General features: G+C 45.5%; 1 long non-coding RNA gene and 1 pseudogene across 2 annotated transcripts; one reads left to right on the forward strand and one right to left on the reverse strand.

Annotated features, from left to right (window-relative positions):
* Positions 1–11,636: 11,636 nt before the first annotated feature.
* On the forward strand, positions 11,637–117,395 carry LOC147706498 (epidermal differentiation-specific protein pseudogene; annotated as a pseudogene). The gene is made up of 3 exons (XR_015297650.1): positions 11,637–11,705; positions 40,075–40,175; positions 114,198–117,395. The product of XR_015297650.1 is annotated as an epidermal differentiation-specific protein pseudogene (transcript).
* Positions 40,074–79,390, reverse strand: LOC147706499 (uncharacterized). Its single transcript, XR_015297651.1, has 2 exons — positions 76,821–79,390; positions 40,074–42,511 (listed from the first exon to the last, which is right to left on the reverse strand). It is a non-coding gene; the product is annotated as an uncharacterized LOC147706499 (long non-coding RNA).
* Positions 117,396–144,179: the final 26,784 nt, after the last annotated feature.

Below are 144,179 nucleotides of genomic sequence, written 5' to 3' on the forward strand. Positions count from 1 at the left end.
CGTACAATTGTTAACCAGATTATGCATGGGTCAAACTGAATTTTTTTTTTAACTTGGATTACTGTTGACAGGGAAGGAGTTGAATTACTGAAATCTGTTGTTCATTCCCATTGTCTGACCAGAACTGTTCCCTTAATTGAGCCATATTTGACATGGTTAAATAATGTGTACCACCACCAGCTTTTAACCGGGTTCAGAATGGATCTTTTCTTGCCATTAATCAGTTTTCCTAAGGACTGGGCTGCTCAAGGTAGCCTTGGTTCATGTGAGTGTGACAATATTTTGGCCCAGACCAATGTACATTCAGATTTGTTCTGCAGTTTTTATGCTTCTCCTAAGAGAAAATGTTTAATTCACATTCTAAAGTCTCTCAAATGTAATCAAGTAAGGTCTGCCATGTTTGTGTGGAATATCTGATTCTTTTGATTGTTGTTGGAATTTGTTTGATTTTTGATTGAAAAGATCAATCTCTTGCCCAGGTAAATTAGCAGTGTGCTAATGTTTAGTACATTGTGGTTATGCACTTTGTCCCTTTTTTCTGCTTTGTCGAGGTAATTTTATGCTGTTATAAACTGTAACTTAGATTGGAGAGGTAGATATGGCTCTCAGGAAGACTTGGTGTTTACTAATGTTTATTGTACTATGGAAGTGTACTTTGTCTTTTTTCTCCTATCGTTGCTGAATTGTTTTATAATACTGTTTTGATTGTTTGGTTGTATGGGCACTTGTATAGCGCATGGCTACCCGGAAGCATCCCAGCGCTGCAGTTGTTACTTAGAGGTATGATCTCTTTATGGAAAAAGCCAGGTCTTTAATTGTTTTCAGAACTTCAGATGGTTTGTCTCGCTCCATAGGTGTAGTTGGAGGGCATTCCAGAGTTTGGAGGCATTAAGTGAAAATAGCCTTCCGCCACTTCTGGCCTTCTCGATCCTAGGGACCACAGCAAGATGGAGTTCATTTGATCTGAGTTTCCTGTAAGGGCAAATCATTGCATTTCTAATTAAGAGTCCGCTTCCATTCGCGCTTTGTGGGCTATGCAGAGAGCCTTAAAGTTTATTCTCTCCTCTACTGGAAGCCATTGAAAAGAGTGTAGTGCAGGTCTTGCTGAGCAGAGGTTGGGGGTGTCAATGAGCAGCCTCTCAGCAAACTTCAGTATGTCCTGCAAGTTTTGAAATTACCTCCTTTGCGGCACCTAAATAAAGAACATTTCCATAATCCAATCTGGATGGAATTAGGGCCTGGGTCACTAGTCTTTTTGCTGTGGGCTAGGATGGCTCAGAGATGCAACCAACTGTGTATCGTTGGCATATGTCACCATGTGGATGCCAAAGAAGGACAGTACTTCGGTCAACGGGGCCAAATAGGTATTAAAAAGGGTGAGGATCCCTGTGGGACTCCACACTTTAAGGGCATGGGCCGTGAGTTGGTATTGCCCTCGAAGACCTGGAAGGATCTCCCCTCTAGGAAGGACTGCAGCTATAATAAGGCTGTTCCCGTCACTCCTACACTCCTGAGGCGGTGAATCAAGACACAGTGGTTAACCGTGTCAAAAGCCACACTCGGGTCAAGGAGGATTATTGCTGCTGCTCCTCCTGCATCCAGTATTTTTATTGTTTCTTCCACCACTGATAGTATAGCAGTTTCCGTCCCTTGACCAGGGTGGAAACCCTGTAGGGAGGGGTGGAGAACACTGTTTCTTTCAAGAAAAGCAGATAGAGTGCGATCCGCATGTTTCTCCGCTATCTTACTGATTCCAGGTAGGAGCGAGATGGGGCGGTAGTTACCTAGATCAGTTGAATCCAGGTTAGACTTTTTTAACAGTGCATGCACCATTACCCTTTTCTACTATCAAATGAAGCATTAATCAGACAGGTGGCTGTAGGGGCAATGGTTGATCCGACCAGAGACAAGATGTTGGGAGGTGCAGGTCTAATGGCGATCCGCTTTTTACTGATGACAATATGGCTAGGAAAAGTTCCTGAGTTAGCAGGGGGAAGGTCACCAGTTCGTGTTTTCCTTATTGCCCACCATCATTCCTGTGAATGATTGGAATGTTCCTGTCTTCTTGGGGAAGGTGCTCAAGAATGCTCTGGACTTTAGTCGAGAAAGAATTGGCCAATTCCGTGCAGCGAAGATTTGAGGTATCCGGCCGGGCCGCCGAGCCAGGGGCTTTCATTAGCTTTGTAGCAATGTGGAAGATTTCTCTGGAGGAGTTACCAGCCGATACCATCTTTCCCTCATAATAAGAGGCTTGAACAGTTTTATTTATTTCTGCTTTATATCGGCGTATGGCTGTCCTATATTCCGTTTTTTTCCGAGGGAGAAGTGTTTCCTCCACATTCTTTCTGCTTTTTTGCACTGTTGTTGTAAAGTACGTAATTTGGGGGTGTATCACTGGACCTTGTTCGGGCCAGTTTTTTTTTGGGTTAAAACTTTCGGGAGCACAAGATCAAGTGACCCCTCAATCCAGTTACAAAATGTTTTGTTAGCTATTGTGGGGTCAGTGATGGGACTTGATAGAGTCGTTTCCAGTTCTGATGTCCACCTCTCGAGAGGGAGTTTGGACCACGGTCGTATTTGGGAACGTAAACGCGTGGCACTTGTGCCCAAAGTAAGGGGATCAAAAAGTGTTCTGACCATGGGAGGGGGATTGGTTTTTTCCCTTCCAAATTTTCCAAATTTGAAAAAATGGGGTCAAGAAGATGTCCTTTTTCGTGGGCTGCTAGCGAGACCTTCTGAGTCAGTTGGTAGGTCAGAAGTCTTGAGCCAATTCTGTTGCTAGTGGAGCTGAGGGGTCATTAAAATGCAGATTAAAATCCCCAAGGTGGGTGAAGTTTGCAGCGAGAATAGCAAGATTGCCTGCTGTTCCTGACAATGTTTTGCCAAATTGGCCTATCGCCCCAGGTGGGTGATAGACGAGGATGCCAGAGGATGTAAGGGTAGGTGTGAATTCAATCACAAAATGGGAGTTCTCACAGTCTGTCAACGGACAGCCTATCAAGCGGCAGGTCAGGTGATCCTTATAGATGATAGCATTCCCACCACCCTTACCTATCCCTCTGTCCCTCCTCTGAATCGAGTGACCTGGAGGGAGAGCTTGGACAATATCCGTCTCTTAGCTAGTATTGAGCCAAGTTTCCATGAGAAATAAGACTTTTTCATTTAAAAATATAGAAATTTAACTTGTGTGCCTGGGCAGGGATATGCAATTTAATAGGAATAATTTATATACTTTCCCAAGGAGTGGGGGGGTCTATAGGTATTGGAGGTTTGAACTGGCACTGGGGGCACTTATCTTGGCATGCCTGAATTGAGATAGAATGTGCACATTTTGGCTCAAGGATACAATTCTGTTATTTAGGCTGCACACTAGCATAATGATACTGCCCTGGGGAAGAAGAACCTGGGGTACTGGCCCCTGGACCCGGTCGGACGTGGACGGGCACAGACGGGCTTGACTCCGGAGCTCCCACTGCACGGTCGCGTCATCTGGTGCTTTTGTAGTGTCCGATATGCGTCGGGATTCAGCAACTAGAATGGGGACCCATCGCCTACGTGCAGATGTTTGTTAATTAAAAGACCCCTCTACCCAAGAGCTTTAACACAGGATTCCCAGAACTCGAGACAGTTCAAGACAACACTCCTTTTAAAAAGTAGCAGCAAGTTCGTTTTTGGCGCAATAGCAGCAAGTTCTTTCTTTTAAAATAGCAGAATAGTGGAAAGGGGCGACCACTCGGTCCCCCCGAACGTATGGCGGAGTACCACGATCCCCCCGGGAAGCCATCTTGGGCGGGAGGCGAGTCTCGGCTGGTATGCCCGAAGCGGCGTAGCCGGGGCGCGCTTTTTCCCGCCCTAGAATGGGCTGGCCTAGACACTGACGCGGCTGGCCACGCCCTGGGGGCAGGCAGGGGCGGGTTTACGCCCGCCCTGAAGACGGATAAAAGGGGACGCAAGACCAGAAGGCATCCTCTTGTTCCTGTGCTCTGAAGCTGCACCTCCTCGCTGCACGTGAGCTCGAGACGGAACGAAGAGCCAATTTTGAGCGTGGTAATCTTTTCTTTGTGTCTTACAGATACTCTGTCGGAGAAATGCCCAAGAAAGGCGGGAAGAGAATGTCGACTGAACAGATGCTTCGGGTCCTCATGAAGGAGATGACCGAGCTGAAGAAGCGGGTGGCGGAGAGAGAGGGGGAAGGGGGGCCGGAACGTCCCTCGGTCGGAGCAGCTCCAGGAGGAAGAGCCAAGAGGCCGAGGAGGGGAGCAGCTGGGGGAGACGTCCCGGTTCCCTGTACCCCGCTCGAAGCGCCAACCCCAGTACCGGTGGAGGGGAATCCGATTCCCGTTGTGGTCACCCCTGTGTCCAAGGAAGATATGCCGCCCGAGCTGGCAGCACAACTAGCAGCGTGGTTGGGCGAAGGTAGTGAGGGCGCCACGGCTGTCGACGCGCAGGCGCTGATGAAGCAACTGCGTGAGAAACGGGAGGCAGCCAAGGTGTCCGCGCCGGCTGCAGTAGTAGACAAGCCACAAGGGGCGATTACGACCGCAGAGGCAGCGTCCGGTGCAGGTAAGCGGCCATTGCCGATTGCGAGGGACGAGTCAGCACCCTCTCGTAGAGAAAGGTTGGGTCAACATGCGCCTTTGGCTGTTAAGGAGAAGATTTGGGCGGGGGAATACGTGAACATCTTCTCGTTGCTTATTGATCATTATGAGGTGGAGCATGTTAAGGGCCAGAAAGACCTCATGCATCCGAATGTTTGGCGCGCAAAAATGGCCGCCTTTAAAGTAAATGAAAACATTGGCAATTGGGGCAAAGCATGGGGGGTTTTTACGTCGATCTTGGGGGAACGAAGGCCCGAGTTGCTTCCCGAGTTGCCGACTTATCAGTCGCGAATCATGGGGTACTCGACATCACACCAGGGTAACCATTGGTTCTGCTACGATAATCTTTTTAGAAAAGCTAAAGAGCATGATAAAAGCTTAACCTGGGATTGTTATGATTCTTTGTCATGGGATAAAATGAAGGAGACTGGTATGTTGAAAATGCCATTAGTGGGGAGTAATGTTGGCGAATCCTCCCGCCAATATGCGGGGACGCCCTTTCGTTCAGGTACGGGTAACGACGATTACTCGAGACCTGCCAGCAATACAGGGAAAAGGGGGTTCTGTTGGAATTTCAACAGAGGTAAATGTACTAGGCCCCAGGGATCGTGTAAATTTAAACATGAATGTAGTGGGTGCGGGTCGTCCCATCCTGAGTCCACGTGCAGAGCCAAAACGGGTGATAACGGGGGTAGAGGAGGCGCCAAACAGGTCTAAACTAGTCCGAGGGGCGCCTTTACCTACCCCGATTGATACCTTGGCAATGATTCCCTGGCTCAGTGAATACCCGGATCGTACTTCTGCTGGGGTGTTGCGGAACGGGTTTTCGTATGGTTTCCGCATCCCAGTGGGGGACTTTCAGGGTGTGGACAAATGTAAAAATCAACTTTCGGTCCTGCAGCATACGACCGTGGTACAGGATAAGATCCGGAAAGAGGTTACTCGAGGTCGGGTCGCCGGCCCGTTTAGTGTACCCCCGGTGCATAACTTTGTTTGTTCTCCTTTAGGGGTGGTCCCCAAGAGGGACCCGGGTGAGTTCCGACTGATACATAATTTATCAGCCCCACGTGGTCTTTCTGTAAACGAAGCGATAGACCCGGAAGTGTGTTCGGTGCGGTACGCATCCTTCGATGAGGCCGTAGCCATTTTGAATCGCCTGGGGCCCGGGGCGCTGATGGCAAAATCAGATATCGAGTCAGCGTTCCGGTTGCTCCCGGTACATCCAGACGATCAGCGTCTCCTGGGTTTCATGTTTCAGGGTCATTATTACATGGATAGGTGTATGCCGATGGGATGCTCTATATCCTGTGCCTATTTCGAGAAATTCAGTAGTTTTCTACAATGGGTCTTCACAAAGAAGACGGGTTTCCAACATGTAATGCATTACCTCGATGATTTTTTGTTCCTTGGGGCAGCCGGGGATCTTGAATGTGGCCAGGCCTTGGCCGAATTTTGTGTGTTAATGAAGCAGTTTGGTGTGCCATTGGCGCCAGGTAAGACGGTAGGTCCTGCGACTTGCCTCGAGTTTCTGGGGATCGAGTTAGACTCCAGTGAGGGTTGTTTTCGTTTACCTGCTGACAAAGTGTTGAAGTTCAGGGCAGCCCTGCAAATGTGTATAAGTGGATCTAAAGTTACGCTGCATCAATTACAGCAGTTAGTTGGACAGTTGAATTTTGCCCTGAGGGTTATACCAATGGCCCGCCCCTTTTCCCGTTCGATTGCCCAAGCCATGGTCGGCCTAAAGGAGGGCCATCATCGCACGAGACTATCGGCTGAGGTCCGCCAGGACATGCGCATTTGGTTGGCATTTCTGGCGGATTTCAATGGTCGAGTCGTCTGGAACAAACCGGCCGTGTCCTCGGAAGAGCTGGGGCTATGGACAGATTCGGCAGGGAGCATAGGTTTTGGTGCCATCTTCGGCACAAGATGGTCGGCACAAAAGTGGCCGGCATGGTGGCATGACAATGGACTGACATGTAATATTGCTTTCCTGGAACTTTTCCCCATTTTGGTGGCCCTGAGAACTTGGCCCGAAGGGTTCAAAGATCACTCTGTGGTATTTTGGTCTGACAATATGACCGTGGTCGAGTGTATCAATAGCCAGGCAGCACGATGCAAATTGATTTTGAGACTGCTCAAAGAAATTGTTTTACTGTGTATGCAACTGAATGTGCTATTCAGAGCAAAACATGTCCCAGGGGTAATGAACCAGGCGGCTGATGCACTGTCTCGTTTTCATATGCAGGCTTTCTCGGGTTTCCTTCCCACAGCGGACCCGGAGCCGGCACCCTTTCCCGAAGCTCTCTGGTCTCTCGGTGCCCCGAACTTCGTCACCTCGTGGGAGAGAGTTTAGCACCAAGGACGAGGAAGGCATATGAAGGGGCGTTCCGGTCCTATTTAGCCTTTTTGGGGACTGATAGAGAGGGGCTTTGGGGCCACGAGGAATGGGTGGTGAATTTTCTGATGTCTTTACATGTGGCTGGGAAATCGGTGGCTACGGCCCAGAGGCATCGGGCTGCCATTTCCTTTGTTGCCAGGGCTCATGGTATCCAGGACCCGACAGCGTCTTTCGTTGTACAGAAAGCGCTTCGTGGGTGGCAACGCCTTGAGGGTCGCAGAGTAGATGAGAGGCGCCCGATAGGTTTGGATAGGTTGGCCCAGTTGTTATCCACACTCCCTGCCACATGTTCATCTCAGTTTGAGACTGTGTTGTTCCGAGCCGCTTTTCCGCTGGCATTTCATGGGGCGATGCGGGTAAGCGAACTAGTGGCCAGGAACAAACAGGACGTGACAGGGGGTTTGTGCCAGGAGCACGTTCAGATCAGAGGAGAGACAATGACTGTCTCCTTTGTTAGGTCCAAGACCGATCAATGTGGGATGGGTGACTGCATAATCATACGCAGGATTCCCGGGTCCTCCATGTGTCCGGTAAAGTGTTTAGAAGACTACCTAACACGAAGGGTGGCATCATGGGGGGGGACCTTGTTGAGACACGCGGACGCCACCCCACTGACAAAATTTCAGTTTCAGCGGGTGCTTGCGATGTCAATTGCCGCTGCGGGCTTGAACCCGGGCGAGTTTGGGACCCATTCCTTTCGGATAGGGGCTGCTACAGAAGCTACAGCCAGGGGTCTTAATGTGGAACAAGTGAAACGAGTGGGGCGTTGGTCCTCCAATTGTTATAAAAGGTATGTGCGGTTGCACATGTTGTGAAGCTGTAATGATGTACTCACGCTTCTTGTTTTTGTTTGGTTTTCAGTTGCGCAAGCCTACGAGGCGGGGCGGACTATGCAGTCGACCCAACACCGGGCCAGCGGTCAGACATCACCGGCTGTGAAAAAGGAGGTGTGGGTCGTGGGCCACTCATACGTGAGGCGTGCCGCGGACGTATTCAAAGCAGGTGACATGATTCACGTAGCTGGGGAATACGGGTACAGGGTGTCCTTCTACGGAAGAGGCGGTCTCTGTATTGACCAGTTTCAAGCATTCTTCGAGGGTTTGTTAGGGCGGACGAGGTCACCGCCGTCTGTAGTCATAGTACATCTTGGGGGCAATGATTTGGTCACCACTGGTAGACGACTTCTCCTGGAGGCAATGCTTTCCACTGTAAGTTGGTTAGCGAGGAGAGTTCCGGGGTGCACAATTGCGTGGTCCCATATGATCCCACGAAAGGTGTGGCGGGGGGCTATTTCTGTTCCTGCTTTGAATCATTCTGTTAGAAAGCTTAATAACAAAGTGAGTAGGTTGTTCCGTTCCAAGACATTGCATTCTATTTCGCATGGGTGTATTAATGATGACAGTATGTATTTGGGGGATGGTGTGCATTTGTCTCGGGTGGGGAATGAGTTACTCATAGGAGACTTCTTAGCATGGCTAAAAACATTATAACATGACCTTTAGGTAGGAGTTGTGGGGGGTCCGGATAGCCGGTCAACTATCCGGCCTGTGGCGGTAAGGTCATGATCGGTGAGCACTAATTGGAAGATCCCTATGAGTGGGCGTCACCCAACACGGATGGGAGCGCTCGGGGGAGGTGGCCATTGGCCCCTCAACGGGGAGGCGGTCCCTTCTAAGGATGGGTCGCCGAAAGAAAAGGAAAGGCGGTCAAGGCCCCTTCCTGGGTAGGAGGGGTTACAGCCCCCTCCTGGGGAATTTCCCGGGGCCAGGACGTCTGCGACGGCAGATGTGGTAAGATGTGTGGGCTTTGGGGGGGGGTCTACGCTACCTTCTAGATACCTCACACGAGTCCTCGGACGACCTTTAAGTGGCGTCGAGTTTTATTGGGGCCCCCGTCAAGTCAAGGGAAATTGGTAGTTGCACTTGAGGTACGCCTCTGTGCTGTCGCCCCTCACAAGTGGGGGGGGTATTTCTGGTTTAGGGATCTTGACACCGGTTACGACCTTGCCGTTGGCCCTTAAACGTTAGGATGTACAATTTCAAAATTTCAAGTAAATGTTTTGTATGATGTTAGTTCGGCTAGGAGAACCTCTGTATTAGAGAATCTGTTAAGGTTAGCCAAACATCGCAATGTGGTAATGAAATTGTACATTAATATGAAACTGTTGATTTAATGTTTTAATTTTGTTTTAATAAATACGGCTGGGAGGGTCACTCCCTCCCTCTTCCAAAAACTTCAAGAACTGTTTCCGGTTTCCCTCCTTTGGGGATTGTGTTGAGAGGGGGTGGCGGGTATCTCAGCCATATGGAAAGGGGCGACCACTCGGTCCCCCCGAACGTATGGCGGAGTACCACGATCCCCCCGGGAAGCCATCTTGGGCGGGAGGCGAGTCTCGGCTGGTATGCCCGAAGCGGCGTAGCCGGGGCGCGCTTTTTCCCGCCCTAGAATGGGCTGGCCTAGACACTGACGCGGCTGGCCACGCCCTGGGGGCAGGCAGGGGCGGGTTTACGCCCGCCCTGAAGACGGATAAAAGGGGACGCAAGACCAGAAGGCATCCTCTTGTTCCTGTGCTCTGAAGCTGCACCTCCTCGCTGCACGTGAGCTCGAGACGGAACGAAGAGCCAATTTTGACCCACCCACCAGCCCCTGAGGACAGCCAGTTGTTTTTTGAATAAAAGTTGATGGATAACTCTAATTTCGTTTACAGGTTGTGGTATTACCGTGATGATTTTGAGTATGTAATAAAGAATGGTTTATTTCGGTTATGTTTTGTGAATAAAGAAATTCGGCTTTAGTGTTCATTGGTAAGCATGCTTTTAATACAGTTGTAGTAGCCAATGTCTTTTAGTTTAGTAAGTTAGTTAGCATTGTCGTATTTATTTTGGTCGGGCGGTAAGGTCATGATCGGTGAGCACTAATTGGAAGATCCCTATGAGTGGGCGTCACCCAACACGGATGGGAGCGCTCGGGGGAGGTGGCCATTGGCCCCTCAACGGGGAGGCGGTCCCTTCTAAGGATGGGTCGCCGAAAGAAAAAAAAAGGCGGTCAAGGCCCCTTCCTGGGTAGGAGGGGTTACATGTACAATTTCAAAATTTCAAGTAAATGTTTTGTAGGATGTTAGTTCGGCTAGGAGAACCTCTGTATTAGAGAATCTGTTAAGGTTAGCCAAACATCGCAATGTGGTAATGAAATTGTACATTAATATGAAACTGTTGATTTAATGTTTTAATTTTGTTTTAATAAATACGGCCGGGAGGGTCACTCCCTCCCTCTTCCAAAAACTTCAAGAACTGTTTCCGGTTTCCCTCCTTTGGGGATTGTGTTGAGAGGGGGTGGCGGGTATCTCAGCCATATGGTTTAAGCAACACCCATTTAAAACAATAGCAGCAAGTTTTTAAATGAATCAGGACATCTAACCTGGGCTTCTATTGGAATTCTATAACGCATATTAGCAAGCCCATTATCGCCGTTTTAGCGGCAGTTTCCTGCCGCTAAAAAGGCGATAATTTTAACGATGTTCCTTGCTAATATGCCCCCTAGTTTTTTGATCATTTTCGACTATTTTGCAGCTTTCACCTGGCCTCCTCTTACTGATTCCTCTCTTCCTCCAAGCATGGTCTTCTGCTGGGCCTGGACTACTAAAAGGTTTACCTAGTCTTGCTGTCCATCCTAAGCCTGGCCTCCTGATATTAGAAGTGGTCTTATGTTAGCCTGCTCTCCTGGGCATCTCTGCCCTGCTTTACGGAGAGGGGGAAATGGACTAAAGTGAACTACATAGTTCAAACTGTCACACTGAGGCCCTACGCTGAATGGCCTTACTTTTCCAAATAACTGAAATCTAATGTCCCAAACCCTCTCCATTACCACCGTCCAGTGGCCCCAGTCGGCCCGGCCTTTTCTAGTTGGGATAACCTCATTGCTTGTTGGGAAATCTCAGACTCGTACCACCCTAACATTACTAACTAAGCTTTGCCTCTGTGTTGCTCATCCACCTAAACCCGCTGGATGTCCCGGCCTCCCCATTTAGATTGTTTACATCTCCATGAATTCTAAATAGTGTGGCACAAACATCTTCTGCATTTTGGCCAGTGTCCTACATCTGCCAAATCCTAAACCCACCACTATATGTTTTCCAAAAGTAAAACTCCCAAATAATATTGATTTCAAACTCTCCCCTAAGCATCACCACTGGCGCATGTCCCCTGTACAGCACTCGGTGCTAGCCAGCTAGGTTGTCACTTTAAAAATACTAAAATGCACTTGCATGCATACATACATACACACATATACATGTATATACAAGTTTTAACCAAATAAAAAGGCATATTAGTGTCCACATGCAAACAGGTTTAGCACCAGCACCTGAGTTGTGTGAGCAGGTCAGTCATTTCACACATAGCTTGAAACAACAGTGGTCATCATTAGAGCCTGTGTAGCTACAGGTCAAAGGGTTGTTACCCAAACAGCTCCAGCTGAGCCAGATCTGTCTAAACCCGGCAACCGTTAACCCCCTACATTCAACCAGTAAGTATTTTCCAAGGAATTCAAATGTGGTATTGATTTACTAGACAACTCTGAGTCACTCAACAGGTGGGATGGTTAAACAGGAAATGTGTTGCCAAGGAGCCTGGGAGGGGTTTGAGCCAGTCGTATATAAATTGGGTGCCTGGCAGGGAAATGTGAGAGGTGCAAGACGCAGTCGTCTCCTGGTGAGTACCCTGCATGTTTGATTATAGTTTAGTTCACTATGATATTCTCCGAGGGAGATGTTTTACAGGAGAAGTTGGAGTGCAAATAGATTCCAATTGTTCTTTCTATGCTGTCTCGCAGGCTCTGTGCATGCATCCTACTCACATACAGAGGCACACATTACACACATCACATCCATACACATCATACATATAGACATTAAACAGATAAACACCAACAACTCAGATGTACACACAAACATATTCACAAATTACACAAAGTTGCAAACATATGCAAAAACATACACAGATCCATTAGGGCACATATATTATTCAGACAGAAACACATAATATTGCTATATATAATCAGAAACAAACACACACATTTGCCCAGAAACCTCGCCCCTGCAAGTAGAACTACTTGGAATATTTTAAGCTATATAGGCAGGGAGTAAGTCAATCGGAACTTGGGCAAAATCAGTGTGAGGCAAGAATACAAGTATAAAAGGCATACAATACCTGTATCTAGGAAGGCTGTGAAATATGACATTTTTTTAAAGATCTCTAGTTGCAGTATACCTCCACAACAGACACAAGAGCAGGGGTGTAGCAGCAATCCATTAACAATGTAAGCCTCAGGAGAGAAGCACCAAAGACTGACAGAAATGTGAAATAACTTAAAGATGCAGGATATGAATCTAATCAAGCTACATCAGCTACCACAGTCTTGATAACAGTAGCCCAGTCCCTCTTCAACATGTTGAGTTCTATGAAACAGCAGCACATATTAATGGACACACCAAATATGGACAACATAGGTGACTGATGCACAGCACTCCTGCATACAGTATAGTGACACACATTTGCATTTCCAAGCACCTATATGCAATGTTTTACTGCTCACCAGGACAATATAGGCGTGAGGAGTCCCCAACTTACAATCACAGACCTAAATGAGGATCCTTAGCCATTTATCGCATTAAAAATACAGATGTTGCACAGGTGTAGAAATGTTGGTTTCTGTTTGTAGTAACTTTCCCACATTTTTCCAGATTTCTGATGCACTTCTTTGACTTGATGTGCCCTAGGTCTCTGCCAATCAGGTTCACAGGCCTGTGTTCTTTCCCAAACCTGTACACCCCAATTGGCACCTCTCTAGCCACATGTAAGTCCCTTGTAAAAGGTACCAATGGCACTGTGACCAGGAAAGGCCTCTAAGGGTCGCAGCACATTTTATGCCACTCTTAGAGGTCCTGTACCTTTACACACACTCACTGCCATTGCAGGCTGTATGTTTTGGTGCAGAGAAAAGTGAAGAGTTGACAAGGCACACATACCTGTGTGCCATGCCTGCAACCCACTCCCTATGGTATACGTAAGACACCCCTCTACCTGGGTACACTATACCACTGTTGAGGGTAGTTGCTTAAGCACTGTACCTCTACAGTGTCTAAGTCCATTCTTAGACATTGTAAGTGCAGTAAAGCATCACAGGTCCTCTGCACATTTAAGAGTGTATGTTACTCCTCTTGTAGAAAGAGCACCTGAACCTGGGTGGACTGTGAAGAATATGTGTGCAAACGAGCACGCCAATCGGATTACAGACGATTGGGTTTGCTTACTAAAACCCCTTTATGTCACTTACAAACATAATGTGGCCAGCATGTATCAACATCACATTCATCACCTTGATGAGGATTTATAAATCGCTGTTTGTAAAGTCCTGCTCGTGAATAGCTCACTGTGTTGGTGGGGGCACCACAAAGCAGTGAAGGACGGGAAGCACTCTCAGGACTAGTTGCTTTGCTGCTGTCTTGCAACTGTTGTAAGGCTGTTGCCATTCTCTATGATTTTCAATGGAAAAGCACATTTCCATGAATATCTGTGATCATCCTCATGTTCAGTGGATTCTCTTTTGTATGGTGTGACTTTCTAGGCCTTGCAGGGTGTAGATGTCCTTCCTCTATGTCTTATTGTTTGGCATGGGGAACAATAGAGAATAACTTTGAGCCCCATCAGAATATATATGCTGTTGGTGGATCCATGGTGTTTTGTTTCCACACACCACAACACACAGCAACAGACAAGGGTCCATTCCCTCAAACTATTGCTGTCTTGCACTGTGAGTGACAGCACTTACCTGATCATATGTGCACAGCTGCCTGAAAAGGAATGCCCCACGGTTCCAGGACTGGTGTGCGCTGACCCCTATTTTATTTTCTACTTTTTATGTTGGTCAAGATATTTTGTATTTTGCAAATAATATTTAAACTTGCAGACCCAGTGTTAATGCCAATGGCTATTGATTTGGAGAGTGTTTTGGGTTACATTAAGTACTGAAAATACTATTTATCACTCCCGGTGAATATCTCAAATATATCTTCATAGAGGTATATATCTTTAGTATGCCATTATATCTGCAGTATTGTAAATGGCCTTAGGTGGGAGATGTTTATGTTAAATTCCATTCTGCGGCATTGAGCACTTGCTGCTTGCATCTAAATTAAGGTAACAGTGTAGGACCAATCTTATGACCATTAATGAGAAGTGGTAATAGCTTTATTTTTATGGTCTGGCTTGACAGTGCATCCCTCGCCAGGCATATTGTGTGAACCATGATGAGTGGGCCTTTGACTCCATCCACATGTTGGGAGCTAGGAGTGCATGTTTTGCTTGGGAGAGAAATTGTGTGCTTCCACAAATAAAGTGATTACACTCCACCAGTGGCGGCGAGTGACAGCTGAAAATGTTTGGGCGTAAAAGTAGGGTATAAGTGTTACATCGCAAGTGTGAGAATTGCACAATCCAGCCAACAGAAAGGGTGCTGGGGAGGGGGCGGTGTTCTTACCCAGAGAAATGTTTTGAGAAAATAGTGGCAAATTGTACATTTCAAAGCAAATTTGACAAAGGAAGAAGGCTTATAAAGCAATTGTGTTTGTGTAGTGTTGAAATATTTAAACACATCACAAACTGTCCCATATCTTACTGCATTAAATACTTTCAACAGCTACTGTAGTTAGCCATTTGTACAATTGTACATAAATACACTGAAGCTCTGGAAAGGTCACTCCTAAGCAATCTGAAGACTTGGCAGCTACAAATAAACACTTTGACTGTCAGATCACCATAGTGACAAACCTGCCAGTGAGAGCAGATAGGCCCTGTAAAGAATGACTCACACTTAGCTATGACCAGCGTCTAGGAATTGAGTATTGTTGCTGAGTCATAAATATGGACCTGGAATGTAGTCCTGAGGGAGTGTGTAAAGTGAAAGTGAACATGCACAATGCTACACAGCCCTGAAAAATGAAAATCTAGTCTCGAATAGAATTTGCCTTCTGTATGCTTGTAATTGTCAATTAAAACATCACTAAAAAGAACATTTAATTGCTTGAAATGTGAATGTCACCATCAAAATGTAAAATTCAGACCAGCTTTCCCTCCTTCTTTATTTTTGCTCTACACACTCCAGCAGGCAGCAATCACCTGGGAGGAACGCATTCCAGCTCACAATTTATGACTTCCCAGCTATAAAACCAGTAGTTTACAGAGCTTTTGATTGTAACAATAAAGGGTTCCCTGGTGTTTTGGACACATGCCAGGCACCTTTCCAAGCAATGAAATCTCTTAGCTTTCCAAGTCTCTCCACATCACTCTCCCTGTACTGACACATGGACCTATCTGATGGGCAAACTCTGTACACACCAGAACTCAGCAGTCACCGAAGAAATGCCTCAAACTCAAGTATCTCTTAAAATATGCACTAAAACCGAGTCCACCACATGCTGCACCAATAATGATGAGAAACAGGGGCAGAAGGGGCGCAGCCGCCACCTTAAAATCAGTGGCGGTCAGCAATGATTGGAGGTAGGAGGCAGCGGGCCTTAAAAAATAAAATAAAAAACGTACATTCTCGCCACTTCCTCGCCGCGTCTCTCCGCAGAAGTCTTCTCTCATTGGCCTGCACAGAAAGCACACCCAGGCTCCCCGTCAGCCAATCACAATGCTGCCTTGGCCGTGTTTCGGTGCTCAGAAGCAGTCTGTGAGCCTGGTCATGTTCTCAACGCAGGCTGCAATGCAGGCTGCATGGAGAACATGCAAAGAGCGCAGGACTGGCCAAGCAGTCATTGCACACTTAGGAGGGTGCTACCACTCGAGCAAAGCTGCAGAAGTAGGAGAAAATAAAATTCTAATAAAGCGAGTTATTATCATTTTATTTCCCCTCTAGTTCACTGCTAAAAAGCAGTGGGGCAATGCTTCTCCGCCTTAGCGGAGCCGCCACAGCTTAAACGAACTGTAAACATTGCTTTCTGTGATTAGAGCCCTGATGTGTGCAGTGCACTCGCTCAGAAGCCTGCATCCTGATTTCTCTTGGATTTTTTAGAGTTGGTGGAGACTATGGGCCAGATGTTGCTAATCCCAATTTACCTATTCTTAAATACCGAATTTTACCGATTCGTTATTTAAGAATAGGTAAATTGGAAGTAGGTAATCATTCGGTATTTTTTACCAAATCGGTAAGATTCGGTAAATACCGAATCAGTATTTACGGGTTCGGTAATTGCCATTCATTCCTATGGGCCTGGAGGCCCATAGGAATGAATGGCAATTACCGAATGAGTAAATACCGATTCGGTAAAATGGGGGACACATTCAAGGGTGCCTGGGTGTCACTTTGACACCCTGTTGCACCCCTGAATCGTGCTTGTCTGCAGATGTTTCAAAACATGAAGTGCTACAAGGGACTTATTTAAAGTGCGTTGGCTCTTAGTTAGCGAGTGGTTTGTCAAAATCCACCCTATTGTATCAACAAGATATCAAATTAATTACAAAGCAACATAGATGCAAGGAAGGGCAGGTTAAAAAGAGAGCTAGAGAAGGTAAATTTGTTCAGAAATAAATTTTACTTGATAAAAATGACAAGGGATGCAAACATAAATCAATTCAAGCAAAAGGGATCATGAACTAAGAAAGACAATCAATTTCTCTATAATTCTGAACCCAAAATATCAACTCCAAATGATTCAAACAAACAACCCAGATTTAACAATCAAACATGGTTGTGAGGTGGCGTCAAACAACTGCCTTAGAGGAGATGATAATCAGATGTCGACGTTTCGGTCTTGGTTGTTTTCATCAAAAAGACCATCATCAGGACGATGTTTTGTTTCTATGCTGTAAACAACTCCCAGAGAAATAATGAGAAGGGGCCGCAATAAGTTGTTCCGGCGGTCTGATGGAAAATCTTATCACTGGGCAGGTGGTGTTAAGATGATTCCGATAGTCCAGATCAGCTAATGTACTGGTTTTATTTGGTCCAAAAATCCGGTAACACCGCACGGTCAGCTTCGGTTTGTCGCTAACTAAGAGCCAACGCACTTTAAATAAGTCCCTTGTAGCACTTCATGTTTTGAAACATTAATCGCCCAAGCCTACAAGGGTTTATTGGGTTTCCCCTGTGAGAAAACGTGTCTGCAGATGTGGCACACATACATGCCCTAAGGGCATGTATGTCTGCCACAGGGCACGGTTGAAAATGCACTGATTTGCATTTTCAAAGGTATTCCTTATTTACCAGCAACTTTTAGTTGGTGGTAAATAACGAATCCTAAAATGGGAAAAGCACTCATTTGAGTGCTCCCTACATTGCAAATTCGTTAATTTACTGATTCGGTATTTTAAGGAATCGGTCATCTACCGATGCCTTAAAATACCGAATCGGTAAATTATCGAATTTGCAATGTAGGCCACCTACATCCCAAATGCCCAATGCCGGTCGGTAACGGACGAAATTTGAGAGGTCTTTTTGTGACCAGCAACTCCTGAAAAACTCAATTGACATGTTCCCGCCCTTTTACCACAAAGTAGTTCTGGCTCAGAGACTGATTAACTTGCACCGTCTGAAGTGTATTTAATATAATGATAGTGTATGGCATGGGATATAGGGCTAAACAATGCATTCATCTTTGTGAATAATTTTACTCCTTTTGTGGCATTCATGGCTTCACCACAGAATCATGACAGGAGAAGGCTGCTTTGCTTGGACTCGGACTCACAGAAAAGGGCATTTGCTAACAGCAAACACTTGCTCAGTGAGCCATCCTCTCCGATAGTAACAACAGCCCCTGCTAACCTGCGATGCAACTTCAAATCTCTGTCATTATGACTTTCATTTTACTTGCACTATGACAGGATCAGAAACAAACACGTTTACTGATCAAAAAAGACCATATTGCATACAGGCTGCAGAATACAACAAGAATGACATTTAAATGAGTGAAGTAGCAAACCTGTTTTTTTTCTTGGTCTTTGGAACAGGAGACGTGGGAGGGAGGTGTGGCTCGGGGACCTTCTGCCCAGTCGCCACTAACTCAACCACTCAGTGCTTGCCATAATCAATCATTCGAATTTAGGAGGAACAGACTTGCCACTTTTGCATCACTTTTAACATGGGAAAAGTGATACAAAAGTGGCGCAAGGGGCTTGTAAATCTGCCCCGAGGTGCTGTTCGTGTTTCAGCACTCCATACTACTCTGATAATTTCCTTTATCTATCCAGCTGCCTCAGCTACAATTTTCAGGGGCACAAAGTTCACAGTGTATCACCATTAAAGGGCCATATGTAGGTAAGACGTGTTTTGCGATTCTCAAATTGCGATTTTTAGGGAATCGCAATTAGAGAGTAACAAAATGCTATGTAGGTAGGTATGTATGTGCGCCACATGAAAGAAATCGCAAATTACCACCAACCTGAAGTTGGTGGTAATTTGCGATTCCTTAAGCCAAAATCACACAACTTGGGTGCTTCCTACATTGCATTTAAAGAATCGCAATTTGGGATTCATCTGCGGCCACATGCATCATTGTAAGGTTTTGCGATTCCTTATTTGCGATTTTTAGGGAATCGCAAATAAGGAATCGCAAAATGGGATGCATGATTTTATTCGCATAATATTTGCGATTCGGTAAAAATCGCAATTTTTACCGAATCGCAAATATTATGCGAATTCCTAATTGCGATTTCGCAAATCCCATTGATTCCTATGGGCCAAAAGGCCCATAGGAGTCAATGGGAAGGCATTTACAAATTGCAAATTTGAAAAAATTCGCAATTTGTTAATGCATTCCAAGGGTGCAGAGGGGGGTCCAAAGGACCCCCCCTGCACCCCTGAAATGTATTTTAAAGTGCATGTTTCACACACACATGTCCTAAGGACATGTGTGTCTGTAACATGAAAGTTAAAAAAATGAATTTTTTAGCATTTTCATAACTTTTCGCAAATTACCACAAGGTTCAACCTCGTGGTAATTTGCCCCCCTAATTGCTAATTCGCAATTTCAAAAACAATCATGCATTGCTTTTAAGGAATCGCAAATTTGCGATTCCTTAAAAGCAATCGCATTTTTGGAAATCGCTAAAAATAGCGAATTTCACAAAAATGTATGATGCATCCCAAAAACTTATTTAGGAATCGCAAACGGTCGAATTTACCGATTCGCAACGTTTGCACTTCCTAAATAGGTTGATGCATGTGGCCCTAAATGCATTCGCAAAATAAGGAATCGCAAATTTTGCGATTCCTTATTTTGCATGTGGGTTTTTGTGTACTACATAGCATACTGCCCTAATTGCGAATGCAAACACTGACATTCTGCGTATTTCTGAATTTGCGATCGCAATTGGGCTACCTGCATATGGCGCTAGATATTTTACAATGTTTTTCTCTGATTTTCTCTAAGCTTTGTATGTAATAGCCGCACAACGTTCTCCTTCATGAAAGCGTCATCCACCGCTCTCCTCCTCAAACACCGCATTTCGCATTGCAGGGGAGTGGTCTGCTGTAGAGATTTAGGACCTGGGAGATGCTAATCGTGGTACTCGGTAACCAGAGATATCGATTTTCTTTTTCTGCAATGTGTTTTTTGTAAGTGTTCTAGGCAAGCTCATCTTTCACTTCGGCTGTACTATACTGCCTGCCTATGTTTTATTTGGCATGACACTGTCAATGGAGAGGTGAATTGCAGTTTACATAGCAACAGGAGCAGCCTCGATTGAAATTTGCTGTATTAAAACACTGCTGTTGTTCTTCAGCCAACAGGGGAACAACATTTCTGAAAGAGGCAATATTCCTCTTGTTTAAGTTTTAGTGCTATGGAAAACTCTGGTCCAGTTTCACCCCTCTGGGCAGCCATTCTGCTGCGCTGATGCTAATTTAAAATACACAACTGTATTCGACACATTATTGTAAAAGAAGACTTTACAAGCATGTTAAGCGAATTAACTGAAGCATGCTGCTTGTTTGCAATAAGATCTCATGTAACTTTTGAAAGGTCAGTCAATAATTTTGATTTAGTTATTAAAAAGACCATAAAAGCATACAATTAAATACATACAGCCACAAGGCTTGAGAAAATGTTCAATTTCATGAAGCATACCCCCTTAATTTGATAAAAAATCAATCCCTTCTTGATAAGATGTAAAATGCTCAGACAATAAATTTGGGTGTAAAAAGTGAACTCTCAAAGTGCAGTATGAAGTGCAAAATAGCATAACATGCGTAGTTGTTTGAGTAGAAGAATCACAAGGACAGCATGGCAGAGATACAAACCAAGACCCAGTCTAAGCTAAAGCAACTAGGAAATGGATTGTTTGTACTCTTAATCGTAGGTCACATCTATGTTCCGGATTTGCTATCTATTTTAAATAAGGCTCCATTCCAGAAGTGGGAGAGATTGGTTCAGTATTGAAGCCTTGTCTGAAACTCTCACCATTCGGCCATAAAATGTGACAGGTGGCCTAGGTAGACATCTTTTCTATGTAGTTTTTATGTTGCTATTTGCAAATCCTGTTTTTTTTTAAGCATTTCAGGGGAGCAGTGGCAATGTCCCTTAAAGAATGCACACACAAGGATGACACTTGTTTCCGTCTGAAAGGTGGGGGATTGTTGCATGTGTGCATGTTTTTCTCCCCAGCGTTACACTGTCAGTTTAACACCATGTTTCTCAACAGCAAGCTAGTCAGTATTTACATGGATTTTCAATGCATTTGTGAAAACGACAGGGGGACAAGTTAGGCAATTATGTGCATCTGTCAAGTGACTTGTTCGTGTTTCCCAATCGGTGGGGATGTGCCCACTGTGTCTGCTGTTGGACAGGCAGCAGCATAACAGGTGCGCTTTAACATGGCCTACAATTGTGTTCAACGAGAAGGTACTTGTGTTACTTTTAACAGCTGTCTATTTTTATTGATGGGCAAAGTTTGCATATTGGGATCAATTGTGAAATCTGCACAGCATAGTATACATCCTATACATTATTGCATATGAGCAGGAAGGCTCTCCCTCGCTGTTTTGGTGTATACCTTAGTACTAAAGTATTAGGAAGCTGGCAAAAGAATGAAGCCAGCAGGATGTCCAGAGAGCTGAAGGCTTGCTGCTAATATCTTACAGTCAACCCATGCCTTTCTGTAGGTCAGTAACTGGAGTATCATATACTGGGTATGGACAACTTGTTATTTACAGTATTTGTCGAAGTGCAATTAAAAGTATTTTGTACAACAAAAGCTAATATTCGTTCTGATGGTTTATTCTCACTGATCACCATACTAGTGAGTAGGATGCTGGTGACTAGCACGTTACTTTTGTGCACTTATTCTCTGCAATTAACCTCAGTAGATGTGTGATTCTCGTGTGCTATGTGTGGTATTGTGTTATTAGGAAGCAGGTGGTAGCAATCCCAGTGTTCGTGGATTGGTCATGTCTGTTAGGGGCACACAGGTGATGAGTGTGTGTGTGTGTGTAAATTACTGCCTTCAATCCATTTTGCTCTCCTTCCCCTATGTTCTTAAAGTCAGTTGTTGAAGCCAATAGGATACGAAGTTTTTACAGTCAAGTATAAGCAACACTTTTCTTTAAAACGAACAATGAGAAAGATCTATTGTTGCTGCCATGCTTGTGAGTGGCATGCTTGTAAGTATTTCGTAAAGCGCTGCAAGCCACCAAAGGGAGCTTCAAAGCACTTTGGGTTAGGTTCAAGGTTAGAAATAGTCTATATGAGCAGGGAAACAGTAATCCTAAACCACAATATCCCAACAATGGTGATCAAACACCAAAGCCTTAGAGGATGACCCTGTTCTGAGGAAGGCTGGATTTAGACGTCTAACCAGTCCGGGTCAGGTGCGAGTGAGGTCAGCAGAAGGGGTCAGGCCTTTGCATTTTTTCTGAATCTGCTGAAGATGGGTTCAAGATTTAGGTGCTTTGGAAGGGAGTTTCATGGTGATGATCCCTGTGTGGGAAGAGTCCTGACTCCAAACATCTTGCATCGATACAAATTGTTGTTCGCATATTGTGGGCTTCTGGATGGGTGATAGAAGACGTACCTCTTAGACCTCTAGGCTGGTGAACGGCCATGCAACGCTTTGAGGATGTAGTGTAGGTGAGATGTGGTCATAGCAATTTAAGCCAAAGAGGAGACGTGCATCGTGATTCTGGACCCGCTGGAGCTTAGATATAGATTTAAAATGGAGGCCTATGTGTAGTGCAAAAGTGTCATAGAATCTCTAACTCATTATAGTTAGTTTATTCCTTGTATCACCCCCTTTCTTGACAAACCAACCTAGGAGCAACAATAACGTTTATTGGCCCACTAGCAAGGTATTTTTAACCCACTTAAGCCCACTCCACAACACTTTTGCATTACACATAGTCTTCCACATAAGTGCTCCTGCGTAATTCTCGCAAGTCGCAGCACGCCCCAGTTCGTTGAGAGCTGGGATGGCCCCTATGATGAAGCATGTCACCATGGGGAAACCCTGGTGAGTGAGGGGACTCAAGAAAGAAATATTTCTTTCCTGGAGGCATTTCGGATCGCACTGATTGGATACCCTATCCCTACGATGCAGGAAATCACCCCTTCGAGCATGGTAGCGATTTTCTGGGTTTGGAGATGGAGAAGAAGGACAGCTTGAAGTAGACGCAAATTTTGGAATGCAGCTTTAGTCGCCGAGATTATACGAGGTTTGAAAGCAAGACGGCTGCCAAGCAGCCCACTTAGATTGCATGCTTTTTCCACTGGCTGGAAGTAGGTGTCAAAGGACTGAGGATAGGGGAAACGAAGTTGGACCAGAGAGATGAGATCCATCCAATGATGGAGCACATATACACAATCAGAGACTTTCAATGAGGTGCAAGACTTGTTGTCACGTTTCTATAACTGCGTATCATCAGCACACATACAATATTCTACAGTTCAGGAGTCAAGGATTCTAATGCGAGGGCTCCTGCAAATGTGGGACAGGATCGGTGATAGAAGTGAGCCTGGCTGGACTCCGTGGGTGATTACAGCAGATCTGGAGGTCAAGGCGCTCCATCTGACCTGAGTGTGGCTTAGGGGAAGGAGGAATACTGTGATATTGCAGTTCCATTGATGCCAACTGAGACATTGAAGCCATTGAGCAGTCCATTTTTTTTTAAAACACATTTTTATTGTTTTGTACACATAGAAGACGACAATGTGACAAAGAACATCAGTAAATCCATCCCCTCATACCCACTGTCTCACATCAATTACACATACGGTGGTATCTGCCTTTGCCCAAAGTGGTGCATAAATCGGCTGCAAATGTCCAGGCGACTATTTCCATTAGACCTGAGAGGCATCAACCTACATCTCCTACAAGCATCTCCCACTCACCTCCAAACTCAAACCCATATCCCTTTCCTCACCCTCCCTCCCCCCTCAAACCTCCCCCACCCTTGCAAACAAGAAAACCAACCACCTCTCTCGTGGCTCTCACTACCCACTGTGTAAGCCACTGCAGCTGAGCTGTCAGGTAATACATCTCAAAATCCGGTACCGCCAGCCCTCCCTCCGCTCGGGGTCTCAGAAGCATGCTGTGCGCCACCCTGTGCCTGCCGGATCCCCATAGAAATCCATTAACCATCATCCGTAGTCGCCGGAAATAGCTCACCGGAATCCAGATCGGGAGAGTCCGAAAAAAGTAGAGCAATCTCGGCAGGGTCACCATCTTAAGGAGTCCCACTCTCCCCGCCAAAGACAGCGGGAGCGTACCCCAGAAATCAAAGTTCGCTCTAGTGCTCCTGATCGCCTTCCCTACATTACCTTCTAGAATGTCTCCCCTATCATGGTAGATCGCCGTCAGGGCCGGACTGGGAACCAAAACCGGCCCTGGTAAGTGCTCGGCCGCCCCCCTCCCCCCCGGGGGGTGCCGCCAAGCTCTTTGCCAGGGCCGGTTTTTGGCCGATTTTGTTACAGTGCCGATTTTGCAGCATAGCTGCAAAATTGGCCCTGTAACAAAATCGACCCTCAGGGGCCCAAAACCGGCCCCCACCCGTGCGGCGCACAGGGGGATTGCCCGGTGCCCGCTACGGCCAGTCCGGGCCTGATCGCCGTACCCAGGTAGGGAAGACATCTCCCCTCCCACGTCACCCCTTCAGAAGAGTGTGGACACTCCCTGGGCTCACGAGTCGGGAACAGGTACATCTTCGCCCAATTAACTTTGAGCCCAGCCACCGCACTCAGCGACTTCAGTAGGGACTTCGCCCCCTGCAAAGAGTCAGCATTATCCACCAAGAAGATCAAAAGGTCATTGCGTACAGCGCAATATGATGCACTTGCCCGTAAATATCCAATCCCTGGTATGCCTGACCCAACTGAGCCCGCGCCGCCAAAGGCTCCACCGCTATGGCAAACAATAATGGGGAGAGGGGGCAACCCTGGCGAGTGCCCCTACCCACGGCGCAAGCGTCAGAGATTACTCCTCCCGTTTGAACCCTCGCCGTAGCGTTCTGGTACAGTAGAGCTGTCCAATTCACGAAGTCCGACCCCAATCCCATTGCGCGCATAACATGGAAAATGAAAGGCCACTCTAGGCTATCAAAAGCCTTTTCAATGTCGACGACAAACACCGCCGCCTCATCCACGTCATAGGTGTCAGCTTCCAAAACATGCAGGAGCCTTCGTATATTAAGCGTGGTATTGCGGGTCGGGATGAATCCGGACTGATCCACATGAATTAGTGTAGGCATGTGGGGGAGTAATCGCGTCGCCAGTATTTTACTCAAAATAATATAGTCCAGGTTGAGCATGGACAGTTGGCGATAAGCCGACTTGTCCCAGGGCTGCTTGCCTGGTTTTAACAGTTGAACAATGATCGCCTCCCCGGTAGTCTCCGGCAATCTACCCAATCTTTTAGCCTCATTATAAAGCCACGTCAGCCATGGCGCCAGGAGGTCACCGTAAGTGCGATAAAATTCCGTCGGGAAACCATCCGAGCCTGGCGTTTTATTCCGCGCCATACTCTTAATGGCTACCCTCACCTCCCTCACCTCTATTTTACCGCCCAGCAATTTCGCATCTTCCTCGTCTAATTCTGGCAAGTATATCCCTTCCAGGAATCCCTGCAAGTCGGCCTCCGATGGCAGCACCCTACTGCGGTAGAGCTCTGTATAATAATCGAAAAATAGCTCATTAATTCTCTGTTGATCAAACCGGGCTACACCCAATTGATCCCTGAGTTCCAGAATAACCGAGCCTCGGCGAGCCGGATTGGCCAACCAGGCCAGGAGGGCTCCCGTTTTGTCTCGTTCCGAGTGCGCCCGCATAAGATAGGACTTGTAGTCAAAACAGCGGAGACGTTCTACCATTGTCGCCGTAGTTTCCCTTACCTCCAATAGGGCCTCTTGCTTATCTGGCCGTTCCGGTCGTTCTTTCTCTAGGGAGCGCAACCTCTCATCCTCCCGGCGGATATCGTGTAGTAAGGTCTTCCGAACACCCGATACAGTTGCAATGCATCTCCCTCTCACTATCAATTTGAAGGCATCCCACTCAATGGTGGCTGACCCCGCAGACCCCTCCTTGATTTGAAAATGTCTCAATACTCGAGGCTATCGTGGTCCTGAAGACTTGATCTTCAAGCGTCTCTGGGCGCAGCCTCCAGGTGGGGATTCGTGGGCGACGCTGTGACCACCTCAGCTGGACTAGTAGCGGGTTATGGTGAGAGACCGTGCGCGTGAGATACTCACTCTGACATACCTCTCCATGCACGTCAGGGGAGCACAAGAAGGCATCTATGCGAACATGCAATTCATGGAGGGCGGAAAAGAATGAATAATCCCTATCTAATGGATGGTGAGCCCTCCAGGAGTCAATAAATCCCCACTGTCGCTGCCAGGCAGAACGCGCAAGCGCCAGTTTGCTCGCCGGTGCATTTGGTAAGGGCGGGTGTGAACGGTCTAAGGCAATGTCTGATACACAATTAAAATCCCCTCCAAGGAGCAATGGACCCACCAAGACCGGAGCCAGCTTATGGGACAACGAGGAGAAGAAGGTAGGCTGCTCTACGTTCGGGGCATATAAACATCCCATCGTTAAATCTCTGCCATCCAGTTTCCCCCGCACCACTACATACCTACCCTCCGGGTCAACTAGCTGCATCGTGCATTGGAAGGGGACACCCGCCCTTACCCATATTAGCACCCCCCTAACATAGGCCGAGTAGACAGTGTGGTAAACTTGCCCCCTCCATCTCCGTTGCAGAGCTTTCCCTTCTTTTGCCAATAGATGCGTTTCCTGTAGGAAGGTGATATGAATACCCCTTCTTATTAAATAAGAGTGAATCTTGTGCCGTCTATGCATGGTGTGCATCCCCCTAACATTCCACGTGAGACAGTTGTAGCCTAAGACGGGTCCCATATCAGACAACATAGTACGTGACATTTTCCCCCATAGACCGCTCCGACACGCCCAGGCCCCTTAAAACATACCCCATCAGCAAAGCAGTCCAAACCTACCAAACTCGCTCTCCCCAGGACAGACAACCAACATGGCATCCCCATCCAAACCAAGCAAACAAAGCGCAGATCATCTAGATCAGGTCAGGCTATTTGGAACGTCGAATCAAGAAGGTCCGGAATGTCCCCCCCCCCCCCGCCTCTCCCAAAAGTTCAGTTCCATGCAGCAGGTCCCCCCCAATGTAGCATTACCGAGCATCAGTAACCAACTGCTTCCGACCCCCATTTTCGGTGGCCAAGACTCATCACACACCCCAGTACATAACAGAAGGGTCCTCAATGTCCATACAGTCCCATCAGCCAAACATTCCATCCGCTGTTTGTGGAGTGACTATCGGTAAGTCCGCCTACGATAAACCATGAGCACTGCTGGAGCCTGGACTCAACTCGCCATTCTTTGAGCACTCCGAAGTATTACTGGAGGGGCTGACGTCTCCCTGGCTGATGGCTGCCAACACCGCCTTGTTCCGTTCTTGTTGCCAACCGGCAGGGGAGCCGGGCCGCCGCTTCGGTGTCACGCCGGGGGAGCGTCGGCGAGGCGAGGTCGCAGGCGAGGCGCCCCCCCCCCAGTTTCCCCCCTGGTGTCTATCCAATCCCAAGCCGCTTGCGGTGTGAGGAAAACATGTGTAACTCCCTCAGCAGTAACTCTTAATCTGGCCGGGAACAACATGGCAAAGGGCAGTTGCAGTGTTCGTAACTTCCGTTTAACCGCCAAGAAGGAGGCCCTTTGCCGTTGAACGTCCCTGGTGAAATCCAGGAAGATCATAATTTTACTGTTGCCGATTCGTAAGTTCTGCAGCTCCCTGGCCTTCTGGAGAATATGATCGCGATCCCGGTAGTGTAGGAGTCGTACCACCATCGGGCGCGGTTGGGCTCCAGGCCTAGGCAGGCGCGTTGGAACTCTGTGGGCTCGTTCCAGGGCATAAAATGGAGAGAGCCCTTCCGGAGCCACCTCCGCCCTTAGCCAAGTTTCCATGAAAGACACTGCATCCTGGCCCTCTTCTCGCTCCGGGACACCAACTATACAGAGGTTATTGCGTCTAGAACGCCCTTCGCTGTCCTCAGCCCGGAGCTCCAACACCCGGACTTTCTGCGCCACTTCAGCCAACGAGTTCTTCAGGGCAGTAACCTCATCGGGAATGTCCTTCATGGCGGTCTCCGAAGTCGCCACCCGTTCCTTCAACTTCCTGTGGTCATCTTTCAAGAGAAATGGGTCCGAACCTATAGAGTCCATCCGTTTCTCCAGTGCCTCCCTTGAGGCCATGCTGGCTTGCATAATGTCACTCAGAGAAGGGTCCCGCGGCTGTATGGAGCTTCCAGGACCAGACGCCATCTCTTCCTCCTCCATGGAGTGACCCGGATCATCGAGTCGCAGCGTCTCAAAGCCCTTCTTTCTGTTCCCCCTGACCATCTTGAGTTCGTGCCCCAGCGTTCAGTTCCTGCCCCGATCTCAAGGAGCAGATGAATCCAGGCGGTAGGTAGTACAGGCCGGGCTGGGTCCTCCGTCGGGCACAGGGCACTTGCAACCGGCGGCCCACAGTGATTTGGCCCGAGTCTACGTCCCAGTGCTCACCCCAGGAACTGCAATCGTCGTCCTCCAGGCTCTAGACTCTGGACCACCAGGCCTGCAGGTAAAAAGCAGCAACCCCTCTCAGGACTGCGCCTTGGCCTTCTGCTCTATCACCGCAGCGCCAGGGGAGGCACCGGTGTTGGTCTCGCACTCCCCTCTCACCGTTGTAGGAAGACTCTGTAAGTTGCCGTACAAGGTTCTCAGCAGGGGGAGAACTCCAGGAAGGGCCCCCACTCTCAAATCAGGGGCCCCTTGCAAGGCGTTTGACTGCGTGAGTCCAGCTATTAGGGTATGTTCGCACCCTGCAGTCAGCAGGGCCCGCAAATTGTGTTGAGGGAGCGGCACTGTTCACCTCCGTGCCCCTCAAGTGCGACGGGGCAGGGCCACCGCCCCGAGACGTGGAGCCGCGTGCAGGGCCAGGTCAGGGCCACGTGCAGGGCCAGGTCAGGGAGCGATTCGCGGTCTCTACGTCTCCAATTAGGGCTACATATTAGGGCTACCACCTCCGCAGCACGCTCCGTGTCACAGCGCTAGCCCAGTACACACAAGCCGAGCCCAACCTGGTCGTTGCTGTCCTCCTGGGTTCCTAAGTCCTCAGGTAAAAGTTCCCCCAGCACTGCCCCGGCACACCAGGAAATTGTTGTTCTCGAAGTGCTGGCGTCTAAAGAATTGAGGACCCGGGAGACTGATTGTTAAGCTGCCGATTACCCAGTGTGGGAGCAGGATACCACAAATATCGAAAATAACACCATTTCTAGTGGCTTAAGTTGTATACCGTTTTTCCACACGTCTATCACGCCAAGTGCGTTTGTGTTCACCAAATTGAAGATTGTTGGTCCTGAGGAGAACTCCAAAATGGGGAGTTCGAAACGCGTCGACCGGTTGTGTGGTCATTTTGTCAAAAAATTGAAATACTTTTGTTTAAATAGATTCAACAAGAGAAGGTGTAAATATTTTTAAAAAAAACCCTCCCCCCAAAAAAAATTTAAAATTGTGAATATTGTATATATGTACATTTTCAGAAATTGATATAAGATTTATGCCCAGTTTTTGACATTAGACCTTTAGGATTTGTACTGTTTTTTTGTTGTTGGATGAATGTAGATGAATGAATGTATTTTGGCCAGTGTGCAAGTTTGGATGTGTGGTTTAATCATTGACAAATCGTATTTTGTATCACTTGTAAATATGTTATTGTATTGATTTTGTGTTTATACACCAAACTTTGGTTCTGAATGAAAATATAACAAAAAGAAAAAATTTCCACTAGTGCTTAAATAAATAAATAAACTAGTGATGTAAATAGAAAAACGGACCCCTATGTTTGTTTCATATAGGTCAGATAAAAATTAGTTGAACAATACCCATTACTGGCAGTTGTTTTGTTGTTTAATAGTGTGGACTCAGCCTTGCTGGTTAGGAGTCACGACCCTGTGTCGTTGTTACTGACCCCGGTGTCACGAGGGCGCCACGATCTTGAGGTCAGGCAGGGATCTCATAGCTGCCCCTCCAGTCCTCAGAGCCTCTCGGCTATCTCCTCCACTCGTACTGGGCACTGCACTGGGGCTCTCTCACCGTCCGCTCCTCCGTTCGAGTGGCAGGAGCTGTGCCGCTAGTGGAGGGAAGCTCAGGTCAGGCAGCAGCTCTCGCGACCCTCGCTGCCATTTTGAGAGCCTCTGGACAGTCCGCCTCAGGAGCTCTTCTAGGGTCCGTTACTCCGCTCCCCGGGCGCCGTTCCGCTTGCCCCTACGCTCATCAGGGGCACGGGTAGCAGAGGAAGAGCCTCTGGGGTCGGGGACCCGGATCAGTGGTCAGGATGATGACGGGAGAAGGGCGGCCCCGGAGGAGCTCCGAGATCCGCTGCCGCCTACATCGACGTCCAAGCCACGCCCCGCCATTGAGCAGTCCATGATGGTCATTGGTACTGAATGCCACTGAGCGGCCCAGAAGGAGTAAGGTTAAGGGCAAGTCTTGACATAGTAAGCTGACAAGCACTTCCTTAATGTTTAGAAGCCTGGATTCTGTGGCCCTCCATTATTTGGAGATCAATGAAGAGGCCATAAACTGGAAGCAGGTCTCTTTCTCACTCATACTAACACAATGTACATTTAAAGATGCCTAATGCAGGAGGCTCGATTTACTTACAATGGGTATTGTAAATCATCACTTTACAGCATGTTAAGCACTTTAATTAATTTAAATTTGCAATGTAATGCTTTACAATGATCAGTAGTGGAGCAACTGGGCAGTCCACATTTGTCAAAAAACAGGAGCACACACATTTTAGAAAATCCCTGAGAAGCTGGCATTGATAATTAATGCAGGAGTTTCACAATTTCTATGCTCTGAGTATCATGCTAAAGTCAATAGGCCTGGCTTTTAACCTGCTACGGTAAGCACACAGTCATGGACAATTGCAGATCTATGGCAGTAGCACATTAAAGTCAGACCTATTGTTTTTGCCAGTGCTCGTCATATTTATCACTTTAAAAAAGTGTTATTTTGACGAGACCTTCAGACATTATGTGAGTGAGGTAGTTTTGCGTGCTTATTATCTCCCTCTATATCAGGTAGTGACAGTGGGTGACAAGCAACAGTCCTAAACTGCTGTGATTCACCCTTGCTCTTAGTTGTTCACTGCAGGTGACACCTAGAATATCCACCAGAAGACCTCTTCATTCAAAGTATGAGGCTACTCCACTGAAGTAGAGAACATGAAGTGGCATGCAGCGTGAGTCCCACCATTGTCATGTCCATCATGGCCTCCTCACGCCCCATCTTTGGCTTAGGATGAGGTTCTTGATTGCTCCTTTCTCTTGTGGCATCATCATTTCACTTTTTTTGTGTTACTGCACCCATTGATTGACCACACTTCTCTATCTTGCCAGTCGTTACAGAACCAGCTCGTCCTCGTGCTGTCAGCCTCACTTTTGTGCTGCGTTCACTTGTATTTCCATATCTCTGCTAATTTTCTCTTACTGTGCTTATTCTGTAAACTGTTGTGTTTCTCTTGTTTTCTCTCTGCCTCTGCTCTGCTTATTTCCACTGTTGTGCTTCTTCTTTCGCTCTTCTGTTCTGGCCCATCCCCCCCCCCACCCGTGTCCTCTATGTGTCTGCTTTTTTCCATTATTGTGCTTATTCTACAACTTGTTTGCTTCTCTCGTTCTCTTATTCTTATTGTGCTTATTCTGTAACTGTTCTAATCCCACCCATTGTCCTCACTTCCCACCAACTCCTCTACTGATCGCTGCTGCCTAGCCCTGCCCACCACCTCTCAGCGCTGCTCCCTACTCCCAGGACATACTTAATGGAGGCCACATCTGTGCCAAAGGCAAGCCTGTCTGCGTAAGTCCAAGTCTGGACTGGACCCAGCGCCAGGACCCCAGGCCCACCTGAAGTTACAATGCTGCCATCCTCCACAACGTGAACACCAAACAACTCAGTGAACACTGCTGCTACACTGGACCTCCCTCCACGACCATTCTCCTGCACCAGATGCACCTTCTACTCTACCAACACAACCACCGTCATGCGATGAAACATCACACCGACCCCTCCACCAACAGTGCCAGAAGCAGGCCACTGACTCCATGTCCTACTCCTCAACATACACTTGATGTGCAAGCATTCCACTAACTCATGGGGCCTCATCACCACCCTCGAACCGAACATTGTTTCCTCACTGAGACCTGGCTCAACCTGGCCTCCACCACTGTCATCACCACAGAGATCCCTGACTGATACAAAATTATTACCCGGACCGCACCAATGAGCCAGGAGGATGAATAGCCATCATCCACAAAGACCATACCGTACACCTCCACCACCCACAATACCACCACCCCCTTGGAACACCTTAACTTCAAGTTCCACACGGAAAACAAGACAACCATCAGAGACAACCATGCATATCGACCCTCAGGCCCATGCTCTAGCTTCTGCAACACCATCAGAGACTTCATTGCCTCCTTAGCCCTGGACTCCAAGGACTAAATCTTCCTTGGTGACCTTCACTTCTACATCGATGACCACATTGGCAAAACCGCCCACCTCCTCTACCATATGAACAGCCTTGATCTGACTAATATCGTCCGCAACCCCATGCACATCACAGGATCCATGCTGGTCCCTATTTCCCCTCCAGCAACTGCATCAAAGACAGCCATGTCACAGAACTCACATGGACCGATCACTCTATCATTCACTTCAGCTTCTCCAACCCTGCACTGTCACCTCCAACATGGCCAGAGACCCTGGACCAAATTTCAAAAGACCAGCTGGATGGATGCCCTCAACACCTCCAACCTAGCTGCTGCCACCAACCTGAACAGGGAATTATTATTATTATTTTTTTTAATTATTAGGTGCACTGCCACCTAACAGGTATACTGATGCTGTATTACTCATCAGCAGAATATATGATGCTGTAAAGTGTGTCAATGATCCACAACTATTGGGTTAGGATTGTGTCTTAACCACCCTCTAGTCGTTTGGGAAAAGCCTTGTTTTAAGCCCTTCCCTAAAGTGGACTAGCTCACCAGACAGTCTCAGGGCAGTTGGGAGATCCTTCCATAGGCGAAATGCTTCGATCATTAAGGCTCGCCCCCCTCAATCTAGTTCTTCTGAATCTAGACATACTGGCCATATTGGCTGAGAAAAAGCAAAAGTTCCTGCTGGGAACATGCCATTTAATATTTTTTTTTGCAGGGGAGATGGTCCAAAGATATGAACGGCTTTAAAAACAATAAAGAGATATTGTAACCTTATTCTCTGTATTAGTGGGAGCCGGTGTAGCACCTTAATGGACGGGGAAGCAGAGGATCTTCTTGGTGTATTTAGGATCAGCTTGGCTCCCACCACTTGAACTCTCTGGAGTCTCTTGATTAGATACTTTGAGACTCATAGTAGTAGGGCACACTGCGTTCTAGATGAAATGGGAAGCAGTGGGAGGATCTTATGCAGTGCTCTAATTAGGGAGAAGAAGACCCCGGGCATCTTGCTAACATTGACTTCCAGGCTGAGCTTCCTTTGAGCCAGGCCGCAGTCTTTTGCATGTACTCGTGGAAAATATCCAGTGATAGATCTCCTTCTAATGACAAGATCAATTTGGTATCATCAGCATAGTTGAATAGATTGATCTTGTATGATTTGTTGATTGAAATCAATGGACTCATATAAATACTAAAAAGTATGGGACTTATTGAAGATCCCTCTGGGGCACTATATTTAATGTCCTATATTCAAAGCAAAAAGGGTGAAGGGCTTTAACCTGGTGTGTCTATTAGACAGGTTGGACTGCAGACACTTTGCCGCCATGCCCCCAAATCCACTTGAAGAGAGCCTATTCAAGAAAATGCCATAGTTGACCATATCGCAAGCGGAAGACAGATCCAGTGAGATCAATATCACTATATGTCACTTGTCTGCTCGCATTCTAAGATCATCCATGACTGGGAGTAGAGCAGTTTCAGTTTCATGCCCTGAATGGAAACCAAACTGCTCGTCCTCCAAAATGGGATTTGTTTCTAGGAAATTAGAGAGTGTTTTGCTGACAAAATGTTCTAAGATTTTCACTAGATAAGGTGGGAGAGATATTGGCCAGTAGTTAATTAGAGACATGAGATCTACGGTTGGCTTTTTCAGAAGCGGCATGCCGATTTCCCTTTTGTAACCACTCTGCTATTCAGGGATTGGTAGGAAATTTGCCATAACTGGGGGAAGAGTTCAGTCTTCAATTCTTTCCAAATCTACTGGGATAAAGAGTCCTAGCAGGATCCAGAGGATACGTTATGTCAAGTTCACTGAAATTGTCCTCTGATAGGTTCTCAAAACGTTCTAAAGCATTTATTTGTCCCGTCTTGAGCAGTATCACAGATGGAGTATATAGGAAAGGTGTTACCTTGGGCCACATGGCCAACCAGAAGGATCTGAGTCAACGAGATGGTCTCTAGCCCATCTGTGATTTTATACATTTTCTCCTTGAAAACTATTGCCAAATTATCACAAAGATATTGTGAGGCAGGAACATGATTGTTTAAGCATTCTGGTTTGGAAAGCCAAGATAGCGCTGAAGCAGTATACCGCTTTAGCTCTGGTAGTATCTATCTTATATTTTCGTATGGCTTCTTTTAAACCTTTTTAACCTATTTGCATCATAGAGCTTCCTCCATTTCCTCTCTGCTGCTTTACAGAACATTTTCAATTCTTTGAGCTCTGCGCTGTACCAGGGGGCTCAGAGTTTTCTGTAGATTCCATAGTTCTTTATTAGGGAAAACCAAACTAGGGTAGCTCTAATCTTGTTTCCAAATTCTGTATAGTTTTCTTCCACTGGCTTATTTGCATCAATAGGGAACGCAATATCGAACAAGGGTTGTTCCTTAGAGAATGTGAGAAGTTTTTACCATATCTGCTGCTGCGTCTGACATTAGTCGGTGTCTTTTGGAGGACTGGTCTTTTATTTGAATAGAGAAGATCACCAGTAAGGGGTCTGTCCAGCACAGAGGAATAATACCCCCTGTGACAGTGAGATTTTTGGTGGGAAAAGTGAGATCTAAAATATGTCCATCGAAATGCATCGGGTCTATCACTAATTGTTGCAGTCATAAGATCTCACATGACCCAAGAATGTTTATAGGGCTGTTCCTGGGTCTCCCACAAACCATAGATTGAAATCTATCTGGAGTGAGTTAAGATCATATTACTAAAGATATCAATCAGAGATTCTAATTAGGGGCTGGATGGACCTGTAGGCCGATAGCATACATGCCTGTGAATAGCTGGCACTTAAGAACTTCAATGCCTGGATCCACAACCATGCTGGCAGCATCGCCTCCATCAAAAGCAACAAGCAGAGAAGATATTCCAAAAGGTCCAGTGGGGACACCCAAGATCTCAGAACAGCAAAGTGTAAGATCAAAGAACTGGAGAGGAGATAGCGCACCAGAAGGACACCTCTGACAGCATCATTCAAGATCTCCCTCAACCTCTATCACCGCACACTGGTGGCAACAAAGAAGGCAGCCCTAGCCTCACACATCAAATGCGGAGCTAACAACAGCAAGGAACGTTTCAGCAGCATTAGGGATTTCTCAAAAATGGTTGCCTGCGATCACAACATCACACCCTCACAGAAGCTGTGTGACAACCTCGTCAACTTGTTCAACAAAAAGATCGCAACCATTGGCAGAAGCTTTGAACCCCAGCCTACACCTAGGACTTCCTCAACAGGCACCCCCCCACCACAAATGACACAAACCATGGAGTGACCACCTGGAACCACCTCTCTACCCAGAACACCACCCCCATCATGAATTCCAACCATTCGGGAGTTCCCACAGACCAATTTCAGCACCACAACTTCAACCTTGGACACTAAAGGATTGGCCAGGAACTCACACCCTTCTCAACACATCAATCATCAGTGCAACATTTTCCGACACCTGGAAAAATGCTGAAGTCAGCCCACTACATAAAAACCCTCTACCAAACCCAGTGTACTCAAAAACTCCTGGTCGATCTTCTTGCATCCATAACCAGCCAAGGCCTGGAAAAGACTGTCAACAGCCAAATCACAACACACCTGGAGAATAACCAGCTAATCAACAACGTGCAATCCAGCTTCTGTAGCAATCAAAGCACCAAGACTACGCTGATCCCTCCCTCCAATGCCATCCTAACTTTCCTCGACCAAGGAGAAATAGCAGCTCTGATCCACCTCAACCTATAAGCAGCCTTCAGCAATGTATCACACCACACGCTGATTGATAGACTCTACCACATTGTCATACAAGTGGACGCACTCAGATGCCTCACCTCCTCTCTCAGTGGAAAAACTCAGAGGGTCCGCCTAATAACCTTCACTTCCAAACCCAAGGATATCGTCTGCAGTGTCCCAAGGGCTCATCCTTATTCCCCACACTCTGCAGCACATATATGACACCACTGGCCAACATCGTCAGATCTCAGGGCCTCAACAAAATAACCTACGCAGATCACATCCAACTCAACCTCTTCCTCACCTATGACCCTATCACCAACAGGACCAATTTCCACAGCTGCATGACAAGCATTGCCGACTGCATGAAGAACATCAACCTTAAGCTGAACACAGACAAGACGGGCTACTGATCTTCAGTAACAACAGCATCCCAATGGAGCAACTCCTGGTGGCCCTAAGACCTGGGACCTGCTCCCATACCCACCGACCATACCAGAAACTTCAGGATCATCATAGGTAACAAGCTCACCATGAAATCACAGATCAACACCATCTTCGTTGCCTGCTTCCTCACTCTGTTCATGCTACGTAAGATCTTCAGGTGGCTACCTCTGCACACCAGATGCACTGTGACACAGATCTTCATCACCCTTCCAACTGGACTATGGCAACACTCTCTACATAGGATTCACCACACACATCCTGCAGAGACTTCAAACCATACAGAATGCTGCAGCCATATTCATCCTTGAACTCTGCAGACAAACCCACCACACCCCACCATAGGCAACTCCCCTGGCTTCCCTTACAGAAGAGATACCAAATCAAGCTGTTTATCCATGCACATAATGCCCTACCCTACCAAGGACCCAGCTACATTAACCACTGACTCAATTTCCACCAACTGTCGGGAAGATTCCACTCTTCCTCCCTATCACTTGCCTACACTCCTCGCATCTGCCTAAGCAGAAGTGGAGGATGCTCCTTCTTCTATATCGCAGCGAAGACATGGAATAGCATTCCCACACAGCTCCGAGCCATCACCTCACTTTAAGAGTTCCAAATGACACTCTAAACCCGGCTGTTCAAATGGGCCTCCTGGGACCTGCAACAGCCTAGATACACTATCAGGAGATTAGCAGTTGTTAGAAATGGGATCTCTGGTTGGCTAAGGCTTGCGCCAGAGCCAGGCAGAGACCACCACTCTAATCAGGGCAAGGGAGGTACACGCCAAAGATAACCCCTGCTCACCCCTTGGTAGCATGGCACGAGCAGTCGGGCTTATCCCGGAGGCCATGTGTAAAGCATTTGCGCACGCACACAGCGACAACATCCCAGGCACACCACGAAAGGAACTCCACACAAGGTTATATCAAAAATAGCCTTTGTATTCTCATAACACATTAGAATAGTAAACACATAATATACATGGTGCCACCTGGCACTAGGTCATATTTACAAGGGATTATATACACCTAACAGGGCCCACTGGACCACTGTCAGAACCATCACAGAGTGAACGTAGTAAAAGTAAAACATATCATAAACGTACAACCAGTAACCACTGGTAATCACTGTACTTAGCATCAGCCTGTAACATAAACTACATTAGGTTCAGTATCACATCAGGCGCAAATTACATTCTGCGCCATCCTCACCAGCATAAACACATTATGCGAACCTTCCTATCAGTCTAAACGCATTAGACCCTAACCTCCTAAGCATAACTCACACCAGGGATGTAAATCTCAGTGGAACATAATCTCACTAGCATAAACTATAATATGCAAAACAACCTCAATCACAAACACATTTAGAGGTATCCAACAGGGTGCGTAAATCATACTACATGAATCACATTTCCTAGCACCACATAAATCACATTAGGGCCTGGCACGCTACAAAGCTAATTGTACCCTGGCCACCTGGCCATATCAAAAGGGGCTCAAATGCCCTATGTCCCAAACGGCAGGGCGCGCTGCAAAGGCAGCGGAAGTCAAGGGTGCGCACTCTACGCAGGCCTAAACGTTGCAGCTGGCACTAAGTGCTGCGCAGCTGGGAAAGTACTGGGGCAGAGGAGTGCATTTCACTCCTAACTCAACAACCATGCCCCAAAGAATAACTGGACTAAACGTTGCAGCTGCCCACTACTTGTTGGGTAGCTGTGTATCTCTAAATGAGGCCTGGCACCACTGTGCCCTCCTATGCAAATGTGCGCAAAACATTGCAGCCGCCCTCTGTCTAGTGGGGCAGCTGTGTATCTCAAAATAAGGCCTGGCACCATTGTGCCTTCCTGAAGCTCCTCTCTGGGGCTCTTAAACATAATTGCACCAAAACACTGCAGCTGCCCTCTATCAGGCGGGGCAGCTGTAGATGCAAATAGGGGCCCGGCACTATGTTGCCCTCAGGCCCCCCTTGTAAACAACTTGGCAGATAACGTTGGAGCGGCCCGCAACGGCGGGTCTGCTCATGGAAACCACAAGATACTGGCCATGTGTCCCGCTCAGCCCTCACTCACAGGGGCTTGGATCGGGACGTCTATTTTGCCGCTGGTACTCCCAACAGCTCATGGGAGCCACTCTTCTCTCTGTGCCGGTCTTCCTCTCCGTGCTGCGGGACTGGTAGTACGTCTTTCGCAGCGCCGGGCTTCCCCTCACTACTGGGAGCCCCGTGCTGCCATCTGCGGCCTCTGCCGCTTTTTCTCTTCACCCGGGCCCCCTCCTGGGACCCGGAACTTTTCTGCACATTCAGCGGGGCTCTCACCGCCATGTTCTTGCTCTCTTCCTCGCGTCTCTGGGTGGGCAGGACTTCCTTTGGTGAGGCAGAAGTCCTGCCCCGCTCCAGGCATCGCACTGCCTGACTTCTTTCTCGGCCTCCGACCGCGGCAGTGAGACACGGGGTGGGCTCCCGCCTTAAAAATAAAAGCATATGCATAGACTCCCTCCTAATTTAAGTTAATAAGTGGGGTGGCCACCCGCAGGCACAATCAATCAGCGTGGTGGGCTCCCGCTTGCCAGTCATCAAGTGGGAATCCCTTCAGTGGGGGATTCCCTCTACAAGGTCGGGCAGCGCCGCGCTGCGCAGCCCATGCTCCCCTTCCAAGGGGAAAGTAAAATAAAGCGCTCCCAGGGGCTAGGAGCCACAGCTCCTTTAGGAAAAGTCCAGGAGAGGTTTCAGGGGCTTAGCTGGGCCCAGGAGCCAGCATACAGGGTCCTCCAGCAGGGAGGCAGCCCCCATGGCGGTTCTTCCTGGGTACCCGGCAGCAGCAAACCCCCCCTCTGTCAGGATCAGGAACAGAACAACCTCATGGGGTCACAGCCTCTATATTTATACTACATTTCCCATTGTGTCACAGCACAGGGCTCGGGGATACCAGTCAGAACTGATTTAGGGGAGCTTTGGAGCACTTGTTTTGCTCAGCTCCTCTCTACTTTGTCAGGTGGGGCCACAGGGGGCGGAGCCGGCATTGTGGAGGGAAGGCACAGCCCTATTCACGTCCCAGGTGCAACTCTTCCCTCCCATCTGCATGCAGATCTCTCTATTCACCACTGGGCTGACTCCTCCTGTTTCTGGAGCCACCCACACCTCTCAGCTCCTGTCAATCACAAGCCAGACATGCAATTCACATCAGGCAGACAGGCAAACAGTACACAGAAATGCCAACTTCTAAAAGTGGCATTTCTCCACCAGTCACCATAAATCTGTGCACACCATTGCACAGCATTTATCCTCACGAGTTCATAGATACTAAACTCGCCCATGTACTCCTCTCATACCAGGAATTACCTTGGACACACATATCCCCCATGCATTCCTATGGTAGGGCAGGCCAATCTCACCACATGCACTCAGAGAGCACACGCACTTTATACTGGGCCACAGTGCTAAAGGCCCAGAGACCTAAAATCACTACCACTATATCAGAGCTTAAGGCAAAAAGTTCAGGGGTGAACCTGCCAAAAGGGCCAAGTCCAACAGCAGTGCTATATAAATCTTTGTTGATTGATTGATTGAGTCATCACACTGCATACATTAGAGATGACTGACTCAGTCAGCTTCTGACTCTGCATTGGCACTTGAGCACAGTTACACAAGCACTTATGGTCAGTTACACTGGCCTTAATGCAATAGATATTTACTGACTACTCATAAATAGTCCACAGCTGGCAGCAGAACCAGGTGCCTGCTAGCAAGAGACTGTTGGTTTTGCCTAATCCACCTTCGATAAGCTACATTAAAACCTAATGTTGACTATCATTAATACAGGTGTGCCTTGTTATTCTTCTCCTTGTAGATCCAGTAACAATTGTTAATTGCCCACTGCAAGAGTTGTTTTGAGCCAAAAGAAGTACTTTAGAAGCTACCTAAGTTGTTCGGAAACCACGTTGTTGAGAGGTAAGTGTGAAAGATTTCCAATAAAGGTTTCTTTTTCAGACCACATACAAGGATGGGGAGAAAAGGGCCCGGCTTCCATGTCGACTGTCTAATTCTTACAAGAGGATCAACTCCTGGATGGCCTGAAAGTGGTGTGGGATCTGCTAGACAATAAATTAAAGGATGTCGATCTATTGCAGCAATTTCCATTGATACATTGGATTTAAGTAGTTTGTCACAGCATGGCTGTTGTAAGGTGGAGTATTAAGTGATGATGTTTGCTAGGTCTCACTGTGTACTACAATCATGGTCCCCCAAACATGGTCCTTGAATTCACAATAATAAATCCTTAGCTCAGTCCTGAAAGTGTGGCAAACAGCAGTCAGGCTTTACTAGAGGAACACGTGTTAAGCATTCATAGTATAAACATGGAAGATAAGTCATTAACACAACTCTAAAGAAGTCTGACACCAATTTAAAACAAAAAGCAGAGTTGTATATAATGTTAGACACCAACATGAGCATAACTGAAGAGGTATAACCGAAGTTATGAATTTTGGACAGAAAAAATCAGTGCATTTCAATACAGTCAACTTTTTCCATTGCTGTTCATGATAAATGACACTAGTAACACTTTCAGGTCGAGTTACATGGAACCCACTGAGGGATAAGGTGCTGTGGCTCACAGGACCAAGCCACAACATTCCGTTCAATTTTACCTCTCCCTAGAGACCCAGGTGCAGAGTTGTCCTAATTGTCCTTGGTGCTAAAATGGGAGCTACAGGGGAGCTAGATTTACTGCTGGGATTGTGCTGGGGGGAAATCGATGTAAAAAGTCAACAAGGTACCAGCTGTTGATGTTGACTGTCGAGTTCCTTATTGATGCAGTGTCGAGCAATGGTAGTGGTAGCTGTGCTATCCAGTAACAAGCCTTGGTAGTGGTATGGGCAGCAGAAAGTTATTTTGACACCCGGAGATCAGGTCAGGACTATGTTTCCAGCAATGCAATGGACCATGTACTTTTGGGCGTTCCCACATTGGGCCCGATGACCAGAGATTCTTTGGTTCTGGTACGTAGTTTTTACCTTCGATTGCAGGGGACTAGTGCCACTAATCCATGGGAGTGCTGTAAAAACACGGGTTGACCCAATAAGTCGCTGGGACCTGGGTAGATAAGTGATGCAAACAAAGTGGTCCCAGATACTAAAGTAAATGAAAAATTACTTGAATAAATTAAAAAAGAATATAACAGCATTGTTTTTAATCACAACGTGTATCATAAAAGATATTCATAAAATACATCAATAATTAATCGCAATTGGTGCCCCTAATGAAATGGAAAGGGAAGGGTAGTGGTTGGAGAGTGAAGGAACTAGACAAATAATGAAACAATGGTCACTATGACCTCAATAAAACATAGCTAATAGTTAATTAACACAAACTAAAAATCACAATTCATAAACTGATTTAATAAACTCATGCCTCTAAAAAACAAAATCACAAATGATAAATCGGGAGAGAGGCTGAAGATAGGAAGGAGTGTCGACGTTTCGACCCAAATTGATGCAGGCATACAGTGGAACCTTGCTAGAGGGTCTTCATCAGGACAGGGACGAACAGGGGGGGCAATAGATCTGCATAGAAAATTAATAAATCGGTATTAATAATGGTCATGTTGATCAATATTAATCATAAAATAGTTATAAATGGTCGATGAGGGAACAATTACCGTGGAAACACAATCATTGAAACAAGGGCAATGAGAGGAATATTTACATTTGGAAAACACCAGGTATCAACCGATGGTAGGTTGGACACCACAGAGGGGTGATAACATGACCCCGTCCTAATTGAATAAACAGTACCAAGTGTCAGTACATATGGTATCAATATGAGTTCAAGGATCTCAATATAATTACTGAAAACATAGTCGACTCTTATAGTTGTTACAAAAGTAAATCAAGGTCTCTTAAAAAAGAACTCACTGGAGATGGAATTTCGCAGATGGAGCAGCAATACACCGGTTATTCGATATTGTGCAATATACCTGTCGAATACGTGACCAGATTGGTTATCAACAATTGGTGTTGAATGACAGCAATTACTGGCAGGAGGCGCATTAGAATTTTTACCTTATCAATGGAACATAGTCGTGTAATAGATGGAGAATCCGCCACATGGGTCAGGATCCTGCAAAAGGTAGATTGGCAAAATGGGGTCACCGACTTGTATAGTGAAAGATTTTGTCGAGACAGGCAGCAATACAGCATTAGCATACCTGAAAATCTTAATGGAGCGCGCAGGCCCCGAGGGGTTCCTATGTAGTTGATCTCCCCAGTGGTGGACCAAACCGTGTTCTATAAAGCATTAAAAATGTCAGACTTAATAGTAGTAGCACGAATTTGGCCACAGTTGTGATTGTACTATAGTCAGATAAATAAGGATTATAGCATACCTGACACGTTGAAATCACTGGACTTTTAAAGGGGGTCTGGATTCTATAATGCAGGTAAAAAAGACAGCCTCCGAGAGGGGTCCAACTTCTAGAAGGGTATAGATGTAACTATTTTTAGACATTTACACAGATAATGCCCAATATCTTTTAACTCCATAACAAAGTCATAAAAAGCATACCTTTAAAAACAAATTCTCGGACTGTCGCAAGGGTCTTTCAAGTTCTGGTGACCCCTTTCAAATTTCTGCCCTGGGTACCCTTTGTACCACTTTACTAGGAACTTATAACTAGGTGATTAAAGTCCATGCCTTTTGGTAAAATCAATTTGCCACATCATGTTTTAGGGAGAGAGCCATGGCACTGGGGTCTGGGCAGCAGACATAAGTGCACTTTTACAATCATAACCATTAGCATCTGGAGAAATAAGTGGGGGAAGGGGGTCCCCATACAGAACAGGCACTTTCCCACAATGACAATTTATTTTTTTGTGCCAGTGGCATGGTTTTCTGCTTGGTGTTGCATAAGTGGGTGGTGTACTAGCTGAATAGCTTAGCTTCATATTATTATACGGGCTGTCGCAAAGTCATCCTGTGCCTTGGGCACCCCCATTTATTTGCAGACTGGTACTTGTGGTAACTGACTCTGACTGTCCCTGGGCTCTGCCTAACCAGGGCCAGTGTTATGCTGAAAACACACTTAGACTACGGTGAAAAAACCTACATATACTAAGGTACACTATGGGTTATTTTACCCCTATGATTGGCATGACCTCCTGAATAAGGCCGTAGTGCATATCCTAGGATGCTTGTTTCTGTCAAGGGAGTACCTGGCTTGGCAGTTCAAGCTGGACTGTTCCCATGAGGCACAGGGTCAAGACTGATTTGCATATGGCCATGTCTAAACTGGGGTGGCATGATGAGCAAAAAAATAATGGATTTAACCCAGATCTCTTGACTTGGGGTGAATGTTTTGATTTGTTCTGCATTCTCTCCCTCAATTGTGTGTCTTTTGCTTTCTCACCCTAAGTGCACTGGGCATGACCAGACGTGGGTCCCGGGCTCACTGTGCCACTGGAATCCAGTCCTAGGATACTTGTTTCCGGTCCAGGGAGGACCTGGCTTGGCAGTTTGGGCTGGGCTGTTCCCATGAGGCACAGGGTCAAGACTGATTTGCATACGGCCAGTTCTAAACTGGGGTTGCATGGTGAGCAACAAAAGGATGGATTTAACCCAGATCTGTTAACTGGGGGTGAATGTTTTGATTTGTTCTGCATTTCTTCCATCAATTGTGTGTCTTTTGTGTAATACAAATTAGGGCATGGGGATTGAAACTACCTTTAGTTCTCTAGAATTTATTAGGGCATGGCAGTTTAGAGGCCAGCAGCCTTTTTGCACTTGCATGTGAACACTGTTGAGAACCTGAGGTCAGTTTAACCCCCTCGCTGCTAGGTCTTCCCTCCCCCTTGTGCTAAGCCTTTTTTTTGGCTATTTGGGGTAGTTCGCGCTTAGGCCCCTGTAACTTTTTGACCACATAAGGTATCCAGGCCAAATTTGTGTCCTTTTCTGCCAACATCATGGGCATTCTAAAGGAATCCATGGTTTGTGGATTACCCTGGAGGAGACCCAGAAATTAGCCAAAATACAGCAACATTTCTTTGGGTGGGAAAACTGGGAAAAAAGTGCTGCAAATGAAAGTGTCTGGCTTTTTTCCCCTGCAAATAGTATCAACAAAGGGTTTGTGGGGCTGAAATCAAAATTTCCCCAGCTTTCAAGGACTGACAGACCTTTGTTAGAAAACCAACAGTTTTTACACAGTTTTGGCATTTTACTGGGACATAGCCTATGTTTGGTGATTTCAACCTTCTTCCAGTTAATGGTAGAAATGGGCAATAATGAATCCTGGAAAGATATACTTTTTAGAAAAGTAGACAAAAGTCTGAATTCAGCTAGGGGTCATTTGTGTAGATCCTTCAAGGTTTCTTTATAGAAATTGACAGTTGAAAATAGGAAAAACTGAAAATGAGTTAAAAAAACAGCCATTTGAGACAATGTTTTCACCTGTAACTTCTACTAATTAAGACAGATGTTTGAAAGCAAAATACAGTTACATCCATTGGACCTTTCAGGTTGTGAGGATAAATAGGACATTTAGGTTCACCAAGAACCCAACGAGCCCAGAGCCAATAACTGAGCAGCATCTTGCAATGTTTTTTCATTATGTACCGGGTATTAAGCAATTATTTTGGGAAAATATATATATAGTGAAAAATCGGGATGAAAGACACCTATGCATTTCTGAAATTGGAACAAAATATAAAGTTTAGAAACAGTAGCTATTTGCGCATTTCTGAAAGTTTGAGTACCCATACTAGTATGAGAATTATACAACATTTTTCAAAATGACTTCCATTTTACACATTGTCTTTCATTTGGAAGGCAGAAATGCATCAAAAGTCTATAGGTAATAACAGTTGCTCTACAAGTCCGTATTACTTTAAGTCTCCGGATAAAAATGGTACCTCACTTGTGTGCCCATGACAGGAAACGGCTCAAAACTCAACGTGGACACACTTTATTTTTACAGTGAAAACTGCCCCTTTTTTTTTCAGAAGTGCCTAGCTGTTGATTTTGAACCCTAGCTCTGCCAGCACCTAGGTAAACCTAGCAAAACTATACATTTTTGAAAACTAGATACCAAGGGAAAACCAGGATGGGGTGATTTGTATGGCTCTCACCAGGTTATGTTACCCAGAATCCCTTGTAAACTTCAACTTTGTCCCAAAAAAAAATCACATTTTCCTCATATTTCTGTGGTGGAAAGTTCTGGAATCTGCGTGAATCCCCGAAATTCCACGCATCCAACATTTCCCAAAGTCTACTGAGAAAAATGGTACCTCACTTGTGTGGGTAGGCCTAGTGGCCATGACAGAAAACGGCCCAAAACACAACATGGACACACCACATTTTCACAGTGAAAAAGGACCCTTGTTTTTAAAAGGGCCTAGCTGTAGATTTTGAACCCTAGCTCTGCCGGCACCTAGAGAAACCTAGCAAACCTATACAGTTTTGAAAACTAGACACAAAACGAAATCCAGTTTGGGGTGACTTGTCTGTCTCTCACCAGGATCTGTTACCCAGAATCCCTTGCAAACCTCAAACTTTGTCAAAAATCCCCATATTTTTCTCACATTCCTGTGATGGAAAGTTCTGGAATCTGCGTGGATCCACAAAATCCCACCCACCCCACATTCCTCAAAGTCTTTTGAAACTTAACTCTGCTGGCACCTAGGAAAACCTAGCAAATGTATATATTTTTGAAAACTAGACACCCAGGGGAATCCAGGACTCAAACGCAAGATTCCACAACTTTCCATCACCGAAATGTGAGGAAAAGTTGTTTCTTTTTACAAAGTTTGAGATTTGTAAAGGATTCTGGGTAACATAACTGAGTGATAGCCACACAAGTCACTATATCCTGGATTCCCCTGGGTGTCTAGTTTTAAAAAATGTATAGGTTTGCTAGGATTCCTTGGGAGTCAGCTGTGCTAGGACACAAAATCCACAGGTTGCACATTCCGATAAAAAGTCTGTGCCTAGTTGGCTTTCTGCCACCCTGGGGAGGGAGGAAATCAGGGGATATTGCCCCTATATTCCCCCAAGGGGGGCAGATAGACTGTGGCTATTTTTTGGGGTGGATGGGTGGGAACATTGGAATGCCCATTCTGGGCAGCCCCCTCCCCTACGTATAAAAAAGACAGCATAATCGCTAGTGCCTACTGCGCCTAGTGTGCTCTCTGCTCCCATCTGCCTCTTGGGGAGGCAGAAAGATTGTGTCATCTTTTTTGGGGGGGTGGAGGCATTGGCATACCCATTCTGGACATCCCCCACCCCTGAAATTTGAAAACAATATACCTATGGTGCCTAGTGGGATTCTGTCCCCCATGGGGGGCATTTCAGTGGCTACTACCCCCATCTGCCTCCTGGGGTGGGTGGAAAGACTGTGGCATTTTTTTGGAGGGCTGGGGTCATTGGCCCCCACCCCAAACTTTGAGGGAAAATAAATCTCTGGTGCCTAGCGGCCTTTCTGCACCCCTGGGAGAGGCTGATAAGGGGCTACTGCCCAATCTGCCTCGGGGGGGGGGGGGAGGGGGGGAGGGGGCTGTGCAGAAATACTATAGCATTTTTCTGGGGGGTGGGGGTGTTGGAATGCCAATTCTGGGCATCCCCGACCCCTAAGTATAGAATACATAATCCCTGGTGCCTATAAGCTTTCTGCCCCCCCGGGGATCAGGGGCTACTGCCCCATATGCCTCCTGGGGGGGCAGAAAGACTGTGGCATTTTTTTGGGGGGGGGGAGTGGGGGCATTGGCATGCCTATTCTGGGCATCCCCCGCCCGAGAACTTTAGAGAATAAAAAAATCTATATTGCCTAGTGGGCTTTCTGCCCCCCCGGGGGCAAATAAGGGGCTATTGCCCCATCTGCCTCCGGGGGGGGCAGAAAGACTGTCAAAAAGTTTTTGGGGTGGGGCATTGGCATGCCAATTCTGGGCAGCCCCCACACATATATATCCCAAAAAATCCCTGGGGCCTGGTGGACTTTCTGCTTCTTATGCCTTCTTTGGAGGGGTTGGGTGGTGACATTTGCATGCCCATTCTTGGCAGCCCCCACCCCTGGCCTATGCAAATTGAATTCCTGGCGTCTAGGGTGCTTTCTATCCCACCGGGGGGTGGGGGTGCAGAAAAGCTGTCTGGCAAAATTGTATGGGGGTCCAAAGACCCTTGCCCAAGGGGCCTCTCCCCCTCCCTGGTGGCAAGTGGGTGGATCCCTGCTTGCGGATTGCCCTCATGGGGCATTCCACAAGCAGGGATCCACTAGAGATTCTCCCCTTTCCAACAATACCTCTCCCATGTTTTTCAGTGCTCGGGGAGCTGAGTTAGCCCCACAAGCGCTAAAACTGTGAAACTGAAACAATGTTTTCATTGTAGTGACGACAGTGCGCCATGCGCGCGATTGTCATTGCAATAAAAAACCCTAACCATGTTTTGGGAGGTTGGGGAAGCTATTCCCACCTCCCAAAGCAAAAAAAAGGGAAATCCCTCCACTGTTTACAGCAGAGGGATTTTTTTAACGTGTGCTCTTGATGGAATGGTTCCATAATGAGCACACTTGAACTTGAGCTTATAACGGGAACCATTCCATCATGAGCATGAAAGGGGTTAAAAGCTGCCCCGTGTTGCAGGACTGCTTTTAAAATGTAAATTGTGTCCCAACTCTATGTTGGTGTTTAGGCCACTGAAAGGTTGATAAACTATAATATAATTGCATATTAGGCACCCACAGGGCCTCCCATAGGTATCCCTGGGGTGGAGAATCAGGTACCTATAAACAGGACCCTTATTAAAGAGGTTTTATATGCCTTAGAGATAGAGAAAATGCACATTTCACTTTCCTTATTGTGGTAAAGTGCTTCCCAAAATTGTCTTTTGTGCTACGAGCAATGTAGAGTGGGGATCTATAATATTTGATCATATTCAGAACCCCTAAAAATTAATTCCCCTAGGTGTTCCAGGGAAGGGGGACCCTATAGATCTAGGCAGGGACCTTATAAAAAATGTTTTATAAACCCGGGTTTTGGAGAAATTACCTAGTACATTTTCCCCTTTGTAGATCCTCAGCCACATAGGTTAACATGGCTAGAAGTTATTAATGAATAACTCCCACTAGGAATTACCCAAAAATATAATTCAAGGACTTGGTAGTTTCAAGTTTCAAGTTTATTTATTTATGATCACAGAACTCCAAGGAGGTCCACATAAAACACAAAATCACATACATATAAATTAGAAAAGAATTATAGGTTCAAGATTAAGGACACACAATAAAATATTCCACTCCATTAAGAGATCAGAGAATCTTAAACAATATGCAAGGGGCATAAAACTCTCATTTGACAGAATTTTAACAAACAGCAGCATAATATACAGTGCAAAATATTAAGTTACATTTGTGCCATCAGTGCAAGGATTTTAAAGATCTATCTATCTATCTATCTATCTATCTATCTATCTATCTATCTATCTATCTATCTATCTATCTATCTATCTAGCTATATATATATATATACATATATATATATATATATATATTCACTGAAAAAACCATAGGTTATAGACCATATATAGTTAGGAATTAGCACTTACAAAACCTTGAAAATTCACTGAAAAAACCATGGGTTATAGACCATATATAGTTAGGAATTAGCATTTACAAAACCTTATTTTACTCACACAAAACCATTGAAATTTCATATATAGTTAGTTGCCCTAACTATATATCGCGCACCCGCAATCCACTGCTGATGATGTCACATATTACATCATTCATGACATGGTCAGTGACATCACTGATGACATCACTGATGACATCTCAAATGACATCACTGATGACATCATTCATGTGCTAATACGATGAACCTCTTCAGACTCTAATATAACCTTAGATACACTCAGTGTAAACAGACACTCACAGACTGTCACTCATCCATGGAGTTACTCACACACCTAGTCAGTCATGCAAAGAATCAATCACACCTCCATTTCCTCAACTATACAGTTATACACACCTTACTTATTCAAACATATTCTCACACATATTTACTCTTTTATACAATCACTGATACAAGTTTACAATGATCCATGCAGCCACTCACACATTCACTGGCTCTTATGCACAGTTATTTATATATGTCTACTCTCACATGTACTGTGTTTTACATATGTACTTACTTTGACATGTAGCACTGAGATATCCATTCACTCACCAATACACTCATGCACACAGTCAACCACCCATACAGCTGTTTCCACATGCAGTTTTGAACCCATACATCTAGTGAATCAACTGCTCACACATCTATGCACAGAGTAATACACCTCCCAGCCACCCACACACACACTCAGTCTCCCATACAAATACTTGGGCAACCAATCAATAACCCATATAGTTACTCATATAGCTACTGATCAACACATGCAGCAGTTTACAGAACAACAGATATAATGATGCACAAATTAAGACAGTTTAGTCACTAACCCATGCACTCAGTGAGACACATTTAATCACTCTCTCATACAGTCAGTCATGCACCTACTAAATCCTTCATCCAGACACTTATACATCCACTCATTCTTCAATATGTAAGACATATTTTAACTTTACAGAAACATACAGTCACTGGATGTTGTCATCAGTGATGTCATCAGTGATGTCATTTGAGATGTCATCAGTGATGTCATCAGTGATGTCACTGACCATGTCATGAATGATGTAATATGTGACATCATCAGCAGTGGATTGCGGGTGCGCGATATATAGTTAGGGCAACTAACTATATATGAAATTTCAATGGTTTTGTGTGAGTAAAATAAGGTTTTGTAAATGCTAATTCCTAACTATGTATGGTCTATAACCCATGGTTTTTTCAGTGAATTTTCAAGGTTTTGTAAGTGCTAATTCCTAACTATATATGGTCTATAACCTATGGAAAAATGAGACATACAAAGTAATTTAAAACAGCACACTAAATTACAGCAACACCTAGAAAAATTATAGTCCAGTTACCTACCCTAAATTCTCACTTCAGAAAAAAAGTCAAAAGGCAACATTGCTTCATACTTAATTGGTAATGTTTGCAGAAAGACTAACCTTTTTTTTATTCCAAATAAGCTGTGTAATATCCTGATGTGAAAGGACCATCTTAATATATAATAGATGCAGTTGCAAATGTTCTTCCTGAAATCGATGACTGTGTAGCCAAAACATTTTTAATTAGACTTAACAACTTTTTTTCATCCAGTTTATGTAGTTGAAATTGTAAAATTACATTTCACCCATAAGTTTCCATAAATATTATGGACAGCATTGCAGACTTACATTTCCTCTACTCCTTGTTTTGATCTGCTGCTTGAATTAGCTTATAAACACAAACAGTTTTCGCTCTGTACTACACTTATCCACAAGGCCATATAGAGTAGGAGCCATTAGAACCTCTTGAAATTCCTCAGAACAAATCCCAAGATTCCTTTCCTAAAATTTTGGTTGTAAGAACACCAGGTAACAATTTTGAAGGTGGAAAGGCAATCTTTTTTTGAAAGTTAAAACAGAATCATTGCAGAATGACCAGCCGTTTCCAGATTTGAAATAAGCTGTGTAATGTCCTGAAGAAGTTGAAGGACCGTCATGATATATAATTGCTGTAGTTACAAAAGTCCTTCCTGATATTGACAACTGCGAAGCCACAAACTTATTAATTAAAGTTGTCAATTTAGTTCCATCAGACCTACATCGTTGACATACTGGCCATAACTTTGTATAATTAACGTGGACAGCATTGCAGACTTACATTGGCTACACTCCATGTTTGGATCGGCTGCTTTTACTAGCTTATTGAAGGATACTGATTTACTGTCAGGCAAAGTTAAATATATAAATCTTTCTGAGTCTACACTAGTAGTACTTGATAGCCTACAGTTCTCGCAATCATTCTGCCATTGATAAGAAAGGCCAAACAGATAATCTACATCTACACCTTCATCTTGCAATACATCAAGCATATACATTAAAAACTCCTGACAATCCTGCTGAATATTTTGAGAGAATTGCGTTTGACCTGAACATTTGTCTAACAGATAACGAATTTCAGACACACTTTCTACTCTTGTTCTATCAGCGCTACATTTCTCTAAAACAGAATTCAACAAACAGCATAAACTTTGTTCCAAATTGATCACAATCTGTTCTTTTAAAGTCTCTAGTGAAAAGAGAACATTAACCACTACATTAGCATAGCAGTTGACACCAGAACTATTTTGAAATTGAAAACCAACAACATCTTCAACAGAATTCATTTTCTTTCTGCTTACAATTTTCGGATCATCGACTTTTGGTCTTTTTGCTACAACCTCCCTACTATTGGTGACATTTCTTCGTTTCCGGCCTACCACACGTTTCTCAAACAAAGGATATTGAGGCAAATGTGGCGCATACTCTCTTCTTAACCTATTGTATTCCTTAACACAATCTAGATCCGCACAAATGTTTGTGACATCACACTCAATCAAGTACAAACCCGATAAAGTTCTGACTCGTGATAATGCCACATATGCCATACCCTCCTTGAACACAGAACTGCCAATATTCACTAAAGCAGTGTCTACACTTAAACCTTGCGATTTATGAATTGTCACCGCATATGCCAAGCAAACAGGAAACTGCTTACAGCGAACATATAAGTCTTTTACAAGCAAAAACCTAGCTGTGCAACGACCAATTAGCTGTACTTCCTCAATGCCATCAAATTTAATTTTTAAAAATTCAATTCCATCTCTACTTCTGTATTTCTCAAAATCAACAACATTACCCATTGATCCATTTACCAGACCTCTTTCAACATGTAAATTCCTTTTCAAAATGATACGGCAATTTAAGCACACATTCAGAATCTTTTCAAAACCCGCAGTTTTAGATATAGTCTTCTCTAATGATTCCAATTTAGATTTCAAATTCTCAGACAAAACAATTGTTGCACCCATATGCTCGATTCTGTCAATAGCTTCCAGTTTCACAATCTCTTGGTTTTCTAAATTCAACATTTTGTTGTTGAAGATGGAACATTCTGCAATAGTTGGCATCAAACATATTCCAGATTCCTTCTCAGTAATTTTCTGAAAAATATCCTCTGGCAGAACGTCTTCTTCTGGATACAAATTTGACAGTAATCGTGCATGTAAAGCTTCTTTCCCACGCTCGGTCACTTTCCCGATTCTAGCATCTTGTAGAATATTCTTGTAATCTTCGTCCTTCGCCTGACGCATATTTTCACGCAGCTCAGCATAATTGAAGTTTAACCATATGTTAACTATCAGGCTCCGCTTTCCGTCTTCCTCGGGGCAGTGCTGAGAGTCCAATACCCGCTCCCTCTGAATGGCCCCAGAGTCCGAATGCAATAATACAAACAACCGAGACAATTCAGACGTCGCGGGAAAGGAAGGGGACAGCGGGGAGGGAGATCTGAAATGACAAATAACAGGGAATTAGAACACCCTACCTCCCTTAATCTACTAGTGTCACCTTCCTTATGTCCGTTACAAGAAAACCCCAAAGGTGAGTAGGCTATACCTGTAAAGGAAAATACAACGGACTAAATCCAATGGAGACAGTTGCTTGAGGAGGTATCTGGAACTATACCCAACTGTGAACATAAAACAAAACACATTCAAGGTTCTCTGATAAGTAGCAACAAATCCAAACTCATATGTGTGGGTATATTACACATACCATGTACTATGCAACAATTCTCTTAGTATGGGTACTTCACTGTTCCAATACTGCAATACCCCTCATGTCTCCTGAATAAATGAAAATAAGGAAAGAATAATGAACCCTGCATAAAGTAAGAGGCCACAAGAAGAATGCAGGCTTTGTAAGATCCTTCGTGTTAGTGCTTTGTAAGTACTTTACACCATGGTATACTTCCCCCTGTGTAACATGCACATACAATAGTTCTATATGCTCATGTTCTGAGTTTTTGATGGACTGCGAGGCTCAGTGTTAACCTCACACATATGAGTCCTATCGCACCACTCTTCTCCTCTTTTCCATAAGGTAATCAATATATATTTCTTTGGGCAAAAGCAGGTCTCACCGGGTGTTGTCACAAACACAAGGGTCTCTATCCCTGTGGCCGAAGTTGCCCAAACTAACCCTCTGGTGATTTCCACTGAACGTCTGGTCAATGTGATCCTCTCAGCCGAGGGAAACACCAAGACTAACCAGCAAGTGGGGTGCGCTGTTGGGATCGGTGGAACCAACGCCTCGCACCCCAAATCAGAACAAAGTACTCACGAATACGTCGGACTTGGGAAAACAAGTCAGGAATCCTGCCGCGGCTTACTCCAGAATAGTAATGAATTATCGGCGTTTCCCCGCCGCTTACAGCAACCCTTTATTTCCCGGTGTGCGCGCGCATCTCACGTTGTTACGTGACGTATGCACAGCATGCCGGGAAATGTAGTTTTTTGCGCGGAATGCCCGTGTGTTCCGATGGCCCCACGCCACCGATGCTGCAGACCTTGACATTAACGTTGCCAATGCTCCCTAGGCACTTCCTGGTATCTTCATGCGTAAGCAGTTTAAACACTGGTTGTCCTTTCACTGGTGTCAGCTGCAGAAGATCACCGAAAACAATGATGTGTTTGCCACCGAATAACACATCATACTCTGTTTTAAGAACTTCCTGCATTCTCAAATGCACAAAGGCAAGCATGACATTGGAAACCATGCTTACTTCGTCAATGATAAGAAGTTTCATCTTCTTCAGGACTCTAGATACTTCACAACAAGCATCTCCAGATAACTTGTGGTATTGTAATTTGTTATCATGCTCAACTGGCAGCATCAGTAGCCGATGCAAAGTAATACCTTTAATGTTATGTGCTGCCAGTCCAGTTGGAGCGGTGACAACACAAGACAGCGATGACTCAGTCCTTTTCTGCAGATAACATGAAATTGCTTTAATGAGGAAACTTTTTCCAGTTCCTGCTTCTCCACTCACGTACAGTCGGATAGGCTTCAACGACGTACATGAGCACTCTTTCTTCTCATGACTTAATCCATGCTCAATTTGTTTGGTAACTTCGTCATATATTTTCCTCTGCTCAACGTTGAGTTGTCTTTCCAAATTTTCTAAGTTAACCGCATCCTCCTGAGCATGTGCCATGGCTCTTTCCACTTCAATCATGGCACTGGCAGCTTCATTTTCGATAACTGGTTCTCCTAGTGGATCCTGACTCAATGAAACAGAACTCTGACTGTCCTGAGAACTGTCTCTGGCAATCTCAGCTGCAATTGTTGCTTCCTGCTCGATTTCTGCATTCAACATTTCTAGATATTTTGGAAAAACAGGACATTCCATAGACTCCTTGGCTGTATTGAAAGAATCTTCGTAACAGAGGAAATCTCCAAGCAGTTCCTCTTCTGCACGCCAAGGCTTGAAAAGTTGCAAAAGAGGTAAATAGAAAAACTCTTTTCTATCTGGAGATTCGCAATTCAATTTTCGATGATTTATCAATTGACATTTTCTTTGCTTGACCAGACATCCCTCACTTCCAATTACAGCATACACTCCTTTATCAATATCTTCTTTGATGTTCCTCTTGAAAATGTAATTTTGTAGAACCTCATACAGACAAACATTCTCCAGGTGACTGCTTCTATTTGGATAATATGTATCCAACATGTTGGTCTTCAAAATATCTGTACTGCTTGGCTCCTTCTCCGCCAAATACTCAATTTCCCGTACAGGTTTCAGAACTCGATTACGCGTTGCAGCAAGACCAAGACTCGCCCAAATGATACTCCTAGATTTGGCATAGAGACTTGCTGAAGATAACCGGTCAGAACATTCGTAAGCTCCGATTTCTCGATGTGACAACATCTTCAGACTGAAACTGTACAACTTCTTACTGAGGCTCTTTTCATGGGAAATATCCTCCCACATATCCTTCAGTTCTGTCTTTTCTTTTTTGGTGATGTAAGACGTCACATACCGAGCCACAGCCATACAGTTGTCAGCCACAAACTGTATATCCATGTTAGCATTCCACATGGACAAAATCACTGGGTTGTAGTCGTTAATGTACTTGGACTCTTCGTTTCTTTTCAAATTATATGTATTTTTGGGTGATTTCCTCGTCACATTATGTCGCAGCGAAGACATCAAATTGTTCACTCTTCCTTTAAATATCACCGATCGTGGAAATCCAAAACGACATTTTGTGTAGTACTTCTCCTTGTTTCTGAATTTACGACGACAGTACTTTCCACAACGATGGCTTTGAAACCGTAAAACTTGTTCTCTTAGACTTTTTTCTTCGTTTGTCTTTGGAACAGCACATGTAGCATACTGTTCTATGAAACTCATCACTAAGTCATCCGGATCTGTTCCAAATTTGGGTGCATCTTTGATCCATAGTAGCATATGTATATGAGGAGCACCTCTTGCTTGATACTCCTTTCTCCAGAAGAAATCCAACACCTCTCCAAGAGGTGGATTTTTCTTGTTCGTGATGAAAGACATCATAGCTTCAAATCTATGATTGAAGTACCTGCATACATTGACTGGATCCAAAGAGCACAGTTCTCCAGGTGTCTTGAATTCGATATTTTCAATGTTTCCATTTGCCTCTCGTAGAAATTCAAGTAAGTCTTCCCAGCCATACTCAGCACAGCTGAGAGTGAGGAACCATGTGGGAGTTCCTAAGTTCCTCAGCATACATTTTAAGTCACCATGACGGCGGTACAAATACTCATTAGTACCACGCTGACAAGCCATGAGATTAATCAGGTGATAATCCAAAATACTGTCTTGCACATTGACTTTATCCATAAAGTCCCTTGCTGAGATATTTCGCAGTTGTACACCACTTTTCAAGATTTGGTTCACTGCATAAGACAATCCAGAGAGATCACTTTCAAACAGTAGATGAAACAAATAGGGAATGCATTGACGAAACCTAGGATCTTCTGCATACAATCGTAAAGTCCGATATTCTGAAGCAGGAATTTGATCAGGTCGCTCATCATATCGTCCTCCTCGACCTGTGGGAAATAACTGTGGAAAACATCGAGCTTCCAAACTTTCCTCCCAAACACTAATGGGACTCCCTTTGGCTTGTTTCATTTGAAACAACTCAATAGCATTCCCCATGACTTCCTTGGAATGCAAAGGATGAACACTATAATGTTCATATATTTCTTCATTTTTAGAGGCTTCTACTTTCTCAATTTGTCCAGCACACAAATCGCTGTCCTCTTCTTCACTTACTTCCTCTTCTGCAACACATACATTCTTGTAGTACTCATTGTTTTTTATCAAATAGAATGTTGCCTTTTTGACTTTCCTAACATCCACTAAATCTTGCCAGATTTTCTTACTCTTTGTCGGAACCCCATTAACTAGGATAACCAGAGGTTCCTCTTCCACTTTCTCTACTCCAATTGTATTAATGTTTTTCTTCAAATCTAAAGGCAAATAAACAACTCTTCCCTTTAATCCTCTCTGTAAATCTGATGGAGGCAATTTCCCTGTCTTTTGCTCCATTCGTACAATTGCCTGAAAGGGATGGACACTTTGAATCAAAATAGATTCATAAGTATTTAAATCCTTCAATTCAGAAGGAATGTCAACCAATTCCAGATTATTATAAACCGCTCTAGCAGGCATCCGATTTTGGTTTAATTTGTTATAACAATAAGTACACATACGTTGGTCCACTCCCAAATCAAAACAATTTTCTACCATCAAGTATGTGGCAAAATCCTTCCATTCACTATTGTTTTCCATATCACTTTTTGCATATAAATCCACTAACTTAGTCTGATTCTTATAATAAGTCAGTCGACAACACACACAAGTGAAATTAGGCCTCGCTCTTGATTTCACCAAAAACGTGGAAATTTCCTTCTGAAACTTATGTGTACTGAAAATCTGTACACTCTCTTCCACATTACCTTCTTCTAGTGGGTCAATTTCAACATTGTTCTCTTTACCAGCAAAGTAACAGAACTCAATTTCTTGACAAATATTCTTCACATCTACTTCAGATCCATGCAAAAGAACACTGCTTAATTGTTTAAGCATAATTCCTGGACTCTTAGCATAATGCAACATTCTCACTAATTTCCTCTCTTTATTATGATGCACTGCTAGCATCCTGAAATGATGAAAAACACTCTGGCATACTCTCCTGGACAGACAAGCCAGTGAATGACCATGCAAACCTGTCACTTGCCTCACTCTGCAAGGATCTAATTCTTGCAACAACTTTATTTTTTGTTTTAAACTTTTCTTATTAAATGTCCGTACAAAATCACAAAACAAATTGATGGAATCCTGTCGCACACTGCAAATAGAACTACACTTCCAGGTGTACACTGGTCCCTTAGGACGTCTCCCTAAAACCTCATCACTTAACACCTCTTCTGCATGGGCAGACACAAGTTTTTCTTTTTCAACCGGACGACCATCTTTCACCTCATATGCTCGACCACTGGTGTCAACTGCATGCACCAAATCATTGTCCTGGAAGTAACTCTCCTCATTGAAAAATGCCTCACAACTTGAACTATGCATCCATTCTCCTGAGAAAACTTCACAAAAATTACTTCGATTAATTACTCTCTTCCATCTAATATTTGATTTGAAATCAGAAATTACCTTGTTTAGTTTCCTAATTCTATTGATTACCAAAATAAATAACTTTCACTTAATTTCGAAAGCCTGATCAATAATTTTCTCTACATTTTTCTTTTTCTTATAAAATGCCACTTTCTGTTGGCCTTTCTTAAATTGTTTTAGCAAATTCACAATTATCCTGTTGCGGAACATTAGCCTACGAATGTCCCTGAATGCATTTTCCCTTCTACTGCCATGCACAGAGTTATCTCCTGCTCTAGCAGAAACTTTTTTAACGGGCCTTTCCTTTCCATTTAAAATGGCTCTCTTTTTCAGGACTAAAACTTGTTCTGTAGTTATACTTTTGTTTCTACAAATGTTTCTAAGGAATGATTTCGTTCTCTTACCCGGAGCTTTCTTCGTGAGTTGATGAGATATTATTGTAGAGCACTGCTGCAAGCATTTAGTTATCTGCTGTCTTTGTCGTTTCGTAGCCTTTCGGATTCTATCCTTAGACGCCATTGTCTAATCTCGAATTAATCTGCAGTTGTATCTGTGGTAAAATATAATAAAAAATGTTATTAACCACTATTACCAAACAGTAAATCAATAACAGTAAGGATTTGATTCAGCAATGCCATAAAGATGATTCATTGAAATCTTCTTAATTTTACTGTGTTAGTTTTACAGGGCTTTCATGCAAATGACTGCCACCCTGCAACAAAACGCCCACATGAAACCTGACGCACGCTAAATTGTGTACTTACCTGCAATAATCCATATGCCAGTGTTTAGGTCCCTCCACCCTGCCCCTCCCTGCCTCCCTGCCCCACCGTAACTCCCTCCACGGCCCGCGGCTGCTATCTTGCAACATGGTACATCTTGTAAATAACTGCTGCATTATAAAAGTGACACAACAGCAGCACAAAAAAGGCGCACAGCCATCATAAATCTGCCCCTAACACTTTAAATAATTGATTCAGGATGACGATAAGGTGTGGACTATCTAGAGGTTTGTTTGAGATGAGGCCTACTCAGGGTTACAGATAAAATTTAGGCTTGTTGAAGAGTACAGAGGTGATAATACATGTGCAGGCCTACGAATGAAGTAAATAATGTCCACTGCACTCTTCAACAAAGGCCAGACCTCCTCTATCTCCCTCAACACGCCTAAACCTCATCTGCACAATGTGATTCGTAATGTTAGGAAACAGAGGCGATATAATTGAAAAACGTGCAAATATTTTTTGAAAACGTGAAAACTTTTTTTAAAGGCCCTTGCACCTTTTTTTCCATCACTTTTAACATAGCTATGTAACTCAAACAATCAAAATCAAAATTTGCCAAGCACACATGGGGGCGTATTTACAAGGACCTTGCACCACGAGGAAAGTGACTAGAAATGGCCAAACACACATGGGGACGTATTTACAAGACCCTTAAACAGGGGGAAGTGACTAGAAATGGCCAAGCACACATGAGGGCGTATTTACAAGGCCCTGGCCTTACACCAGAGGGAAGTAACTTGAAATGGCCAAGCACACATGACGGCGTATTTAAAAAGAACTTGCAGCAGAGAGAAGTGACTTAAAATTGCAAAGCACACATGAGGACATATTTAGAAGACCGTTTCCCCAGGGGGAAATGACTTAAAATGACCAAGCACACATAGGGGTCCTTGTCTATTCCACAAAAGCGACGCATTGCAGGAGTCACATCGCAAGTAAATAAATTCTCATAAATTGAAAAAGCATTCCTTTTCCTTTAAAACGATTTTCTGGTCATAATTTGAAAACACAGCACAGCTCCTATGTACAAGCACACCTTCTCAATACTAATACTTCACATTATCTCCAATTACAATTTGTAAAAGCAGCTAAATTTTCTTGGAAAACATAATGCAAACACTCGACACAAAACATCATTTTAAATGCACAGCTGACTTCCTTATTTTCTCCAAAAAGCATACTAGTCTCTTTCTAAAATAAAGGAACCATATCTCACCTTAGCAAATGCTTTTTGAATTCCAAAACAGTCTCAGAAACACACCAATTTTTCTTTAGCAGAGCAAAAGGTATGCACTCCAGAGGCTGCAACCAAGTAAAGGCACAGAAATGCTGATATTCATGACACATATCTCTCTTGTCACCCAATCAAAACTCTTCCCTCACTTTTTTCAAATCAACACCCTTCCCCCCTCTGCCCTTTCTGCTCTTTTTCCATAGCAACCAGCTCCTGACAGACCTCTCATGTTTACAAGTTCACACAACAATGTTTCAAATGAACTCTGAACTCTCAGTACACCTGCAATCCACTGCAGTGTTTCTTAAAATCATTTTTTAATAACCATTCAAATTACATCTTTCAAAGAACACATCCATGCACCCTAACATTCTGTTTTCAGCAATAGAAATCCACCAATCACTGCTAATGAATGATTAGCACTCAAACTCCATAGTTTTTTTTCTTTACAAACTCCTACTGTTTCAACTGCCATTTCATTCACACACTTCATCTGACTGCAACAGAACCTCCTCTCACCATGTTTTCTGTCTGGATCCTTGGACATAGCTACATCCACTGGGCTCACAGGTATGCTGATAACAGAAATTTACACAACCTCAATTTATAAAATGTGGAAATCAAATGGATTGGGCAAAGAGGATTAAGATGTCACCAATTGATACCATTGGTGAAAACCTTTTTGCATTTGCCAAAACCTGACCTCATAATAGTGCACTGTGGAGGAAATGATTTGGGCACTTTGACTGGGGTAGGTCTGGAAATGCTCTTAAAGGACACCTTTGAGCAATTGATGGCACTTTTTCCTCAAACTGCCTTGGTATATTCAAATATATGTCAAAGACAAAAATGGAGGTGGTCCAATCAATTTTGTCCACAAATTGAGAAAGCGAGAAAGCATGTAAATAAGTCTGTTTCAGCTTACATGAGAGACCATGGAATGGGCTGCATCTACAACAATAACTTGCGTTACTACATGCAAGATATCTACAGAGGAGATGGCGTGCACTTCTCAGATGAGGGGAACAGAGTTTTCATACAAAATTTAAGACTGTGTATTAGTACCTACTTATAAGTACCTAGAACTTACACAGAACCCAAAAGCTCTTTTCAGAGCTACCTTAACTTTAATTACTCTTTATAAAATTTCGAATGTACCTTTTTTCACAAATTTTCACTTATGTTCGCTTCCCGGTTCGCTACCCGGTTCGCGTACCGGCAGCTAACCTCGCGAAAAATTCTAATCTTTTGGCGGCCGCTCCGGACTGTTTAGAATATTTACAGACACCGGAGAGCCAATCAGCATCGCTTCTCAAAGTTCCGTTACGCAAAAAGTACGCGAACCGGAGCGCTACCCGGGACGCTGTCACAGATATATCTGTTTTTTAAAACGTTAATTTTTCAAAATCCACTGGACCACATATATGGAGACCTAGCAAAGGCACATCGGGCTAACAGTCCCTACAATTTTGCCAAGTTTCGTGCAAATCCATTCAGCCGTTAGAGCTAAAAGTGAGGCCAAACGCCCTATGGAAAACTCAATGTTAAAAACGCGTTTTGGGACCCCCCTTTTTTCTCGGCCCCCCCTTGACGAAACCCCCCCAAATTTTCAGGGGCTGCTCAGAAACAAAATGTGCCATTTTCCAGAAAATTTCAGCCAATTCCGTCCACAAACGCCAAAGTTATTAGACATAGAATTTTCAAAAGTCCCATAGAGAAAAAATCCTAACTATATATACCTACTGGCGACCGCCAGTAGGTAATATATATATATATATATATATATATATATATATATATATATATATATATATATATATATATATATATATATATATATAAAGGATACAAATCATCCACGTTAAAAAATATCAGCATACATATAGGACGATATTTACCCTTTACTTATTTAGATATTGTTTGATTGTATTTTATGTTATATAAATTGTGTGTATATATATATACATATACACACACATATATATATATATATATATATATATATATATATATATATATATATATATATATATATATATATATATATATATATATATATATATATATATATACAGTCCACAAGTTCCGGTCACAAAATCTCGGGCTGTCGTGGGCGGTCCAAGTCTGGATACCGGAGATCCTCTGTTTTAATGCCACAAGTCCCTTTATTCAAAGGAAACACTTGGACACCCAGGCTTCGTGCAGTCACTTTATTTGCCAAATACATAAACAACGCGTTTCACCATTACGGCTTGATCACGCTCGTAGCCCAATGCAAACCACCATCTTTAAATACATCTCCTAATTCATCAGTAACAACATATCACCCTTCTAGTGCAGAAATGTGCAAACCTGGCGGCCATTTTAGAATGTCATTATGATTAAAGTCACATAACATATCACACTTTGTAGAACAGTTTATAAATCATATTTAGGCAGTGTAAATCACATATTGTTCGGCAATATCACTGATAGCATTATTGAGCCCACAAAATTAATATACAGCTCTGCATTGCAATGCGCCCACGAAATTAATCTTAGGCTCATACTTTCGCCCATAGCTCTCCACAATTCATGTTACATGTGTTGTAAGCCTTAAACGCTAAATCGCGAAAAAATAAACAGCCTGTACGTCTCTTAATTCGCGCTCTGTCTCCAGCGCGTGCATTGGCTGAGACACCTGCCGATGTTGTTTTGAGCAATATAATAGGCTCAACATCATCACCCTTTAGTAAGTGTTCACAACGGCAAAACCAATAAAGATATAATGGACAAAGCAACGTTAAACTCACAACAATTGATCCCAAGTGGGCCTGAATTGCCTCTCACACTGTACATAATATTTACAGCTACAACCTTTGCTTTCGTTAACAATTCTGCCCCAGTGGGCTAACTCTGTATACACTCAACTAGTATAATAAGTACATATATGTATAGAGATAACTTGTCCATAAATACTTCTGTGATGCTAGTGACTTGTCCAATATTCCACCAGTTGCAAAAAGAAGGGCCTCATCTGTAAAAAAAAACAAATTTATAAAATACTTAAAAAAACAAACTTAAATGCAGATCTAATATTCCAAACCATTAATCATACAAATTAATTGCTAATTCCTTGCTAAGATTCAACCCTTTGGGTGCCAGACTTTCTAGATCGATGATGTACCGGGAATCCAACTTTCTTAATGACAAATCTCGATTGCCACCTCTCACACCCAAGTTCACAGAATTGATCACTACCATGCGAACAAGAGTATCATCCTGCATGTGATTCTCATAGAAATGGCAAGCTATCTGGTACTGTTTGTTGTTATTGTGTATTGCTCTAACACGCGTTTTCTTGCCTCATGTATAGTCCTCCCGATGTACCATTTATTACAGGGACAGATCAGGACATATACACTGCATGACGTGTGACAAGTGAGCTTTTTCTTAGTGACAAACTCCCTCTTAGATTTCGGTACTGCTAATTTTTTGCAATCAGTACTATTTCTACACGCTTTGCAGTTGTGGCAACACCTGAAACCAAGTGTACCCACAACCGCACCTATGTCCTGATCCGTTACATGATTGTGGCTGAGTTAATCTCACCAAGATCTACCTTTCCTGAAAGTAATCTGAGGATTACTACTCAGATTCTGCTTTAGATGGTCATCGGTTATAAGAACATGCCAATGTTTTTGAATATTTTCCGTACCTCGCTCGCCTGTCCTGAGAATGTGGTAATAAACCTGATGCATTCTGTGCCCTCTTCTTCCTTCCTTGGATGTAATAGTTCATTCCTAGATTTCATTTCAACTCTGGAGATAGATTCATTGATAGTCTTTTTGCTATACCCTCTGCTCATAAATCTTTGACACATTTATTTATTTATTTATTTATTTGTGAGCTTATAAAGCGCATTTATGCCCAAGGGCGTCCTGGCGCTGCATACTGACTCCAGAGCTAGACGGGGGGCTAATCCATGAACAACCAGGTCTTGAGCCCCTTTCAGAATGAAAGAAGCTCTGATGTGTTTCTAAGATGCCCGGGAAGGTTGTTCCAGGCTTTCACGGCACAGATGAGGAAGCTGCTTCCTCCCCATCTGGCCTTCTTTACACGAGGTACCAAAACTAGTCTGTCGGTGTCTGATCGAAGCACTCTGCCAGGCACATACCATTTTATCCCAGTGTTCAAAAACTCTGGGCCTATGCCCTTCAGGGCTTTAAAAACTGTGCACAGGGCCTTGAACTGAGCATGCCTTGGTACCAGCAGCCAGTGTAATTGTCTTAGCCCCTCACGTACTGACACAAACCTAGGAATCCCGAGCAAAAGTCTTGCTGCCGCGTTTTGAACCAATTGCAGTCTGAATTCATGCTTCTTTCTCAAATGGAGGTACAGACTAATGCAGTAGTCCAAACGCGACAGTGTAAGGGCAGTGAAAGCCGTCCTAAATCTCTCCGCTGGTAGAAAGCATTTTATTTTCCTTAATATCCTAAGGATATGGAAACAAGATGATACTACTCCACTAACCTGGTCCCCATAATCCAGGTTTTGATCAATAATCACACCCAGATTTCTAGCCTTCCTGGTAGGAATAGGTGGTTTTCCCAGTGCCTCTGGCCACATATCCGGAGTCCAGATATTGGGGTTGTTTCCAAACAAAATAACCTCGGTCTTTCCGGCGTTTAATTTGAGACAATTGGAGGCCATCCAATCTGCTACGCTCTTTAAACAGTCATGACATCTCGCTGTCATATCGATTTGTGACCCTCATTGTAATGATAACACAATTTGAGTATCGTCTGCATATGATGTGAGTTGCATACCGAAAGACCTTATCAAGTCCGCCAGAGGGCTGACGTAGATATTAAAGAGCTTGGGGCTCAAAGCGGACCCCTGTGGTACACCGCAGGGAAGGGCAAAAGGCTTTGATTTTTCCACCCCCAAGTCGACTGTCTGAATTCTGTCAGTCAAAAAGGACTTAAGGAGACTCCAGGCTGGGCCCTCCAGCCATGCCCCCGCCAAACGGTCCATCAACACTCCGTGATGAACTGTGTCGAAGGCTGCCGACAGATCTAACAGAATCAGAACAGCAGCCCCTCCCTGGTCTACTGCCGCTCTCACCTCTTCCATGGCCTTGATAAGGGCAAGCTCAGTACTGTGGACTGCACGGAACCCAAATTGTGTCGGGTCTAGGGCGTTGGTCTCCTGAAAGAACGAGCTAAGTTGTTGATTGATGGCCTTCTCTAGTATCTTAGCCGGAAAAGGAAGGCGGGATATTGGTCTATAGTTATTAGGATCTTTAACACCAAGGCTGGGTTTTTTTAAGAGGGGGAGTATGGATGCGGTTTTCCACTTCCTGGGGTATTCACTCAAATCCATGATCTTATTGAGCATGGGAGTGAAAGTGGAAGCAATGACCTCTGGGCAGGTTTTAAGAACTGCGGGAGGACAAGGATCTTTGGGAAGCCTGACTGAACTGTCCGCACTAGGTTCAAAACCTCTGAGTATTGTAAAGGATTGAACCGCTCCAAACTGTCCTGGCCCTTCATAGTTTTTTTATCAATACTGGTTCCCACAATCCCCGCCTCTCCTTGCAATTTCGAGAAGGAGGAGAAAATCCCTTTACCCTTATTCCTAAAGGACAAGGCTAGATACTCACACAAAGCTGCGCTACTCTGCGTGCATGGTTTTGTTGGAGTTGTCAGTCTGGTAATGGTCCTAAAGAGTTCGCTAGAGGAGGAACTGGCCCCCTCGATTTGCTCGGAAACCTTTTTTGCCTCCACAATGAATTGCTTGTAGAGAGTAAGACTTTCTTTATATTTTTCTTTCTTTGTGGGGCAGTAGTCCAGCTTCCTCACTTTTGTAAGCAGCCATAGTGCTACAGTTTCTTTTGGCGCGAAGCAACTCTCCGTAGGGGATGCTGTACACCAAGTTTCGAGGATGACTGCTGCTCGCACTAAGGATACTGTTACCTGCTGTACTCTTACGGAACAATTTGGTCGTCAGTTGGTTGCCCCTGACTTCCAATAACACATCAAGAAATTCCATTGAGTCTTTGTGATGTGTTCTGTAAATTGTAAGTTCAGCTTGTTCCTGTTAAGTTTGTCAATAAAGACTCTTACTGAGGCCTCATCCCCACACCATATAAAAAAGATGTCATCAATGTATCGCAGCCATAGGGCCACGTTATTAAATTCTGCCATTTCGGTGACAACCTGCTCCTCCCACCAGCCTATGAATAAATTTGCATAGCTGGGGGCGAAGCATGTTCCCATAGCTGTGCCCTGTGACTGCTTATATACGGTGTCATCAAAGATGAAAAAGGTATTCTTCAGTCAGATCTCGATCATGGATACAATCATCTGAGAATGATGGAATAAAGAAATAGACCTAGTTTTGAGGAAGTGTTGGATGGCAAAGAGTCCTTGATCATGGTGGATGTTAGTGTACAGACTGCTAACATCAAGGGAAATAAGAGTATAATTGCTTTCCCAACGTTCCCATCAATTATAGTTAATAAATGGGTAGCATCTCTCAGGTAGGAAGGTAAAGCCACTACATAGGGTCTTAAGTAGTAGTCGATAAAGTTTGATGTGTTTTCCAATAGCGATCCTATTGAGGAGACTATTGGTCACCCTGGAGGGTTACACATGTCCTTGTGTAATTTGGGGAGTAGATAAAGAATAGGGGCTCTCGGGTGGGCACAGTACAAATAGTTATATTCCTCCCATTCCATCAGCCCTCTTTCTCTTCACTCAACAATTGTCTCTCTGTACATAGTGTTGGACTTAAGTACCTCTGCCATATTGTTCTTGCAATAACAGGTAGAGTCGTTCAGTTGTCTTAGACCCTCTTCCAGATATTTCAGTTTATCTAAGACAACCACATTACCCCGTTTATCTGATTGTTGGATGACAATACTTTTATCTGCCTTGAGATTGTCAATAGAGGTAATTTGATCAAGTGTAAGATTATTTCTATTACACAGTATCTTTCTATGTCTGATTTTATGTAGATTCTGCAAGACTCCTTTTTCGAAGACATTCATCGCCTCACACTGTATATTAGGTAGAAATACAGACTTGGGTTTGAAATTACTTCCTGGGTTGACACCTAAATCTTCACCCCAAGCCCCCCAATCAGGTGTAGAAACAATTTCATTTGTTGTACTTGATTATGCATCCCAGTGTCCCTTCCTAGCGAATATGAGAATTAAGAAATTTTGAAGCACTTGCACAGAGCACCTTATCACGAATTTATCATTATTTGTGGTCGCGAGGCCATCCTTTTATTCAATTTCACACTGTCTTAGCACTTTATTAATATTATAGGATCAGTACCCTCCTAACGCCATGTACAAGCTGTATTATCATGCCGAGTTCACCCAAACAAGGAACACCATAATGGTGGGGGTGTATGACACATTGAGAGAATAGGATGGAATTATTGGGCATTTGGGCTGAACATTACAATTACAACATGATAGGACATTAGGGTATAGACGACCGTCAAAGTTGTGGACAAATGTTATTTAAATCAGCTATTTGCTTACAAGGTATGAATGAAGGTATTACGGACATTTTTGAACTAAATATGGCATTAAGTAGCATGTACAGATTTTAATCATGTATTTTACCATGGGTATTAAAATTGCATTATTTATGTGAACAGTGTCACGAGTAACAGCACATGAATCATTGTAAAACAACAGTGGGTGCAGGTAGCAGCTCAACGATGAGGTACAACGATTATATGTTTGGCTCATACATGGGTCGGTTTGCACATTTATGTATTTGTACGGATAATGGCCTTTAACAATAAACCATGTATTTTAGTTCATTTTGTTGTGCTGCTCAAACGGGGTTCAATTAACCCAGAGTAAATATCTAATGCTGTTCAATGGCCGATACCGAAATGTATTACTGGTTATGAACTTTTTTATTGCACATGAGCACTTTAACAAATATGTAGAAACATATTGAATTGCTAGCCATAATATGCATAGTCTGATTACCAATTGCCTACCATATATGCCATAGCTGTCTGTTAAATGCACTTTACAAATGGCGTCCGCATTAGCAATAGCAAGTAGGTTTCCTTGTAATTTAGTCCTATTACTTTGTTTATGCATGATTACGCTTTGGCGCGAAACGGAGAGGGGATCATTTTAAAACACAGTGGTTAACTACCGTTTGACATCAGTGAGCAAGGGCACGGACGTGCCCAAAACGCGTCTGACGATATGCACCACTTAAATGCATAAATAAAAGCAACTATAAAGAAGAAGTCTGACTCTGGCGATTTTGTTATTGTTGCCGTCTGCGTACCTGTCTGTGCACGAGGCACTCCTGAGGCAAGTTGGATTTTATATATATATATATATATATATATATATATATATATATATATATATATATATATATATATATATATATATATATATATATATATATATATATATATATATATATATATATTATATATATACATACACATATCTATATTACCTACTGGCGGTTGCCTGTAGGTAGTTTATAGTTAGGACCTAATATCCATAGGAAAAACGCAACATTCTATTGGAAATAACTTTGGCGTCGATTGATGAATCGTCTTGAAATTTTCCAAACTTTTGGCCAGCTCAGTTTCGCTCATTCCCTGAAAGTTTGGGGGTGATTGGTCTAGAGCGGTCTGAGAAAAAAGGGGGTCCCAAAACATATTTTCCCCATGCAATTTCCCATAGGACCTTTAGCCACGGCTACAGCCCGAACGGCTGAACGGAATTGCACCAAATTTGGCAGAGAGGTAGTTGTCAGTTCCGACTTGTGCCTTTTGCCTATATGGTGTGAATCTGTTCAGTAGTTCCTGAGAACATTACGGTTAAAGTCATTTATATATCTATGGGCGCAGGGGATCCGCTGATTGTGCAAGGATTGTCATCACATTATAAGCGCACCGTCCCGATCATGTGCTCAATGCTAATTGGCTGTCAAACAGTTGTAAACATTCAAAGCCAGGAACTGTTGGCAGCCATTTTGTGTCTCGGTAGAAGCGAGGCTGAGGAAGTCAGTGGAATATGTGTTCAAAACGGAGAAAGGGCTTATTTACAAGACTCTTGTTCCAGTTTTGTGTTACTTTTCTCATGTTGAAAGTGATGCAAAAGTGGCACAAGGGACTTGTAAATAAGGTCTTTCATTTCTAAAGTATTTAATCGGAGGCATTTTATATCTAGGTCACTCTGCTTACCTTGTGTAAACACTGTGGCCAACAGAGTTCACAACTTGGACTCAGCTTTGGTTGGTCACGGCACAGTGGACAACAGCGTCCATAACTTTAAAAGAGAAAGAAAAATGATGTGAGAGGGAGAGAGAGAAAGAGAGAGAAAACAACATTAAAAGTGTGAGAGAGTGAAAGTTATAGATGGAGCAGTTAATAATGGAGAAAATACTCGTAGTTCACCTTTTGCCTTGGTTGTGTGTCCAAGTATGTGCTGGTTCATAGTGCACCCTCCAGTTTAGTGATCTGAAATATAGTATATAGAGTTAGTCATAGTATAGTATATACAAAAGTGGCGTAAGAGGCTTGTAGAGTTGTCTCTCAGACTGTTGTAATCTATTGTCACTGCTCAGAGGTAATTGTACATTCCTATGCAGTAAAGCTGCTGCACACTACCCACTCTCTCCTTTCACAGATGACCACGTGTCGTAGCAGCCTTCTCAAACGTTGTTACGATGGCCATGCATCATCGCAGAATCCTCGAACGTTGAGTTTTAGAGGTGTTGGGGGGGACACACCAATTTGTGAAACACAACCTGTAAGATAAAAAGGAAGTTAACATTAATGTGTAATTTCCTTATGAAAAAAGAGAGGAAGTGAGAGAGTGACTGAAAAGAATATTCGCAGCTCAACTTTCTGTCACCAGTGTGTTTTTCACCACATGCTGGGACATAATGCACCTGAAACTCTACATCTAAAAGATAGTAAAAGAAACATGTTATGTTTGGTAATTGTTACTATCTTAATGTGGAGTTGAGTAACATTGGCCTTTCACACACGTTCCCTCTCACATTTAAAAGAACTATTTGTATAGTTTATATTCCGGACGTTTGACCGATTATAAAAACGTTCCTGCTATTGGAAAAAAAAATGTACATGTAATTTGATACACTACACAGGACTGCGTTTGTCTAAATCGCTGCGTCATTTTCTTGTATCCAGTCTGCTGCAGCCTATCGACTCCCTCCAATGCGCACCCAGGCCTCACTACTCACCTTTTCGTGGACAGGACACCTTCTGCATCATGTAGTCCCGCTCTGCCACCAAGAAGTCTCATATATGGTGCCGAGTCTTGATATCGGTATGGCTAATGACATACTCGTGCTCCCAATTATCATTATCGCAGGTTCCTTACCCACTCAGGGCTTTTGATACTATTAACTCCATGACCAAAGAGGCCACACACGTAGTGGTGGGCCCCCCTACTCGGTGGTTCAGACCTACATGAGGCGTTTGAATCACCAGGACGAGCCATCACAGCGCTTGGGATGGGAGTAACTCTAAAATGGCAAGAGCACATGCGCGCCGTCTTTTTTATTGGTAGGGTCACATGTGTTGTGATGCAGGTGCTGGATGGGTGTGGTGTGGGTGTATACCAGCCATGAGGGAGTGTGTGTGTACCATTCTGACAACTAGACCTGCAAGTAAGAAATCACTACAATTAAATCTGGGCAATGTTTCGTTGTTATGTTTTCCTGGAAGCTTAAGTGGAGTGGGCTGGCCTGACGTATGCTAGTGCTGCATGAGGCTCTCAACCATGATTCCGGAGCTATGGGCGGGGTCCCCTCGTGAGCTATGTGAGAAATCAAGTGAATCGGGTATCCGATTTGTAGTGCTGATTTCACCCGGGTCTTAAAAAGAAATGTGTCATTATATCTGTAAAGTCCCACAACTTGGCGAAAATGTAAGGTACGGGGTATCACTGACTCTATATTCGTTCATAGTTGCATACATAAAAGATGGTGGACATGATGAAGCATTTCTGTGATTATGAATCTTTGTTATACATTCAGTGGAGTGTTGTAGGTGTAGTAATACAGGGCTGTGAAAGGTTTAAGTTGCGGTTTTTGGCACATGAAGGGCAGCTATATATATATATATATATATATATATATATATATATATATATATATATATATATATATATGTGGTTATTCAGGTACACTTTAGAACTTGGTGCTGGAAATCAGTGTTGGAGCCTCAGAGTTGCGTCCACATCCTGTTATTATAGAGTAATGACGTAATGTACGCGTGCCTGAAAATGTATTATTTTTTATTGATTTTGCGCTATATAAATATGCAAAAAAAAGAAAAAAAAAAGGAGGAATAGCCCACACTTACTGTCAAAGGTAAGATTGTTGCATACGCTATTTATAGCACAATATAATGTGGTGGGGCGGAGGAGCAGCATTTTACAAACACAATAAATACACAGACACAGATAGATAGTTGACGGGGGACGGGCACGTATGCTCGACTCCATTTTATTACGTTGTTGTTGATAAGAAGTAGAATAGTAATCATGATATCATATACAGGTATTTAATCATAAACGGTTTATGACTTCTGCTGTACAAAGGTCGGAACATTGTATATCAAATAATACACAGAAGATTCTATCGTAAAGAGTTCATGAGTTGTGGTGCACTGAGGTAGGGGCGGTTTGTGTGGAGCCTGCGATGATGCGTGGTCCAAGCAGACCGCACTGGTAAAATGTGTTTTGACTATTGAATTTTGCCTTATCAAGGGCACGTGGCTATTACTTACGGTGTACTGAGTTAGTGGTACGTCTGGTGTTTATCATGTGCTCACCCTACGATGATGCGTGGTCTGAACGGGCTGCACTGAAATCACTCTCTGTTGCATACAGGAGTATATGAACTTTGAGGGGGGAAAAAAATAACTAGCATTGATGGTTATCAATTGCTGTGAAAACTAGGTGTACTGATTTCTCCTCATAACAAATTACACGATTCCTCTTCACGCAGTGCATTATAACTTTCACAAATTCGGGACGTATGTCTGGTGGCGATGTTGAGGGTGATACCCCAGAGGTACTTGATATTGCTGATGGTGGAGGTACATTTTGGCGCAAACTTGTACATTGTTTGTTATCATAATTTACATGATGCAGCTATTGAAGTTGCTTGCACATACTAGCAGTGCAACAGCACTATTTTTTTCTCTGCTTTAAATAAATTGAGGCTGAATTTAATGCTGTCTGTAGTGTAGATGAAAAAGTAAATTCAAGTTGAGAACCCTACTGTGCACAGTGATGTCACTGACCATGTCATGAATGATGTAATATGTGACATCATCACCAGTGGATTGCGGGCGCAAGAGTTACAGTTAGTACAACTAACTATAACAGAGAAATTTCAATGGTTTGTATGAGCGAAATGTCCAGCTAACTATAACATTCCTAAAACCTATGAGTTTTTCACTGAATTTCTAAGGTTTTTTTAAATGCAATTTCCTAACTATAACCTGCCTGAAACCTATGTTTTTTTATATATATAACCTAGTTTCTGTAGGAAAAGCATTTTTTGATTTGTTAATAACTTTGCCGTCGTTTGACGAATCTTTGTAAAATTCTCCCCCAGAAAATCTATCCAGGTCAGCTCCTATCCTCAAAGTTTGGGGGTTATTTGTCAAGCGGGGGCTGAGAAAAAAGGGGGTAAAAAACGCATTTTCTCCATGTTAATTTTCATAGGCTACAGCCCGAACTGCTGAACGGAATTACCCCAAATTTGGCAAAAAGGTCGAGCTTGGTTCAGAAATCGACCTTGTTTTTTAAATGGTGTAAATCCGTTCAGTAGTTTTTGAGAAAATCAAGAAATAAGAGTCAAAAAATCTATTTCCTATAGGAAACTTTGTGCAAGGCTACAGCCAAAACTACTGAACAGAATTGCCCCAAATTTGGCAAAGAGGTAGTCCTTGGATCAGAAAGCGACCTTTTTTTAAATAGTGTGAATCCGTTCAGTAGGTGCTGAGAAAATTGAAAAATAAATGTTTTGATATCTGGTCGGCGCTTAAGTCCTGAGCACGAGCTTCACTGTGATTGGCTGCAAACACTCCAAACAAGGAAGTGTTGGCATCCATCTTGTGGCTCGGTAGAAGCGAGTCACCAGAAAGCAGAGAAACAAAGGTATAAAACAATAGAAGGGGGCAGGGTAGAAACACCCTGACCCAGATCACAGAAGGATCCCAAGGGCCCAAAAAAAGCATTAAAAAAAAAATCGGCACTATTTGCGATGGGGTCGCGGGTTCCCGCGTTTTATTTTAATGAGGGCCCTGGGTGGGCTAGGTTCCGGGAGTCTTTCTTAAAAAATAATAGCGGGGGCTCGCTGGGGATGCGGGGGCCCACTGGGGTCCCCGCAGCCCCAGGGCTTCATTCATGTTCGGAGGGGAGTTGCACGGCCCCCCTCCTGGAGCCCTCCATGTGCTGATAACTTTGGCGTCGTTTGACGAATCTCAATGAAATTTACCAAACAGTTTTTCTTTTTCGATCAGCTCCTATCTTGAAAGTTTGGGGGTGATTGATCAAGGGGGCTGAGAAAAAAGGGGGGTCACAAACCGTCTTTTCTCAATGCATTTTCCATAGGAAACGTTAGACAAGGCTACAGGTCAAAGTGCTGAGCGGAATTACGCTAAATTTGGCAGGGAAAAAGGTCTTGGTCCAGAAAGCGCGATTTTGTTGAGATGATGTAAATACGTTCAGTAGTTTTTGAGATATTAAAGGAAACTTATATATATATATATGTGGGCGGAGCCTTATTCCTGAGCACGAGCTTGCCTCTGATTAGCTGCTAAGACTTCAAACAAGGAAGTGTCCTCTGATTGGCTGCTAACACTTAAAACCAGGAAGTGTTAGCAGCCTTTTTGTGCCTCGCATCGAGTGAAAATTTAAAAGAAAGATCCCAGGGGCAATGTAATATATTGGAGCTCTGTCTGTGCGAGATAACCCTTTCATGCTCCCTCTGCCCAACATCACCACTTCGCAGCTATGCCTTTAGAAGACAGTCTGTCGACTCACAGCTCTCTACCTTTGTTACCTAGTACCCTGCTGTTCCTTTGGGAGCGGACGGCCAATAGTTCTCCCTCTGCTAGTGGAGCCCACGGGCCACAGCTGGGTGCGAACTGTTGATAGGTCACACTATATGAGCATTGAAAAGACATTTTATGATTTAGTCCATCAGCTCGAATTTGTGCAAGGCAACTCTGAAAACATACCGGAGCTCTGTCTGTGCGAGATACCCCTTTCACGCTGCTTCTCTCCACATCAGCAGGTAACGCACCCTCGTCCTATATCACCAGCGACCCCCAACAACCTTCTTGGGCCCGCTAGTGTCCCTCCGCGAACCACTGGTGGGCTTGCAGCTCTTCCGGTGTGACTTGTCAGGCGCACAGTTGTATCTGAGAAGCCCAGACTGCAAATATACCACAGGTCTCTCTCTGCAAGATACTGCTTTCACGTTCCCTCTGCCCCACATCACCATTTCGCAGCTATACCTTCAGAAGACAGTCCGTCGGCTCACAGCTGTGTACATTTGCGAGCTAGTACGCTGCTGTGCCTGTACCTCTGTGAGCTAGTACGCTGCTGTTCTTTTGGGAGTGGACGGCCCATAGTTCTCCCTCTGTGAGTCGAGCCGAGGGGCTGCAGCTGTCCCTCTGCGAGCCTGGGTGCGAATTCTTTCATAAGTTACACTATATGAGCATTGAAAAGGCATTTTGTGATTCTGTCCTAAGCTCTGTCTGTGCGAGATACTTCTTTCACGCTACCTGTCCCCACATCAGCAGATAACGCACCCTCTTCAAACATCACCAGCATACCCCCAAAAACCTCTTGGGCCCACAAGTGTCCCTCTGCGAACCACTGGTGGGCTCCCAGCTCTTCCGGTGCGACTTCTCGGGTCGGACTTGTATCTGTGAAGCCAAGACTGGAAATATACCGCAGGTCTCTGTCTGCGAGATACCCCCTTCACGTTCCCTCTCCCCACATCACTGTTCCAAAGCTATCCCTTTAGAAGCAGACGGCCGCACCTTTCCTTATACTAGTTGGACTGTAGGTGTTCCTCTATGCGCTGGCCCACAGGTCTCCCTCTGCGAACTGATGGGCCGCAGCTATCTGTCTATAAGCCAGCCAGTCGGCAAGCAGCTCTTCATCTGAGAGCCAGCCCACCAGCTCGCAAGTCTCTGAGAACAGATGCAATGGAGGCAACGATCATGCAGGTTGGACACCTAACACTGCTGCAACATCCCCCAGCAGCAGCTCCTTCTCTGCCATCCCCCCTCACCCCCACCTCCCACAAACAAATGTGACAGGAACATTTTGAACCTAACAAATCAGCTGATGTTGCCTAATTATAATAAAAAAGATGCTTGTGAGGTTGGACAAATAAGAATCTTAGTCATTTATGGATTTACATATAAAACATTTTATTAAAACAAAACAACAACAAATAAAACTATGTATAGCCATGGCGTGTCATCCCTCGACAATTTGTCAATCACAGCCTGCAAGACTAAAAGAAAAATAAGATGGTGCGTTGTGCGTCCAGCAAAGGAGAGAGAAAGAGAGGAAGAGTGAGATACAAGGAAAATAGAAAGAGAGAAACAGTGTGAAAGAGAGGAAGAGAGAGAAAGAGAGAGAGAGAGAGGAAGAGAGAGAGCGAAAGAGAAAGAGAGAGAGGAAGACCTAAGGAAAGAGTAAGACAGAGAGGAAGACAGAGAAAGAGAGAAAGAGTGAGAGAATGGAAAGAGAGAGATACAAGGAAGATAGAAAGATAGAAACAGTGTGAGAGAGAAGAAAAGAGAGAGAGAAAGAGAGAGAGAGAGAGAGAGAGAGAGAGAGAGGAATAGAGGGAGAGAGGAAGAGAGAAAGAGAAAGAGTGAGAGAGAGGAAGAGAGAAAGAGTGAAACAGTGTGAGAGAGTGAGTGGAAGAGAGAGGGAGAAAGAGAGAGGGAGCAAGAGAGAGGGAGAAAAAGTGAGAGAGAGAGAGAGAGAGAAAGAGTGAGAGAGAGGAAGAGAGAGAAAGAGTAAGAGAGAAAGAAAGAAAAAGTGAGATACAAGGAAGAGAGAAAGAAACAGTGTGAGAGAGAGGAAAAGAGAGAGAAACAGTGTGAGAGAGAGGAAGAGAGAGAGAGAGAGGAAGTGAGAAAAAGAAAGAATGAGAGAGAGAGGAAGAGACAGTGAAAGAGAGAAAGTGTGAGAGAGAGAAAAGAAGAGATGGAGAGGGAGTGTTGACACTGGAGAAATCTTCGCAGCTCATCTTTCTGCCACTGATGTGTGTCCAACCACGTGCCGGGACATACTGCACCCTCAAGTTTAGTTATCTGAAAGATAGTATAGAATTAGTAATTGCAGACTATATACAACTGCACACATGTAAAAATCTGTTTCGGCTCTGTGCACCCAGGCTGCTGCATCCCATCCACTTCCACTGCCCAGAGGTGTCTAACAGTCACTGCGCACCTAGGGCCATATTATCAAGAATGGCGATAACATTATCGCCACTTTAGTGGCAGGAAACTGCCACTAAAGCGGCGATAAGGGGCTTGATAATATGCCCTTGTGGATTCCCATTGAAGCCCAGGTTTGATGTCCTTCACACCAGAACCTGCGGCTATAATGTTATTGCCGTTCTTCATATTATGGTCCCCACTGTGCTGTAGCCCATACACTTGCACTGCCCAGAGGTGTATAACAGTTGCTGCGCACTCAGGCTGCTGCACCCCATGCACTCCCACTATCCGGAGCTGACTGCCTGCCACTGCGCATCCAGGCTGCTGCACTCCATCTGGCAGGAAGTGAGTGCCTGCTGCTGCGCAAGCAAGCCTCTCTGCTCTCCTTCCGCCACCGGCATGTGTTGAAGAGAGTCCACCACATGCCGAAGCAACTTCCTCAGCCGCTGGGTACACGCGGTCAACAGAGCTCACAATTCAAACTGGGTGTTAATTGACAGGATGGCTATGGTTCTACACGTTTTCAGCTCTGGTGGTGTTGGGAGGGGACGTCAATTTGTGAATCAGAGCCTGTTAGATAAAAAGCAAGATAAGATTGTGCATCATGCATCCATCAAAGGAGAGAGGGAGAGAGAGAGAGAGAGAGAGAGAGAGAGTGAGAGAGTGACACTGGAGAAAATCTTCGCAGCTCACCTTTGTGTCACCTGTGTGTCTCCAACCATGTGCAGGGACATAGTGCACCCTCAAGCTCCACATCTGAAAGATAGTACAGAATTAGTAATTGTAGGAAAGACCAGTATGCAGGAATGAAAAAGACTGAGACGTTAATTCTCTTGATGTGGTTCAATCCTCAGAACATGTTTTGTAAGTATAAAGCAAGAATGACTGAATCCCCGTTAACTTCTACCTCCCAACCTTCTAACATTCAAAACATAACATTCCCAAAGCAATGCGAGGCATCCACGAGCTGTGAGAGGAATGTCACGCTCGTGTCTGCATGCTTCGATGCTCCCAACACACCTTACCTCCTTAAAAAAACTGAGACAGGAAAGTTCGTCAAAATTTGATGGCAAATTTAAGGGTACAAAGTATGAAAAAAGAAATACTCAACTACTTTGCTACAGATGTGGAAGCGACAGACATTTGGCCGACTCTAAAAACTGTCCTGCTATTGGAAAACGTGTTCAAAAAGCAATAAGAAAGGGTAATGGCAGGGTATATACGACTGCGTACGCCTAAATCGCTATGCAGCCTTTCTGCATCCAGGCTGCTGCACCCCATCCACTTCCGCTGCCCAGAGATATCTGGCTGCCCCTGCGCACCAAGGCCTCACTGCTCACCTTTTCGTGGACAGAGCACCCTCTTCATCATGCAGCCCCGCTCCGCAAGCCAAGAAGCTCACATTTGGTGCTGATATCCACATGGCACAGGACATAGTAGTGCACCCATCATCATCGCAGGTTGCTCACCCACTCAGTCATTGCTGTGCCACTCACTCAGTGATCAGTGAGGCCCCCTGTTGCATGGCTCAGGCCTACACTGTATTTGAGCAGGGCACACAACACATGAGGTGTCTTGACCACCGGAACGGGACATCACCGCAGGCTGCACACCCGCTCAGCACTTACAATGCCCCTACCTCAGTGGACCGATATTTACAGTTCCTTGGCTGTGCGCCTGGTCTTTTTCAGGCAGGGTCACGTGTCCTGTGACGCCTGTGCTGGATGGGTGTGGTGTGGGTGTTTACCAGCCGTGGGGGAGTGGCTGTGGCATATTGACAACTAGACCTGTGAGCAGCAGATCACTACAATGAAAATCTGGGCCATGTAGCGTTGTTGTCCTTCCATGTAAGCGTAAGCGGAGTGGGCTGGCCTGGCCTGGAGTTATGGTCGTGGCTCCGTCATGAGCTATATGAGGAATCAACTGATGCGGGTGTCCGTGATGTAGTGCTGCCGTCACCCGGGTCGCAAGTGCAAATGTGTCATTGTAGGAATGAAGTCCCACAACATGGCCAACATGGAAGGTACGGGGAATCACTGACCCTACATTCATCCATAGTTCCACACATGAAAGATGGTGGACATGACGCATTTCTGTGGATATGAATGTTTATTGCACATTTACTGGAGAGTTGCAGCTGTAGCAATATAGGGCCATGGAAAGTTCAGGCTGCAGTTTTCGGCACATGGAGGTCAGTCAATTAGAGCAAAGCTCGTGTTCGGAGTTAGGCTGTGCCAACATATGTACTTATGTGGTCCGTCGGCTAGACTGCCAACCTTGGTGCTGGAAACCAGGGTTTGAGCCTCGGGGTCGCGTCCACATCCTGTCATTGTGGGCAAATCACTTAATCTGTGCGTGCCTGAATGTGTAATGTAAATACGGTGCTCATGTAAAGCGCTCCAATACCTTCGGGTCAAGTTTGTGCTATATAAATATGCAAAAAAAAAACTCTGGCAATCCTCATGCACTTATAAATTCACTATACGCTCTCCTTGCAGTACTCTAATGATCCAGTCTCTACATTCGTACTTGTAGAATGAGCCAGAGAAAGTTACATAATCAAAGTTTTCCCCACTGCCAGAGGTAAGATGGTTGCATACGCTGTCTACAGCACAATGTAATGTGGTAGAGCCCAGGGGTAGCATTTTGCATACATAATGAACACACAGACACAGATAGATAGTGGAACTGGGTACCGGCACCTGCGCTGAGTCCTTTTTATTACCAGGGTCACGTGTCCAGTCTGTGCTGGATGCTTGTGGGGTGAGTGTAAGCCAGCCGGGAATGGTTGGTGCTGGTACCAAGAACAACAGTAATCATCGGATCATACACAGAGATTCAATCATAAAGGATCTATGACTTCGCCCCTTTTTACACCTCTCTGCAACGCAACTCTGTGACGCTTATTGGAGGTAAATGGTGGGCTACTTCGCCCCCAGGGACCCTCAGGATTCAAGTAGACTTAATCCCCCAACTTCAAACACTCCACAGGACGTGTTTGCACACATGTCACAATAGGTCCCACCAACTCCCTTCACCACTGTGCAAACACGCCCGTGGCTCTTTCAAGTTAGAGGATTAAGTCCCCTTGAATCCTGAGTGTCCCTGGGGTCCAACTAGCCCACCAGGTACCTCCAGTAAGTGTCACACAGCTGCGTTGCAGAGAGGTGTAAAAAGGGGCGTGGCCTCAGACCACCTCTCTGCGACACAGCCCTGTGGAGCCTACTGTGGATACCTGGTGGACTAGATGGCCCCCAGGAACTCTCAGGATTCAGGGGTAACTAATTCCCCACCTTAAAACGTGCCGCGGGGTGCGTTCGTACAGTTGTGCAGGGAGGGGTTGGGGCCTCCAGTGATTTGCCGGTTCCTTTTTACCCTTTTTTACAAAACTTTTTTAGGGGGTGGGGCTGCATGGCCCCCCTTCCCTTGGCTACTTTTGGCCCCAGGAACCCCATTCCCCGGGGCCTTGCTCCCTCTTTATATTTAAATTATGTGTAGGGGAACCGCGTGGCCCCGCTCCTCAGGTCAATTATGGCCCCAGGAACCCCATGCCCCGGTGCCAGCCTGCCTTTTATTTTTTTATTTTTAGGGGAGGGGGCTGCGTGGCACCCCTCCTGGGCTACTTCTGGCCCCGTGGACCCTATCCCCCGAGGCCGTCCATATCAGTTGGGAACCGTGGGGGGACCCCAATTCACCCACGGTCCTACTAGCTCTCCACCTCCTGCGGGAGCCGGCATTGCTTTTCCACAATGGGAGCTGCGGACATTCAGCTCCTCCTGTGGAAAAATCCTGCTTTGCTTCGCTGAAGTGAGAGCAGGCTTCAATGAAGCAAAGCAGAGTTTGCTGTGGTAGGGCAGGAGCCGTGCTCCCGCCCTACCATAGCAAACAGCAGTGTTCCTGGGGTGGGCACCCCGGGACACTTCAGGAGCCGGCTCTGGGGGGTGGCGGTCCCCAGGGATATCAAGGGCTCCCCTCCCAAATATTGCAAAGCCCCGGGGAGGTGGTGGTCCTCAGGGCTCGGGGGTCCATAACAGACCCCCACATTTGCATAGTTAGTGACCCAGGGAGGTGGTGGTCCCAGGGGCATGTGGGGGGCTCAAGCCCCCCCACACAGGTTTTTAAAAAAAATGAGAGCCCCCGACACACAATATAATAAAAAAATATATATAGCCCGGGGCAGGTAGGCGGTTCCCGGGGCTGCGAGTCCCCGGCAAACATAAATGAAGCCCCGGGGAGATGGGAATCCCCAGGGCTGCGGTGGCCCCCGCGGGCCCCCGTATACATTTTCTATATGCCCCCGGGACCTAGCCCACCCGGGGGCTTAAACATAATGAAGCGCAGGAGCCTGTGCTTTGTTTTTATTAAAAAAATTGTCCAGTTTCGCGCACCCAGCGCAAATCCGCCCGATTATTAAAAAAAAAATTGCTTTTTTTGGCCTGGGTGTCCTTGTGGAACCCCCTGAGCAGGCCTAAGGGTCAGAGTGTTTTAACCCTGACCTCTTTTCTTGATTTTCATGCTTATTTCTCTGTTTTCTTGTGACTCGGTTCATCACAAGATGGCTGCCAACACTTCCTGGTTTGGAGTGTTGAGAGCCAATTAGAATAAAGCTTGTGATCGGGAGGTTTCGCTATTCCACCGCTGCCCCAGATATCGAAACTTTTATTTTTTTAATTTCTCAGCAACTACTGAACGGATTTACACCATTTAAAAAAAGGTCACTTTCTGAACCAAGCACTACCTTTTTGCCAAATTTGGGCTAATTCCGTTGTTTAGTTTCGGCTGTAGCCTTGCCTAAAGTTTCCTATGGGAAATTGATTTTCTGACTCTAATTTTTTTAATTTCTTAGCAACTACTAAACGGATTTACACCATTTAAAAAAATAGTCGCTTTCTGAACCAAGCTCTACCTTTTTTCCAAATATGGCGTAATTCCGTTCAGCAGTTCGGGCTGTAGCCTGCTCAAAATGTCCTATGGAAATTAACATGAAGAAAACACTTTTTGGAACCCCCCTTTTATCTCAGCCCCTGCTTGACGAATCACCCCCAAACTTTCAGGATAGGAGCTGACCTGGATAGACCTTTTTTGGAGGAATTTCGCGAACATTCGTCAAACGACGCCAGACAGAGTTATAAGCAAATCAAAAAATGCTTTTCCTATGGAAACTAGGGGGCCCATTAGTATGACGGGCGGACTTTTTTCCGCCCGTCATCCTGTCGTGTCTAGGGACCGCCCGCCATAAGGGCGGGCATCTCGTTGGGGGCATTAGGATGCGCCCACCACAGTGGCAGGCGCATCCTGTATCTTTAGCATTGCGGCGGGCGGTGCTGAATGCACCGCCCGCCGCAATGCTAAAAATGCACGTTGTGCATTTAAAAGCACAGCATGACAGGCACCACGAGGTGCCTGTCATGTCTGCATTGAAATGCAGGGGCTTACCATAGGTACCCCCTATGTGCACCCCCCACACCCTGGAGTCCCTGGAGGACCACAACAGGCCCCCGCAGGGGGACTCCGCATGCCTTTCCGTGGCCTCATGCACAAAAGCCTATCCTAATATGGTTGGCGGTGTCTAATAGACACCGCCACCATTTAAACCCTTTTCCGCCCCGGCCGCAAGGCGACCGGGGCGGAAAAGCGGCGGACTGTCTTTCCGTCCGCCGCGGTACCCCCCGCCATGCTAATATGGCGGGGGGGTCATTCAGGGTAGGATGGCATGCAGATCGCCCCCACCAGGCCGGCGGTGGCTACCGCCAGCCTGGTGGGGGCGATCCGCCTGCCATTCTAATGGGCCCCTAGGTTTGAACTATAACTACCTACTGGCAACCGTCAGTAGGTTTTACATATATATATATATATATATATATATATATATATATATATTTTTTTTTTTATATATTTTTTTTATATATTTATATATATATATATATATATATATATATATATATATATATATAATATAGATATATACAAAAAATCATTTATATACCATAAAATACAATCAAACAATATATAAATAAATATAGGATAAAAACCGTCCACATAAAAAAAATACCAGCGTTCACACTCTACATGACTGATGCACCTTCATATAATTTTAAAAATCTCTTAAAAAAGTAAAAAATTTTATGACAAAATATTTCATTGGGAGGATCATAAAGAGATTGTAATACTGCTGAGGCAGAGAAGATAGGTATCTGTAAACATATTGGGCTAGGCCATTTCCATTGGTAAAATAGCAAAGCCAGACAAATAAATAATACATGATTGACATCTTGAGGACCATTGCTACATAGGTTACAGATCGGTGATGAACCGTACCAATCAGCCAGAAATGAATTTAAAGGGAGCATGCCCTGCCTCAACAGTAACCAAAAACGGCACACTCCATGTGGTAGATTCCATGAGTCAACAGCCTGATGGTTACCCTTCTTTTAAAGTGCAAGCTTCCCTGTCCACACGGAAACTTAAGGACAAAGTGGTCTCTTTCAAAATTGCTTTTAATTGATGCAGAGTCAAAGTAAAAATCGAAGTCTGGTCTAATTGCAACAAATCTATTGAAATCATAAAATGTTTATATCAGTGGTTTCCAAACTTTTTCACCCTACGGCTCCCATGACCCATTGGCCGTTGGCCGCAACTCCCCATTATATAACCTTTTTTACAAAGCAAAGTCTTCCTTTAATATAAGATACTTGGTAGCACCCTCATTTGCTGCGTAGAGATAAAAATAACCCATTTGAGTTCTTCAATTGTGACAGGGATGGACCTATTTTTGGCTCCACAGCCATCTGCAACAAGAGTCTAACATGTCTGGCCTTTTAAGACTCCTTCCCTAAGTTTTATCCAGAAACTGTCTTCTTTCTCCTTTCTTAACCTGACTTTCAACTGATTCCTCCTCCTTTTTAATAACAATATTCTTGAATGTCTTTGAGGGCTAAAATTCAAATATTGTTCCCTGACTAGAGCATTTATTTCATGATTTAACTGGAGAAGTGATTGGGGAATCCCTTACAAAATCTTCTTTGGGTTTACTTGTTTTACAGTTCCAGATAATTGCTGCATGAGAGTATTTAAACTTTCTAATTATTTTCCTATCTAACCAGACAACTTATAGTCTCTAGAGTGCCGTTGAGGCCTAAGATTGCCCTATAATCCCAATGGTTTCTCCCTGTTTTCTTATCAAAGCTAGAGGCCTGTCCATCAAACCCCCAAGGGCTATTGGGAGATGAGTTAAAATGTATAAAGAGAGTTAATAGCTTATGGAGCTTTAAGTCACCCAGTAAAAAGAAGGAGGCACATCCCACCACCACATAGTCCAAAATAGACTCTTCACCTGGAGTTTTATGTGTAAAAGCTGTGAGAGAATCGGGTGGTAACCTTCCATTCGCTATGATACGATCAACTTTTCTCAACTGAGCCGCTAACATTTTTCTTCTTTTTCTAGTCCTTATTTTTTGAGGAAAAAGAGCTTGTGGTATCCGCATGGCTTTGTCTTTTTCTTTGCACCGTAATTGATCTAATGTAAAATGAGATATCTTACAATTCAAAACCCAATTAAATTATGTGAGAGAAATTCTTTATCATATACCTCTTTAATATAGGAGAAGATCTCACTTAAGAGAGCCTCATACAAGGCTTCTACGGACATATAATAATTTATCAACATTAGCGGGGTGGTCTCAAATTTCCATCAGAATTAAATAATGTTACTGTCAACAATAAATCGCTCAGATCTCTATAACATTCATAGCTCCATCGGATCTAATTAGTCAAAAGACAAGCCACCCCCTCCTTTACATGTCCCCTCCTCGAAGGTGTTGCCTGGCAATCTAAAGTGAGAAAGTAATCACAAACACAAATCAATTCACCCATGCATCAGGTCCCCTGGAGACACACACATCTCCCTCTAGGGAATAAAGAATGCAGCTTCTTCCTACTGTTTTCAGTCATTGCTAATAGGACGGATGTTGGTAGTGGTTACTGTTAGAAACACTTGATATGATAAGGGTAGCTGTAAGAAATGGGATCTCTGGTTGTCTAAGGCTTGCGCCAAAGCCGGGCAGAGACCACCACTCTAGTCAGGCAAGGGAGTTACACGCCAAAGATAACCCCTGCTCACCCCCTTGGTAGCTTGGCATGAGCAGTCAGGCTTATCCCGGTGGCGATGTGTAAAGCCTTTGCGCACGCACACAGCAACAACATCCCAGGCACACCACAAAAGGAACTCCACACAAGGTTATATCAAAAATAGCCTTTCATGACATATTAAAATAGTAATCCCACAATATACACCATGCCAACTGGCACTGGGCAATATTTACAAGGGATTATATACACCTGACAGGGCCACATGGACCACTGTCGGAACCATCACAAAGCGAACTTAGTAAAAGTAAAACAGATCATAAACGTACAACCAGTAAACACTGGTAATCACTGTACTTAGCATCAGCCTGTAACATAAATTACATTATGCACAGTATCACATCAGGCGCGAATTACATTCTGCGCCAACCTCACCAGCATAAACACGTTATGCAATCCTCTCATAAGTCTAAAAACATTAGACCCCAACCACCTAAGCATAACTCACATTAGGGGCATAAATCATACAGTGAAACATAATCTCACTAGCATAAACCATGACATGCAAAACAACCTCATAATCATAAAAAACACATTTAGAGGTATAACAGAGGGTGTGTAAATCCTACATGAATTACATTTCCTAGCACCAAAATCCTTTTAGCATATAAATCACATTAGGGCCTGGCACCCTAAAAACCTAATAGTCCCCCTGGCCATCTGGCCATCTCTAACGGGCTCAAATTCCCTATGTCCAAAAGTCAGGGCCCGCTGCTTATGCAGCGAAAGTCAAGGGTGCGCACTTTGCGCAGGCCTAAACGTTGCAGCTGGCACTTAGTGCTGCGCAGCTGTGAATGTCAGGGGCGAAGTAGTGCATCTCACTCCTAATTTAAAAGACATGTCTCCCAGAGCAACCATAACCTAAACGGTGCAGCTGCCCACTACTTGCTGGGCAGCTGGGAATATTAAAATGCAGCATGGGCTCTCAATGTGCTCTTTGAATCAACATTCGAAATGTGGCAGCTGCCTGCGCTGGTGCTGCACAGCTGATAATACGGAACAAGGTCCCTGGCACATCTGTGCCTTCGGGCCTCACTGGGGTTCTCTAACAAACACATGCCCCCTTGGTACAGCTGCCGTCTGGCAGGCAGTGCAGCTGTAAGAATGAGCATAAAATGGGAAAAGGCACAGGCCCAATAATGGCCTACTGAGCCCCATTCTGGGACTCTGCAAACAGAAATCTGACCCTCTGAGCCCCACTCACCGGGGCTCTCCGTAGTGGCTCTCTGGCTCCTCCACTTGTTGCTGGGATGGGTACCAGCACAGACAACGTGCCACGGCTGGTCCCCCACTCAGTCCCGGACAGCTCAGCAATGTGCGGGCTCCCACTGCACCACGGGAGCCCCGCTGTCCAGCGCCAACATTTACTATGCACGCGGGGCTTCCCTTGTCCATCGGAGCCCTGCGCTAGCATCGGCGGCATTGGCCGCCTCCCTCTCTTCACCCGGGCCCCCTCCTGGGACCCAGGACTTTTCTGTGGTGCTTTGGGAGGCGGGGTAGGCTCCCCTCTGCCTACACTCCTTCCACTTCCACCACTGGCCCTGCCCTGCCTCGGGTTGCGGCAGTGAAATGCAGGGTGGGCTCCTGCTTTGCATAAAGATACTGGCGGGGTGGGCACACGATGTGACGGTCAGTAAGCGGGGTGGGCACCGCCTGAAAAATAGAATTCATCCAATGCGCCCATGACGCGGGGTGGGCACCAGCTATGAAATTAACGAAAGAGGGGGAATCCCTACATTGGGATTCCCTCAGGACATGCTGCAGCTCAGCGCTGCAAGGGCAAAGCACAGAGGGTCCTTCCTCAAAATAAAGAGGCTCCAGAAATAGCAAATAAAGTGTGCTCCAGGTGCTAGGTTTCAAGTCCTTAAAGGTCCTTAGGGAGAAAGGGGTAATGCAGGGCCCAGTGAGGCAAGCCCTCCTGGCAGCCCCCCCTGGGCCCCAGCAGCAGCACGCCCTGGCAAGAACAGCACACCAAAACTGAACATCATCATGGGCCACAGCCCCTATCTTTATATGCCCTTTTCCTTTGTGTCACAGCACAGGGCTTGGTGGATACCAGTCAGAACTGGTCTAGGGGAGCTTTGGAGCACTTTGTTTTGCTCAGCTCCTCTCTCCTTTGTCAGGTAGGGGTTCAGGGATCAGACACAGCACAGGGGGCGGAGCCAGCATTGTGGAGGGAAGGCACAGTCCTATTCAGGTCCCAGATGCAACTCCTCCCTCCCATCTACATGCAGATCTCCCTATTCACCACTGGGTAGATTCCCCCTGTCTTCTGGAGCCACCCACACCTCTCAGCTCCTGTCAATCACAAGCCAGACATGCAATTCACATCAGGCAGGAAGACACACAGTACTCAGAAATGCCAACTTCTAAAAGTGGCGTTTCTCCACCAGTCACCATAAATCTGCGCACACCATTGCACATCATTTATTCTCACGAGTTCACACATACTAAACTCGCCCCTGCACTCCTCTCATACCAGGAATTACCATGGACACACATATCCCCCATGCATTCCTATGGGAGGGCAGGCCAATCTCACCACACGCACTCAGAGAGCGCACGCACTTTACACTGTGCCACAGTGCTAAAGTGCGTAGAGGCCAAAAATCACTACTGCTATGTCAGGGCTTAAGGCAAAATGTTCAGGGGTGAACCTGCCAAAAGGGCCAAGTCCAACAGTAGCCAATTCCATTTGATGTTCTAATCTTTAGAGTTTCCTGTAAGGAAAGGGTGCGGGTTCTCTGATTGTCACTGGTCTGCCATGTTTATCTAAATATATTTTAATTTTCTTTGCATCAGTCAGTGACCCCACACTGATAGACAGAGATTGGGATGACAAAGAACTTTTATCCTAAACATAGTGTCCATCCTCTTCTAAAATTGGAACAACAAGAATCCCCCTACTTTGTAAACCTTCAGACAATCTTAGTATCAAATGTGCAGTAATTTTAGAATAAAAGGTTACCCTTGATTTAAAACTAGCTTCAGAAGGTAAAAGACAAACTAGATTGAATAAGCTTCAGGTTCTTGATCTCCGAAAAACATTTAAGAAGTGAGGCCCTGTTAAGTAATAAATCTCCATCAAACAGGGGAATAAAATGTCTACGTATAAGTATCCACATTGTGCCAGGCAGGTTCTACCCCTACTAGCTCTGAAGGGCTTCTCATTTTACCAGAATCAAAGAAAGAAACAGCCAGAGGATTCAATTCAGATGGAATAAGATTGAAGGGCGCCCTTTGATCTACCATTGGTCCAGCTACAAGCCCTTCAACTAGAGCATTAGCATAACCAGTTTCAAGAGCCGCTGGGTTCAATGGAGGTAATATAGAGAGGAGAGGTGCCTCATGCACTGCCATTGACTTCACTGCATATTTCTCATCCGCGGAATTTGCATAACCACTTTGCAGCTCAATACCTTGAGGACATAGTTGTGAGATTGAATAAAAGCTAGGCCTGGGTGGTAAATTCCATTCTGCTTGCGGAATTTGCGGAATTTGGGTAATTTTGCGGTCCGCGGAGAACACGTAATTGCCAAAAATTCCGCGTTCCTTGGATTTTTTTGCTTGTTTGCGCATTCAAAATGCCTGATCACAAGATTATTCTCGAAGGGGGTGCAAACAGCATTCGCGAACAGGAAAAAAGCATTGCAAACACGCGGAACAAGCAATTCCGAGTGTTCTCACAACTTTTGCGTGATCGCAGAGATTTCTTACCGTTTTGCCGAGCTTAGCGTAGCACGACTATGCAAATTCCTCCCACCCCTGCTCAGAACTCATTGTGGCCCACATTTCGTACTAGATCTTTCATCTTTATCAACTGGCGATTTTGCTTCGTTCTGCCAACTGCTTTACATTAGATGTTAGTAAAAAAGAAAAACAAGGCATGGAGGATGAGCCTTTACATACCTAATCTGCAAGACTTGGATATCTTTCCCAAGTTACATTTGAACAATTACCAATCACCTTCAACCTCATACAGCTCTAGAGACCTGTCATTGTAGGTGCATATTGTGTCCTCTGCAAGTTCTTCAGCTCCAAGATGCTTTATTTGCTATTCACATTTTTTTTAAATATACTTTACCTGGCGCTACAAGGCATGGGGCTCATAGAGATGTCATCGTGGAGGAGATGGGTGGACTGGAGAAGGATCTTCATTTTCTGGGTTGTGGGTCACTAGGTGGTGCATGGATCAGGCAAGAGAGAGAGGCAGGAATGGCCTGCAGATATATGAAGGCAGGGATGATGAGATATATGGGTGGTGTGCACGCAGAGTAGTTGCTTCAGTAGATAAGACCAAAGAGAAGTAAGGATTCATTTATTGATGTATAGCACCACAGCAAGTCATCTTGCTGCGCTGCCCTAGTCAAATTGAATGGGAGGAATACACTGTATTTCTCTAATAGGGTGCACTCCTGTCCTTCCTCTCGGTGCTGCAACCGTTTTGGCAGCCTAGCACCAATGCAATAAGAGGAAGGGGTCCCAGTACTTGAGAGTCAATTTGCAAGGCAAACCAATAAGCATAAATTAATCAAGAAACAAATAAGTTCACATTGTTTTAATCACAATGTGAGTATTAACAAATATATGAATTTCATTACATAAAAACAATTTGCATAGTGCCCCAAATTGGTATAAGGAGAAGGGGGGGAAGTGATCCTGTGAGGAAGTGGTGAGGGAAAAGAGGAATTCTGTAGTGACAATTAAATCAGTCAATATACATTATCTGTACATGCTACACAATGTGTGAAATTCGTATATTTGTTAATACTCACATTGTGATTAAAACAATGTGAACTTATTTGTTTCTTGAATAATTTATGCTTATTGGTTTGCCTTGCAAATTGACTCTCAAGTACTGGGACCCCTTCCTCTTATTACATTGATCACCCAGGTCCCAGTGACATTTTTGGGTACAACCCCGCATCAATACCCTAGCACCAATGCAGGCACTCTTGCACCATGGTTCAGGGGTGCCTGTGTTGATGGTAGGATTGTTTTTGTGAAGGAAGGGGCAGCTATCTGCACAAAAATGTTCCTGAGAGGTGTATTCCTCTTTCCATGTATGCTGCACAATGCAGCAAACATAGAAAGAGGAAAGAAACATTTGAAATAAAGTTATTTCTCCTCGTAATGGCTCACCTTGGGAGGCATAAGGTTTTGGCACTTCCCCAGGTTTATATGCTCTTCTAAAGCTGGGAAAGGGTCAAAATCCATGGGTGTGCATTGGAACACCCACCACAACTCCCATCAAATGCTTCTTTTGTGCAGAGTAACGCAACACAGGGATTTGAGCTGCCTTGCCTTACTCCATATCTATGCGGCTATTCAAAGCCTCGCAAAGTGGCTCTGCGTGGCCTCATAGATACCATTCCAAGGTTTGCGCCACTGGAGCATCACAAAAAGGTATGCTACGGCAGCACAAGGGGTTCATAAATATGTCCCCTGGAGTGTGAGAGTGGGGATCCTGGGCTGGTGCAGGGCAGACAGCCACTGGAGAGATGATGCTAGGGGACAGGATGAAAGGAAAGAAGAGAACTAGGGCAATAGAAGGAGGAGGAGGAAGATTTCTAGTTCCGTAAGGAGGATTGGGGAGGAGGAGTGTCACATAGGGAAAGGGGAAATGGAAATCATGACAGCAGGGGTATGTTGGAGTAAGAAATAATATTGGTGGGGGATTACTTATACTCAAAGTGAGATTGCCTGTGGGGAAATGAGATAAATAGGGTCTTGCCTGCATGCTGAGTGACTTTGTGGATCTGGAACACAGGGGCGAGTAAGGTGAAGGGAGACGATGCAACTTTCTGGAAGGTGCAGCCTCCCAAAATCACCAGTTAGTAGGAGATGATGGGGCCAAAATGAAGTGTCATAGAGGCAACTCTTGCGGAGGAACAACATCCAAAACCTTCCTGGCCCAACCACGAGTGTCTAAGCTGCAAGAAATTGAAAGTCACAATTTCCTGAGACCTCCAATTAATGAGCGTTGATGGGGCCTGTTGAGGAGCAGCATATGTGTAAGAAACAGAAAGCAGTGCCAAAACAAGGTTATAATTTTTACAGGATTCTATGAAGTCTAATCAGGACAAAGTAAAGTAGAAACCCACGGAGAGCCACAGGTTTCCAGACCCACCAGTTAATAAGAGTGTAACAGGTCCACCCAGAAGCAGAGTAACCTACTTATGGTTCTATAATAATATCAAAATTAAACATAATCCGCCAAGCAGGCCAGCTAGTGCAATAGGAAAATTACAATACCCAAGTAGAAAAATGTGGGCAATGGCTTCCGGGTTGTGCTCCTATGGGTCAAGGCCGGGTGCTGCACCATGGTTGTCTGCCATGGAGATTCACACACAGTTGCCAATCTTCACTGGGGAAATGCAGTTGGCATTTCCCCAGCGGAAACTGGCGAGTGTGTGAAGTGTGAGCTTGGCATGTAGTGGGGGGAATTGGAGGGCTGTGTAGTGACTATACCTTGAATGAGCGTTAAACTTAAACCCTGAAACTAATGGCTTGTCCTGAGTACAGAACCTGCAAAACAAAATTGCACATAGATAGGGACTATGTCATGTAGTTCTCAATAACAATGTAAAGAAGGACAAATTATGGAGCAAATGGCATACAAATAATTTGGGCCTAAGAGACTCTTTTGGAAAAAAACACTCAGGGGCCTTTTCTCTCCCCTCTCCAGATCAACCAATACTGTGGAGGTTCATTGCTGATTACTCAATAGTGGGGCATAAAATGCAGAAATCTGCACCAATTCCTGCACTTTTCTACATTTTCACACAATTTTTCACCTTGAATGTTGCACCAGCTTTCAGTAGGCAAAATCAAAGCATTTGATTTACCAGCAAGGCAAGCACACAACTCCCCCACAAGGGTAACTGGGAAAGAAATCAAAACCCCACCCACTGCAATGAGCCTCCAAACACAGCAGGTGTATTGTGGTCAGGCACAGGGGACGGGTATCTCTCTCGACAAAATGATATCCACTTTGAGAGAACCTCCCTCTCCAATAGAGTCAAGACCCTGCTGACAAGCACTATACTCAAATCATTGACAAATAATGAATTACCAATTAATAAAGAGTTGGAAAAACCTGATGAAATCAGGAGCAGGTTGGCACAATAGTATGGGTCTAGCGACTTTGGCATTACACATTCTGCCCGTGGTTTGTGATCCAAATAGCTCTGACCATCTCCTCTGTTTTCAAAACATAATTATAGTTAAACCTGAATGCTAGATAGTATACCATTAACATATTTGAATCAAATAATGTCCATGCTCTTGATTATGTTCTACTCGACAAATGCCATTGATCTGCTGACAGTCTTCTTGCTATTTCTTTCTATTTCATGCTGTTTTATTTTTTGTAATGTGCAGTTGACTTACATGGTGCTCTAAACTCAGTTTGCATGTAGTGTGGTGTGAGAAAGCGCCCTCTTTATGCATGGTTGACCCACTTTTTGTTGCACTGCTGATGTGCTTTGACTGAGTGTGCCCTGTGCTCCTGCCAATCAGGAACCAAGGGCCTATGTTCTTTCCCTAAAACCTGCATTGAAAACAAAACCCAATTGGCCTCTCTGGCCACAGGTCAGCCCCTGGTAGATGGTACCACAGGTACCAAGGACACTGTGACCAGGGAAGACCTCTAGGGGCTGCAGCACTTATTGTGCCACCGTTAGAAGCCCTGTACCATTACACTCACACACTGCCTTTGCAAGCTGCGTGTTTCGGTGCAGAACACAGTGAAGAGTCAACATGAGACACATCCCTGTGTGCCATGCCTACAACCCACTGCCTTGGCATATATCAGTCACATATCTAGCTGGGTGCACTATACCAGTGGTGAGGGTACAGGTGCATGAGCCCTGTACCCCATTCTTAGACATTGTAAGTGCAGTGCTGCCATTAAGAGTATATGGTGCTAGGAGTCTGTCATTACCAACCCCACAGCATCATGATTCCTACACTGAAAACTGACAAGTTTGGTATCAAACTTCTCAGCACATTAACGCCACACTGCTGCCAGTGTGGGATTTAATGAGAAATGCACACAAAGGGCATCTTAGAGATGCCCCCTCAACAAGCATTGGGCTAGCCAATAGGTCTTGCATTTGGGACCCCTTAAGTGTAAAGCCATGCAACAGTTGCCGTTGTTGCACCAAGGATATTCTGCTGCATAACTAAATACTGATAGGGTCCAAAAAGAGAGACCTATTGGCTATGCCAATGCTTGTTTGTTTTTTGTTGCTGGTTTGTTTAGGTTGCCAGATCAACAATAGCTGGACATGGTTTTTGTTAACAGTTCTTTGCATCAAATGAACTTGTTTTCATTTCTCTTAATGTTGTTTCTTATTCTGGTTGTAGGAAGCAATCATTCCCGGGGATGTGGGGGCTGCCCATGCGCCAAACTTTGCAAATGAGAAAAAGCCTGGTGCAGGTGCAATTTCCAAGTGTGGAGTGAGTGAGCCCCACGCAGCATGACTCACTCACACAGGAATTAATGCACTGCACCTGCATACTCAGCATGGTTTAAGGAAACTCAACCCACTCCCTCTCAGGCATCGAACACATATTTACCAAGAAACTCTGAGAAGAGCCTGCCTGTAGCACTGATGGCTGGTGGTGTGTGTGCCTGGTGAAAGCGTGCACTAACAGCTGGTGGTGTGTGTGCCTGGTGAAAGCGTGCACTGATGGCTGGTGGTGTGTGTGCCCGGTGAAAGCATGCACTGACGGCTGGTGGTGTGTGTGCCCGGCGGAAGCATGCACTGACAGCTGGGGGTGTGTGTGCCTGGTGAAAGCGTGCATTAACGGCTGGTGGTGTGTGTGCCCGTTGGAAAGTGTGCACTGACCGCTGGTGATGTGTGTGCCTGATGAAAGCGTGCAATGACGGTTGGTGGTGTGTGTGTCTGGTGGAAGCGTGCACTGACGGCTGGTGGTGTGTGTGTGCCTAGTGAAAGCGTGCACTGACGGCTGGCGGTGTGTGCCTGGTGGAAACGTGCACCGACGGCTGGTAGTGTTAGTGCCTGGTGGAAGCGTGCACTGACAGCTGGGGGGGTGTGTGCCTAGTGAAAGCGTGCCCTGATGGCTGGTGGTGTGTGACTGGTGGAAGCGTGCACCGACAGCTGGTAGTGTTTGTGCCTGGTGGAAGCGTGCACCGAAGGCTGATGGTGTGTGTGCCTGGTGGAAGCGTGCACTGATGGCTGGTGGTGTGTGTGCCTGGTGGAAAAGCATGCACTGCTGGCTGGTGGTGCGTGTGCCTGGTGGAAGCGTGCACCGACTGCTGGTAGTGTGTGTGCCTGGTGGAAGCGTGCACCGACGGCTGATGGTGTGTGTGCCTAATGGAAGCGTGCACTGATGGCTGGAAGTGTGTGTGCCTGGTGAAAGCATGCACTGATGGTTGGTGGTGTGTGTGCCTAGTGGATGCATGCACTGAAGGCAGGTAATGTGTGTGCCTGGTGGGGAAGCGTGCACTGATGGGTGGTGGTGTGTGTGCCTGGGGCGGAAGCGTGCACTGATGGCTGGTGGTGTGTGTGCCTGGTGGGAAAGCATTCACTGACAGCTGGTGGTGTGTGTGCCTGGCGGGAAAGCTTGCACTGACGACTGGTGGTGTGCATGTCTGGTGGAAAAGTGTGCGCTGATGGTGTGTGTGCCTGGTGAAAAGCATGCACTGACGGCTGGTGGTGTGTGTGCCTGGTGAAAGTGTGCACTGATGGCTGGTGGTGTGTGTGCCTGGTGCAACCGTGTAAAGCAGGAAGGCAATCAACGAACGGAATAACCTTAAGTATTGCCCGGCGATGTCGCCTCTAATCCCCCAAAGCATGAATCAATGAAGAGGCAGGCGCCGGAGACGGGAAGGCAGGAAACAAAGGTTTATTCTCTCCGGAGGAGAACACATCAGATCAGACCAACAGGGAATCTTCTCGAGGTGCTCTAACTGCATCTCTGTGGCCTGGCCTCTTATACACGCATTTATGGCAGGAAGACATTCTTTATCACAGTAAAGGTACTTTGAAGTATGAAAGACATCCCCGGGATCTTCCGCTTCAGACCCGCTCCCACGCACCCTTACAGTGAGAATCCCCTCCCCATTCACAATACAGGATCGTCATCAGACGACAGGAACAGTAGGGCATTCCGCCGATTCCCGGAATGCATGTGGTGTGACGGATCTCATGGGGTGGGGGGGGGCCTTTGATCTACTGTAACTCCTTTGAAGAGGGGCGATTCTTTACAGTTGGGGCCATAAACTGCATCCGCAGGGCAAGGTGATAGCCTGGGACCGGCCTGGACAATCGGATACGGAGGAAGAGGGGTGTCAGAGGGTGCGATAGTGAATAGGAAGAAAGGGAGGTGTCGGGCAAGCACGGGGTTTGATTCCCAGGGAAGAGCAGCGCAGATGGAGGGGGTTTATGGCCCATGCATGAGAGAGAGAGAGAGAGAGTGGGGGTGACCAGTGCGTGGGGGGGGGGGGAGCTTGCGAGGGTGGGGAGCCGCGCTGGGGATCGGCGGCGTGCAGAGAGTGGGTCTGACCAAAAATGGCCGCCGCGGACGACGAAAGTGTGGCATTGGGAAAAAGGGCAAGGTGGCGCAGACAATGTTTATCAATACAAATTAATTTTCCACAGTCCTCCCTTTTAACATTTCTCGCCAACTTGTTAATTCGGGTCGATCCCCATAATGCCACGTATTTCTGCATCATACAAAGTTTTCATGTGTTCAGTCTGTAAGTCCAAAGTCTTTGGGCAAATGCAATTTGAAAATAATGAACACAGAGGAGGCAGACATTGGATACCTAAGCAACACCCGCATAGCACCACAATCGGAATTAGAATGAATGTGAACAACCTCCACCCCCAGGCTTTCAGTGAGTCCCAGAACCAGCTCCCAAGCGACCATCCTTCTTGTTCCTGGTGTACTTCAGAGGACAGTCTATGGAGGTGTTCGATGGCCTTGTAAACAGAAGGTGAATTGTCTGGCACGTAGGTGCAACAGCTGGACCCAATGATGCGGCATGCTCCTCCTCGGTCTGCCAGAACCACGTCTAGAACAAGGCGGTTCTGAAGAGCCACCAGGCGGACTGCCTGAAGCTCTGCGGTGTTATTGGTCAAGATGCCGGCTGTGATGTTCATGGTGGTTTCAACTGCTTGGGTCAAGTGTCGGATGGCACGGCTGTTCGCCATCGGACCCCAGAATGGCACAAGTCCCTTCACGGCATCCAAGAACTGTGCTCCTGTAGAGTCGGCCTGGTCGATGTCCCTTGCACGCTTTTGCCGGTGGTGGCTTTCTGGGGCCACATACGTAGGTGGAAGGATGAAGGCAATGTAGCATGTGCCCCCCCAACCTTTGGGGAGCCAGGTGTATGCTTTGGTGCCGCAAACAAAGTACATATTTGGAGAAGTAACAAAGGAGGGAGGGTCGGATGAATCCAGTGTTCTGGTGATGGCGCAGGCGCTGTGGCCCACCAGTTGCGTTCCCAGGCCTTCGATGCACATAAGGCCCGAGACGTTGACGACAGACAGGGCCACAGTCAGAGTGGCGGCTGTTCGTTTCCGGAGGTAGGAGAAAGTGGGTCTAGCTGGGTTATGGAACACCTGCATTTCCACTCGTTCTTTGGCAGGGATGTCCATGTGAATAGAGGTACCAGAGGTCAGAGGGCAAAAAGGAGTAGCGGTTCGCCCAGTCTTATTCAGCCATACCCCGTGGTAGAAATGCGAAACAGTTCTTTCTGAAGTGGCATTGTCTTTAAAGCTTTCTTGCAGAAGGATCAGCCAGGCAAGACAGGAGCCGTGGATGGAGAAGGGCGAAGGAATGAATGGGATGGAGTGTCCGGTTGCATGGGGCAGCAGCCCGCAGATCCAGCAATTAGTGGCATTAGCGGCAAGGTTGTGTTGGTGCAGCAGTTGCACAAAGGAGTTATTCCAGAACTCCCTGCACCTTTCTCGGAGCTGTGGTGAAAGGGCAATCAGGAAGTGTTCCTTGGTAGTTATCGGCAGTTCAGTGGGGAGCAACGTTTTGTGAGCGGGTGTGCTTTCTTCGACGATCCAGAAGGTTGTCATGAGGAGGAGGCAAAAGAGAAGGGTAATGAAAACGGCTATAGTCTTTGAGCTGTGCAGCTTGTCAGTCTTTGGGTTTCGGTAGGTCATCTTCGGATATCCAGTTGCTTCCATCATTGGGGAATCGGGCGCTTCCATCATCTTCGGAGTGCTAGGTAGCGGGCAGAACCACCGACTTCCTCTGACTTCTCTTCGGGCAACCTTGAGTGTGTTAGGCTACCGTTCTGAGATTTTACCTAGTCAGTGGTCTGCTTTGCCGAAGCTCCTCCCTTTTTACGTAGGTTGTATCCTTCTCTGGACGGCACGGTGGGATCGGGAAACTCTGCCAGTTCGAGTGCTTCTGTGTCGGTGTAACAGCTCAACGATGGTTTGTCTTTTGTCAGGAGCTCTTCTTGAGTCGCGATGTCTTCTTCCGTCGTCAGAGTTGATGGGACGCGTTTACAATGGTGCGCATGCACCCAGTGACGCTTGCCTTCCACTCGAAGGGCCGTCCGTGTAGTGATCAGGACTTGCCAGGGGCCCGTCCACCGAGGTTCCAAGCTTCTGGCACGCTGGAAGTTGCGGATCAAGACGTGATCCCCCGGGCGAATGTCGTGTCCTGGGCCCCTGGAAGCGTCTGGGATGGCTTGCAGCACCTGCTGATGAATGACAGTTAAGGTTTTAGTGAGGGTGCACAGATAGTCAGACATTAGGACGTCTGGGACGTCATGGATCGAAGTTGGCCTAGGCGCGGCCCAAATGTTCATTGGTCGCCTGAATACTACTTCGTAGGGGGTCAAGTGGTGCTTAGTGGGGGTGGAACGCATCGATAGCAATGCCAATGGGAGGGCGTCAGGCCACTTCAGTCCGGTGGAGGCAACAATCTTAGAGATTTTTAGCTTGAGTGTGGCGTTGTGTCGCTCGACCAGGCCTGCAGATTGGGGGTGGAAGACTGCGTGAAATTTATGTTTTACACCCAACCCTTTTAGGATAAGTTGGATAACTTCAGCTATGAAGTGGGGGCCGTTGTCACTCCATAAAATCCGACAAAGGCCATATCGGGGGAAAAACTCTTTTAACAGGACTTTGGCAGTGGTCATGGCAGTGTTGACGCGTGTGGGATAGGCCTCCACCCATTTGCTGAAGGCGCACACGACAACAAGGACGTACTTCAAACCCAGGCAACGTTCTAGCTGAATGTAGTCCATCTGTAGGACTTCAAAGGGATGGTCGGGGACCCCGAACCCACCCCGAGGGACAACAGCTCCTTTCCCTGGGTTGTGTTGCAAGCAGATTAAGCATTGCTGAACTAGGCGTCTAGCAGAGTCGGGAATCTTGTTGTTGTGCCAGACTCGGGTGATGAGTTCAATCATGGGGGCAGATCCTATGTATGCTGGGGAATGTGCCATAGTCAGTATGGGGATCAAGTAGGAATTGGGTAGCAGCCATTTGTTCGTGTCTTTTGTCAGCCAGCAGCCTTCATCATCTTTCAGTCCCACCCGTGCCCATTCAGTCAGTTCTTGGGGGGAGCAGGCCATATTTATGTCCCTAATGTGTTCTCTAGCGTCCTTCCATTTCTCCGTCTGTGACCTAGTCACGTACATGCGTGTGGTCGTCCTATTCTCGGCTGTGATTCGGGCTGTGATGTCAGCTAGTGCGTTCCCTTGTCCAATGAGATCTGTTACTTTCTTGTGCGCCTGGCATTTGATCACCGTTAACCGCTTGGGGAGGAGGACTGCTTCGGTCAGGGCAGAGACTAGATCTCCGTGAAGGATGGGCGTGCCATGCGAAGTCAGGAATCCCCTTTCCTTCCATAAGAGTCCGAAATGATGAACCACCCCGAAGGCATACTGGCTGTCAGTGTAGATGTTTGCAACTGTGCCTGTTGCTAGGACGCATGCTCGTGTGAGGGCAATCAGTTCTGCTGCTTGTGCGGACCGTTGGGTGATGCGGGCCGTCTCAACTACCGTCCGGGCTGTGGTGACTGCATAGGCAGCCGAGGTCGTGTCGTCGGGGAGCTTAATGCACGAGCCGTCTACCCATAGCTCTCCATCAGGGTCTGGGATGGCAGTGTCACGGAGGTCAGCTCTACTTCTAGTTTGCTCGTCCGTGAGGGTCACACAGTCATGCATAGGGGACACATTGGGGTCGTCATCAGGGAGGGGTAACAGAGTGGCAGGGTTCAAAGTGGTACATCGTTTCAATGTGATGTGGGGTGCAAGCAGAGTCAATTTGTAACCAGTCAGTTGTGCGCTAGTCAGGTGCTGAGTCTTGGTCTGGTTCAGGAGTGTGTCGACAGCATGGGGGACCAGCACAATGAGGGAATTCGAAAGTACGATCCCCTCACTTTGTTGGATAGAGACGGCAGCGGCAGCTACCGCTCGAAGGCAGGCGGGCAGAGCTCTGGCTACGGGGTCAAGAGTGGCAGAGAAGTAGGCACAAGGGCGTTGTTTGGGACCTATGGGTTGTGTTAGGACGGACAAAGCGCACCCCTTCCTTTCGTGGGTGAAGAGGGAGAAGGGTTTGGTGTAGTCAGGGGTTCCTAGGACAGGGGCCGAGCAAAGGGCATCTCGTAGTTCTTGAAAGGAGGATTGGCATTCAGGGGTCCAAGGGAGTGGGAAGGGAACATCTTTCGCTAACAGAGAGAGTAGAGGTTTGACTATGAGACTAAAGTTTGGCAACCATTGCCGACAGAAGGACGTGAGGCCTACTAAGGAGCGAACTTGTTTCTGAGTCTTGGGAACAGGGGTCTCTAGGATGGTCCGGATCCGATCGGGTGTGAGCTTTCTCCCGTCTTTGGACAGGAGGTGGCCTAAGTATGTCACCTGGGGTTGGCAGAACTGCAGCTTCTTCTTGAAGACCTTGTGACCGTTCTCCGCGAGGAAGTGCAGGAGTTGGATGGTGGCTGTGATGGCAAGTGGTGTAGTGTCGGCAGCCAGGAGAATGTCGTCGACATACTGGATTAACACCACTCCGTCCGGGAGCTGGACTGCGTCCAGCTGTCTCTTGAGAGCCTGGCTGTAGATGCTGGGGCTCTCGGTGTAGCCCTGGGGTGCTCTACAGAATCTATATGAACGGGCTTTTAGGGTGAAGCCGAAGAGGTATCGGCTGTCTGGATGGATGGGGATGGAAAAGAAAGCATTTTTGAGATCTATGACGGTGAAGACAGTGGCAGTGGAGGGGATCAGGGTCAAGATGGTGGTGATGTCAGAGACTACTGGGTACTGAGGTACGACTACTTTGTTCACTTCTCTGAGGTCAATGATGAAGCGATAAGCCTTCTCATCTCCCTCGCCTTGCTTCTTAACAATGGGTAGGATAGGGCTGTTACAGACGTTACTGACTACTTCCTCTACCACTCCTGCATCGACTAAGGACTGAATGATTTCTACCAATGCCTTCTCGCCCTCGGGCGATATCCGATACTGTGGGAGCTTTGGGAGCATAGCGTCTGACCGTACAGTGATGTGCACAGGGTCTATCATCATGCGTCCTACGTCTGAGTCGGTCTTGGCCCAAAGGTACTGTGACTTCCAGTGACCGTATCCTTTACAAAACGCGCATTGGTTTTCATCTAAGTCCCTTCGGCCTGCATAGGGTACGGACGTTCGTTCTCTGGAGGGTGTATTCTTAGGGGCTGTCGACTGGTAGTTTCCCTTGGAGGGTTCCCTACCTATTGTCACCCCCTGCAGTTGAGCTATCATGACCCTCTCTTTCAACTCCTTCTTTTTACGTTCGGATGCCCTGTCGTTCTCATTCTTCTGATGCTCATAGTATTGGGCCATCTGGAGGATAGCCGCGGGTTTAGAGGCTGCCCAGCTGCTTTCGCTTGCCTGCAGCTTTTGAGAAACTTCTTGCACCAGGCCCTTCACAAAGTTCTGGACGAACAAGTGGTGTCCGGTTGCAGTGGTCATATCTTGGCCGCTGTAGTCGGAGAACACCGTTTCGAACCTAGAGAAGTATTCCGAAGCGTCTTCTTGTGGTTTCTGTCTACAGGCCGTCACTATTGACCAGTCTATTTTCTTCTCGGGAATCAGGGTCTTGAGTTTCTGGACGATCTTGTCCGGGAGTTCAAGGATGGCCGTTACGGGTTTCTGCCCGGCTCCTCGTTGCTTGTCGATCTCATCGAGTTGTTTCCAGGTATATCCGAACAGCTCAAGGTGGTCGACCTTGCGGATCTGCTTCCACACATCAGCTGGCAGACATAACCCGAAGAACAAATCGATGTCCGCTAGGGTCATGATAGTGGAACCTAAGGCTGTACCTAGTTCAGTGTAGAAGGCAGTGGGGTTTTTCCGTAAATCGGGCAGAGATTTTCGGAACGTCAGAATATCCTGCCGATCCCATGGTTGGTAGACCCAGTTGTACACTACCCTCCCTCTTGCGTCCTGATGGTCAACATCATCGTGTGTTCCCTGACCTCGTGGGGGAACCCAGTAGGGGGCAGCCTCCCTTATTGGCATCATGGTGCTAGGTTGTTCTATTCGTGGTTCGGTCGCTACAGATGTCGTAGGTTTAGCTTCCAACTCTGATTCAGTGAGGTGGCGGAGAACCTCAAGTGTACGTGTAAGGAGGTCCGTCACGTCACACTCGCCTTCATCCCCGATATCAACCTTTCTATACAGAGTCGTTAGGCTCTCGGGACCTTTGTCTCGATATCGGTCCTCATAGGTATTTAGGACATGATAACACAATCGTACGACAAAGTGTCGTCTGTGGCTTCCCGCATATGAGTTGAACATATCCATGATGTGCTCCTCACTCTCCTTTCGTTCTACTAGTGTCCTGACTACCTTGTCAATCCCTGCTCGCTCATCTTTGTTCAACCTGTTCGTTCTCGTGGGATCTGTCTTTCGGGCCTCATGGTCATCTAACGTTGCTGCTTGTTTTGTATCTGGTACAAGGGGTTCGGCCGGCGCAGAGGCCATGGGGGCCGAGGCCCTGGGGCTACTCTCGCCTGTGCTTGGGGGCAGCGAGTGCTGCGCTGAAGGTTGGGAAGGGGCATATGGAGGGGGCATGTAGATGATCGGAGGACCTAATAAGAGATCATCGTTGGCTCGCTGTTTCGAGGGTAATTCAGGGTAGAGCGCAGAGGGTGTTCTAACAGGACACTGACTCGATGTTTCGGTTTCTTGTTTCCGCTTAGCTTCCTCTCTTTCCTTTATTTCTTCCTCTAGTCTCTTTGCGGCTAGGTGGGCTGCTTTACGTAGCTCCTTGTCTATCCTAGCTTCCTCTTTCTTTTTTCGCTGTACCGCTTCTTTGCGCCACAGGCCAACGCTGTCTAGCATGGTCGGTGTCGTTATACGAGTTTTTAGAACTTCATCTAGTGCATCTAGTTTGCTTTCTTCAAAGGATCCTATCAGTGGCCACTGACTCTGGGGTTCCTTCTTCGTATACCTGTGCCATAATTTGCTATATGCTATAGCGACTAGTCCATGCTTTGTGAACATGTCCTTGTTAGGGGTGCCTTCCAGTGGGACTGGATGATCCATCTCTAACAAGCGGTCCGGGCTGAACCAGCTACCACTCAGTGGGGAGAAGATAGGCATGACAGATTACAAAGGGGGACAAAGGTCCGCACTACCTATCCTTCACTACCTGCAAAGACTAGGCAGAATATTGCTATTCTACGTTGTTTGCAGATAGTGAATGCTTCAAGAGAACTAGATCCAGATAAACAATCAGTGGGGAGAAGACAGGCACGACAGATTACAAAGGGGGACAAAAGTCCGCGTTACCTATCCTTCACTATCTGTAAAGGGAGAGAGAATATTTCTATCCCTCACCGTTTGCAGACAGGGAATGCCTCAAAAAGGAGCTACTCTGACAATCAAAGAAAAAGGGAGCTACCCTGACAATCAATCAATCAAACAAACAGTGGGGAGAAAAGATAGGCACGACAGATTGTAAAGCAGGAAGGCAATCAACAAACGGAATAACCTTAAGTATTGCCCAGCGATGTCGCCTCTAATCCCCCAAAGCATGAATCAATGAAGAGGCAGGCGCTGGAGACGGGAAGGCAGGAAACAAAGGTTTATTCTCTCCGGAGGAGAACACATCAGATCAGACCAACAGGGAATCTTCTCGAGGTGCTCTAACTGCATCTCTGTGGCCTGGCCTCTTATACACGCATTTATGGCAGGAAGACATTCTTTATTACAGTAAAGGTACTTTGAAGTATGAAAGACATCCCCGGGATCTTCCACTTCAGACCCGCTCCCACGCACCCTTACAGTGAGAATCCCCTCCCCATTCACAATACAGGATCGTCATCAGACGACAGGAACAGCAGGGCATTCCGCCGATTCCCGGAATGCATGTGGTGTGACGGATCTCATGGGGTGGGGGGGGCTTTGATCTACTGTAACTCCTTTGAAGAGGGGCGATTCTTTAAAGTTGGGGCCATAAACTGCATCCGCAGGGCTAGGTGATAGCCTGGGACCGGCCTGGACAATCGGATACGGAGGAAGAGGGGTGTCAGAGGGTGCGATAGTGAATAGGAAGAAAGGGAGGTGTCGGGCAAGCACAGGGTGTGATTCCCAGGGAAGAGCAGCGCAGATGGAGGGGGTTTAAGGCCCATGCATGAGAGAGAGAGAGAGAGAGAGAGAGAGAGAGACAGCGGGGGTGACCAGTGCGTGGGGGGGGGAGCTTGCGAGGGTGGGGAGCCGCGCTGGGGATCGGCGGCGTGCAGAGAGTGGGTCTGACCAAAAATGGCCGCCGCGGACGACGAAAGTGTGGCATTGGGAAAAAGGGCAAGGTGGCGCAGACAATGTTTATCAATACAAATTAATTTTCCACAACCGTGCACTGACGGCTGGTGGTGTGTGTGCCTGGTGGAAGCGTACGCTGACGGCTGGTGGTGTGTGTGCCTGGTGGAAGCGGGCACTGATGGCTGGTGGTGTGTGTGCCTGGTGGAAGCGTGCACTGATGGCTGGTGGTGTGTGTGCCTGGTTGAAGCGTGCACTGAATGAGAAAAAGCCTGGTGCAAGCGCAATTTACAAGTGTGGAGTGAATGTGCGCCAGGCAGCATGACTCACTCACACAGGAGTTTATGCACTGCACCTGCATACTCAGCATGGCTTAAGGAAACTTGACCCACTCCCTCCCAGGCATCGAAAACATATTTACCAAGAAACTCTGAGAAGAGCCTGCCTGCTGCACTGACGGCTGGTGGTGTGTGTGCCCGGTGAAAGCATGCACTGACGGCTTTTGGTGTGTGTGCCCGGTGGAAGTGTGCACTGATGGCTGGTGGTGTGTGTACCTGGTGGAAGCAGGCACTGACGGCTGGTGGTGTGTGGGCCTGGTGAAAGCGTGAACTGATGGCTGGTGGTTTGTGTGCCTAGTGGAAGCATGCACCGATGGTTGGTGGTGTGTGTGTGCCTGGTGAAAGCATGCACTGATGGCTGGTGGTGTGTGCCTGTTGGAAGCGTGCACCGATGGCTGGTAGTGTGTGTGCCTGATGGAATCGTGCACTGACGGCTTATGGTGTGTGTGCCTAGTGGAAGTGTGCACTGACCACTGGTAGTGTGTGTGCCTGGTGAAAGCGTGCACTGACGGCTGGTGGTGTGTGCCTGGTGGAAGCGTGCACTGACAGCTGGTAGTGTGTGTGCCTGGTGAAAGTGTGCACTGATGGCTGGTGGTGTGTGTGCCTGGTGGAATGGTGCACTGATGGCTGGTGGTGTGTGTTTGCCTGATGGAAGTGTGCACTGATGGCTCTGTGTGTGTGTGCCTGGTGGAAGCATGCACTGATGGCTGGTGGTGTGTGTGCCTGGAGGAAAAGCATGCACTGACAGCTGGTGGTGTGTGTGCCTGGTGGAAGCGTGCACCGATTGCTGGTAGTGTGTGTGCCTGGTGGAAGCATGCACTGACGGCTGATGGTGTGTGCGCCTAATGGAAGCATGCACTGATGGCTGGTAGTGTGTGTGCCTGGTGAAAGCGTGCACTGATGGTTGGTGGTGTGTGTGCCTAGTGTATGCGTGCACTGACGGCTGGTGGTGTGTGTGCCTGGTGGAAGTGTGCACTGACGGCTGGTAATGTGTGTGCCTGGTGGGGAAGCGTGCACTGATGGCTGGTTGTGTGTGTGCCTGGTGGGGAAGCGTGCACAGATGGCTGGTGGTGTGTGTGCCTGGTGGGGAAGCATGCACTGACAGCTGGTGGTGTGTGTGCCTGGTGGGGAAGCATGCACTGACGACTGGTGGTGTGCGTGTCTAGTGGAAAAGTGTGCGCTGATGGTGTGTGTGCCTGGTGAAAAGCATGCACTGACGGCTGGTGGTGTGTGTGCCTGGTGGAATAGCGTCACTGATGGCTGGTGGTGTGTGTGCCTGGTGCAACCGTGCACTGATGGCTGGTGGTGTGTGTGCCTGGTGGAAGCGTACGCTGATGGCTGGTGGTGTGTGTGCCTGGTGGAAGCGTGCACTGATGGCTGGTGGTGTGTGTGCCTGGTGGAAACGTGCACTGATGGCTGGTGGTGTGTGTGCTTGGTTGAAGCATGCACTGAATGAGAAAAAGCCTGGTGCAGGTCAATTTACAAGTGTGGAGTGAATGTGCCCCAGGCAGCATGACTCACTCACACAGGAGTTTATGCACTGCACCTGCATACTCAGCATGGCTTAAGGAAACTAGACCTACTCCCTCCCAGGCATCGAAAACATATTTACCAAGAAACTCTGAGAAGAGCCTGCCTGCTGCACTGACGCCTGGTGGTGTATGTGGCTGTTGAAATTGTGCACTGACGGCTGGTGGTGTGTGTGCCCGGTGAAAGCATGCACTGACGGCTTTTGGTGTGTGTGCCCGGTGGAAGCGTGCACTGACGGCTGGTGGTGTGTGTGCTCGGTGGAAGCATGCACTGATGGCTGGTGGTGTGTGTGCCTGGTGGAAGCATGCATTGACAGCTGGTGGTGTGTGGGCCTGGTGAAAGCGTGAACTGATGGCTGGTGTTGTGTGTGCCTGGTGGAAGCATGCACTGACAGCTAGTGGTGTGTGAGCCTGGTGAAAGCGTGAACTGATGGCTGGTGGTGTGTGCCTGGTGGAAGCGTGCACCGATGGCTGGTAGTTTGCGTGCCTGGTGAAATCGTGCACTGACGGCTGATGGTGTGTGTGTCTAGTGCCCAAAACAGCAAGGAACTATTCAACATCGTCAAAGAATTTACCAACCCCACCACAGCCTCAAACGACATTACTCCCTCCCAAGAACTCTGCGACTCCTTATCCTCTTTCTTCTATAACAAAATCGCCGACATACATAACAGCTTTGAGAACACTTCCAAAGAACAGTCCACTCCACCCACCTCCGAACCTAAACCGCCCTCTAACATCCTTAACGCCTGGAACCCAATCACCACTGAAGACACCATCCGCCTAATGAACTCCATCCATTCAGGCTCGCCAACCGACCCCTGTCCCCACCACATCTTCAACAAAGCAGATTCCATCATCGCACCCCATCTCCGTGATGTCATCAACTGCTCCTTCAACTCCGCTACCTTCCCAGAAAGCTGGAAACACGCTGAACTCAACGCCCTCTTGAAGAAACCCACAGCGGACCCCTCTGAACTCAAGAACTACCGCCCCATCTCCCTCCTCCCATTCCCTGCCAAAGTCATTGAGAAAGCCGTCAATAGACAGCTCGCCGCCTTCCTTGAATCCAACAACTCCCTCGACCCCTCACAGTCCGGCTTTCGAGCCAAACACAGCACCGAAACCGCCCTTATTGCAGCGACAGACGACATCCGAACACTACTGGACAATGGAGAAACAGTTGCCCTCATCCTACTCGACCTCTCTGCCGCCTTCGACACGGTCTGTCATAGCACCCTCATACAACGCCTCAGCAACATCGGCATACAAGGAAAAGCCTTAGACTGGATCATCTCGTTCCTCGCCGGGAGAACCCAAAGAGTCCGACTCCCCCCATTCAAATCAGAGGCCACTGAAGTCATCTGTGGAGTACCACAAGGATCATCACTCAGTCCCACCCTCTTCAACGTTTACATGAGTCCCCTCACATCCATCGCGCGACAACACAACCTCCACATCATCTCTTACGCTGACGACACCCAGCTGATCCTTTCCCTTACCAAAGACCCTAACACCGCCAAAACCAATCTTCACGAAGGCATGAAAGAAGTAGCCGAATGGATGAAAAACAGCCGCCTAAAACTTAACTCAGACAAAACGGAAGTCCTCATCCTAGGATCATCCCCCTCTGCCTGGGACGACTCATGGTGGCCATCGGCCCTGGGCACGGCACCCATACCCACAGACCACGCACGTAACCTAGGCTTCATCCTAGACTCCTCCCTCTCGATGACCAGACAAGTCAACGCCGTCTCATCCTCTTGCTTTAACGTACTTCGTATGCTCAAAAAAATCTTTCGTTGGATCCCCACCGAAACAAGAAAGACTGTCACCTACGCTCTGGTCACTAGCCGACTGGACTATGGAAACACCCTCTACGCCGGAACCACTTCCAAATTACAGAAAAAACTCCAACGCATCCAAAACGCATCAGCCAGACTCATATTGGACAGCCCACGTCAAGCTCACATTACCGGTCACCTGAAAGACCTCCACTGGCTTCCCGTCAACAAGAGAATAACGTTCCGTCTCCTCACCTACGCACACAAGGCCCTCTACAAACTAGGACCCGAATGCCTCAACTCATGACTGTCCTTCTACACACCGACCCGCCAACTAAGATCCTCCAATCAAGCCCTCGCTGCAGTTCCACGCATCCAAAGATCCACCATGGGAGGAAGATCCTTCTCCTACTTAGCTGCCAAAACCTGGAATTCTCTCCCCACTCACCTCCGCCTAACCCAGAACCACATTTCCTTCAGGAAGGAACTTAAAACCTGGCTATTCGATAAATAATGCACCCCCTTCCCCAAGCGCCTCGAGACCCTCTGGGTGAGTAGTGCGCTATACAAATTCCTGAACTTGAACTTGAACTTGAACTGACCACTGGTAGTGTGTGTGCCTGGTGAAAGCGTGCACTGACGGCTGGTGGTGTGTGCCTGGTGGAAGCGTGCACTGACGGCTGGTGGTGTGTGTGCCTGGTGAAAGTGTGCACTGATGGCTGGTGGTGTGTGTGCCTGGTGGAAGCGTGCACTGATGGCTGGTGGTGTGTGTGTGCCTTGTGGAAGTGTACACTGATGGCTGGTGGGATGCGTGCCTGGTGGGAAAGCGTGCACTGATGGCTGGTGGTGTGTGTGCCTAGTGGAAGCATGCACTGATGGCTGGTGGTGTGTGTGCCTGGTTGGGAAGCGTGTGCTGATGCCTGGTGGTGTGTGTGCCTGGTGGGGAAGCGTGCACTGATGGCTGGTGGTCTGTGTGCCTGGTCGAAGCGTGCACTGAGGCTGGTGGTGTGTATGCCTGATGGAAGTGCGCCTAGTGGAAGCGTGCACTGACGGCTGGTGGCGTGTGTGTCTGGTGGAAGCGTGCACTGACGGCTTGTGGTATATGTGCCTGGTGAAAGCGGGCACTGACGACTGATGGTGTGTGTCCCTTGTGGAATAGAAGACACAAATGAAACTGACGAAGAGGGAGGGGGAGAAGGGAGGGGGGAGTGCAAGCAGAGGAGCATTCATAGCAGAGAAGACACAAATGAAACTGACGAAGAGGGAGGGGTAGAAGGGAGGGGGAGGGCGAGCAGAGGCGCCTGATTACAGCAATAAAAACACAGATGGCAGCTGTGCACATGCACAAGCTCATGAACGCAAGCTGGAGGCCAGCAAAAGCCTCTGGCTGCACTTTTAAAAGCCACTTACTAAATGTCTCACAGAGACAGCATGAGCTGTCTCAGGCGGTACAGCATGCGCTATCTCAGGCGAGACCTAAAAATGACCTACCACTATTGTCCAAGCTGAGTGGCTGCTTTCAACTGCCACCACCAGACATGTTTCTGGACCCCTGGGTCGAGAGCCTGTTGCTCTCGGGGGCCTGAAACAATGCACATCCTGGGATGAGGTGCCAAGCCTCCTCCCCCAGGATGGGCAGGGTCCATAAAGGATGCCTTTGTGAGCTTCCCCAGGCCACTTGCTGCTTTCAGCAACTGGCCCCCACTGGTTCTGACCCCCACTTTGGGCGGGAGAACTACCGGCCTGTCCCCTCCTTGAACCTGCTCCAGCGAAATCCCAGTGTGTCCTGCAGCCAGCAACCTTGAGAAACCCACAGGACCTGCCTGCCTTCCATCCCAAAGACCCTGTCTCCTGTGAACACCGGATATGTTCAAACATCAGATTCCAGCTCTGCAGGGATCCGTCGGTCTGCATCACTCTGCACCCGGCGCTCACGGCACAAGTTCGAGTAACTCAACACCAAGAGGAGGTCTACCCAGCGATCCTGACCTTAGATACTGTGACCCCTAACCTGCCTCAATCCTCCAGCTGATGCTTGCAGCCTCAAACCGGAAGGTCCCCCTAACCACGACCAGGAGCTGGTAAGAAGATCAGACCCTAAAAGGCACCCCAGCACCCGACGCCACACGGCCTTGGGTGGCCCAACCGGCGGTGTCTAACCAACCCCCCGCATGCCAATCTTCAAGTGGTTATCGTACTCAGAAAACCTTTGTCCCTGAGCCTGCAGTGTGTTTGCAAACCGGAGACTCACCAATGAAAGCTACTGTGCTCCCAACGCCAAAACAGCACTCTGTACCCGGCCACTCCAGTGTCGCTGAGGGTGCACCATTTGTGCTGTCTTGAACCTAGCTTAAGTCCAGGAGCTTTGCTCCCACAACCCAGTGGCCTGCTAGTCAGCAGTCACCAACCCATTGGATAACCCTGGGCATCAGCACTCTGCACCCAGCTGCCCTAGTGCCACGGAGGGTGTAACAAGAGGGCATCTTTGACCCTGAGGGACCCCTGAGTCTAACCCCAGAATACCAAATCCCACAACAAAGTACTTATCTGCTAACCGTTAACACTAATTCCCTCCGTAGGAAAACATTGACTGTTTTTCTATGAAAAGTTTCAAAGGGTCAGATGCATCAAGGCAAAAACCGGTCGCAAATTAGCAGATTCACAGAATCTGCCCCTTTGCGTCCAGTATATTTGCATTTGGGATGCATCATCCCAAATGCAAAAATTGCAATTTAAGTAATCGAAAAATATGCGATTCCTTAAATGCAGTGCATGGTGCAAATTGAAATAGCGATTTTGCTATTAGGGGGCGCAAATTACCATCAAATGAAACAGGACGGTAATTTGCGAAAAATTTGGAAAATGCACTAAAGTGCATTTTTCAAAGTTACATGTTACATACACACATGCCCTTGGGGCATATGTGTGTGCAACATGTGGTCACATTGCAATTTCAGGGGTGCAACAGGGTGTCCTTTTGGCACCCTTGAAATTGCATGCGCAATTTGCGAGTACCTATTTGGCACTCTCAAATTGCGCATGAAATTTCCATTGATTCCTATGGGCCTCTAGGCCCATAAGAATGAATGGGTAGCAATTTCTTAATTGTGAGTCGCAATTTGCGAGTCGCTATTAAGGAATTTTTAGGAATCGCAAAATGTTTTGCGATTCCTCCATGCATAGACAATTGCAATTCTTTATTTGCAGTTCCTTCAAAATCGAAATTAAAGAATCTAAGTGTGGAGTTGGAAAACCTAAAAAATCCTTTTAAAATTGTACAAAATAATAAAAACGTTTTTACTCACCTGTTTACAGAAAATGTCCGAGTGCAGTATCCAGGTATACTGTACTGTGTAAGAAACGTAATCTGCAAAGTCATCTACTGTCATCAATTTACTAAAAAGCCTTTACAAAGTATAGATACTGTAACTCCAAAGCATTGCATTTTTACTAACAATACTGTAATCAAAACAAAGTGCATCTACAATTGCAAACCGAACTGTGTCACAACTGCATTACTACTGCACAATATTTATTGCTTACCTGTGCCAATATTGCTTGGTTCTAGAAAATAAAATAATTAAAAGAATATTTTTTGTACAAAAACAATTGGCCTGAAGTTCAGTCTTTGAGTGTGTGAATTCATTTGCAGATTGAGTGTGTACAACAAATGCTTAATACTGTCCTCTTATGCAGCCTTACTACTCAACCACAGTACCACAAATAGAGAGTAAGGTGCTATCTATTTTTACCTCTGGCTACCTTTGGTGTTCTACTGGACTCTGTGCAAACTGTATACAGAGCCAGCTTCCTACATGTGGTGAGTGAGAAAGGAGAAAATGTTTGCATTTTTGTTTTGTATCTAAAATATAATTATTCCTTTGCAGCTTGAAAAGGTACAGTTGCTGCCTGGGAATTCACCACTGATAAAAGTGTTCTCTAATTATTATGTGGATACTTGTTAAAAATGGTTTCCACCTTTGTACGTGACCCTTCCTTCTCATCAGGATAAGGGGGATATACTACTGAAATCAACCCTGCTCACCCTCTTGGTAGTTTTGGCACAAGCAGCCAGGTTTGTCTCAGAGGCAATGTGTAAATCATTTGCAAATAACCATCAGTAATACAGAGAAGACACTACAAAAGAACACAACACCAGTTTTACAAAAATAACCAATATTTATTTGTGCAAACATGACCAAACACGATTAAGGACCAACATACAATAATCAAAAATAGGCAAAAATAACTTTATAATGCAATTCCTTGAAGCCAGTACCTCAGTTCCGGACTACAGTTCGGTGCTGAAAACAACAGAATCCAACAGTTTCAGCTGACCTCATCGGTGTGGACCGACGTTAGTGTCAGCAGACTCCTAAACAGTACCTTTGGTTCTGGCTGACCGCTTCGGTGCGAGTCGATCATGGCAACCATCACAGTTACGATATGAAGCGTAGTGGTGCAGTCTAGTTGCGCTGCAGGCAGCAGCTTGGTGATAGTCGTCCAGCGCCATTGGTGAGACCAGGACTGTGATGCAAAGTGAGGCGGTGCCTGTGGTGGTGCTGACAGGCCACTTTGCAAGCAACAGTGCCAGTTGATGGGAGCTGGCATCAGTCGGTCCAGTCTGCGGTGTTGGATGGGGAGGTGTGTTGTGTGACTTACAAGCAGTGCCCCCAAACAACGGTGTGATCACTGGTATAGAGGTCAGAGGGCAGAGTCGTCGTCAGTGAGACCAGGGCGATAGAATGAAGTGAGGTGAGGTGGTGAGGTGTGCGGTGCCCATAGGTCGCGGTGTAAGCAGCATCACGGTGGCGGTCATCGTCATTTGTGAGACCAGGGTTGCAGTGTGAAGTGTTGCGGTGCACTCTGTGGAGTCTGCAGCGGTGTCGGTGATGATGTTGGCTGCTTTCCCCCTCTCTGGCAACTGAAATCCAGGGTTCCAGAGGTGGTACCCAGAGGTAAGCAAAGTCTTTGCTGTCGCTGAGACTTGATGAACAGGAGCCAAGCTCTATTTCAAGCCCTTGGAGATACTCAGCAACAAGTGAAAAAAGTTTGATCCAGTTCTTTCACTGCACTAGGCAGAAGCAGCAAGTGCAGGCCAACACAGCAAAGCAACAACACAGCAAAGTGGCAGTACTCCTCCTGGCAGTTCTTTCAACTCTTCTCCTTGGCAGGTTCCTTGGTGCAAGTGAGTTCTTAAGGTCTGCGTCTGGGCCTCAATATTTATACTCAGTTTGCCTGTACTCAGTCCAAAAAAGTTTGGTCCTCTCTGGCCAAGCTTCCTGGCAGGAGGTGGAGACAGCATTGTCCAAGGCAGACCAGACCCCATTCAGGTGCAAGGAAATCTCCTCTCACTACTCTAAATGCAGCCCAGGGCTATTCAACCCAGCCCTGACTCATCCAGGAACGGCAGAACACGACTCGACCCCCCAGTGGCTGTCTGAAGAGAATGCGCATCCAAAGGCCCTGTCACTCCAAAGCCAGTCAATCTGCAACTCAGCAGAGGCACACAGGATGCTATGCAACAAAAAATACCTACTTTCTAAAAGTGGTATTTTCAAACACCGAACATTAAAATCATCTTCACTAAAAGATGCATTTTTATATTCCGAGTTTCAGTCATACTAAACCCCAACTTTCTACCTTGTCCCAATGGATATTTATACTTATAAGATGTTATAAATAAACTCCAATTTTATCCTACAGGACAGATAGCCTTTCCATAGTGAAAAAAATGACACTGTAGTTCACTAGCAGGACTTGTCACACACACCAGAATATGGCCTAACTTTCACATATACTCCACGCTGCCCAAAAGAGTACCTTAGGCCTACAGGTAAGGAAATGGAAGGTTAGGGCCTGGAAAGTGGGTACACTTGCCAAGTTGACATGGCAGTAAAAACTGCATGAAGACACTGAGAAACCTTTGAAAGGCTACTCATGTAGGTGGCATAAACAGTGCTGCAGGCCCACTAGCAGCATTTGATTTACAGGCCCTGGCACTTTACTAAGGACTTACCAGTAAATCGAATATGCCAATCATGGAAACACCAATCCATAACATAATTTACAATGGGAGCACTTGCACTTTAACACAGAACAGCAGTGAGAAAATGTGCAGAGATACTAAACCAGCTAAAACAGAGTCAAATCCAGGAGGTAAGAAAGCAAAAAGACAGAGGAAACAGGCCAAAAGATGCCAGGCTTAGCAATACTTTTATGTTCTTCCACTTAAGTATTCTAGCCAGTCCTGTGACATCCTTATAGTAAACCTTACGGGCTCCTTGCAACCAACACTTTGCTAAAGCCTGAGCCAACTGGTTCGCCTGCAGGAGACAAGTGCTTTATGTTACTTGGCTTTATAAGATTGTGTGGTAATCACTCCACGCAGGTAGATGATATTTAGGAGGATTTATTCAAGTTAGTTGGAAGATCAGTAGTACAATAGTATTCAGCCCCACCAGGAGCAGCCAGCAGGGTGCTCAGCCCTTCTCCAACTGTGCATTTCCTACACCAACATTCTAAGTTCCATCATCTCAAGAGGATTCCAATGGAGGAGCAGTGGATAACATTTAAAACATAATAACCAAGATACTACAGATTGGGACACTGACAATGTATGGCCTCCTTTACAATGCATTGGCGTTGGGCAACACCACCAATTATTTTGCGGCGCTGTCCTGTGCCATTTCGAAAGGTCAGGAATGCACCATATTTGCATGATAGGGGGTATCCCACTCCTTTCAGCCAGTGCACTATTTGCAGATTAGCGCCAACAAAGGTACCCTTGAACCATGAAGCAAAGGTGTCTGCATTGTTAGTATGATTGTTTTTGTGCATGAAGGTGTTCCTTCCTGCCCAAAAACAATCCATGGAGGCTTTTTGCTCATTTTATGTGCGCTGCAGAATGCAGCACACATGGAAAGAGGAAAAACGAGGGGAGGTACATGGTTTTGGTGCGGCACCCAAGTTAACTGATTTTGTCAATCTGGGGCAGCGTCAAAATCCATGGATGTTACTTGGGAATTAACACCCACTGCAAAGCCTCCATGATGCAGTGTAAAGCAATGCAGTGACATGCACTGCATTGCCTTGCACCATATCTACGAGGCCAGGAAAAGCCACACAAAGTTCATTTGCATGATCTTATACATATGGGTCTGCACACTGTGCCTCCGGAGCATCACAAAAGTGACTCTCCAGTGGTGCAAATGTGCCACCAGTGATGTTAGTTTTCACACAACCCTGCATGATATTCTTCCTCTGACTGCCTGTTTTTTTGAATTACAGGTTCAATTACAGGAAACACATTGGAAACACCAGAGCTGACAACCATGAACACAATCACTCTCTATGAACATCCCAACTTCCGGGGACTGCACAGGACATTTACTGCTGATGTGCGAAATCTGGGAGACGAGAACTTGCAAGACTGCATCTCGTCCGCGAAGGTGGTGGGGCAGCCATGGCTAATGTACGAGCATCCCAACTTTCGGGGTTGGTGCACTCCCCTAGAGGAGGGAGAATATCCACAGACTCAAATGAATGACATGGGTTCTTCTCTTATACTGATAACCGAAGATCTGAGCAATCCAAAGATCACAGTGTATGAACATCCAGATTACTGTGGTCAAGCGATGGTTCTGACTCAAGAGTCTAATCTAACACGTGGAAGCATGAATGATAGGATATCCTCCCACAAGGTCCAGAGTGGAGCATGGCTTCTGTACCAGCATCCAAATAGAGGTGGATGGACCATTCGAGCCAGGGCTGGTCAATGTTTGCCAAACTACTGGAGTAATGGTCTCAATGATAAAGTCTCCCATGTGTATCCTCTGCGCCCTGGGAAAGCCTCAGTGACAGCCAAGATTCTGTGGGACAAGAAAACGATTGAAAGTGAAAGAAACATTCAGATAGATCAGTATTTTTACAACAACAACACCGACATAGCCCAGGGGTTCACCGCTACTTCTACAAAAGAGTTTGAGAAATTTGTCTCCCATAGCTTTCAATTTAGCAATGAGACGTCAGTCAAGGCTGGTGCCTCCTTTACTTTGAAAGGAGTGGTCAATATTTCGGCAGAGGTGTCCAACACCTTTACAGTGACGAAAGGGCAGACTGAGTCATTCACCACGAGGAAAAAGACAGAGTTGAGCATGCCGGTGCAGGCCCCTCCACGCACAAAACTGACTGTGAATTTCATGTGCAAAGAGGTCACAATCTCAGTGCCAGTAGAGATGAAGATTGCCCAGGGTACTAAGATTGTGACCGAATATGGAACATACCGTTGTGAGTCTGGCACAGATACCTACATCGATGTGCAGTCCCAGGCCATTGGTACACACTAGCTTGAACCACACTATCTTCTTTTTAGGGGTCATGCCTCAACATCGATTTTCTATTCTTTAGGTGATTGTGCTTCCCCTAAAACTGAGAAATATGAGAAGAATCATTTGATGGCTTCCATTTTCCCAAATCATAACTCAAAAAACCTCCTTATCTAGAAGGTAGTCCTCCTGTGTCCCAATGAATATTCCATTCCATGAAATTAGATTTTCTGTAGGGTAGTGACTAAACTATGACTCCTTACCAGAATCTCATCCAAATTCATTATTGGACTGGACCACTAACTGTCATTGATACATAGCAGTAATCTGTTACCTTGAGTCATTGAGGCAAGTCAATTCTCTGGATGCTCAATGGATGTCACTGAGACACCAATGTGTTACTGAGTGCTTTATAACCTGCGCTAGTGCTGTACTGTGGTTGGTCAGAGTGCATCTATACTGCACCTCCAGCTGACTTCAGATGCTGAGCAGCAATGATCCACTGGCATCTGCGTGTGCCAATGCATCAGCCATTGCTGTGCCCTCCCTTGCTATTGAGGTTTACTGCGGCATCAGTGTATGTCTGCTCCAAGCAGAAATGCTGCAAAGGCCTTACCCTGGGCATTTTGTGGCACTACAGCAACAATATCTGTTTTTTACAGAACAAAAGATAATATCCCTAAAGTACCTCTGCTGAAAGGAGTTCTGTCTCAAAATGTGTGTACTGCAAATTCATTGGTCACATTTGAACATATGTGGTTCTGCTGTCAACAGGACATGAGTCGGTGTTACTGCTACTCTGAAATATAACTTCCCTCCCAAGGGCCTTTCCGGATTTCAAAATGAGATAGGTCACTAGATGCCTCTCGAAATAGTTCAATTTCAGCCACATATTGTAACCGAGAGGGATCACTGACAGAATATCGGAAACTAAAGTATTGTCTGGACATAATATCGTGTAAAAAAAAGCAAGACTAGATTTACCGGGGCAGATTTACGAGTTCTGGTGCATCTCTACAAATCAGCAGGGATGCGCCAGAAAAGATGCGACACGCAATTCCCTCCCTGTGCCACCACAGATGCAGAGGTTTCCGACTCTTTTAACTTTTTATGCCTGCCAGATATCACTTTGAGAATTCCTGCCATTTACAACAGAATTAAATGTGGGTGCAAACCTACATTTATGGCCAAATTCACATTTGTGAAAATAATTGTTGCAGAACTGTGAACCAAAGCAGTTCAGACTGAAGAAGGCCAGGCATGTTTTAGTGATGTAAGTGAGACGCTTGAAGTGCATACATCAATGTATGACAGGTTAATACACACTGCATTGCTGCCGTTGTCCTTTATCACAGACTGAACAATTCATATGTGACGAAAATAATTATTAACCCCCCTCAACCCCCCCCCCCCCCAAAAAAAGGCGTGGGCAAGACTCCATAATTGTCTGTATTTTATGATGGAACAAGGTTCATCCTGACATTTAAAACTGAATAATCAAGACAGATTTACTCCTTGCACATGTTTCTTGCACTAATGGAAAACACATGAACTAAATTGTGCTGATTTTGTTTTCCTGAGCTCTAACTTGGGCCCAATCAGTAAACTTCTTGCACATGTGTTCTTTACTCCATTGACATATTGTATTAATTATCCATTCAATAATTCACTGGCCTAGCAATGGTGCCTCAGGGCCCTAATGTAAGCATTGAATATGGGCCACCTTTACCCCCTTTGTGGATACAAAGCACTCATAATTGTGGTGCCGAGAGCCCCTCATGACCCGAGCCTCAGGTGCCACTGCACTTGCTGAACCATTGGTGGCTTCACCTCTGAATGGAGATTCCTTATGTGCAGCTCTACTGCCTGTGCTGAACTTTAGATTAATTGTTATTACTTCTCATTATATTGCATCTTAGCTGGTTTAAGTAGAATATCTGTGTGCTTCTTTCAGATATAAACAAATAACCCCAACCACTGATTTCAAGTCCACCTTCCCAGGAGTTAAAATTAAGAAAGTTAGTTTGTGTGTCTGTTTATGAATGAAAGATTACTTTTGCCGGTGTGCTTTTTCTAGTAAGGGAAAAATGATCAGTTCTTGAATTTCATCTATGCTTATGTTTGTGTCTGGTCAATGACAAATAAATTCAATTTCCCAGCAGTTCAAGCCTGCACCTGTGTCATTATTTATTTACACTGGAAGATTTCACTGTCAGCATCAAAGCACTGATCCAATGTGGGAGAGGCAGCAAAAAGGCCATCAGACACTTTGAGCTATCCCCCCTTGACACCACAGATTATGACCCCACATGATGTCCTGGGGCTTCAAAGGAAGTCACACAATTTAAGTCTTCAGCCTGATGTTAGTGACGTGACACCACTCAACTTTAAACACAAGGCAAGTATACAAAAGTAAAAGTAAAAATCTAAAGCAGTTAAAACTCTTTTTAAGCTAATGCCCATCTAGAGTGTGGGTCTACCATGGAAGGCTAGTGGTGCAAAGAGGATCAGCCAAGGAAAATGATAGCAGTAAAGTCATCCTAGGTAGGGTCATCGTATTCCCAAGTACAGCCTCAAATGCTCCATGTCACCCATCATTTCCGCAGACAATCCTCATATTCCCAGACATTGCCTCACCTGCCCAGTCAAAGCCCTATAAGGTTACGTGTGAAGGGTCTTTCCTGTCTCTGAACCAGTCACTATAAACACGAACCAAAAGAGCAAATAGCGTCTGTGGTTGTTGACAGTTTTAGGCAGTTTATTTCTTTCAAACTGCTTAGAAATTAAGTTGACCCAAGTCTGATGCTGTGCTGCTTTTCTTGTGCAAAGTATTCGCAGACCCACATTGCCTGGTTTACCATGTCTGCATTCTTGTCTTCTAATGGTTGTTTAATGGGGCCGGGTCAAGCCACGTAATCTTTATGGCAATTGCCAAGGGAAATCTAGATACTATTGGTATGTGTTTGCTCCATGTGTGCCTCCCCATTGTTGCATTAAGGAGTTTTGGTATGTGAGAGAGATTATTCTTGTTTTAAATAGTTTTTGCTTAAAGTTTGCATTCTAGGATAAAATTACACTTCATAAATTAAACAGAAGAGCTAGTTTGATTTATGTTTTACTCCACTCGCCTGTGTACCATATGGCATACCTGGATGTTTAGTTTAACACAAAATACCACACAACACAATACCACACAATTTACCAACACACAAATCAACACCGCCCATCATAATTACACTCCACATAATACCTCTCAGCACTACATAATTCAACTCCACATAATAACACTCAACCCAATACCACATAATTATACACCACATTCAAGCAAACTATACCACATAGCAGCAACCCACATAAAAACACTTGGCACATTGTCACATAATTTCATCAACATATCTTCTCTCCACCTCACTCAGTTCTACTCCACACAATTCAACTCAACACATTTCCATTCCACACCACATATTCAACAACAAACTGCATAATTCTAATCAACAACACAATTACAAAAAACACCACATACATCCAAAACACACCACATAATCACACATCATACTACAAAATTCTACGGAACACCATATTGTAAAACTCAACAACACAAAATAACATTCCACATAATTACACCCCATAGCACACAATCCCACTAAGCATACTTCCAATATACTTGAATACACAATAATTACTATCCACATAATTCAACTGCACACTATGCCACTAAGTACCACTACACAAATGCACACCATACCACAAAATTCCACAACTAACAATTCCAAAATAAAAAAACATGATTCCACAACACACCACATGCATCCACTACTCTCCATAACACATAGGTGAAACAATTTTGCATTTACAATGCCAATAGCTCTAACTCTCGTTTCTCGCATTGTCCTTACTTTAAAAACTACCCACACACCTCACACCGTAATATCATTCCTGGCAGCAGCTGTTGCCATGTGAGCGATATTGTAACATTAATTTAAAAAGCTTTGTTCTCACTTTGATGTCTATAACATATGCTGTGTTAGAAATATATTTATGCCAACTACATGTATGGCATAGTTCCATGACTTTTGCATAAACTGCTGTAGAATTGGAATGTTTTACACCATAAATGTGCCAGAAAAAAACCAATCTATCCTACTTACAATAATGTTGCTTTACTAAATGTGTATGTTTTAGCTGGGTTTTCAAATTAATACCACAAAAATCCACCCCACATAAATCCACTCAATGCCACATAACAATCCGCATAAATACACTCCACACTATACCACATAATTTCACTCAGCACTTTACTATTCAACTCCACACAAATCCATTCCACGCCACATAATTCAACAACAAACCTCATTATTCCACTCCACAACATCAATCAAAAGTCTTTATTTCGATGATGAATCATAAAAGACAACATTAATAAAACAACATTTTCAGCAAGATTAAAAAAGAAACCAATAATCAGGCTTATATTGTAGTTAATTACATAATCCAATTTAGGAAAAACATCCCAGGGCTTTGTAGCAAAACAACTATCCATCCCACAATGTTAAAAATATTATTTAAGTTCAGTTAGGTATAGTGTATTGTGCATTCAAGCTTTCATTATACACATTAGAATAAAGTTAAAATAAGGTTTTTTTTTAAAGTACTACAGATAGAATATGTATACAGTAGTAGGCTAAAATAATCAACTCTGACTTGTTTTACTTATACGGATTCTCCATGTCCAATGTAAAAACTTAGCTACTGCGATAACCACAGACTGGGTGATATCAGTTTTGAGAATCCTTAATGCCTCACAGCCTGTTTGGAGACTCAGCTGTAAACAAATAGGTTTGAACCAGATCAGTCTAGGAACTTTATACTCAGGGCAAATAAATAAAATGTGCCCAATGCTCTCCTTTTGAGTGGGGCAGAAGGGCAAGTGGGAGCAAGTCCATCTCTCCATTTAGAAGCGAAGGAATTAGTTGGTAGAGTACCCACCCTGAATCGATGGTATCTCTTTCTGGCCTCCGGGACAGTAATATAATCCCAATATCCCTCATGGGCAGGTGAGTGTTTAAGTTCCAAGAAATCCGCGGTCAATGACGGACCAATGGTAGAACCAAATCTCTTCATTGTAACCAGGCTCCAGTAAAGATCTCCTAAGGTTTTTCTGGGGGGAAGATATTAGCTGTAGGATCCTCCCATAAGCTAACCAAGCTCATGGCAGAATAAATGGACTTTACCTCCCACAGCCAGGGGATTTTATGAGCCTTATCAGCATTTCTAACATCTAGAAAGGCCTGCGCATACTGAGTGAGTTCTGGGGTAACCCACAATCTCCTCCAGTATGCCACCGGTCTATAGCGGGCCTTATCCTCCAGGCGCTGGGAGCCTAAATCATAGAAGAGGGGAATCAGCGGGGTCGATGCTGGAAGGCCTGTTACCCCTCGTAAAAACTAGTTTTGGGCCCTAGTCAAGTAAGCAAGATTGCTGAAACCCCACAATTCCGCCCCATGTGGGACTGCTGTGGCTATTTTAGCATCATACATTTTCAATACAGGCGATATTAGCCTTGTGTGAGAAAGGAATAGTTCCTTGGTTAGAGCTCCTGTTAGCTGAGCGTGCTTTCTAACCAACTGCGTGATGTGTGGTTTCCAGTCTAATTTGGATGTGAGGGTAATGCCCAGGTACAAAAAAACCTGAGTCTGTTCTAATCTGACCCCGTTCATTGCCACATTTCCTCTAATATATTTGGACTTGTGAAGGACCATAAACTTGGTCTTGCTAACATTTACTACAAGTTCATGGTCCTTGCAGAAGACCTCAAACACATCAATGGCTTGTTGAAGGCCCTGCTGCGTTTTGGAAATCAAAAGAGTGTCATCTGCAAACATCAACAGGGGATCAGCTTACCATCCATCTTTGGGGCATCGGTCGGTTGGTGCATGAAGTAGCTGATCACCCTGTTGATGTATAATGAGAAAAGGGTCGGGGCTAGTACGCACCCTTGGCGTACTTCCCTCGCTATAGGGAATTTATCTGTAACATTACCCTGTTGGTTCCATCTGATTTGGGCAAAATTGTCCTCATGTAATTTCTTAAGGAAGGACAAGATGCTAGGTGGCATGCCCTCCTCTGCAAAAACTGCCCAAATGTTTGCTTCAGGCACCAAATCAAACGTCGATTTAAGGTCGACGAATGCAGCAAAGAGCAAACCACCCCCAAGTACTACCACCCGCCAATAAATTAAAAGAAATCTAAAAACTTGGTCTATAGTGCTTGTGTGGTTGCGGAATCCTGCCTGGAGAGGTGACAGTACTTCTTCCTCCTCAATCCAGCCTAGGATTCTCTGCAGAAGAAGCCTTGCAACCACCTTCTGGATACAATCTATCAAACTGATAGGCCTGTAATTTCCTGGATCAGAGCGCTCCCCCTTTTTGTAGATCGGTATGATCTCGGCACCCTTCCAGGTATTTGGTATAGGCGAGCCATTGGCGATACCATTTGCAAGGAATTGGATATATGGTTCCCAAAGCTCTTTGTCGTGCATAAAAAGGTCTGCTGGAATAGAATCCAGTCCAGGTGCTCTGCCCTTGGGAATGGAATTCAATACCTTTCTCACCTCGATTCTCTCGAAGTGTAGGGGAACTATACCCATGTTAAAAAGCACGGGACCTTCAATTACTTCCATGGTAATTTCTTGGGATGCAAACTGAGTGGCATAATGGGAGACCCAGAGGTCAGGTGAAACATGATTGATTGGTTCCCCCCTTTGGATCCCCCTGCCCCACTCATATCCCAGAAGGCGCACATTGAACGTTCTCTACTTGCGCAATACAGCTCCCTCCAATACTCCTCATCCCAAGCACGTTTAGCATCATATTTTTATAAAGTGCACAAGCACTTTTAACTCTAGCTCTATCTTTGGTTTTTATTACCACAGCCACTTACTACTTTCGGTATTCACAAAATAGATTTAAGACTACTAACTTTACGTCCGCACTCGGGCCGGAATTGGCGGAGCTTGCGGCTTGGGGGTGGAGCTTACAGCTCGGAGGCGAGCTTATGGCTTGGAGGCGGAGCTTCTGGCTCGGAGGTGGGTATTTAGCCATGGCTGAAATCTCCAACTCTGGGCTGTAAGCTCCGCCCCCAAGCCGGAAGCTCCGCCTCCGGGCCGGAATTTTCGGCCCGAATGCGGACGTAAAGTTAGTAGTCTTAAATCTATTCTGTGAATACCGAAAGTAGTAAGTTCATTCTGTGAATCCCGAAAGTAGTAAGTTCACTCTGTGAATCCCGAAAGTAGTAAGTGCATTCTGTGAATACCAAATAGTAGTAAGTTTAGGATTTAGTCTTAAGTTCATTCTGTGAATCGGGCCCAATGTATCTACTGTCTTGTCTGACCCACGTTAAGAGTCCCCCTTTTGCTCTTCCACAAAGGCTTGGAATAGCAAGAACACTAAAACTAAGAAATCCAGGTCTATACTCTGGCGCTTGCAACCAGGTTTCATGGAGGAACACTAAATCCCTCCCATCGAGAAATGTCAACCAATCTGTAGATGTCGCCTTACTCTTAAAGCCTGCCACATTCCATGAGACCAACGATGTTAGAGTATGGTCATCGTCTCTCTTTGGAAGGTCTGGGGATCCCCCAGCCACCGGGCCCCTGTCTTCTCTAGCTCCCAATTGGCCTGCTTCGCTGGGGGAAATATTAGTATCTCTTGAACCAGTAGATGTGGCTCTGTCTATCACTGCGGAAAGAATGGAACCCTGTGACCCAGGTTCAGTTGGCGAGCACGCTCTATGATCGTCAACTGAACAGGGTATTCCCTGATCCGGGGCTTTTCCGCCACAGAGTCAGTCGTTAGTATTCAGTGAACTTAGAGCCTCATATCTATTGCTCAGTGCAACAGAACTAGTGGAAGGAACTGTCTGGATCCTGTGCTCTCTCTTACTATTAGCTCCAGTGTTGAGAGGTGGGTAAAAAAAAACCAATGGGAGTACATTAACATAGTCATGGTGAATCCTAGCTGATCCAGCCTGCCTTAGGATATGGTCAACGAATTCGGGGCAGCCAAAGCTCACAACAACACAATCACCCTTCATGATCTTCTTAGTCATGCCCACCCATGGTACCCTTCTCACCATTTTAAAAGTGTTCACCTTACATGGTTTAATTACTTAAGAAATGGAGGGCTTTATTTTTGAGTGTGGTCCAGTGTTCCTCTCTACCATCTTGAGTTTTTGGGACATTTGCCAAGATTATAGAATACGGGCATGCCTCCGAAGGGAGATGCAATGATGACTCCCTTTAAAGGCCTGTGCTAGCGGATTTAAACTCCCCACTGGGCCCCTAGGACCAAACTTTACTCCTTGGTTAGCTCCTATGGCTATAGATGGAATATTAGGTGCTACAACTTGGGGTGCTGAAGTCAACATAGAATCCACCAAATCAGTGACTGTAGTTGTAAGTGCACTCAAAGAATGCACTTCGGGTAAATTAGTCCCAAGCGTTGGAACTTTCTGTTGTGAGATGTGTTTTTCAATAACATTAAGTCTACAGTCTATTTTCTCAAGTTTATCCATTACTGGAGAGATAAATGCCCTCAGCCGTTCGTCCATAAGCCTCATGAACTCAGACATCTTTCCCCCCATAGTGTCTGCTACATCTTGCACGTTATTCTCATTTCCTCCTTGTGACCTACCCTCAGTGACCTGGTTTTTAACATTTTCTTCCTGTCTACCCAACCCAGATGCAGAATTTTTGTCCCTAGGCTGTTTTGCTTGTTGCCGGCTTCCTTTAGGGGCGTTGCTAGCCTTTCTTTTCCCCAATAAAGTTTTGCTACTTGTGGCTGGCATAGCCCGTAGCTGCCTAGTACGTGTAGCAGGGGGTGAGGGAGGTAGGCTAGATGGAGAAGATGGGCCAGATGAGATTGATAAACTAACATCTAAGACTGACCCCTGGTCAGGATGAAGAGGGGCGTTTGGAGCCTGAGAGGGATCCATAGGGTCAGGGGGAACGGCAGTGCATACAGTCGGCTCTTTGGTTGGTGTAGGGAGAAGGGTTTGGCAAGATGGATCCAAAGATAACCTCCTTTCTGCAAGTTCGATTTCCTTAGCCACAACAGATTCTGCCATTTCAAAAAGGCATCCAGAGTCCCCACCCCCCCAGCCCCAGGGCACACTTTAAGGTTAGTTTTAGTCATATCAGTTTGGTAGGCCTTATAAAAGTTAGAAAGGTCCCGGACAGAAATAAAGCCAGCAATTAAAATAAATATCCAGATCAAAGAATGTCTTGCACCTCACTTGTGGATGTCTCTAGGAATTTTCAACCGTAGATGTAAGAGAGGGGGCCCAGCCCAGCCTCCTTTGGCCCCTGACGGACACGGCCCTTTGCCCTGGCTTAGCCCGGCGCGACCCGCGCGCGATCCCGCGACGCGGGGGCTGGGCTTGATTAAATACGCCTCCAGGCGCGAAGATGCTGGTGTCGGCTTCCGCCGCTGGGGAAGCTGGGACCTGTGGTCCCCCTCCGCACTGCAGCCACGGTGTAATGGAGTCTGCGGCGGCGGGAGGGAGACGGGCGGTAGCTGTAGCAATAGGCAGAGGGCAAGGAGCAAGATCCAACGGTGAGTCCCCAAGAAATAAGAAGTCCAACGCTCCCTGGGACTGGGCTTGATTAAATACGCCTCCAGGCGCGAAGATGCCGGTGTCGGCTTCCGCCGCTGGGGAAGCTGGGACCTGTGGTCCCCCTCCACACTGCAGCCACGGTGTAATGGAGTCTGCGGCGGTGGGAGGGAGACAGGCGGTAGCTGTAGCAATAGGCAGAGGGCAAGGAGCAAGATCCAACGGTGAGTCCCCAAGAAATAAGAAGTCCCACTCCACAACATATTTCCTCTACACACCACATATATTCAATTACCAACACATAATTCAACATCATACCACAAATTTCAACAGCACACCACATAAACTCCACTACATAACAATCCACAACACAAAATTCCATTCTACACAATTGCACTCCATTACACACAGTCCCACTCCACATAATTCCAAAACACTCGAAAACACATAATTACTATCCACATTATACAATTGCACCCCATACCACGTAATTCCACTATCAAATTAAAACTCCACACAACACCGTTTCACACCACACACTGCCAAAATTAACATAACAATTCCAATCCAACTCAAATAATTCCACTACAAGCCACATGCATCCACTCCAATCCATAACACATAGGTAAGAGACATTTACATTTGCAATGCTCATAGCTCTAACTCTTTCACTTTTTTTAACACCCAAACACAAGGATCTGGAGCTTAGCTCCTATCTATTCATTTGTTTTCATCACAAAAAACGCAAAGCTATCCACACAGTTCCACGCCACTCAATCAACTCAACACATCTCCAGTCCATACCACATAATTTAACATCAAACCACATAATACAACTCAACAACACAATTACACAACACAAGACATACATCCAATCCACTCCACACAATTCTATATTGTGCCACAACGTTCAACGGCACAACATATCCAGTACATACAACCTCACAATACATAATACCATTCCACATAATTAGACTCCATAACACACAACCCCGGTCCACATCATTCTTTTACACTGAATAACACATTATTACAAGCCATATATTCCCAGAGCACACCATGCCACATACTTCCACGACAAAAATCCACTCAAAACAGCACACAATTCTGCACCACACAATTGCACAACTAACTAATACAATCCAACTCACATAATTCCACTACACATCGCATACATACATTCCATAACACGTAGGTAAAGGTTATTGCCATTTACATTGCCAATAGCTCTAGCTCAAAGAAATGTGAGACAGATTGCATTTCCAATGCTTGATTCACTTTGTTGCCCCACTGTGGGATCACTGGAACACTGAGCACTTTTATATAATTATTATAATACCATATCACACATTATTGCATTTGCTAATGTTATGAATTCAATGGTATCTGTATAAAGAATTATAGGGCAGATGTATCAAGATTCCATTTTGCGATTCCTAAATAGCGATTTTTAAGGAATCGCTATTTAGAATTCGCAAAATGGAATGTATGAAAAAAATCGCTATTTTTTTGCGATTCCTTAATCTTCCTTATTTGAGAATTCGCATTTTGTGAATTCGCAAATAAGGAATAATTTCCCATGCATTCCTATGGGCCAGGAGGCCCATAGGAATGATTGGAAAGTATTTCTCAAATTGCGAATTCGCAATTTGCTAATCGCAATTTGAGATTTATTTCAAGGGTGCAGGGGTGTCTCAAAGACACCCTGCTGCACCCCTGAAATGTACATGTGTGTGCATATGGCGCACATACATGCCCTATGGGCATGTGTGTGCGTCACATGCCACCATCAAAAATGCTAAATTGTGCATTTTTTAAAGACTTCGCAAATTACCATCAACTACAACTTGGGGATAATTTGCGAATTCTTAAACAAAAATCGCAAATCAAAAATGCTACATACATAGCATTTAAGGAATCGCAAAATTGCGATTCCTTAAATGCTATGGCAAAATAAGGAATCGCAAATTTTTGCTATTTCTTATTTTGCGAATTTTTGATGCATGCCAAAACATGCAAAAAGACCTTTTGCGATTTGCAAAGGCCGAAATTCTGCGATTTTCGGCCTTTGCGAGTCGCAAAAGGCTTGATACATCTGCCCCTATATTATTTTGATCTGTAATATTTGTGTCAGAGTTATCTTTTTTTCTTATGCTTCATTTTCCTGTATGATGGCAATGTTGTCATTTAATTCAGTGTGTGTCTTCTTCTACATTACACAATGTATATCTTTGATATGCATTGTCATGATATTTTGGTAGCTCAATGTTATTGTATTCAATCGTTCCACATGCAACCATAGAATGCATTCATTAAAGGAAGCAGTTTCCTGAGGGAAGTCTCAGCATTTCAATCATCAAGCACCACTTTTATTACAAAATGCAGCTGAGGCAACTCACTTTTGTAGAGTGTACTTTATAATTTCCAAACATACGTATTCTATGTAATACTATATCTTTATAAACAACTAGATCATTTGGTTATGGCTCGATTCTAAACTATTCATTCATTAAACTAAGCCTGATATCTCTAGAGTAAAATTAATTGTGGTTTTGTAATGCGCTAGAATCGACTCCCGAAGGAGTATCTCTGCGCAGTAGACCGCTGGGGAACCCGTCCTGGCTTTCCCTGTGAGATGGTCCCTACTGGGCATCTCCACGGTGGAACCAGGCATCCCCGGCGTATGTGGGGGGCCGTTGTGGAGATGAGGCAAGCTAATCCCTGGTTAGAGTAGGCACCGAGGCGAGAATTATCGAGTCCGTTTGACCCTGGTCCACGACCCTGCCGCGTCAGGAATTGAACCTGGGCCATCCTCTGCTTCCGGGTCTGCCGCCTTTAACCAGTGAGCCACACCACTCCACTGGTTTCCTGCCACACACACATATGTTACACTTAGATGCAGAGGATCTGTCTCCTGGTGTGAGCTGGAGAGCTTCACCTCTTCGCAGACACGCCTTTACCCAGGGGCTTCACCCATGCCGTCTGTGTGCAGACTGCCAAGCAGTGGTGGTGCTTCATTCAACAATTTTGTGGGCAACTGCTGTATGGCACCACCACAAAAGGGTACAAGGTGCCAGATAACAATGTATGGTCTAAAAATGTCTTTGTTGATATAGGAAATTGAGCACCCAAACTGCAAAATTCACTTTTCCCCGTGATATTCTTGCTCCAGGGCTAGTGCCGAGATACCATTCAGTTTGGAGAATAAGCGATGAATTTAGTATAACCCGAGTACAGGCAGAATATTTGAAATGAATAGAAACAAATCGTTTTCACCCTGTATAGCAGTTAAACAAATTACCTTAATGAACAGAGTATAAAATAAAATACAAATAACCCTCATATTCTTACTCCTTAGAGGAAATTCAATTTGTGAAGGGTTCACATGCGTGAAGATGTGTTACTGGCTCCGTGTGAAGTTCCCGGTCACCCCCTCAAGTGGGACTGTTGGAGCGCACGAGGCCAGATTTTACACGAAATCAACCTGCGTGAGAATTGCTCTGTATAGCTGAAGGCTGGCCGGAATATTTCCGATATGAAGGAGATTGCAATGCAGGCACAATTAAATTAGTAATACTTATGCTGTGAGCCACAGTAAGGGAACAACAGAGAACTGCAGATTATATGAACATTGTAAAGGAAACGAGAAACTTAATTAAGCTGAAATTAACAAAAAAGAAAAGTAAATTCCAATCGCACCTTAGCTGAGCAATCCCCCTGAATAGCTCTTTTATAGATAGCATCGAGGTGATGCAGAAATATTTAGAAAGCAGTGCACGTCAGAAAAGGCATCACTGGGCAGAGGACAAAATATGACAATTTAGAAGCGGAGGACCGTGCGCAGCCTTGATGTTGGGGCGAACAAGACACTGCCGGGGGCGAAGCAATAGACCGTGGGCATGGGAAGGATTTTATTTTCCCGTTCCCCTGCATGGGCGATAATAAGCTTTGGGGACCAGGAGGGAACATCCTTTACATCGCGGTGATTACACCGCGATTTATTTAGAACGCCGCCATTACAACTCAAGTGTTACATTGGCTTGCACTGGATGGCGCTATAACCTAAGGAATAGTAATGTTTACTATTCCAGCACCTTCCCTACTGTACGTAGACTGGTGGCGGAATAGTAAGTCCAGCGCCCTCCAGGGAAAGTTGTTGTAACGACTTGCGTTGTAAAAACTGCAATGGTACATACCGTGATTAAAATGATCGTGTTATAACATCACATATTCGACCAGGGAGTCTCGGGGTAATTCTCACTTTCGGAATGAGGAAACAAAGGACGTCAGAAATGTGGGGCAGGGAAGTCAATATTTCACAGTCCACACACTGTGGGCCTCAATACAATTATGTCAGGCCGTCGGTGGCGGTCCCTCCGCCATCGGACCCTGAATCTCCGCCTGCCACATTATGATGGCAGGCAGATGGTGGGCGGCCGCAGAGACCAACGGCCACACATATGATTGGCTCAAGGAGTCCATCGGATGGACTTGCATCCCTACAATGGTGGCGGTTTCTGCTCAGGCACTTCAGCAGGGATTACAATGTCCCTTTCCGACGGCCATTTCATGGCGGCTAACCCACCATGAAAAGACTGGCAGAAAGGGATGTGTGGGTCCTTAGCGGGTCCCCCTTACCCCCATGCCCCCTGAAATGGGCCCGTAGTTGCCCCCAACATATCACCGCATGATGTGGCAGGCAACATGCGGTGCCTGACACATAGTGCAGGGATAGGTGCAGTGGGCCTCATTTATGAAAAGTGACGCATTGCTGCGTGAAAGCAGCGATGCGTCACTTTTCACTGCGCACTCCTTGCGACATTCCTGATGTGTCATATTTAATGTATGACACATCATGTCGCAAGGAGTTACAGATACGTCAGTATTTCTGACGTATCTGTAAGCGCAAAAGTGACGCATTGCTGGAGTGTGTCACAAAAGTGACGCAACTCCAGCAATGCGTCCTTTCACATGGGGAAAGCCCCATGTGAAAGGTCTTGCGTCAGTCTTACGCCTGCTGTGAGGCAGGCGCAAGATTTTGACACAACAGCGTCCTAAAAGTGCTGCAGTGAAATCTCATAGATTTCACTGCGTCACTATTACGAGGCTTTTTGCGGGGGAACGCCCCCTCTGCATACATTATACCTGACGCAGGTATAATGTGGCGCAGGGGTTTAAAAAGTGACGCATCTACCTAGATGCGTCACTTTTTAAATATGACGCAACAAGGCGCATTTTTTACACCGCTGGTGCGTCACAAAAAGTGACGCACCAGCGGCGCAAAACGGACGCAAGGCCTTCATAAATAAGGCCCAGTGTATTTATTTGTATTGCGACGTGTGCTGCAGCCCACACCACAAGCCACAATTCAAAAGATACAGATTGCGACCGACGGGGAGGCTGTTGCATCGTATCCCCGAGGGCGAGACACTGACTGTTAGTCGGGCGATCCCGTACCAAACAGGATGGTACCGCCCGACATCAACTGCACACCGCGCAACGTTTTACTACTATATTAAGAGGGAGAGGAGGTGGTGCAGTGGTCAGAGCTGCAGACTTGGGAGTTGGGGAGCCGTGTTGGGGTTTCGGCACAGGCTCAACATCCTGTGATTCTGAGAAATCACTTAAACGCCTGTGCCCCTATCTGCTAGTTTAATTAAATTTACATTAAACAAAAGAAGAAGCGAATTACGTGATGGCACCACAAATAAACTGCACAACCCATCATCAAAACTAACCGGGTTCAAGTCTCTGCACGATGCTCAACAAAATGCCACTAAGAGTTTCAATCAATCAGTGCATTTGTAAAGCACGCTACTTATCCGTGAGGGTCAGATATGGGAGGGGCAAGCAGCATGAGGGCATTTTGTGCACAAACAGGTGCCTTCTGGAATTTGATCTTAGTCTTTACATGCTTATCAAATGTGACAGAGATAACAGCATGATTTAAAGCCCTCTTTATAGAAAAAGTGTCGGATCAAAGCTAAGCTTAGAACAAGAATGCTCTGCAAACAAAAAGAGAAGCTTTGCCAAACAGGAGTAGAAAAACAAGAAAAAATGTTCCCCCAGAACAGATAAACATGACAAAGCGCAATGATACTGTAGTTAGTGCCTGCTCTGTAGGAAGGAATGAAAGAGGAAAGGAGGGACGAAGAGGCTGGACTGACCACTTGCAATCAAGGATTTCTAAAGGACACTCAAACAAGCAAATGAGAAGCAGAGGAAAGGGCCACAGAGATGTATACAAAAGTATACATGAGGTCGCCTGCTTGCGCTCAACCTAAAAATCATCCATAAATGAAGCAGGGAAGGATTGCACACACAAAGAGCATTTCTGTTCAATAATGATCAAATAGAATGAACATTTGTTCATTTATTTTACCATTTGCCACAATCTAACAAGGCTTCAATCCCACAAAGAATAGGGGATTGTCATCAAGACAAAATTATAGATAGAGTCAGAGGGACCCAAAATAGCTAAAGAAATCAAAATAGAAAAAAGAGGGCTAGTTGAGAGAAGAAACGTGGAAATCAGGGCAGAGAGGGAAACTTGCAAAGAGTGAAGCTTTGCAGTCAAACTCAAGAAGTGGGAATCAACCTAAAACAAGGACAAGTGTTTCAAATCTCATTAACTTCTTCCTTGCGTCGGACGCCCCCTGCCGTCCGACGTCATGGTGGGTGTGTGCGGATGACGGGCGGGGGCCGTTCGTTCGGCGCACGCATAGAGTTCTGCTGCACCACGGGGGAATTCCTGCCGTGTCGAAGTGGTTAAAACATTTCCTGCATAAATCTTTCAACTATCCCAGCCAAAGCCATCTAAAGACCTTCAACAGAAATACCACAAACTCCTGGACAACTCGCAATGAGTATTATGAAACACCCACTGCACCGAAACAGCCCTCATTGCTGCTACAGGCGACATACCCACCATCCTCGACTGACCTCCACCACCATCGTCCTCGACCTCTCCGACACTTTCAACACCGTCTCCCACCCCACACTTATCACCAGGCTGCACACAATGGAAATACAAGGACCATAACTCAAAAGGATAGCTTCTATCCTCTCTAGAAGAACAAAATCGGAAAACCCCCTGAAAGTGGGTGGAAGAAGTTCGGATAGAGCTTGCCCAAGAAATAATAAAGAGCCTACTGGTCAACCTTTGCAAAGAAAGAGGGCTCCTTTTCCTCTTGATAACGTAGCAACTGGATCAGAGTATAATCATTGCAGGGAAATATTGCATAGCCCTAAAGGGACAGATTTGATTCCCAATACAGATATCTTCGACCTTCCCCCTGCCACATGTCCATATGTTTTAGTTTTAGCAGGTGTCCCAGTACTAAAAAGGGACCAAAAGGAATCCTGGTACAACTTAAAGAACAACGTTATGGACTGGCTATCTAAATACAAAAGACTGAACATGAATAAAGCAAATTATATTCTAATGGTGTGCAGGGTAGGGTGGGTGGGAAACTCTCTAAAAGACATACATGGAGACTGTATAGTTGTAAATTTTAGGCACCCACACTTAGTCCATTCCTTACTGAGAGCACACGAAGAAACGTCCATAGTTAACACAAACATTCATGCACTCCCACTAGGATATTTTTATAAAACCCATCAAAATGCAGCGAACAAAACATCTAACAACTTGTACCCCGCGGAAACTCCTAATAGATTCCAAGATTTATCTCTGTTGGAAGTAACAACCCCTTGTACCGAACAGCCCTGACAGGGACGAAGAGAGGACAGGCGTAGGGCTCACTATGACTCTATGTGAATCGAGAAGGGGAGACGAAAGGGGTGGTAAGAATTATGATGAGGTATTGCTTTTAAGCAACATGGTTCTAAATCCTAGCGATGACACCCTAATAAGTTTTAATCATAATGCAAGCCCTGGTCTAAAAATGATTTCTTGGAACATCAAAGGATTGAGGAAGAATACCAGAGATCCAGGGTGGAACGAGTACATCGAAAAAGGTGACATTTGCCTGCTACAGGAAACCTGGGCAACCAAGATCCTGCACAGAGTGGGTTATAAAAGTTTTTTTATAGCTGCAGTCCCATCAAAAAGAGGAAGGCCGTCTGGTGGCCTAGCCATCTGGATAAAAGTTACTCTTAATGGTAGTGTAAAGCAAATAGAGACGGATTCCCTAGATATCTTTGGTATAAAAATAGTGACCAATGATAATAGGACATTGCATATATATAATGTCTATATACCGACCAGGCTTGGCATCAAAGGAGTCATCTACAATTGATCAACTGGACTCCATTTTAAATAGAGTGAAATCGGGTGTAGGAGTAATCATAGGAGGAGATTTTAATTGTAACTACGAGCCAATAAAGGGGCTAGAGGCCATTCTCGAAGACGAAGATTTGGCAAATGAGATCCCTGCACTACCTGCACTATCTAGCTTAAAACAGGTTCCATGTACGACATTAGCACTCCAAATAATGAGTCTAACGATGACCCATGGCCTAAGATCGTGCAATGGTCGCCTTCCTTCGGACATACCGATGGTTCCCACATTTTGTAAAAACAGTACCCAAAGTAAAATAGACTATGTAATATTATCTTTTGATTTATGGCAATATGTGGTTGACCTAAGGGTTAAGTTAAGAGTAGAGAATGACCATCGGCCGCTTGAATTAACACTAAAAAGTGGACTAATACCCAGCTTGCTGGATTGCCCTATTGCCCCATTCACGAGCATTGACAATGTAATAGTGAGTAACAAAAGCTGTGCGGTGAAATGGGCACATACACTGGAACATGGTGAAAAATTGGCAAGCATTTATAACATCTTTGCTAGTACCTTTTGTATGTATGCCTCTCCTGAAGCTGTAATTGATAGGGATGCATTCTTAGAATCACACAAGGGATTCCTTAGGGAAATAGCTCCCCTTGTAACAAAGAAAGCTGAAGTAAACACAGAGAAAGGAAATCAAAAGCTGATGGGGAAACCTTGGTACGATAAAGTTTGTCGTAGCGCTAAAAACAGAATTAATAAACACCATCAAAAATAACAAAAGTCTGATGGTTAAGGAAGCACAACAAAATTATAAGAAGGCACTCGAGAATGCTAAATCAGCTTGGGATGAAGCTATCTGGTCAGATATGCTGGTCGCAGCAAAAAGTAGGGATTCCATGGCATTCTGGAAAATAGTTGCTAATGGGAACAGGAAAGAAAAGGGCTCCAGAGAAGTCTATTTGGATGAAATGACATGGATAAACCATTTTACAAAGCTGTATGCAGCCCCGGAGATTGGGACCGGAGTAGATGATTTGACACCAATTAATTGTGTGTGAAGGTAATTTAGAATTTACCCTTCATGAAACAATTATGGCCATCAACATCGTCAAAATTGGTAAAGCCCCAGGATTAGACACAATTCCAGGAGATTTATATAAGCATGATATAAGTGTCTGGGGGCCGTATGTCAATTTTTTGTGCAACTTCATAGCTGCTAGAGCAGATATACCGGACACGTGGAGGGGGGCAGAAATCATTTGTATTTTTAAAAAGGGGGATAGGAGCGATCCCGCAAACTATTGCCCAATTAGTTTAATAGACATTTTACAAAAAATATTTGCGAGGCACATTTTAAATTGAATTAATATTTGGATCGATGAAGGAGAGGTCCTTACTACATTCCAGGCAGGATTTAGGACTAAAACTAGCACTATAGACCAAGTATTTAGGTTTTTGTTGCATGTGCCGGAAATATGTTAACCTAAGGAAGGGCCACTTGTATGTGGCATTTGTTGACTTAAGAGCCGCGTTTTATCTCATCCCCAGGCATCTGTTATCGAAAGCACTTGATAGCCAGGGACTACCGGCCAACCTCTTGGAACAAGTAAAAAGATTGCACCAAAATAACTTTGCAAAGGTGAGGTGGGGCCCAGGTGGCGAACTAAGTAGACCAATCCCAATAAAAAGAGGAGTTTGCCAAGGTTGCGTCCTGGCACCAACTTTGTTTTTCTTATTTGTTAATGACATTCCTTCTTTCTTAAATGATTGTAGTAATGATGCACCGAAACTGGGGGGGTGAGAAAATTCCGGCTTTATTATTTGCGGATGACACCATCTTAATATCGCAAACACCCAAAGGCCTACAAGGTCTGCTCAATACATTCCAATCTTATTGTAGCAAAAAAGGCCTAGAGATCATTACAAGCAAGACAAAATACATGGCAATAAATCCTCATAGATTATTTAGAGAGAACTTGGTCTTGAACAACCAAAAACTGGAATACGTCCAATACTTTAGTTATTTGGGCGTTTCACTTGATTCTAAAATGCAGTGGAAATCACAAATTTAAAAGAGTAAGCTGCTACTAACACAAAATATTTGCCCTATTTTAAAATGCACGGAAATAGCCTCAATAAGTAGAGATAAAAGACTTAGATGTCTCTAACTGCATCGCATGGTTCAAACACATTAGAACATGGCTAGAGAGGGTTGGATTATTACACTTTTGGAGCAATCCATCTGCACTGACTGCATGGTCAAAGAAGATTTTAAAAGCTACCTTTTGGGTTTATATGGACAATCATAGAACCAATGACATAACAAATGGTTCACTGACTAAATAATTTTTCTTATTCAAAGTAAATCCACATTTTGAAACATTCTTAAATGAAGTAAATCCACCATTGGCGAAAACATTATACCTAAAGTTTAGATATGGAGTATTAATGTTAAAAACCTGCGTAGCAAGGTGGACCAATGATAGTAATGACAAATGCATGATGTGCATAGAGAAAGCTAGGGAGGACATTGCACATGTCTTGTTTCTCTGCTCAGCTTATATGACTCCAAGGACAAGATGGATTAAACCCCTCTGTATAAATATTGTCGTGCAAACGTGCAGAGAAGCAGAAAGAATTTTAAAAACAGATTCGCGCCAGGTCTTTGTTTTTGGTATCAGCAGGTTCTTGCTAGCAGTGAATTTCCTTAGGGTAAAAGCTTGTGAAAAATTTTAGGACTCCATTGTGATCCATTATTTTTTTGCACAAACTAAATTAAGATTGCAAAAAATTTACTGTGCTTTTAAGACAATGATTTTATTGTGCCTTTTTAAACTATTTATGTACGTTTTAAATTATGATGGACTCCTCCCTCTTATGACTACTAATGCCCGTATTTGTATCCATCTATGATAGTGCAATGATGTAATGATTCCTCGCACCCGTGTTGTTCTCTTTTATGTACTTTTATGATACAATGTATTGAAATAAAGACTAAATGAATGAATGAGAAGAACAAAATGAGTCAGGTTCTCGCCATTCACATCAGAGCCCAATCACCTTGTCTATCGAGACCAACAGGGACCATCACTCAGCCCAACACTTTTCAACATGCAAATGACTCAGATCCCACAGAATCAACATCATCTCCTCCGCTGAAGCTATCAAGCTAATTTTTTCTCTCTTAGACAACACTGAAGACAAACTTCAAACAATGCATGACCTTCATGGCCAATTGGATGTAAAGAAAACTGCCTCAAGCTCACCACTGACAAAACTGAAGTGCTAATATTCAGGAGTAAGAGCTCACATTGAGACTCCACCTATTAGCCTGCTGCTCTTGGACCCACACCTACTCCCTCTGACCACACTAGGAACCTAGGACTCATCCTGAACACCAACCTCACCATAAGATCCCAGGTCAATGCTGTCACCTCATCATGTTTCCACATAATTTACACTTTAAGTAAAAATTTCAAGTGACTCTCACTGAACTCCAGATGTACCATCACACAGGCCCTGATCACAAGCAGATTGGACTACGGCACAACATAACAACACCGGCATCCCAACCCATATGATTCACAGACCTCAAACCATCCAAAAAGCCACCCCAGACTCATCCTGGACCTCCCTGGCTGAACCAACCACTCATCGGAGAGCTGCACTTCCAGTTCAACACATGCATTCCAGTCACTGCAAAACATGGAAGCCGCTTTGGTAAACAACGATAGGGCTCACGCAGAATTTCCATTTTAGATCACACATTTAAATTTGCCATCTTTTTGGGATGGTGAATTTTTACATAGATTTACACTTGTGATTGTGTACTGAAAAGACACTGTACAAGCAGCCTTTGGCTTGTAAGCATTGCTGCCATGCAGTCTGCCTAAGGCTAAGCACTCAGAAAACGATGCCCTTGTATCATAACTGTCCGTTGGAGACAGCTCTGAAACACAGACATATTGCATTAGCTCTGCACCTCTGATACAGTGCGATATGAGCAGTGCCTGCATTATTAAAATTGCATTTGAATTATATTCGTGAGAACAGCATTTCTGTTGGGATTACCCTAGAATGAGGTGCACTGAGACCAAGATGCAATGCTACTGACTCTGACCTCCATAATGGAATGGATGAAACTCTGCAATACACCAGGCAGGCTCTCCTGAAACATTTCACCCAGGTATAAGGAGGTTAGGCTTTTTCAATGGATTTGGCAGAGGGAACTACCACTATTCTCTCGATTGTGTAGGTAGTAACAGATAGAAGTGTGCCAATACAGTAACATCATGGTCGAATTGTTTTTCTTTTTTTACCATTGTTATAATGCTGTTTACCAAGTTTGTTTCATCTGGCTAATAATCGCAGCTCATGCTTTCCACACAAGAATACGATTGTTTCAATTAATGTTTGAAAATACATTTTCGTATCTCACCTTGAGCATGCAAAGTAACTACAAAAGGTTAGATCTGTTTCCTTTATTTCCTTTGGAATCTGAGTAGTCATATTCGAGGGTACCTTTGTCTTTTGGTACCCTGATAAGTTTATGGAGTGTGAGCTAGCTAGAAACTGTGGGCCCGATTCACAGAACGAACTTAAGACAAAGTCATAAACTTACTACTTTTGGAATTCACAGAAGTTAGGATTTTGTCTTAAGTTTGTCTTAAGACAACTTAAGACAGACTTAAGACAAAATCCTAACTTAAGTCTGTCTTAAGTTTGTCTTAAGACAAATTTAGAACAAAATCCTAGCTTCTGTGAGTACCAAAAGTAGTAAGTTTAGGATTTTGTCTTAAGTTAGTTCTGTGAATAGGGCCCTGTGTCAACATTTCCTAATTGTAAATATACACCAAGTTCCTATATTCTGACGTCTATGTTGGCTCGATAAACAGCACTACTTAATTCGTAGGAACCGTTTAACACCCCAATCCTCAATCAGTTGCTTCACTCCCACCAAGCCATCAGAGTATTGCACTCAGCAGAATGGGAGGACGTCCATTCTCCTACCAACCCACTAAATCCTAAAATGACCCCCCTTCCAAACATCTGGCCCTCCTTCTCACTTATTGCGTTCTGCAAGACGCTAAAGACCTGACTATTCAATTAGTCATCTTGTGGGCCATCAGGACTGCTTGTGTTCAGACCCAGCCTCACAATGCGACTACACTTGCCTACTCAGTGTCTGGATACCCTCACTGGTGGCAAGCAGAGCTCTATAAATCCACTTTGCATTACATTGCAATACATTAACCAACAGAGTCTGATAGATTAGCCTTGATTATCGTAACAAGTGCCAACAGAATACCTGAGAACTATGGCACACAGGGGGAAAAGTGTAACACTTCAGAAGGTAGGGGCATATTATCATGGGGGGCGAGAGGCAATTTTCGCCGCTTTAGTGGCCGTTTTTGGCCGCTAAGCGGCGAAAATTCTATCGCCTTATTAGCAAGCTGTCGCTAACAGCAGTTAGCTACAGCTTGTAGGCGCTAGCGAGCGGTTTGGCGCCCGCTTTGCATGTAAGCGATATTTATCGCTAATGACATGCAAAGTGGGCATACCCAACCTGTTAGCGACTGAAAGCAGTCGCTAACATTGCTGTCGCCTATTAGCAAGGCAGGCGTAGCGATGGAAATATTTGCGCTAAGCGCGAATATCTCCAAATACTAACACCTGCTCAGACCAGTTCTTAGACATGTTATCCAATGGGAGGTGAATAACATGGCTAAGAGCATTTCGTCGCTAATGCGTGAATATCGCTGTATTCTCAGCGATATTCACGCAATTTTGCTGCTATTGCCAGGTATTTTATCACTTTTTAGATAAACGTTGCTAATAGCACGTTATCTCAGCGATAAAATCCGGCGATGCGCGGCGATAGAAAAATTGTCGCTAAGCCTATTTAGCGATAATTTTCGCTAGTTGTTGGTAATATACCCTGTAGTTACTACAGACAAGGCCCATTACAGGGAAAGTCTTAAAATAAAGGGACATAGTAAGTATAGTATATAGCAAATATAACAAGGAACAAATGTAAAGATACTAAGGGAAAGAGACTTAATCAAACAACGGATGTAGCAGTTTGTTCAGTGGTGGACCCCAGCGGTTATACTTTTCAGCCATGACAAGAGGTCCTACCAATGAAACACATCATCAGTTGAATGCAAGTCTTTAACCCCTTCCTGTATAGTTTCAGTCCATTTGTGGTTCCCTACAGAAATATCAGAGATATAAGTATAGCGCTCTTCCCTAATTATAGCACACACTTTACCCTCAGCAGCTAAAACAAAAGACAGAGCTGTTCGGTAAGGCAACAGATTATACATTGACTAATCAATTAGTTCTTACCTCACTTGTTTTAGCAGTCACCATAGCCACCTCCTCCAGCAATTTAGCAGCTCAACAAATCTTGTGGATGGAGAAGCTTTTTCTGCAAATTCACATCAGTGTAGTAACCAAAGTGTGCAGTTTATGGTTCTAGTGCGATCAGACACTCCTAAGGGTAAACAACACTCAAAACAGAATCATTGTTTGTGGGATCTTGTTGTGGCTGAATACTGGAAAAGCTAGGGCAGTTCACGTAGGAATGGTCTCATTGTCTCCAATGAAGATGTTGCAATTGCTTCTTCAAAAACGAATCCATTGCAACTAAGGCTGGATTGCAGGGGGCAGGAGTTCTTGGTTGGCAGGTGCATAGTCATCAAGAGGGATCCAGGTGGTATAATTATCGTGTTCAGGGATAATGTGCCAATACAGGGGTAAAATAGCACAGTGTTCCTTCAATTCAAATGATATTGGAATAACAGGCACATCCCTTATTTCAATCAGTAGTTTGTGCAAGCATAAACAGAGATTCAGCTCCTGCATGTATTGATCAGAAAAGATCCGCAGAAAACAATATTGTTTGTATTTAGAATTATTTTTTGGAAATGGGCAGTGGACTCATGCAGGTAATATTTTCAAGCTGACTGCCTGCACTCACTATAGACAGCAACCCAATCGGCCAAGTAAGGAATATAGTTTCAGGTGTACCACAGTTTTTTCACAAATACAGAAAGTTAGCATGCTAGTTGTTTCTTAAAACACTGTGGGATGATGCAGTAGAGCACTGGGGAATTGATTAAAAGACTGGCACATCCCCTATTTCAATCAGTGGTTTGTGCCGGCATAAACAGAGATTCGGCTCCTGCATGTACTGATCAGAGAAGATCTGCAGAGAACAATATTGTTTGTATTTAGAATTCTTTTCTGGAAATGTGCAGTGGACTCCATGCAGGTAATATTTTCAAGCTTCAATACAATAAAGACCTGGCTATGGGAGAGTTTCTTTAATATCACCTCCAGGCACTGCTTCCAACATGGGTCTAACTTGTTCATCCCACTGTTTATCGTCCCGTCCAATTTCCTGCAGTCCCAAACTCTCAACTTAATACTTTTTTTCATAAAAAGGGGGGAAGAGAAGAATCACTGTCGATCGTGCCACCCAACCATGCAACCCCTCCCTCACAACATGTGAGTGAAGAACACTTACTGAAAAATAAGTGAAAAGAGTGAGAGGGCACCTCATGTATGCAACACCAGGGAGGCTACCAGCAGGTTCTCGCCAGTATGCCCAAGTATACCATCATCGGTTGCCCACTCACTGAAACAAAGAAAATAGTGCCCTTGAAACATACAGAAAATGATTTCAAATGGACTGTTCTATCTGTTGTAAAAACCAACTTGAGAAGCGGAGACCCAAAGGCTCTTTTATTCCCAAAAGAAGCATTCTTGATCTTGAAATTTGTTACAGCCCTTCGTGGATTGAATGAGATGTCTAAAGTTGCCAAATTGTAGAGTCCAGAAAACTATGCTCAAGTCACACTTCAGTATTTTGTCACCTTTACTACATGCCCCATAATGCACTCTGTAGGAGAGTAGGATCTGCTTACCCCCACCTTTTGCTGTGTTTCACTGGTTTATCGACTTTAGTCTGGCTGTGGCCCTGCTAATCAGGACCCCAGCCTAGCTGTTCTCTCTCTAAATTGATTGCATGTACATTAGGTACACACCAAATTGGTTACAGGGTTACCCTTGTGAGTCCCTAGTATATGGTACTGTAGGTACCATGGGCATAGGTACCCCGGAGGCCTATCGGGGCTGAAGCATGGATTATGCCACCCCTGGTAAGCCTTCCAAAATGGCACCACAGGTCTGCACTTGCAGCCTGGGTAAGGTGGTGTAAGCAGCCCTTACTGTGGTATAGTATACCTATATCCACCATTTAAAACAGACACATATTAACCTATAAGTCACTCCTATGGCAGGACTTAACAATCATGAAGGCAGAGTGCTTGGTTTTGTGTGAGAGGGTGCCCTAGCATGAGCTAAGCCCCTCTGCAGCTTTCGGAATCCCTTCCTTATAGCTGTTATGTGATATGGCGATACCATATACTCTTAAGTGCGTTATAATCCGTTTGGGGTGGCTTTATCAAAACATGTCGTGTTTTGATGTCAAACACTTTGGAATACTACCCTCCCGCCAGTTCTGGCGGCGGGGGTAGCATTCCACCCTACTAGAGGAAGAAGACATGTACACACTTACTTTCCCGGTAATAGTTTGAAAGAGCCTCAGCATCACAAAATGGATGCTGCTGCCACAGACACAAGTCTGACCTCCTGCTGCTGGATGAAACTCTGACAGCTGATGCCTGGACAATAGGTTTCCTGTCCAGGGAGATGCCAGCACCTCCCCAGACAGGCTTTAGTGTATTGGCGCAGGGTGGGTTGCATTCAGTGAATGCTTTTCAGACAGTGCCTGGGGCACACAAGGTGTCCCAGTGCATTTCCGAAACTCTGAAGAAGAAATCTTGGACTTTCGACATTCCATATCAACTAGAAGACAGAGGAAATCTCCCTTGGGGTCAAGAAGTGAACCCCCCCTGTTCAAACAGGCACCAAAGAAGCATCTTGCCGGTCTGCATTTTGTCGCCGGATCTGAAGAATCTGCAACACAGGACATGGACTTCTCTGAGGCTGACACGAGTCTCCAGCGAAGCTGAGACCTGTAGCTAACACGAGAGACGTGGGACTGTAACTCCTGGACATCCTGCACATTTGCTAGTGCATCAACTTCCTGAGGTTGTGCATTGGGCTACTTGTAGTCCAAGCCCTGAGCACCTTTTGCATTCAAGATTGTGGGCCTACACTCCACGAGTGTGTCGTGAGCCCGCTTTTGGCATTTCTGCTTGAGGCTCCTTTGCGATCTCTAGAACATTGGCTAGTGGGCCCCCACAAAGGTAAATTCTTTGTTTCTTGGGCTTTTCTGGCTGCTCTAGACGTGCCCTGACTCCCCTAGAAAGGGTGAGTCCCTCAGACCTTGCTGGTCGGCACCGAAGTCAATCTTGTCATCTTGCGTGGGTTGCTGTTGCCAAGGCTTGTTGGGATCAATCCGTATACCGATACCGCAGCACTCGACATCCAATGTGAGACAGCTTGAATCCAGCTTCTGGTTGTCGATGACGCCTCCTAGTCCTCGTGGCTGAAGAGTCAAGCTTCACCTACATCACCTTAAAGCACCCAACATCGGCTGGCATCTTCTTGTCGCCTTCCTGGTCACTGGCTAGTAATCCAGACTCTGTCCCCTCTGCTTTCAGGTTCCTCAGATCTCTGATCCACCCTTGGACCCATCCGGATACTTTTCCTCTGGTCGCCTGCAGCACTTCTGTGCAGCTCTCCATTGAAAACGACGATGAAACCCGACACGAAAAGACACTTATGCACTCGGCTTCCCTGGGTGAGGTAAAATGAGTACTTTGGTGCTCCCGTGGGTCTTGACTCTCGAAGTTTCCAGTACTGAAGGGGTTCCACTGTAGTCCACTCCGTCCTAAGTGTCCCTAATCTTTAACTTTGTAACTTTTACTTTCGCTATGAAAGCCAATGGTGATCCGCAGCTTTGTTTAGACACTGCACGCGTCCCCCGTGGGTCTCCTGCGTCCCTACCTTGGGTGGTTCCTGGTTGCCTCAGCGGTTCTACAGGCCCTAGGCCTAGCTTCTATCCCTCACATGGTTCTTATACCACTTTCTTAGTATATGGTTTGTGAGGCCCCTCGGGCAAAACGTACACTGTGATAGTTTACTGTGTGCTATTTAAGTTCTTGTATTGTACTTTGGCTCTAGCCTCATAAAGAGACTAGAGGTGTGCGTTTTAGAATAAATACATATATATTTTATATATATACCTGGTGTGGTTCTCTCATTTGGCCATTTGATTTTGATGATAGTGTTAACATCTGGCGCACTTTTTGAAATGTATGTTGATGGTATTTCAGTAGTGAAACCCTGGCCAAAGGGATGAGCAGAGTGCTGTCTCGGCTCCCGGCCAGCGCGCTGCTCCGGCCTGGAGCCCAGCGTCCTTGGGAGGCCCCCCGCGACGTACACGCTCCATAATTGTGGCGGAGGGTGTGGGGCACCTGCAGGGCTACCCAGATCGCTGCTTGTGCCGGTGGAGCGGCGATTGCTGAGTGCTCCTGATCCCCGCCGAGGACCCAACATGGCGGCCGCCCGTTGCCAGCTCGGGCTGTAGAGCAGCGGGGAGGAGGAGCGGAGACCGGGGACGAGTCGGACGGGCGCTGTGCACCCGAACCGTGTGTGGGGCGCCTGCCGCAGGTCCGCGGTGAACCTTGCTTGTCTGAGAAGCTCACTCGGCTGAACCTGTCCCTCGCTACATCGGACCCTCGGAGGCTGGAGGTGAGAGGGAGGGAGGGTGGAGTCGCTGCCCTGGGAAACATCGGAGTGGAGTCCCTAGTCGAGCAGCGAGACGAGAGGGAAACACACAGCGCCGTCGGGTGTGACGGAAGGGGCTGCGGCACAAGGGCTCAGAGCACCCTGCAGGCAAGAGCGGTGATTCCTCCTCGGCTCGGGTGACCCCCTGCGTCCCCCCCCCACCGGCTGCCACCGGGACCCTGGGAGCAGGTCTCCGGTGCCTACAGTTCACGATTGCCCCCCGCCCCACATCAGAGGATTCCCACAGCCTTGAGGGCAGTGGAGGGGCTCGGGGACGCTGTTTGATGCACCAGGAAACCGCTGAGATTCGGGGGCGG

The sequence above is a fragment of the Lissotriton vulgaris genome, chromosome 7, assembly GCF_964263255.1.
Source record: "Lissotriton vulgaris chromosome 7, aLisVul1.2, whole genome shotgun sequence".
In the NCBI taxonomy this organism is placed as follows: Eukaryota; Metazoa; Chordata; class Amphibia; order Caudata; family Salamandridae; genus Lissotriton; species Lissotriton vulgaris.